General features: G+C 40.3%; 1 long non-coding RNA gene across 2 annotated transcripts; it reads left to right on the forward strand.

Moving 5' to 3' along the window:
• The first annotated feature begins 72,770 nt into the window (after nucleotides 1–72,770).
• Nucleotides 72,771–118,698, forward strand: LOC121938397 (uncharacterized). Of its 2 annotated transcripts, none has more exons than XR_015777160.1 (5): nucleotides 72,771–72,991; nucleotides 95,657–95,827; nucleotides 113,720–113,805; nucleotides 116,723–116,861; nucleotides 118,462–118,698. It is a non-coding gene; the product is annotated as an uncharacterized LOC121938397 (long non-coding RNA). The 2 variants fall into 2 exon arrangements; XR_015777161.1 differs by having other exon boundaries at nucleotides 118,605–118,698.
• The last annotated feature ends 25,481 nt before the right edge of the window (nucleotides 118,699–144,179 follow it).

A 144,179-nucleotide genomic window follows, 5' to 3' on the forward strand; every position in this document is an offset into this window, starting at 1 on the left:
ATTTGATGACTACAATGACACAGGAAACACAGCAGTGTCTTTTAAAAAAACACTTTAGTAGTTAGTTGTTGAACAGTGGTCTGCAGCTTGGTGTCACTCCATCCACTATCCCCTCCACCTCCACTTTTTAAAATTTATTTGACTTGTTTTCAACAACTTATCAGCTGCAGAACAATCAGTGTGGAATACCAAAATATAAAAGCTTGCATTTTATACCCTTTTTTAACCCCCACAACCCCTGCCAAAGAAACTGAAATACAAATTATATAAAAAATTAAAGTTTACAAACATTCATACATGTACTCATTTTAGACATACATAACTCACACACTCATATTCATACAAACAGATGTGTATATCAGTCTCATTTGTCTGTAATCATTGTAATTTGCTGTGAATAATGATCAGTTATGGAAGAGGACACAGTTTTAGTGGTTTTATAATTGTCAAAAATGTTTTTCCATGTCCTATAAAATGTACCTGTAGAGCCACCCGACGTACAAAAGTGTAAAAAAAAAAAAGTTCTACAGCCAACTGGACATGTGGGGGAGATGCTGCTGCTTCAACTTTACACATGAAATGCTTCCAGAAATTAAGGCGGCAAAAGTGGCAGCATTTGAATATTGTTCTCTGGTACTACACCGAATATTGCAATTAGTGGTGAAGGGGTCAATTTGACTCTAAAAACAACATAAAATCAATCAAAAATTGATGTCCAATAATGACTGAGATTTGTCCAAAACTTATGGATGTGAGATCCTGTACTATGTCACTTAAGAAAGACTGATATGATACATGTGAAACATGCAACATATTCAAGGTTTTGCTGAAATGTAAAATGCCAAGATGTCCTTGTGGTGACTGGACTGTTACCAAATTGTGCAGCTGTTGTTGTTTCCATGATATGAAGCATTATAGAGCATGCAAAATGAAAATGCAGTCCATATATTTCTAATCTCTTCAGCTACAGCTCAGCAGGAAATGCTTATCTCATGAAATGTGTATTTATGATCTTACAGAGGAGGCTTTCACAGGTCTGCACATGGACAGGGAGCTGTCCCACAACGCCAAATAAGAGGATCTGCTGGAGAGTCATTCTGGTAGACTTTGCAGAGGTGCTGTGGATTTAACCAGTGATGAGATGATTCCTGTTTTGAAGCGTGTATCTCTGTGTTTGCAGTCGGTCCGGCTGGTTTCTGTGTGACTGACTGCAGCCGTCCTCCTTCAGCATCACTCATCAGCGATGTGTTTCAGCCCAGAGGACTCTCACCGGTCAGATGCTTTTTGTTTGTCACATTATTTTCTCTCGGTAAGCCTCGGGCGCCGCTGTGCCGTGAAAAGCCCGGTGGGCGGCAGCTGTTGTGCAGATACCAGCCAACAGCAACAGTCCTTCATCTGAGTGGAGAGTTTTTCTCCAAAAATAAACACAGCACAGAATGTATTCAGTGTACTGAGCAGAATCAAGAAGTCAGAGGTCGCTGTGTGTTTGTGAGGAGCATCTCCATTAGTCCGAATCTAATGTTTGATGTGTGATTCATGAGCAGTGAACTCTGTTTTGTGTTTTATAGACGAGTCAAATATGTCCAACTAAAATGTTTTCCCTCATTGGGAGAAAGAATGTTTAAAAAGGCAGCTCTTTGTGTCAGAGTGTGTGTGCTGCTGCTGCTGCGCTGTGAGTGTGTAGGACGCTGTTTTTATATAAAGTTTGTGCATTAGTTCATTCTCACGACCGTGAACTCGTATTAAATGAATAAAGGAGCGGTAAACGACAGAGTGTGGGAGTTTTAATTGTATTCATTGAGTGCTGATCTTCAGCACATTGCAGCACATTTAGGTGTAAAGAGCATCAATGTTTTAAAGTGTTTTCTCTGAAAAGCTCCTTTCGTGCACAGTGTACAGATTATACACATCGTTTATGGGATTGTTGGACATCTGGAACACGTCATGATGAAATCATGTATTTCTCATTGTGCGTCTTTTTTTTGTTTGTTTTTTGTTAGTATGTTTTTTGGGGGGTACCCCGGTGCTGCAGAGCTGCTGTTCAGCTTTGGATATGAAGTCTCGCCTTTTTTTTTTTTTTTTCCGTGTGACGCATACTTTTTCAGCAAATTAAGAACAGAAAAATGGTGTGTTAATAATCACACTGACATTGTAACACCTTTATTTAAATTTCCACGCGATTTTTATGGAGACAAAATACAAACAACAAATACACAGTGGTATGAAGTTGTAAAAGGTGTCATTGGCCTATCGCCCAATGTCAGCTGGGATCAGCTGCAGCCCCATCGCGACACTTAAGAGGATGAGCGATTACAGAAAGCGGATGGATGGATTAAAGAAAAGATGACTCCTTTTACCTGGATGTCAGTGTGTGTGTGTGTGTGTGTGTGTGTGTGTGTGTGTGTGTTTTCAAGGACAGTCTTGTCAAAGTTTTGGCCTTGGATGAACCCGTCATACCTTCAGCGGTGTGTGTGCACAGATATTTTTCAGTCTCCATGTTGTGATAACTGTGTGTGTGTTGATGCATGTGTCCTAAATGTAGTCCAGATTGTGTATCTGAGTGTAATCAGTGAATTTCCAGCTCAGCTCCTACAATAAGTCTAAAATACACTGTGGAAACTAAATAGTTACATTCAGACTGTTCAGGTCCAAAAATGCTCCATTGAAACCCATTCAAAGTGACATTTTTGATCCCACAGCCATCAGAGCAGAAAAACAGGACTTGTATTATTTCTGGGTGTCATTCTGTGCTTTTGACTCTGAATTTGTCATTTTGACTATTTTCCACCTGATGAGGTCATTTTGACCATATTTGGCATATGGAGGAAATACATGCTATTTCCACCAGGTGACCTGTCACAGTCAATGTAGCTGCTGATCACTGACATATCCCAGACTGTCAGCATGTTAGCATGTAGAATATGGAAAATTATTCATTTTTTGGTGTTTTTTTCCCAATCTAAAAACAAATAGTGGCATCATGGCAAAAACCTGGCATTTGATGGGTTAAAATTCTAAAAATTAATGAATGTTTAACATTTATGATTAGGATTAAAGTTGGTTAAAAATAAACTCAATGAAAGCAAAAATCATATAAATGTACAATAATTAAACGCGCATTCAGTGTGCTGAGCGATACGAGTGTGTGTGATATGAAAGCGGGCCCTAAAGGGTTAACTAAAGGTTGAGTTAGGTGATTGTTTGCATGTATTTGGTGTGTTGCATGCCTCTGTGGGCAGAGCACACTGAGAGCGTGACATGAAAATAAATCATCAGTCCTTGAGCTGCCTACGTGTTTCACACCGAGGATAAGATGGCGTCGTGTTCGGAGGAGCGGCGCCGCAGGTGAGCGGGAGGCTCCTGAATGAACCGCGTGCTCTGAGAGAAACGGGCGCTCTGGATGTTCATGCAGCTCTTACTGCGACAGGCATCACGGAGGAAAGAGTGAGGTAATGTGGCGTGCCGGATCCTCCTCGTCTCAAACAGGGCCAGGCGAGGCCTCCCGGGACGGGGGTTCGGTCCCTGGTAATAAAAGGGTAATTAGCTCCCTCCCTCCCTCCCCCCTCTCATCACGGAGCCTCACCCCGAGAGTCTGCCTCCCGTCTAATACCATCATTTCCCCCGATGGATGTCGGAGCGCGATGAGAGTCTGTCAGGGGACGCTGCAGTATTCATGATGGAAATTACTGATGTTCTCTGTAATGATGTGAAAAAGATATACCACGGACCTCTCGATAGACTGTTCATTCATTTGGATGTGTCAATCAGCCGACGCATCGCCTCGCCACCGCGGCTCTCCACAACAGAGGTTTGAAAAAGATTGCTCGCGAAAAGTACAATTTCCTTCCTCTCATGTAAAACAGGAGTTGTTTAGTTTAATGAAAGGTTTGATCAAGATGAACTGGGACGCTCCCGACGGCTGATTACCCCGCCAGCGAGACGAGACGCCAAACCAACCTGCTACATCCACGTCAACTCCTGTTTCTGAGGAAAGTTGAACACAACAGGTGACGTCCGGCCGGCTGATTATGTCCTCTCAGATCTGCGTCTGTGTGAGAGGAAAGTTTATTATCTGGAGCCATTTAAAGACGACCTGAAATCCCAGAAAGAGAAATGAGACGAGCCTCCCGTTTTCGTGCAAAGTTTTTATCCAGATTCTTCTGGTTTCCTCCCAATATTCCTGTTGACAAAAAGTTTTAATGGGGATATTTTACTTCGCCCTGCAGTTGTTAAGCCTTTCCTGAAAAAGAAGAGAGTTAGTCGAAACAATGAAGCACACTGAACATGTGTAGCTTCTTATTTTGGAGGCAGAACGGGCAGACAGCTCTCAGTCACACTGATGTCTCTTTTATTGGTCCAAAAAACACCAGAGTCCATCGGCAGGAAGTCATCTTCCTGAGTCACAAACAGGACGACAGGCAGTGACGCAGCTGTACAGGCTGTGAGTCAACCTGCAGAAATAAAATATTTCTTTAACCCTCTGAAACCTGAGCAAAAACATGGGAAGAAGGCAATGACCAATGACAAAATGAGCCAAGAATTACCAGCAAGAAATGGGCTTAAAATTATAATTATGCAACACAACTTTAAATATGGAAATTTAAAAAAAAATATATAGTTTTTTAAAGATAATTTTCTAAATTTCTGGAACATTTCTTATCAAGGTACTTTTTTCCCTATGTTTTTGAAAGAAATCGAAGGCTTAAATGATGACAAAAGTTAATAGTTACCACATCTTCTGATTATTACATGAACAGGACTGCTCAAATAAGTCCGTTCTCACTATGAAGCCCTCAAATATCGTTGCTCGCTCAGTGATTTTTGTATCAGAAACAGACTCAGATAGCTTCTTTTTACCCTGCAGGTCGGCGTCGCATTGAAATGCTGCCTGTAATGATTGTGATGACATGAGAGGAAGTGTAACTGAGGGGGGATAAATTCCCTCACAGTGTTTGCAGCAAGGACTACAAACCATCATGACATCCAGTAAAAGACTACAAGACCCATAGTCAGGACAGTGATTGGAGCCCAGCTGAAACAGGTCAGCTGATTGCCCTGATGAGGAAGTTTAAAGGGCAGAGAGCCAAAGACTTATGTGGACAGAGAGGAAGAGTTCTTAAGTTATGTTACCCAGAAGACAGTGAAATAGACATTTGATTTACATACCTGCCTTTGTTTTGTTGACCTTCTGTCTGCAAGAAATGAGTGAAGCTGTTAAAGAAGACAGAATACACTGAGTTTACGTTGGAAACCAACACTTGAGTGTCTTCATTACACAAACACCTCCAAAGCTCAAAGAGAAACGCTCTCAGCCATTAAGACATCACATGTTGTGATATAAGAAGCTGTAAAGTCCCTAAAGGACGGAATGGGTCCAACAAACCACGGACTTTGACCCAGGAGGCAGCTGTTTGCTTCCCATCAGGTTTTTTTCCCAACCTAACCATGTGCTTCCGTTGCACAAGGAAATAAAATTAAAAATGAGGTGTCTTCCAAACGCTGTGAGTTCATTTTACACTGAGAAACAACATGAAAGCAAAAAGCAATGCGGTCTGATCATCAGGCCAATTAATACTAAACATACTGTAAACACAGATGGAGAGCCGCTTTTTCAATCTGCCAGTCTCTGTCCAAACACACGGCCGAGGATTCCCAACGTGATTCGGCAGTTAATAAAAATCATTAATGAAAAATCACATCAAAAGGAAGCAGAATCAGATGAGAAGGAGAAACATGTTTTAAAATGAACAAATGTGGCAAGAGAGCCCAGTCAGAGACGAATTCTCTTTAACATGCATGTAAACATTCATTGGATGTGTTCTGGTTGAGCTTTGAACTGGTCCTTTTTAATGAAGTTGTGTTAATTTTTCTGGTTTTGTCTCGTTGCTGATGGCTCATGTTGTAATTTTGTCTCATACAAACATCATTTCCAGGAGACAACGTTGTGCTGATATTAAACTGCTTTCTGACTGACATTGTGGCAGCATAATTGCTGCCTGTGTTATGTTCAGTGTAAACAGTTTTACGATTTCTCAGGTACCAACAATTTGCAACATTTCCTCATAATGTTGATAGAAGTTTGCCCTGTATGATCAAATGTATTTGCTGTTTCAAATTAGTTTCATACAGACGACTTCTAGGAGACAGAGCTGCTCAGCAATGAAGCAGCTGAAGAGTGATGTTGAACAAATGCACAAAAATGATTCCATAAGAAAGTAAAAAAACAAAAAATAAAGTATGTGTCTGCTAGTTTAAGAAACTATAAACCCAGACTGAACTATCAACATTCAAATCAATCACAGAGCAAAAAACAACTATGAATTGCATGATTATTTTTCAGTATCTTTTCTCAACCCTGTCACCAGACAAAATGTTCGTAAGCTACATTTCTGCACACCATCATACATCACATTTGTATGTTATTATGTAACAGATCTGTTGAGCTGTAACGCCTGCAGCGTAACACTGCAGCGTGTTGCACGCTCTGCAGCGTTCACACTGGCAGTGTTGTTGCGGCAACCCTTCTGTCGAACTGCCTGCTGCTATGAAAACTGTAATTTCACATTTTTAAGAACATACTCGACTCATTTATGAAGCCGTGCAGCTCCTGCCTTTGTCAACAACTGATTGGATTCTGCCAACAGAAACAGGACATTAAGAAGCAGGAAAGTTTGAGTAAAACAGATATATTTGTATTTCCTCAACTCTCTGACATAGAAACTTTAATAAAAGTGGCACAGAGTCAGTATAATTATCAAAACACCATTTTCACTGTCTTTATCTGCTGACAACTGCACGTGTCACACAGAAATTATCGGCCGCAGCTGAGACACGCCGCAGCTAAGACGCGCCTGAGCAGCACTGACAGCCGAAGAAAATCCCAACAGGCTCTACGATGCATCTTTGACAATGGTGATGGTCACTATTTCAGTGGTATGATTAATGTGTGGTTTTGTTTAGGCACAAACAAACACCTGAATGTGGTTAGGAAAAGATCCTTTTAGGTTTAAAATAAAACGGTTTTGGGGGCAGAAAAAATTCTGACGGGTCACTAAAAAACACCCACATTTAGTGAATAAAATGCGGCTGTAAACACAGCAGTGTCACCCCGATAAACAACCAGTGCTGTTGCTTGTTGTTCTCAAACGGTGGTCGTCTCATCTCGTCACATCTGATCCATGGAGGATCCATCCCCTCCACAGATTAACTCCAATACTGCCTTACTTTAGAAAAGATGATATGTATGAAACGTATGAATGTAATGTATCTTTGTTCTGCAGAAACATACAACATTTTCTTCAGGAGACTGTTTTTCTTTATGCTGAGCATTGATTTGTTATCATTAAATATTTTTCATAAACTAGAGAGCTCTGACTTTAATGAAGTCTGGGAGCAAAAATTCAACTATTGCTCGACTTTTAATTGGACAGAAACCAAAAAGTTACACACTGGGTCAGTGTTCTCGGTACAGTCGTAGTGCAAGTTTGAAAAGTTTTTCCCGAAGTGGTGACTTCTCAGAGTAACTCCTCTGACTCTGCTGCTGTCTGCAGTCGTGTTGTTGGCAGAGCACGAGGCTCCGAAGCCCTCTGTGATATTTGTATCATCTCCGGACGCCTCGGAACAGACACGAAATAATTACATCAAAAGAGTTGTCGGCTGTATAAATGGTGTTATAACTCAAATCTAAGAGATACCAGATGCATTATTATTTTTTGTTGCACTACAGTGTAGCCTGAAACAGAGGCTACAGAGGGGTGGGTGATGCAATTTGGGGGATTTTATCTGGGCATGAGCAGACAAGACGGAGGAAAACAAGATAAATCAGAGGAAGGAAAATGAATTAGAGAGAGAGAGAGAGAGTGTTTTTATCTGGAGGCAGAGCGCTCACATCTCACACTCCATCTCAGACTCAATCTTCACCCAACACGCCGCCTCCTCCACACGCGCACACACACACACACACACACACACACACACACACACACACACACTGCAAACATTCTTGACTCTAACGAGGGTTGAAGGTTTTCTTGTACTTTAAATGTTATTTCTCTGGAAAATAATCTTTTCCCCTGAACGCTGGGATTTCTCGTCATAAATGAGTATTGAGTTTATTAGCTGTGACAGTTCTGTGACAGCATCTTTGGTTCACTACACAGTATTCACAACATCGTTGAGTACATACATGTAACAAAAAAGCCTTGACTCCAGCAGGTATTTTTCAGATATTCTCCTGAAAAAATAATCTCAGTACCCAGTATTTTACTGCGATACCAACTGATCATGTAGGCAGTTTCTAACTTAAAAACTTACAGCTTTATCTCCACAAGAAAATGTTGCATTATACATTTCTGCAAACCTCGGATACATAACATTTGCATGTTTCATACAACGCCTGCCAAACTGCAAACCTTTGTTCAAGAACAACAAACAACAAAACTGCTTGTATTTTGTCAACCTTTGACAGTGTTTCCAGCTGTGTTTGAACTGCTGAACCTGAGTGTTTTCCCATCCCCTCCCTACTCTCCCAGCAGCTTTTGTGCCCCCCAATGTGAGCGTCTAAAGCCAAAACAGGAGCTTTACCAAACCATAAACAAAAAGTTTTAATTTTATTTCATTTATAAGGACAACACATATTAATCAACATTTTTGCAAATGTGTTAGTGTTAGGCCATCAGGCTTATTTTCATCTGTTGTCCTTTGGTCAAATGTTTTGAAACCTGAAGAATTATCAAATTTACAAAACAGTAGCAGGACACCATAAAGACAGCAACAGCTACAACAAACAGGAACTCCCAAGACTGAACACAACCCATGCAAAGCAACAAGAAACAGCAGAACAACAGTAAAAAAAACAATAACACAGCGACAAGGTGTAGCATTTCAGCACAAACAGCCATGCACGCAGCATGAGGAAGCCACATTTACCTCAAACAATGCATGATAACCCCAGTGTTGGTGAGAAAGGTATTTTCAATGTATCTGCTAAAAAATAATCTATAAATGTACTACATCTGTGGTTTGAAACTTACTATACAAACATTTTTTTTTTCTGCAGATTGGGTTAAAACTAAATGCTAAAGCTCATCTTCTGCAGTTTCAGAGAATATGAAAAGAATACGGAAAAAAATCCAGAACTAGGTTTACATAAAAATGCATGAATCCAGTACTAACTGAAAACATTCAGCTTTCAGTATTAATAAGATTTATACCAATACTTGACACTGAGAGCAACTGATGTAGAATAAAGAGCAGAAAAGTCTGCAGAGGGGGGAGGCAGGGTCAAACAAAACAAGACTTTCACCCATGAGACCGCAGTATTTTTAAAACTCAAAGCCTTATCTTATTCTTTTACTGTTATATGTCTCTGGTTTTTGAATTATATTGCTTTAACTTTGAATGTGATTATTTTAACTTTGATTTGCGTTATGTTGTTCATCTCTCTGTACAGCACTCTGAGGCTTCCTCTGTGTATGAAATGAGCTTTATAAATAAAAGTGCCTTGAGTAATTTACACATTGTCATCACACACTGACATCACTTATGACATATTTATGTTGGGTAATGTTCCGTTATATATTTCATTTATTTCAACCCAAAAAATGATCTTTTTATGAACCTAACAAAGTGTTGTTGACTAAACCTAACCGCAACCATTGCACAACATTAACCACATGTTCTAATGTATTTCTGCCCTGTGGGTCACTACCACACACCGTCACCGGGCTTCTGCTGTAAACAAGTTTCATCAGCGCTCTTTTAGTTCTTGTGTATTTTGTTCCTGACACAACAAGACGAGTCTCTCTGTTGTTGCTTCGGTCTCAAACATCCACATCAACATGTTTTTGCTGCAGTGTTTCTGCTGAACTAAAGAAGAGACAGGATGATTTTCGGGCTCAGTAACAGACTAACGGGTAAAAAATGAGATTTTTCTGCAGTGTGTCTGCCGTGTGTTTGTGTACAAGTGGAGAGTTAGCCCTCATACATATGCATGCATACTTTGGTAGTATGAAACACAATGCACACAAGTTGTGAACACATACACACACACCCACACACACACTGAGGACATACAAACATATGCATGATGGCGCATTAGCATGCAGTTTGCAGCGGCGCGCCCACAGAGCCACTCAGACGTGTCAATCTCCCCTCCGAGCTTTTCAAGCCGCTTCAATTTCGTCTGATCTCAAAGATTTATGAATTTGGAAGTCAGCAGATAACACATCCCCTCATATCACCGTTAAGCCTGTCACAGTGCTGCATTGGAGGGGAGAGGAGGAGATGTTTTCCTCCCTTCATGAGCATGGATAAACACGGCGGCTGGAGGATGGGGCTGTCAGCCAATCAGGCGCTGTTGTTGCCGCTGACTCTCTGGCTCAAGGCCGCCGATTCTTTCAGCTTCTCAACGGCCTTTTCCCCAAAGTGTCCACCTGACACTGAAGGAAAAAAACATGCCTGCTGAAGTGATGTGCATTCGCAGATTGAAGTGAAAGTGAAAAACATAAATTTTATGGTTTAAATAAAAGCAATCCAATCTGGCCGGCTGACATTTCGCCGGGCGGCTCGGGAAAGGACAAACAGAGATCGGAGGCTGCTATCAGATCCACAGAGAGAACTTTACACACACAGTTCAACATTTGAATTTCACTGAACACACACACATTTATTTATTTCACTTGACGGATTTATGCAGAGTTGGCCAAAGGCATAAGCAAAGCACACACGCAGTCAGGGCCCCACAGACACCAGAGTGGCCCCGAAAGCAGCTTGAAAACTAAACCTTGAAAACCTTTTCTGACCATCTTTAAAGACTGTGGCTCTGTAGGTTTGTTCCAGTCTGGGGTGTGAGACAGCAACACAACAATAAGAAGCAGGACAGAAAAAGTGAATGCAACAGTGAGCGATTTATTGCGGTGAATATTTTCTGTCAGTGAATGAAGCTTTGACTCCAGGGTGAACCAAACCAAACTAACTTCAGCCAGACTAAATACTGACAAACTAAAGACACAAACACAGACAGTTTCTCAGCTTGAATCCCTAAAACACAAAAAAACAGGACAAAACAGTGTTTTGACAAAAATGGCGGTTCACCTCTGCCGCTTCGTGCTTTAGTGTAAACATTTCTGCAAACCAGACTTTACATTTTCAGGTTATTACGTGTAAAGTCTGGACAGCCAAACACCACATGACTGCTGTGAATCAGTTTCAAACCACATTTGGAGATCTGAAATATGATCCCAGTCCGATTTCACTCTAGAGTTCTGCACCGTGACTCGGCATGGTGAAAAAATGGATGTCCATTTCTTTTGTTTCCATGATGGAAAGCCGCCTCACCAGCATAGCTACGTAGTTACTGGCTCACGTCATCACCACGGCAACCGTATCCACATGGACACGCAAATATGATCTGATCAATAACAGTCTGTCTTAAAGATCTGCTGAGAAACAAATCTGATTTGCCGGCAGTGAAAACAGAACCTAATTCTCTGGAATCAGTCCGTTTCCATGATGATGGAAAAAACTGGAACTATTTAGTTAGTGCAACTAAAACACATTTAAACATGAGATTAAAACGTAGACTTTTAAAGCTGGGCTCCAGAGTGTAATCTTTTGAAAGATGCCTTCTGCGTTGATATGATAACATAAGAAGAAGGGGCAGATTGTTTTTAAAACACAAAGGAAAGACATCTGTTTTTATTAGGGCCATTCACGTGTAAACGTGGCCTCAGTCGAACCTGACTTATCTAAAGGAGGTTCTGAGCATGCTCCATAATCCCCACACCGAGCTTTGACCCGGAGGTCTGACGGCAATCTATGAAAGAAAGCCACAAAAAACAAAAGAAGACGAAGAAAACAAAGCAAGATGAAGGTATCAACATGGCGAGTGATAGAGCAAGAACCGAACATGCAACTGTTCCCACAATGCAACTCAGTCACTTGTCTGATCATCAACCTGTTACCCCTCTTTTGGAGCTCGTAAAAATCTGTACAGTAGTCTGAAAGCTGAAGGCAAGAAGTCATTTTCTCAAACTTAAGCTTTTTTAATAACAACTGATTGGTGTCCGCTGTGCTTCTGGTAGAGTTTTGACTTTAAAATGTGTTAACTTGTTTAAAACCCACTGACAGTCTTCTCCTGAACTGTTGTGATGAAAACAAAGTTTCCCCTCACTGAGCAGTTTGTCTGAACTGTAAACTGGCTCAGTTAGAAAGCTTCATCTTGTGTTTGTGGTCTTTATATAATCCAAGATTGTTACATTTATGTACTGTTATTATTTTAATCTTCTGTTCTTTATGTTCTCTTTCAAATCTTAATTATTCTGTGTGTACTGTTGTGAGCAGTGCTTGTGTAATAAAAACATCTGATGTAAAATTAACCCTTTGCAATGGAGACAATAAAATAAAAAAAAATGTTTCTCTTTCTGAGCCAAAGCTTTGTGTGAACAGTCGGTGGAAATAAATGTGAGTCGAGCCGTCAGTCGGACAGACGGACGGACAGCGGCTCAGTCCTGACAGGTGTTTGAATCCTTCACCTGCTGCAGCTCTCAGACCGTCCACAGCAGCGTTTCTCTCCAGAGGTGACAGCTCAGCTCTTTCTGGAGCACCTCAGGCTCAGAGAGGAGGCTCGTGCTGAATATCCAGCTGTTGGCGTCCCGCTGACGGACTCTGCGTCTGATCTGAGGCCTCGCTGCTGTCTGAGGACTGACACTGCAGCGGGAGGAAACACTTCAACAGGATCAGGAGTTTTCTGGCTCTCCATCTGCTCTGCAGCCCAGCGCACTCACAGAAACTTTTCTCTCAAAGATGAAATATGGTTCAACAACAAAAAGTTGTTAGCTGCAGGAGTTTGTTTTTTTTCCCTCCCTGGTTAGATTTCAGTTTGAGGACTCTCAGTTCCTTCACCACATTTCTTGTAATATTTTCATTTTTCTTCAGCTGACAACATGGAAAATGTAGTTTCTATAAAGCACAAATGACTAGCAGCTGTGTATAACAGAGCATACCTGAGAGGCAAGTGAGAAAAAAAAATCTGCTGATCCATTTTCTGTCCAAGTCAGATTTAAATAGTTTTCTCCTGTGCCAGGATATCCTTCTAAATCGAAAAAAAGAGTTTTAGCAAGTGAAAAGTCGTTGTCAGGATCATTTTTTAAAAGTGTTTGTTGTTGTGATGCTCATTTCAGCCACAAGAGGCTGGTGTGCATCCTTACTCCATGCTCTAAAAAGTACTAAAACCATGCGATCACTCACTCACTGAGGCGACTAAGTAGAAAAAGTAAAGGCTGGGTTTCTTTGCAGCAACACTGTCAGACCACCATGGTCACGATGGTGTCACAGCTGTAATCACTGTGTGAGCGGCACCGCTCAGTAGCCTGACCCGGGTGGTGCACGGTGCAGGGTGGGTAGTTTGAGAGTGCAGACCAGAGGGTGGATGGTGAGCTAAATGTTTGCGCATGCTGATGCAGCTAACCGCCTGTCTGTAAAATTTAAAGAAAAGGAAGGCAAGACATTTAAAGCACAAAACACTGAAAAGTCACCACCTCTAAACAGATAGCATTCTGACATGCAGCACCGAGCTCACTGAGTCAATGGAGCGCTGGAACAAAAAGCCTCTTATGATTCACTTCATTTAGCCTTTTTTCTCAAAAATTATCCGATTTGTTACCAGTTAATGAATGTACCAAATTAACTAAAACTGACATTCCTTGTTAAAATCCTTTATTATTTGTTCAAAAACTATTCAAAACAGCACTGGCTAGTTTGAACTTCTTCATAACATTATATTTTACAGGTTGTTGATGTGGTTTGTTTGGCCCTTGCAGTTTGCATCGTAATATTTTATATTAATATTTATAGTAATAGTTTAAGTTCTATAATTTATGTGTTTGCGTGATATGACGAGGTCGATAGCAAAGAGTGGCTGAAGTACAAATCCAGCCGACACAGAGCTTCATGTTGGTCCCGCTGGCGTCTTTATGGTTGTGTCACCCGATGAATGTCCATCCAATATTGTCTGTCTTTTGGCTCTGTTTTTGGTCTCCACCAAATCCTGAGAGAAAAATCAGTTTCTTTAGCTGTGAAATGCTACACGTTGTTCACCTGCGAGTCTCTCTGTCTGTCTGATGTCGAGTCAAATTGTTGTGTGAAAAAACAGATAAATGAAAGTGTGCAAAGACGCCATCTTTCCTCTGATTGCTCATATCCCATCCATTTCTGTTTGTACTTTTCTAACTCTAAAATTAATGGGATTCAAAGTATCTGATTTAGAGCCGATGATGTGAACATGTTCAGACACACCACCCAAACTGCAGAGAGCTCCGCTGTGCTTCAGTACTTTATCACGGAGGCCCATCATGCACTGCTGTGAAACTAAAACACACAAAAAAAACCAGAAACTCAAGGTTTCTCTCTTCAGTGTTGACACACTCGATATAAACAGCCGTCTGATAGTGAAGGAGAAGTGTGAGGAGCAGATTGAAGTGAAGAAAACAGAGACTGTCAGAGCCTCTGAGCTGCTCGCAGGTAACGCCGAGGCTGAGCGTGCATCACGGCGGAGTTTACCCTCGCCGCTCTGACTGATGTTTCGACAGAGAGACGCTCCGCTCTACAATGGCTGTTGACAAAGCAGCTGTTTGACCGGCCTCTGTTTTGACAGCGCTCAGTGCTTTCAAAGAACAGCACTTTTTCTTTTTTTCCCGTTTGGTGGTGAGCTGGATGTGTTTCTGCAGTGTCCTTCACCTTGTCTCGCCTTCCCCTCAGGTTTCCTTTGATTCCTGCGGCAGCGAGTGTTCAGATTACAGCTCCTCGACACGTCCATCGCCCTGAGCGAGCGTCCTGTTTGTCTACTGTACCTCTGAAACTCGCAGAAACAGGCAGGTCCGACCGGACCGCAGCATCAAATATATATAACCTGTGAGGTTCGAGGGGAGTTCAGGCCGAGACGAGCCTGTTCAAACATTTCCACATTGAAAAATATATGATTGTTTACCTCAACAAGAGTTATTGCTGCTCATTTTATGCCCCCGAGTTAAAAAGGTCGCAGAGTTATCAAAACATGCTTTTCACCTCCATTCCTGCAGGGAGACTCTGTCAGAGCGGTTTCACTCTGTTAGCAAACCACAAACCAGAGGCTGAGTCCTGCAGCCTTCACATGCTCTGAATAATCTCACCTAAAATCAAATATACTCTTCATGTCCATAAATCCCCAAAAAACACAAACACCAACGATAATAAAACGTCTTATTCTCTGAGGCTTACAGGCTTCCACTGAAGGCTGAAGAGTTCGTAGACAAGCCGTGCCAAAGATTAACTTATTTTATCTCATTCATGTGTGCAGAGAGCCGACTGGAAGTCAGCCGTTTCGGGCAGTTGGAGATGTGCGTGCTCTTCAGTGCAGCATACTCGCTGTGATTTTATATCAAACGAAAGATGACCATGATGACAGAAACGTGGCGTTAAATTTGGTCGTGGTTTTAAAACAGTGGTCCAACGTCGCACAGTGAGAGAAGTTCAGCTGTTGCTTTGGTCGTGCAATCAAAGACAGTCTGGATTGACAGCGTCAGAAATTCAGGATGACTGTCTCACTGTGTGACTGCTGTTACGACCTACGATTACTAACCGACCAACAGAAATGAAGTGATGCACTGATCAGCGTCACACTGCTAAATGTTAGCAGACGATAATAAATACTTCGAGCAAAGTTGGCCTCTTTTCCCACCACGACCACATCCACGTTCTGCTCCTCTTCTCTGACTTTTTTTGACACACGTAAATTTATTGAGATAAGGTAATCCTTTATTTTTCCCACAAAGGGGAAATTTACGTTGTTACAGCAGCCAGGTGTGTACAAGATAAGCAGCAAAAAAACAAAAAAAATAGTAAAAATACTAACAAAAAAAGGTGTATAGCTTAAAAGTTTAAAAATATTTGCAAATGGAAGATAATTGCACTTGTGGCATAAAGTGTAAATGGTTTAAATCCAGTTGGTGAAAGTATAAGTTGGTGTGAGTATTTAACGAAATTTAAGCCAAATCTCTTGAGATTTAATTTTTTTTTCACAAGTGTTCTGGCTGAGACAAGCAGCGACAAAAGGTACAGACAGACAACAAAAATACAAAATCAGAATAAACAATTCCAAAACAAGACTATTAAACACAAAAAGAACACAAAATTAAGTTACCAGAAGGGAGGACTAAAAAGTATGTTAATATACGTTAAAGTACCATAAAAACAGGACAAATAAAAGATCATATATGGAGCAGCGTACATAACGGCTCTTTTTTCAAACTCTGTACTAACCTGAGGTTTAGACCACAGGAAGAAAGTCTATGAATGGAGAGCAAATGCCACTAAAGCGAGGGCTCGATTTGTTTCTTTACATTTTGCTCTGACCACTAGATGGATGACGCACGCAGATGACATTTTGTTCTTGATGTTGATGGTTGTAGGTCGTGGCCTGCGTGTCATTGTACAGTCTGCATACATCATGATCCATGTCGCAGAGTGGAGCAGCGCTAAACTTATTGATTGATAAAATCTCCCTGTCTGCAGGAGGATTTAATCAGCTTGTTTAGATACAACGTGTTCTCATCCCGACTCGTCACATGCTGCCGTTTTGTCAGTGGACTTCCATGTCAACTTATCACGCTCTAGGTATCCTTCTGTTTACGTTCCAGGATGCTGCTATAGTGACGTCAACACAAGCACATGGTGGGATGATGCTGTTCGTGGTTATGTTGAGGCAACAACAGCACATGGTGACCAACGCCGGGACGTCATTAAACGCAGGTGCTGGATGGATGGTTTGGATTAGAGGAAGGAGGCACATCGTAAAATCGAGACAAAGAAGATCACATTCAGACGGGAAGTGAACAGCAGACTCCTGCACGAAAGTCCAGAGTTTGTTGGATCCATCCACCGCGCTCTCCGCGCCCTCGTGCTCATTATTTTACCTCGTCACTGACAGCGTTTCAACCTGATGCTCTCCTGCTGCAAATCATGTGGAGGCAGCGGGTGCTAATGCCTTCAAGCAGCGCTTCATGTGGACGCAAAAAATGACTTTCGGTGTTGCTATCATGGGCCAAAACACTTTCAAAGTGGCAATATTTGACAACGTTGGAACGAGAATGAGCTGGAGATAATCAACACAGCTACGCCAACAAAGCTAACGTCTGTTTGACACAAACAGACCGGAGCAGTTTAATACTGACGAAGCATTCAGTGTTCTCTCAATGTCTAGTGATTAAAACTCAAAATATCTCACAGTGCATCACGTGAATTACACTCACAGCAAAGTGGTTACAATAAACACACACAATGTGTCGCTCTGCAGAGTCTGTGTGGTGACTGAGGAACGACTCGGGACACAAACAGATACAGGAAGTACAATATGAAGGGCGGTTTGTTGCTCCAGCTAATGGCTTCACTGCTGAATAATTACAGTCCAAGCCTGCACTGCTAATGGACGCTCATATGACACACACACACACACACAATAACAACACAAGACTTAAATGAGATGTCTACCAAACACACACACACACACACACACAGGAATAAATAAACAAACACACAATTACAATAAGACAGGATGTAAATGAGCTTTCACACACACACACACACACACACACACACGTGTAGAGATGCAGGCACACACATCTCAATAAAGGGAGGTTTAAATGAGATTCGTCTCTCTCTCCATCTCCTCCGCCTTCCTACTCACACACACATACGCACACACACACACACACACACACACACACACACACTCCCTTCCTGTCGGTGAGTGAAGTGTCAGGTTAAGCAGAATGAATGGACTCGCTCTGAAAACACAAATTGCAAAGTAAACAGATTAGAGTGAAAACAGACTCCTCCACTCGTCCACCCCCTCAAACCACTCCATCTCTCCATCATCCATCCTGCCGTCTCTCTCTCATCTCCCTCCTCTCTCCGCTTCCCTCTCTCTTTGTCTTTTTTCTCTCCTCTCCTCTGTGTACAGATTCAGCAGCCTTTAGAAACAGGAACATTTTACATTTACACTTCATTTCAGCGGAAGCGCTGCAATCAGTGGATTGGTTTCCAGAGCAGCAGTGTGTTTGTGCCGAGCTTTTACAGAGAGTTCAACTGTGGTGAACTTTGTAAATTTGTGCTGTTGACCAGAAACAAACTGACAGTGCGGGAGAAGAGAGTTCTGCTCTGCAGTCAGTCTGTGTGTCTGTTGAATAAAAAGTTAACTTATTGGCGGCTCATAGCAAACACGGTGCTACTCTCTGGGATCAGTCGATAATAAAACTCTTTACTGACAGACTGTGTGACAGTCTGTAATGTTTGATATCCTTCATTTTTAGTACTTTAAAGACCAAAAACACATTCTCAATCCGCCTCATCACGTCGCCTCTTTGTCTACATGTTACGCTCTTCTGCGTCTGCTGTTGACGTTCCAGGATGCTGCTATCGTGATGTCAACATAAGCACACGGTGGGATGCAGCTGCACGTGGACATAAAGCACACGGCAGCCAACGCCAGGACATCAACAAACACACATGCTGGCACGGATGGTAAGGATTAAAGGAAGGAGGCACATGGTAAGGTGGAGAAAAAAACATCACAGTTGGATGGGAAGCGAACACAGGAGTCCTGAATAAAGTTTGGGGTTTGCTGGATTCATCCACCGCCTCTCCCACCTGCTCTGTCTAGCGCCCTCCTGACGCCGTCCAGCAGTGTTTCATGCTGATGCAGCAGGTTCCGTTCGCCCGCCTGCGTACCATACTGCTGCCCTCCAGCCATCTGCCGTTATATAATAATACAGCAAACGATTCTGTCTGGCTGCATTCTCGATGGCGTGTCATGCACACGCAAAAGGTGGCTTGTGGCGTTGGGATCTTACATCAAAATCAATCCAAAAGTGGCACGATTTCATAACTTCAGACTGAGAGCAGGCTGGAATTACCATTACCTACTTTTACCTCAATATGTGAAACTTTGGCCACATTTAATATGAACACCCGGCACTATAACATTATATATATAAAGTCAAGTCAATTTTATTTATTAAGCCCATTATCACAAAACATGATTTGCCTCAGAGGGCTTTACAGTGTACGACAGTCACAGACACAGTCGATCATGTTTGTAAACGTGGAAAGCCAAAATCGTGATCAATTTATGTGCAGCCCTGGGTTTTAACATTTTACTTAACCCTTTAAAACCTGACTTGGTTTATTTCAAAAACATTGGAAAAAGGCAATGAGCAACTTGCTTAGAAATGACCCATAAATTAGGCAGAAACTTTTTTTGAAAAAATACAACAAATTTTGTAAAATGATTTTAAATATACAGTTATGATAATTAGAAATACAGTTTCTTGGACATTTTTCACTAGCTTTTTAAAAAAAATATATCAACAATTTTTCAATCTACTTATATTCTGCAATTTGTGGAATATGTTTTGCCAAATTGCAATGCTCACAAAAAGGATCTGAGTCCTTCCACTTCTGGTTTGAAATCCATTTTCGGGTGAAAGTCGGTTCTTTACACTCACCAATGACTTCCACACTTTAGATCTGTGAGCAGCTTCAGGAAAAATAGACCTGCAGATAAAGACTGTAAATGCATGAAGATAGCAGAGAGAAGAAGCTGCCGGAGAGCGCTGACATATTGACTGCAGTGGACTGGACACTGGGGATTACTCTCTGTGTCTCTCAGCTCCAATTTCCTCCCTTTCTTTCTGTCTTTTTGTCCATCTTTCTGTCCGTCCTTCTGCCTGCCAGTCTCTCTCCCGTCCTCCTCCTCTCTATCTCTTTCTCTCTCGTTCTGGCTTGTCATCAAAAACTGGCAACATGCTCTGACAGTGGAAACACACACTCACAAACACGCACAGATTGCAATCAATATGCAATTTCCCCTCGGTGTATAAAAGATGGACCTACTTGGAGGCTGTCCCGCCGCTTTTGAGTAACGACGCGTCCACATGAAGTGCTGCTATAATTCTCATAACTGCCCTGCTCGGCCTCTAAATTGTGATAAAAAGGATTTCATCTTGTGGGCAGATGCAGACACATACGGCTCGGGGAGCAGCCGTTGATTTATCCCTGACTTCCTGTCTCATCTCGTCTCCTTCCGCAGCGAACAACATGAAAGTGGAGATTATTTGACGAAGCACTTGAACAAAAAGATAGTCGTTGCCCTCGACGCTTGAGCGTCACCGGAGCTGCTTTCTGGAGCTTTAACGCTCTTGTCTCATCTGAGGGTTTTGAAGTGAAGACTTTGGGGTTCGATGATACCGAGGAGACTCTCTCCGTCTCTCATTAGTCTCAAAGTTTGAATTCAGGAGGGACGGCGGCGCCGCTGCGCTCTGAATGCTAATTCATTTTATAGTTTTAAGAAAGATTTTTCTTCATTTAGTAATGACTGAACAACAAACTCAGAAGTCACATTCGGGACACAAACGGAGGAGAGAGTTACTTCTAACGGCCTGCTCAGGATTTTTATTGTTTTAAAAGAAATGTTAATGTACAGTAAAGATACGTAGATTAAAGAATCCAGCAGTGAGGTCGCACAACTGAAACTTTTTGTGTGTGACATGAGAAGCACTGCAGAGGCTCATTTTTATTTATTTGATTATTTATGGTTTTATTTTACAGTGCACATCCATTACCTTTGCTGTATATGTGACAGTAGGTGGGTTTCCTTTAACCATCAAATTGCGCAAATTGAAATTGCGAATTTAAAATACGTCGAATGGAAACATGTCAGTTTTGAAAATTTGCCCAGTCATCGCAAACATTTTTACCCTCATATGAGGCGGTATTTCAGGCGATTGTAAAAAGCCATATTTGTCCAAACTGCAGTGGAAACCCTTTTTCGTCTTTTCTAGGTCACATGATGCTGTGAGGTCACATGACGCTGTGAGGTCATATGACGCTGTGAGGTCACATGATGCTGTGAGGTCACATGATGCTGTGTCTATGAGCTTGTCAGTAGGAACCGGCTCCCTCATGAAGCAGCAGGAGCTACAAGAGCTGTTATTGCATCACATAACTCTGAGAAAGTTTTGAATCCAGAATTCCTCTGTGAAATCGTGAACTACATCTCCCAGAAATCCCTCATACGTGGCCGTTCCCACGTGTAAGGGGCTCGCCTTTCCATCACGGCTCCATAACACGCCTACGTGGCCTTGGATTGGAAATAATGACGGCTAGTTTGGTGGCTGCAATAGAAATAAAGCTGCTGATGTTTTGAACATCCATCACCATGGTTACTGGGATGTTATCACCAGAGGAGAAGTCACATGACATCACTCAGTGGAAACACAGTCAGCTCCATGTTGGGTTTTATGTCCAAAATAATATAATATAGAAATATGAGTTTTGTGAAAATCTGTGGGATCATGTAAAATTTCTTCCCCTTTATTTTCTCTTTAAATTATTGGAATTATTTTCAGTTTTTATTTATTATTATTATTATTATTTATTTATTTATTTATGTAATTCATTTTAGTTTTTGTCTGCTTTTTTAAAATCTGAGATGTCTGAGGATGTGGAGAGCACTGTGGTCTTGAGTCTAAAAATCTGTTTTGAAAAATGGGCGTAAAGCTGTCCGTGTCTGTAAGGATCAATATCACTAACTCACTTCATTTGGCATATTCTGCTTCTTTGCCTCCATCAAGAGCTTCTCTTCAAATTTGGATTTGTCTTTTGCACAAACTTACACATTTCTGATGAATAATTAACCAACAACAAATGATTAGACCGTCAGCTACCATAAAATTCGGATACCGATCCTTCCAAGATCTGGACATCAACCCAGAATGTTTCGTGATTCCTTGTCGGCAGAAAAACATCATTTTTAGTGCTTTACAAAACACACATCACCAGAAATGATTCATATGAACACTTTCTTATCTTTGGTTGAAGTCTGGTTAGTCTGAGGCATAAAAATGTTTCGTTATGTTTGCAGGAGAAGATTGTGGTCAGAAGAAACCGACACTGATCAGTGATTTGAGACAGGATGTGTGAACAGATAACTACAGTGCTGGGAGGAAATTTGCAATGATTTTAATTATGAATCTTGATTTGACAAGGGAAGGCTCACAGCAAATTAAACAAAATAAAAACTTTTCCAGGAGCATCCTGTCAGCAATAACAATGACTTGGAAACAAAACACAAATACAAAGTCTGCCAGAAAAACAGAATCAAAAAAGTGATCAGAAATTTCCAGTCAGGCAAAAGATTATCATCTCAAAGCGACTTGAATGGAGAATAAATGATGAAGTGATGAGTTTGCCAATCGTAGAGCCTGACAGGTTAAACATGTAAACTTTGTCCTGAAGGGTTCAAGCACATTTAAATTCAAAGGGTACATCCTCTGGGGAGCAGATATGTGAAGTGGAACTTTTGTCTTTTTACTTCCTAATTTTTCTGCAGAAATATTATTTTACCAGAGAATTTAAATAGCTGCCGAGCGTCGAGGTGTGACAGTCAAGACAAAAGTACAACATTTCCAAGTTTATCACCTCATTAAATCCTCATTATCCTCCAACCTGTGAGGAGCGTGCTGCAGAAGGTGCAGAGAGGTTTTTGGATGTGAAAAGAAGTCATGAAGTCGAGTCTCTGGGCAGCAGAATCCTGCAGAAGCTTTTAAAACCAGACAATTGAGAGAAGAGTGAAGCTCGGTCATTTGTGAGCCGCCCACAGGCAACAATTCAATTAAAGCAAACAGCCCAACTCAGCGGCCCCGCGCTTCCTGGCAACGCTCGTCTCCGCCATTTAGAGACGTCCTGCCTGACTGGACGGGCCTCCGGGGCCGAGCTTTAGGAGCCCAAAGTCCAGTACATTACATAATGGACCCGGCCGCGGGGACCGCTCCATTCTCATCTCTACGGCAACAGGTGAATTTCAACAATGCACATTTGAGAGGCTCACAGATTTTCTGGAATACAATGCCCCCTCCTGCTGCCAAGCGTTTATGGTAATGCTCCATTCAGTGGAAGAATGGCGGATTAGTGCAGCTATGGAGCTGGATGAGCTCCACGTCCGTCCTGCTGCTGCTGCTGCAGGAGCCGCCGGGCCCCAGGAGCCGCCGCCAAGTGATGGCCTGAGGCCGAACTTGGAGGGCGGGGTCACGGGGTCATGTGGTAGTTTTAAGTTTTTTGATGCCGTTTCAGTGTTTCAATTAACATACATTTTTAGCATCGACACATTTTCCCAGAAGGCCTTTGGTGAGCGCACAAAGTTTCTCGTGCGGAGTTTGGATTAAACGCTTCTCTGTGTTTTTTTGGTTTTCTGTCATATGTTGTGGTGATTTATTGTCAGCACAGTGCCAGTAAACAGAGAGAGGATTAAATCCACCTTACATCCGTAAACTCAACTTTTATTATATATATATATATGTATATATTTATTAGTTTCTGTCCTTTTAACCCTTTAAACTCTGCAGTAGAAATGATCCACCAGTAGCTAAAGTGGTATTTTTACTTTTTGTGATGCCGCATCTTCAAGAGCTCCATGTCCCTAAAGCCTGTACAACCTGAGCTAAAAGCTTATGTAAATTAATAAACTGAATTAATTGATATTCGTGTCATAAATAAAAATATATTCAGAAAATCTCATATTTTCTCTTCACATTTCTGTCCAGAATCGTGGGCTTTTTCTTTTGTCATGCATCTCTACCACAGTCTTTCAAACTGTGAACAGGCAAGAGTCTTAGTGTCACAAACTGCAGTAAAACCCAAAATAATGCTCCTAAAACCTGGATAATATCAACACACGTCTTAATCAGAAAGTATTACATTCAAAATAAAGTCTAATTTAGAATATCCAAACTGAATTTGCTGTTTATATTCAAGGATTAAAGGAGGATTTATTGTCACTTGCAGCAAACAGAGACTGAGTCGCCCCGACCCACCAGCTGTGCTGATCAAAACAGCTTAAATTTTAATAAATGCAAAATTTAAGAAAACCATGAAAAGCACCAATACACATTTGGAACATCTTTATTAGTATAATCTGCATAATTTAAATGAAACATGTGTGCAAATGTCCAGTACAGCGTGATTGTGTATTATTATTGTACTTTATTTTACATATATTTTGTGTATTATCTATCCTTTTTTTTTGTTAATTTATTTGGTCTGTTTTGCACACTGGTTTGCTGAAACAGTTGCTACCAGAATAACTGCAGAACAAACAGATTACTGAAGAGATGTATCTGCATTTCTGATGACGGCCTGCAGAGAATGACAGACGTGGTTTTAATTTTGAGCACAGCAGATTTAATGCATGCAGATTTGTGAAGTCATGAAAGGTAGTTTGGTTGAGGGGAGATATATTCCCTTCCTGGTGGTTGCAGCAAAGACTACAAACCATCATGGCATCCAGTAAAAGACTACAAAACCCATAGGCAGTCTGGACACTGATCTGTGGCCAGCTGAAACAGATTAGCTGATTTCCCCGATGAGGAAGCTGAAAGGAAAACAGTGCATGCAGGGAGAGAAGTGGATAGAGGACAACAGAGCTTTGTTTTCATTACCAAGAAGTTATTGAATCAGAATTTTGATTTAAACACCTGATTTTGTTTTGTTTGCTTCTGTCTGCAAGAATTCATTAAGTTTATTAAAGATGACTGAACAGAGTTTAGTTGGAAAGCAACACCTGACTGTCTTTACAGCCACACCTCCAACGCCTCAGACCTCAACCCATCAAAAGACATAAAACCCCAGGAATGAGTCCTTTTTCTGTCTTTATTGAAAGTGTTCATACCACTTCATGGCATCATTCACATATAATAAGTACAAATTGAAGGACATAAAGAGTATTATAAGATTTATTTTTTAATGGAGTAAACACCTTGCAATGCTGATTAAACACTGACTATAAGCACAATGCTTACAGAATGAATTGTGATTTTTTTTTTTTAAGATGAATAGATAAATTTTAATAATAATAATTATTTCATTTAAAGTGAGCATGGACAGAGCAAGAACAACCATGTGAATGAAATGAAATCATATTAGAATTACAATTCATGCATCACTGATAAACTGTAGGTTCCTGTGTACGACCACCAAAAAACAACACCAAAAAACAACACCAAAAAACAACACCAAAAAACAACACCCTTCCAAAAAACCACCTGACACGAAGTTCCACTGTAACTGCATTGCCTATTTCGGCAGCATTTATTCATTGTTACAGCTCGACCAGATGGAGAGAGCACGTCTTAAGTGCTGTTTCCCTCAGCCGGCTCGTACACTGACACTGATTACAGAGCGATGCTGCTCAAAGCAACCACGAAAGATGCTTTTCAGCTGATTTCAAGCTGAAACTCAGAACGTAACCTGCTCCTGACCAGGTTAAGTTTGCATTGCAGCATCAGTTACCATGGTGATGTTCGGACTGAAAAACTGTCTTTAGATCGAACATACCTCGCTTAGGCACTTAACTCACTTGGTGTTGCAGCCCTCTGGTTGTAAAAGTGTATATTTTTGTGAATATTAACGTGTCCAGTTTGTTGGTAACGCTCAGATTATGTGCATATCATCATCACAGTAAAAACCAAGAAGTCTAATCTACAGAGCCACAGACAGTTGAGATGTTGAGTGGTTTTCACAAACACAGATAGAGCTGTGTTGCAGAAGCAGCTGAATATGTGGAGCTTTTTATTTAGATGGACTCAAAGAAAGTTTAAACTAGCGCCCTCCCTTCAGCAGTTCTCTCTTCCATTTCTGTCATGTTGCAGTGCCCTTGGTATTTACTGTAGATGGATTTTGTCTATCAGAGCGGCTGAGTGATGGCCGAGACTTTTAACAAGTTAGTTTTCTGCCGTTATTGCTGCCAGGCGGGCGGCACAGTCCTGGGAGAGCCGACGCTCGCTGCATCAGACTGAAAATCTGAGACGGGAAAAAAAAAAGATATCTGATTCATTCTTTCAGCTCTTCATCCTGACTGAGGAGGAGACGAGCAGGCAGGAAGTCAACCGACACCATCAGCTTCAGCCCTGAGTGATGGACTCTGTCTGAAACATAGATGAGGACACACACACACACACACACACACACACCTGTCACTGTCAGTACACCTGAGATGACTCATCCCCTGAAGCCTGGTCCCAATCCCCGACGGTCGGGAATTGGCCTCATACTAATTCAGAATCTGCAGTGACAAAATGAGTTCAGTCAGAGACGTCGGCATGAATACTAACTCCTCCTGATTTTTGACTGAGCTGCTAAATGACACTGATGTCCCATAATGCATTGCACAGAGAAAAGGGAGCCACTGGTCACAGCTGGAGAGCATTAAAACAATTTAGATTGTGAAGTCAAAGACGATCAGATGGGAATAAAGCAGCAAAGCCACATATGTTTTATCTGCCGTGCAGCGCGTTGTGTCACCTGACCTCCCAAATGGTCACCACAGTTTTTTAACAGTTTTTTTGGGGGGAGGGGCATCAAATCTTTGGAAAAAACTTTTTTTTTCCCACGTTTAACCCTTTGAAAACCAAGCAAATTGGCTGGATTTCTTTCAAAAGTAAGAAAAGTAGGAAATAAGGCAACTTAACAAGAAATGCTACCTTTACTTTAAAAAATCACAAGAAAATTACCTGAAAAAGAGAAGGGAAAAAAAGGAAAATTCAAATACAGAAGAAAAGGACCTTAAGAAAAGAGTGGTTTTTTTTGTTGTTGTTGTTGTTTTTTTTGTTGTTGTTTTTTTGTCCTATAACATAATTTTAATAATTATAAGAATTATTGTTTCCTGGGCATTTTCCCCTATTTTTTGGTAATATCTAATAATCTTACTAAGTTATTTTTTTCCACACTTTTTGCCAAGATTTTCATTGCCTTAAACCAGTTTTCTCAAGTTTTAGTGGTTTAAATGTGTTCATGTGTAAACATTAGGACCGTGCAGCGTCATCCCACCATGTGCATTTGTTTACTTCATGGTAACGGTGTCCCAGAGCGTAAACGGCTGATGCAGGAGCGGCGCCATGTGACGAGTTGGGATGAGAACGTGTTGGATAATCAGTGCACTAATGTAGTGTATAGTATATATATTGTATGTATGTGATACTGAAGTGCGACACGATAAAACCTCCTGAACCAAACTCCTCTTCTGAGAGGACTGAGCCTCCTGCTATCACAGCAGAATCCAAAATGGCAGTGAGGCTGTCGAGGCCGCTGCTCCTCTTCCTCCTCCTCCTCCTCCTCCTGCTGCTGTGAGCCGAGCGTCTCGTCGCCTGGCAGCAGAATATCTTCGTTTCGTTCTCTTTCCTCAGAGAAGCTGGCGGCTGTCAGCACCGCAGACCGGTCGGCTCTGCTGGCTGTCACCTCCGTTCTGTACAGGAAACTATCACTGACAGCTGTCAAACCCCTCCCCCCACCTCTCCTCCTTCTCCTCCTCCTCCTCTTGGCGCCGCTCCCATTGGCTGACACCGGCCTGACACCGGCCATCATGGCAGCCGGTTCCGTCTCATCCATAGGCATCACACCGCTGCTCTTGCACCTAACTTGCATGCAGAAAGTATGAGCGCATTTCATTTTTCTTCCCCTTGGTCGCCCACAGAGTGTAGAGGAACTCGGTCAGCGCATAAATGGTGGAAAAAGTGCAGATTCAGGTGAGCGAGAGGCGTCAGCGCTTTCTCCATGTCAGCAGTGATAAGGAGGCGTCAGTGCTGCAGGGCTGAGGTGTCACCTGCGGGGGGAAAACTCTGCTGTCACCTGCTGCCAACCATCTCCCATCAACCCTCGCCGAGCCGCGTCTCCACCGGCAGTGATGGCGGCGGGGGGTGAGGCAAAAGCCGCCGGCTGATGGCTTTATCACAGCAGGAAGTGGCCGACGGGAGCCCCAACTGCTGGAGTCACATGGACTCTAAACTGATTGGTCGGCTTATTGGATGATACTGTACTTGAAGCCAAGAAGCAGCACTGCTCTCAGAGTGCTGGAGGCCCTTGGCGAGGTTTTCTGAGGTGCCCCATGTGGAGTTAAATTTACTCAGCACGGCATTTAAGAGCAAACTCAACTGAAAACTGAATTTACAGAATAACCTCTGTGTGCTTTTGCTCCTCCGTTTCAATATTAATGCTGTGTGACTGTTGTTTTTATTGCCCTACTGCTGTTTTATCTGCTGCCTTTTGGCTTCTAGAAAAATATTTTTTATCTAAATGACTTTTTTTACCTGAAAGTTTTGATGAAAAAGCAACATCTCAGTGAAATTAATGACATTACAGCTACTGGATGCATTTTTTTTGTTATTTAGTTCAGACATTCATGCAACAGAATGACTCCAAATAACTTTAGTGATCCTCTGGCATCAGAGCAGCTCAGTCGCCAGAGGAAAATGTTGGCATTGTACCTTTCTGCAAACCACTGATACATTACACTCCTCCTTGGCATTATAAGGTTCTGTCTGCGATCTGAGCAGTTTTAAGATATTGAGCTTCAAGGTTTTGCATTCCAAACAGCAAAATTATATGAACCTTTTTTGTGTCCTAAATAAGAATCCAAAAATTAGGAAACCTTGACAAACACCTCACATAATGTCATTGTTGTCACAGAATAAGAATATATGAGTAACCATCCCGTTCTCACTCCAAACTTCGTCAAATACGTCCACTTTGGTAGTGCTCTCAGCGTACGAGCGTGACGCCAAAAGCCACTTTCACATCCAACCACAACACGGCTGGACAATATCAAACGAGAACACGCTCAGACAGAAGCGCGGGCGTTATTATTCACTGGCAGATGGCTGGATGGCACTGGGGGCGTATAAATGCAACGTGCACGGGCAGCGTCACCTGAGAACACGGCCAGACCATGTGCCTTTTTAGCCTAAACCTAACCATCATGACAGTCGGTGCAGAAGTGTAAACTTGACATCCCGGTAACTGCATCACGGAACGTAAACAGCTGACGCAGAAGGATTCCTAAAACCGCAGACACCGAAGGTCACTGACAGAGCGGCACCGTATGATGAGTTGGGATGAGAATGTGTTGGTGCTACCCATCTTTGTCACCACCACTTAGTAGCATTGTTCACATCCTGAGCCTTATATACATAAATATGCAAAACACTTCCTAAAAGCTTTTAACATGTTGGACTAAAACTGGTTGTGAAGACGCTGCAGCAGCATCACGTGCCACGTTAAGTTCAATGACAGCCCAGATGATGATGTTGTGGACGACAGCTAACATGTTCAGCTGTAAGTGGAGCTGTACAATAAGGAGGCACCAGAGACTTTACGTAAAGATGGACACGTAATGTTAGTGAATGTGCCAAACTAAAAACTCAAAGTACAACCCAAATCTGTCACTGAAGGTAGTTCTCATCACCCTGATGTTTGTTTTAATAATTAGTTCGGTTTTAATGAGTTATGAAATATAAAAACGGGGCGTTTCTGCCATGATTGACAGCTTTAACAGCCAATCACTGCGCTCGCATTCAGTGGAGCTGTTCACAACTGGTCGGACGGGTGTTTTGGAAAGAACTCCCGCTCGCAACTGAGATTCTGGCTCTCGCTGACATCACCCTCGCAAGATGGCAACGCTCCTATCTCAGATATTTTAAGCTCACTTCAGCATAGAAGGGGTTGGGGGGGCGCGTTGTCCATCTTTATATACAGTTTATGGGAGGCACTGTTGATATCCATAACGTGCAAATAAGTATCTTTTAGTATCTTTTTCCTTCTTGACTCTTCGTGACGTCCTGCCTGTTTTGGGGTGACTTAAAGGTGTGATGCAGAGTTCGGAGGCCTCCTGGAGGAGCTGCTCGCTGAACAGGTCACATATGAAACCTACCTGTTCGCCGTCTGCAGGTTTATCGCCGTCACTAAATCACAAGACGTCATAAATAAACAGCGTGGGCTCTTTTGTTCCAAACAAAGTGGAGCAAACGGTTACTGCGTGAGACGTGTCATGTTTATGACAGCATTACACAGACTTTATGGTGTCAGGAGTGGGGGGGTCGGGGGGTTGGTTCTCAGCGCCTCGGTTTATTTACCCGGGATAACAGACACATCTCTGACGCCGCTCCTCAGGGATAACACATTCATGGATGAGACACTCGGCTCATTTCACGGGAGAGGCGGATAGATTGCTGCTCTCCCTCCTAACTATCCAATCGCTCTTTGTTAAACAAGGCACAAACCCAATTACAAAGTGCCACACGCTGACAGTTTATTAACATCATCGCCGTGAGAGAGGCCTGGGCGGCTCGGCGGCGGCGGCAGGGGCGTGCTCCTCTCTCTCTGTTTGAAGTGCAGGGATGAAAGATTGTCCTTTTATTCAGAAAAGAAGGTTTGTGTTTGGAGAGGCCGGACAGGTAATCAGTTACACTTCATATTCATCTTCGGCATGTTTTTAGAGAGTGTGAGGGAAAACAAGCCTAATGCCTCGGGTCAGTGTTTCCTGTTTTGCAGAACGCTCGGAAAGGCTAATGGAGTAATATTTCTGGGCTGCGTCTGATCTCAGCCTCTGATCACTTCATTAAACTGATGTTGATGAATGCACAAAGCGACCGGGCCGCGAGCAGACGCTGCAGATGCATCTTAATCAAGGAGAACAGGAGAGGAAGGTGGGATGCATGTAATCGCTCACTCACTTCCTCCCCTCCGTCCCGCCGCCGTCCTCGCTGTGATGAACTCAGTCATGACGGAGCAGATCTGCTGAGGAGCAGCGGCGTGAGGAGCTGAGCTCAGACCACCACCCCAAACACTGTGACAACTATTTGAGTATAAACACCAAGAAAATAGTAACTGTATGAATGTGTGATTCATCCACGGTGTGTTGAAAGGCCTCCGAGTCCTTCGCCGTCTGTGAGGAGGCTCCACAGCGTCTGAAGGTTGAGATACTTTAAGATAAAGACTGCGGGGACGTTTAGACTCCAGTGTTGGACAGGTTGGACGGTTGGAAGGGTTAAACATGCTTCTGCATGACGTGTGAAATACTGTATAATGCTGAGTCATTGTTCTGTTACTTAGAGGTTTATGTGTGCCGCTGTCTGTGCATACACATTTGGGTTGTATTAAATGTATTAAACACATAAGATCGACTGTGACTTATCATGTTTATTTATTTATGAATCCAAATGAAGATCGACCAAGAGTTCAATGATTTCTACATCAAAAACCAACATCAGATTAATTTCTATAACATAAATCTAAATATGCACACATCATCTGTAGGCAGCGGGATGTCTGTGTGAAGAGACAGAAAAACATCTGCGATTGTCTGACAACAATTTAGAGATTTATTAGATTTTAAAAAAGGAATAATAATCTGCATTTATATGCAAATATGTTCACAGATATCTATAAACAATGAGTGGCTTACAGAAGAGGAAGTCTACCTGCTACACCAGATCTTCCAAAATATTTTGCCATTTCCCCGAGAAGCAACAAGCCAGCAACTGGAAATAAACTTGATTCCATTAAGAGTGTTTGTCTGAAAAGCTTGAAATGGTTTACAGGTTTCAGGGGTCGCTGAATGGGGTCAACGGCAGCTACAGGTGAAGCTAAAGTCGGCCTGTTTCATATCTGCTGGTTCGAGGTTACACGAAGAGTACAAAGAGAAAACGGTCCATCATAACCCACAACATCTGCTTTCAAGCCCAATTTCAAACTATATCTTGTTTAACCTTTTGACACCTGAGCAAAATAGCTCAATTTATTTCAAAAACACAGGAAGAAGAAAAAAAAAACCTAAAGTAAGAAAAAAAAATTACAAAAAATACAAAATGACCTCAAGAAAGTGCTTAAAAAAACAAATACTTTCTTTTTTCTCATAATTTTAATTATAAATACAGTTTTCTGGACTTCTTTTTTGTCATTATTTAGTGAAGAGGAAGCTTATATTCAGGTCATTTCCTCATCACCTTTTGCTTTTTCTCACTTTGCAGGACATTTTTTGCCAATTTGCTCATTATGGGTTTTTTGTTGTCTAAACTTTCACAGGTTTAAATGCACATAAAAGTTGTCAGAAGAAAGCTGATGTTGATCCAGGTGTTGAAGAGTCACTCAGTATTCCAGAGACCCCTCCTCCTCTCAGACAGTGTATATATGTTTGCATGCGGCCGTCCTCCGGGCTTCGCCCCGCGGTGGGCAGCTTGTTTGGGAGGCTTCCCGTATCGCGGCCGGAGCTCCCGTTGCTATCTGCTGCGGCGGGCAGAAACAAATGTAAACCATAAATCTGGTGTACGGCTCGCCTGGGGCCTCCGGCAGGTTTACAGCCACTCTGGGGGGCCGCGGGGGGGAGGTGTGGGCTTTGTGGGCCGGCCCAGCCATTAAAATGGGCCACATGCCATTAGAGTGGACACACTACGGCATAATGCTGTACAGTTTCCCTCCACTCAAGAGCCATTGATTATCCACTCTCTCTCCTGCAGGAGACGAGGAGGCAGAGTCTACGTTCACCAGAGAGAGCAGGCAGGAAGAGCCCTAATAGGCTCTGTGTGTGTGTGTGTGTGTGTGTGTGTGTGTGTGTGTGTGTGTGTGTGTGTGTGTGTGTGTGCACTTTACTACTTTACCTATACATACAGTGTAACTCCAAAACCACTTCTATGTGAAACCGATTAATCAAAACACTGTTCTTTTAGAGTTCAGGAGACTCGTGACAAGAGCAGCGTGCTGCTGCTTATTCCAACTTTCTAAATGTTTTTACAGCCGACAGCAGAGGTCATTTCACACTTTAATTGATTTCAAGCTCACAGGTCTTTCCTGTACGGAACCATTTAAAGCTGAAACTCAACAAATCTGTCTTTAATTAGCGTGTGTGTGTGTGTGTGTGTGTGTGGACACAAATCAGAAACACGCTGACATCGTTTCCAAACAGAACGATTCACAAACAGACGCTGGCACCAAACAGCAGGCTGGTTTCCATCACAGATTTGCACAAAACATAAGCAATATTTTCAAAATGTGGATAAAACACAACATTTAGATGACTGTACTTCCTCTGAGTGATGTTGTGCGACTTCTCCTCTGATAAAATCCCAGTAACCATGGCGACGGATGTTCAAAACATCAGCAGCTTTATTCCTATTGCAGCCACCGCACTAGCCGTCAATATTTCCAATCCAAGGCCGAGTAGGCACCAGCTGCATCACACAGCATCATGTGACCTAGAAAAGACTAAAAGCGTTTCCACTGCAGTTTGGACAAATACGAAAAATCCTGAAATACCACCTCACGCAAGCGAAAAAAGCCTTTTTTAATGATAAATGGGAGTTAGTTTATTCTTAATTGGACGTGTTTCTATTACATTTATATTTGGCGGGTTTCCATCAAATTGTGAATTTGAGGTTTAATGGAAACCCGCCTAATAATGAATTTGAACTTTGATCTCTTTCTCGTTAAAGTGATATCTTAAGAACACCTTGAGGGTATTTCCTCAAATTTGGCACAAACGTCCTCTTTGACTCTGATGAACTGATTTTGGTGGTCAAAGGTCACTGTGACCTCACAAAACATGATTTTGGCCATAACATGAGAATTAATTTGTTAATAATGACAACATTTCACACAAATGTCGAATAGGATACATTTGGATTCCTGAATTGGGGACACTGATCTGTAAACTGAGCTGACTGGAGAGGTCTTGTGTGTGTGAAGCGTCTTCGTTCTCACTGGAAGAGAAACTGCAGCGGCTCAGCAGGCATCAAACCGCCGGGCCATATTTGTAGTTCACATGTGTTCTGAGAGGAAGAAAAAGCTTCAGAGGACATATATGAGAGATGCTGCTCGGAGCGACGGGTCAGCGTTTGCGTCTGACTGACAGTGACGCCGGCGGCGACCATGTAAACAAACTTGTGCTGTTAACTTGTAAGAAACGATTAGCTCACGAGCTAACAGCTGCAGAGCAGCTTCCATGGCTGTGAGGGTCTGCAGGGACGGATCACTGCGGAGAGAGAGGGATGTTTTTTGGTAAATGCGTTGTTTGGCAGATGAGCTCGGTAAAATGTTTGGTGTCATGACATCCAGTTGATCCCTCGGGGAGGTCAGAGGTCACAGCTCAAGGACACTGGAGCAGGTCGGAGGGCGGCCAGCTGCCGTCAGCTCCGAGCCGTTTATGTCTCAACATTTATATTCTTTTACAATTATGATATTTGGCAGCTGAGCTGATTTTTTTTTTTTTTTTTTTTTGGCAGTGTGCCGTCATTAGTCAACTGTTAGAGAGACAGGAAATAAAATGAGACAGAGGAAGACAGAGGACATGCAAGTCAGGACTCAAATCCATCACAACATAACAGGAAGAAGACCTCAGCAGTGCATTCAGTGTTATTCTAATGCAGATGACAAAGTTGACCTCAGCTTATTTTGGACATATTATACCCACAATGCCCACCGATCATTAAACTTTTTAGGAAAATGCATCACATTTTTAGGCTTAAAAAATTGATCTGTATCTAACATTATGCTTGTTTTATTATTTAGTACCAAATTTCTGCACAAAAGCTTTTTTTGTAAAATACAGAGAATGAGACATTAATGTACATTTTCACAGTTTGTTCTGCACCAGAATTTTAAATAATTTAATATGACTTGGGACACTGTTTGTACATTAGGCTGGTTTCCATTAGCCCTAATACTGCGCAGATTCAAATTCCAATCTAAAATACACCTGATGGAAACACATCAGTCTAAAAAAACTCAAAAAACTCAAAAAATGTATTGCAAAAAAATGTTTACTCCTGCATGAGGTGGTATTTTCCATATATTCCATCATGGCTCCATGACACGCCGACGTGGCCTTGGATTGGAAATAATGGCAGCTAGTGCGGTGGCTGCAATAGAAATAAAACTGCTAAACATCATTCAGTGGAAACGTAGTCAGCTCCACGACGTGTTTTAACTACATTTCTAAATATTGCTCAAGTTTTGTGCAGATCTGCGATGGAAAGCAGCCTGGAGTGACTGTGAGATGACGGATGGAGCCGCCTGAAGGTCCAGCAGGAGTTAAGAGATTAGAAATTGGTGTAACGTCAGAAAATTACAATTTTAAAGCTGAAATCAGAGAAGTTTGAATGTTATTATGCTGGATGGCGGTCTGCAGCTCTCTTTAAAAAGGCCTCTCGTCTCAGGTGGAGGGTAAGAGGAGGAAAATAAGTCGTGAGAGAAGCGATTGTCTGCAGACTCGCCATCCAATCTTTCCAACCGCGGCGAGCGATCTGCCACCACTTTAAAGCTGTAAGAGCGTTCCTCCTTTAATCCTCCTGAGAAGACGGCCTGAGAGGGGAGGAATGTGCCGGATCAAACGACCCCTCTCCTCCTCCCCCCTGAACACCACAACAAGGACGCTCTGTCTTCAGGGGGCATTCACAGGAAACAGGAGCTGCCGCCCCCTCTGCTGCCGCCCCGACACTTTCCCCCCGCCGGATCACTTTCCCACCTGAAGCCGGGCCTCGTCCCGCGCTAAACGACCACGATGTAATTAGTCTGCGGGACACAAAAGACTTGAACAGCCCCTGCTCAGGCGGCGCAGGGGGGACAGACGTCTCAGTGACTCATTAGGAGACAACAGATTAGATAACAGAGGTCTAAGATGTCCTCCGCCTCGCCGTCCACCTGCCAACAGGTGAGCTCCGCCCCACACAGTCCTCCACAAGTTTCATTACCTGTCCGGAGCAGAGGTCGTGATCCCTCCCACGGGACACGCTAATGGATGTAAGTAGCGGGGCGGGCGGGCGGGCTCCTCAGCGGCGGGGTCGAGTTTCTGAAGGTGAAGAGGGCGAGCAGGCCGCCGACCGCAAATCCTGAGAGAGAGAGAAGGAAACAAGCTGAGGATGAAAGAGGAGATGAGAGATGTAATTGGATGGTGACAGATACCGACCACACACACACACACACACACACACACACACACACTGACCACTTCTCTCTGAAAATAGACCCTGAAGTATAAATGACAGTTGATCCAGGATTTCACATTCTGGATACACTTCCAGCTCTCTATCTGTGGAGGTAATCCTGCACTCTCACTTTATTATAAAAGAAAAACAACCTGTGAGCCGCCGACACAACGACCGCCAAAAACTCTGAACACCACACGGATATTTTCTGAGATAAAATAAGATAATCCTTTATTCGTCCAATGATGGAGAAGTTTGCATCATTACAGCAGCAAAGGGAGATCAAAATAAAGCACGTACAAGATAAATAAAGCAAAACGAACAGTACGAACGATAGAAAAAAGACAGAAAACTCAACAGTTAAAAAAATGTATAATGAAAATGCACATGTTGGAATGAAATTGCACGAGTGACAAAAATACCAGAAATGTGTATTATTTTACAGGGTGACACGCAACAGCATAACTTGTGGTTTTATGGCACCTGGAAGCCTAAAAACTTGCTGCTTTGACTTTAGAAAAATATAAATCAATTGCTAGTTTGTGTATTTCAATATTGACTGTGGAGTATTTAGATACATATATTTTATTTTCCTTGTTTCTTTCATTTTTGTAATTTTTCATAATCTACAAAAAATGGTGGAAATCTAATATATGAAGGTCGGTGAAGTAAGCCGAAGTTTCAGCCTGCACCTTTTCATAAAGCATGACTTGCTTTGGTTTGCTAATGCTTCAAAAAAAAAAGCAACTTATAATAATAATAACAATAATAATAATAATAATAATAATGTTATTACTATTATGTTTTGCTGTTTTTTTCCTTGTGTATATTTGTCGTATTAGTTGGAAAATTAAACTAAAATAAAATGAAATAAAATAAACCATGTTGAAAAGAAAAAAAGAATAAATAAATAAAATACTTAAAGCTAACCAGCAAAGTTTTAATTTTGATATAGGTTGTGGGAATGTAAAAAAGGCAAATCTTGTGTAAAAATGATTAAAGCTCATTGTTTTACATTAGAAATAAATTTTGCATGAACAGCCAATGTGACATCCTGTGTATGTAACACTTCAGATCTCTGACACGATGGGCATTATGTCAAAAAAAGGTTTCAGAAATGTTAAAGGTGAATATGTGGCAGATGTGCTTTTTAGCACATATGTAATGTAATGTACGTAAATGCATTTAAAACTGTAATCACATTAAACTTAGATAAAGCTGTATGTATATAAAGCTAATCATGTCTTTAAATTAAATTATTAATAAAAAAGTTAATTTCATAAGCACACTATAAACAGTTTCCACTGGTTATGTGATTTTTTTAGAATTAAATTTTAAAAAAAAAAATAATAAAATTTAAATTTAAAGGTCTTTATTTTATATCGTACTTCCACGCTGGAGCGCGGTTTGTATGTTTGATGACAAGCCGTCTTTGTGTCTCTGCTCTACAGACATGCTGCGTTCAAAAGAAAGTTTTTTCAAAACAAAAGTTTTTATATTAAAATTAAGTGAACAATGCGAGACATTTAAATATTGAGAATAGTGGGGTAACAAGCCTTTATTCACACATGACTGACACCAACGAAGAAGAAAAAGTGACACATGACAGAAACCAGCAACATGTTGAAACACCAGAGAAGAGAAGAAATTAAACTCGGAGGATTTCATTGTTTTTTACAATTTTTCCGTTGTAAAGTGAAACTGAAGCTAACTTTGTTTCCTTAAATGACCCTCTCCTCACTAACACTGGCACTTTAGGCCCACATAATGTATGTTAATGTATGTAAACCGAATCAATTCATTGAATCAGCATAAAAAAGAAGAAAAAAAAACATTTTTTGGGGTGGCTTTTATCCTCCACTGCGTTTGCGGTACGAGGGCCCGCTGATGGCTCTGCAGTTAAAATATGGAGTCTAATCCGTTTCCAAAGCGCCGTCCAGGTCAACGAGCTCATTTAAAACTTCCTGACTGACAGGACTGACAGCTGATCCTTCGAATAAATGGAGCGGCACCTCAAAAAAAAAAGAGACACTGTCAGGGAGGGTGAAGACTGCGGCGGCCACGACTCTGAGAGCCGGCGTGCGTCTGTGGCCGCAGGCTGTGAAGCTCACAGTGAAGGAAGTGATGAAAAAATGAGTTTTTGAATATGGAGTGAGTCCTTTTGAAACCTAATTCCTCCTGGTCTCGCCCCAGAAATACAGATCTGACACGTTGTAGGGAGGAGAAAAACTCAAGGGCGATCACATCAGCTCCTGTCAGGGAGGAGGAGGGCGGCGCCGCCACAACGAGGAGACGATCTGTCGTGTATTTTCCCCCTTTATCTCAGCTTTCTCTCTTTCTTTTGGTAATTAGCATCGGCTAATGTGTTGCACTGTTTGCATGACGCCATTTGAGCGTTAACCCTTTGAAACTTCAGCAAATGACCCAAAAAATAGCAAAAAAAAGTTAAAATCACCTGAGAATTAGAGAAAAAAGACTCAAAACAAGTAAATGACCTACAAAAAGTGCTGATAATGATAAATATATATATATATATATATATATATATATATATATATATATATATATATATATATGATTTGATATATATATGAAGATCCTCCCCTCTTTTTTAAAAGTCACTTTTTTTGCATCTTGTGGGACATTTCTTGCCATGTTGGTTATTGTCTTTTGCCCCATGTTTTGGAAACTAATCAGTTCATGTTTCAAATAGCTTGTGAAAGGCGTCTGAATGCAGCAAAAGAAAACTGATGCCGAACCAGGTTTCAAAGGGTTAAAGGGCAGTTCTGGTGTTTTTCTGTGCAACTGCATGTTTCATATCTGCAGTAAAGTCAAAGATAATTTCTGTTTTTACAGTTGCAGGCTGATAAATGAACAAACATTTTGACAAATCATATATCTTCTTGAATTTCCTAAAAAACACACTTGACTGTAAGCTGCTCCGTCCTTAGAGACGATGGCTCCGACCCAAAACAAGCATCAATTTAAACTCAGAGGACAAAGACGGAGTCACCGACCACAATAATGTTCAATCTGGCAAACGACCAAACCGAACATCAGCTCCAGCGACCTCAACTCTAATATCTACGGGAAGAAATCCTGGAGAGCTGAGCACAAACCGTTTGATCTGACCTGTTAGTGAAGAGACGTCAGAGGCTCAGTTAACCCTTTGAAACCTGCACGGACATCATCTACTCTTGTGCTGCATTCAGACGCTTTTAAACGTCCAACCCTACGGTTAATTCTCCTCAAAACCACAGGAAAAGGGAATGAGCAAACTGAAAGAAAATGGTAAAAGGTGACAAGAAAACAAGCTGAAATATGAATGTTAAAAGGAGAGAGAGAGAAAAAAAACAAAAATTAATGTGGAAATAAAGGAGAGAGAAAAAAAACACACAAATTATTTTAAAAAATATATATATATATGTTATAGACTACACACACACAAACACACACACACACACACACACACACACACACACACACACACACACACACACATTAAAGCCAATTTGTTCAGGTTTTTAAAGTGTTAACACTTTTGTCAGGTGTTTTTGTTTTGTACTTTACGGTTTTTTTTGCTAATTTTCAAGTATTTCTTATGTACTTTGTGTTACTTGCTCCTTATTTGTTGCCCTGTTTTTTTGGGTCATTTCGTGTGTAGCTGCTCATTGTCTTCCTCCCGTGTTTCTGGAAAAAAAGTTAAATAAAATCAAGCCGATTTGCTCGTTTTCAAAGGGTTAAACTGTGTTTGGTTTTGAGGATGATGTGCTGCAGGAGTATTCCCCTGTAATTTGACTCAGTTGACTCAGGTGTTTGTGGGGTTGGTTTGTTTTCCTGCAGGGCGCAGCAGAGGGGCGGAGTCGCTGCGTTTCTGCTCACGTCCCTCCGTCAGTTGGAAATGTGCTCATGAAATACTGTAGATTGGCTCTCGGTGAATATTGAGCGAACTCTGCTCTCGTCATCAACATGACTGACACTTTATGGCAGCATGAAATTAAAAGGATCTTGTTTTATAGCACAGGAACATCACTCTCGTCTCTGAGCCGCGCGGCGTGGAGCGGCGTGCACGGTGATGTCAGCGCGGAGCGAGCGGCGGCCGCCCGCAGCCATAATGAACAGGCCGGGATATTGCAGGAATCAGCGATCCGAGCGCTGAGAAATTAGCTTGTCTCTCTGCTTCACTGTTATTGATCACCTGACTTCCTTATACATTTCCACATAATAGGCAGCAGCGACTTAATTAGTCAAAAGAGAGGCCGGGTAATTACATGTCACTTTAACAATGTGTTTTATTGCCTACAAGCTCTGCTGGTAGCCAGCGGATCTAATGGTGGATTTAATGCAAAGTGGGATAGAGAGGGAGGATAGAGAGAGGAGGACAGGAGCAGAGGAGGAACGACAACATGAATTATTCTACACGACTTATTATTTCTGCACACTTTAAGAACACATTGCGGGGGCGGACATCAGCTCGCATATATTTATTTTAATGTTCCATTAACTCCATCAGTGCAACAACAGAGACGATAGGCTCGCGCTGAATGTTCGGCGCTCCTCGAGAATCTCAGGGTCAGTCTGCGATGGTCTGTTTTGTAGAAAACTATGACGAAAATTATTCATCAACGACCTTTTTTTCCATGACCGAAATGAGACTAAAGCTAAAAAGTCTAGCTGAAATAGGTCTTGATCAAGAAAACTATGAATGAATCTAAGTTTTATTCTGGTCGGCTGACTGCGGACACAGTCGTGGCGGGAAAAGAGGCCAACTTGGCACGTCAGAGCTCAGAGTATTTATTGTCATCTCTTAGTATTTAGCAGAGTGGAGCTGATCAGTGCATCATTTATGCTGCATTTCTGTTGGTCGGTTAGTAGTCGTAGGTCGTACAGCAGCCACACAGTGAGACGATCATCCCAAATTTCTGACAGTTCAGTTTGACCCCAGACTCTCTCAACCTCTCTCACTGAGTGACGCAGGACCACCGTTTTAGAGCCACGGTCACAGATATCAACATGTTCGCGACGGTCATCTTTGTTCTGAGACAGCCCAAAATCACACAGAGCACACCATGCTCAGCACAGATGTCTGTCCAATCATGAAGGAAAATTGCTTTTTAAATGGACATAAAAACGATGGTCTCAGTTTTCCGTCTCTTCATGAAACTTTGAGCAGGATTCATCAGTGTTTCCTGTCTGTGTTATCGTGTCTCAGCTCCGTCTGAACACGGAGAGAAATCTGCGTCTGTTTGTTGAAGCTCTCTGAGCTGCTGATGTCAGTCAGAACGAACTGACGCCGAGCAGCCGAGCGCCGTTCAAACCCACAGAACTTTATTTTAAGGTCCAGTGGAGATCCCAAAGCCTCCAAACCCAATCAGATCTGTCAGGCTGATGTTTGTGGAAATGTGTCCAAAATGATGCACAGCACATCTGTAATATCTTTATTTGATGGAATAAAACAGCACAGTGTTGACTTTCAATATTTCGCTGTAAATAAAGCGTCAGAGGACAGCCTGGAAAGATGATACAGTTTATGGGACGCTGTCAGACTGTTTAGAATAAAGTGATTTTTCCAACTTTTAAGCTGTTTAAGGGGAAAAAAGAGGAGGAAACTGGATGATAAGGGCTGACAGTCAGTGGACACAAACATGTTATTTTAAGCATGTTAGCATGTGCAGATGATGCAGTTAGTATGTTAACATACTAATATTAGCACTAAACTACAGCTGAGGCTCAACAGGAGAGTTTGACCCGCTGCACAAAGACCACAGCATCATGAGGATTTATCAGTCCGTCCAAAAGTTGACAAAATGTCTCAATCAGGGGACAGTGGGACTAAAGACAGTCATTGTCATCTCATGAATCGTATCACTATTGTGCCCAAAATGTGTAAAGAGCCCTTAACACCTGCTGTAGCTGGAAAATGGTGAGAAGTGTTGAACACTAGAGATTAAAACCAGTTAACTGCGTAATAAAGTGACTGCGCCCAGAATCCACCGACTCAGAAAGGAAAGTGAATTATGTTCAATTACTGATTCAGGATTCGGTCTCCTCTCGACTCGAGTGCTCCACATCACACGGCTCAAACTGCAGCAAAAGTTTGGTTTTAGTGTGCATTAAAGCTAGGCAGTTTAATTTTGTCCAAAAATCCCATCATAACCTTTCAGCATTTTGTAATTCAACTGGACCGAAAGAAATCTCGATTTCTGTTCCTCCTCATGGTTGTTTTCAGGAGACTTTGTCCAATCACAGCTCATTTCAGAGACAGGGCGTTCCTATTGGCTGTCCTACTAATGTTGGTGAGCGTGCACGTCCCTTCAGATGAGCGTGCACGGCCCTGCTATGCCTCAGTATATTTATTGCTAATAATAATAGCAATAATAATCCTCATCATAACTACATATTCAATAATAAACTCATTATGTAGAAATGATAGGATTTCAAATGTTTGCTAAAATAAATTATTAGAAAAAAACAATAAAATTTTCACCTAATTAACCCTATGAACTTAACTTAACTTAACTTAACTTAACTTAACTTAACTTTAATTTACTTTACTTTACTTTACTTTACTTTTGCTTTAGTTATTTAAAAGTTGGAGCCAAAACGTTTGTTAAAGTTCAACCAGGAAGAGATGCCAAAAATGAACAGAAAATGTGGATACACGATTTAAAAAGAGACTTTGTCAATGAAGTCATTCGAGAGGGAAGAAAGGTTGACAGTGGAAAAACTCAAATGACAAAAGTGATTTTCCTCTTTTTGACATCACTGGGTCAGTTTATCTCTTCATGTGACGGAGAAACACGACTGTTTGTCATCTCAACCCAAAGAGTCGGAGAGAGTCGAGTGTTTCTTTTCAACATAATGTTTGAATGTAGCAGTAAAAACGGACATTATTAAATATTTGTTATTAAGTTAATAGAAAATAAAGTTTCTTGTGCGTCTGCTGTTTGTGTGGAAGTTAGAGCGAGGTCAGAGCGTCCTGTTCTCCAGGAACACTGTCTGCCCGATCACGATCTTCTCAGCTTCTTCTCTCCAACTCGCTCAAACTGCAGGTTTCTTTTTCCTTTTTGCTTTTTCTTTTTTATAAGCTCCGTCAGAAGGAAAATGGAGCTCCTGTCCGAGCTGGACTGAGAGGAGATAATTCACAGGAGGAGATAGAGGAGAGAACGGCCTGAAATGAAGTGAAGAAAAGAGAAAGGAAAATTGATGGGAGGAAGGCGGCATAAACACGACGGGTGCTCCTGGTCCATCTCAAATGAAAATCCAATTTCAAAAAGGGCTTGTGGAGTTTATGGGGGAAGAGAGCGAGGAGGAGGAGAAGAAGAGGAGGAGGAGAAAAAAAGCAAACAAAAAGAGGGCCAAAAAATAGTCTGCTGAAGATGAGCCGCGGCGAGAGGCATTGCAAATCCTGAGGGCCTGAGGAGAGACAATGATCTTCAATTACCAGCTGTTCTGTTCTCAATTTTAGACAAGAGCAAAGGAAATGAAGAAAAGGAAGGAGCCGGGGTGGGAGGAGAAGAGGGAGGAGAAGAGGAAGATATTAGAGAGGAGGAGAGAAGAAAATGGAGGAAGAAGGGGGTCGAATCACAGCCGGGAAGGAGAGAAGAGGACGAGATAAAGAGAGAAACAGAAGCGGAGGACAGACGTTATAATTTTATTCATCTTATCCCATCGGAGCAGACACTTCTTCTTCCTGGACTCCATCTCGTCCTGAGAGCCTCGCCGCCGACGCTCCATTTGCAGATCGTATCGTTTGTAAACAGGCTCTCCTCTCGCCGCGTTACACCCGCCTGGCAGGAGCAGAGTTTTGTCATCAACACCCCCGTTCCTCCCCGATCGCTCCCTCGGCGTCGTTTGCAATTCAAAACGCCTTTTCAGCGGCAGATTTGTGTACACAAGAGCGAGCAGAGACAGTGGCGGAGTGGAGTGGAGTCGCAGAAACAGACACGAGGCCTGATTCAACATCCTGTTTCTCGGCGGCGAGCACTGACACGGCCGTCAGGAGAGCAAACACGAAACGGCTGGCTGAGCTCGCCACCTTCACTCCCACGCCATCAGATAAACACAGTGTGGGTTTCTCTTCGCTAATGTTGGAGTCACTTTGTCCTCCTGCTGGAAAGTCACCGTCAGAGCGAGTCGGGGAGCACTGAAGGGACATTTTAAGTTTTATTTTGGTGTTCTGGATGTTTCTGCTGCTGTCAGTTTAACGGATGATTGATCTCTGTCTGTTTGGGCCTCGTATTCCAGCCTGTTCTCCCTCCAACTCGTCAATTATCTCCGCTCTGACAGTGAACGAGCGCGACGCCAAAAGCCGCCTTCTGCGTCTAACCAGCACGCGGCTGGACAACATCAGATGAGAACAGAAGCAGATGCGTAATTATACGCCGATGGACTGACTGACAGCATCGGGCGCGGTCACATGCGAAGTGTTTAGGCGGCGTCACTTGAGAGCCGGACAGAGCTAGTCGCATGAAACACTAAAGAGCAGCGTCGCGTAATAATGCTGCTGGTAACCACGTAATATAAGGAGCACGAGCACGCTTTTAGGGCACTGGGGAGACAGATTGATCCAACAGATAACCGACTTTCGTGCGGGAGTTTGGCGTTCCCCTCCCATGTGGATGCCAGTTTGGGTTTTTTTGTGCCTCTTTTGCCTAAATGTAACCATGGTTACGGTCCATGTTGGTTGCCATGTGCTGTTTTGATCGGTGTGGTCGTTTCTTCGTGCTCAGGCCCCACAGTGAGGCCGCGATGACGCCTCGAATCATCGTCTTTGTCTTCTAACGTGACGTCCCTTCAGAGACGCCTGCTAATCTCCGACGCCGCGCAGATCTGCATCCATGCTGATTAGTTTCTCTCCTCATCTCAACATCTTGTTTCTGTGTGAGCTCTCCTCTCTGTTGTCAGCTCTGTAGTTTAGTTTCTGACGCGCTTTGCATCGTCCCTGTCGTCTTTATGTTGCTAATGTATTTGCTGATTGAGTCACGCAGACTGCAGCCCAGAGCGCGAGCATTTGTCATGCTAATTGCTGGCAGATAAGTTAGCAGCAGTGCCCTTCCACCAAAACAAGGCGCCGTTTTTTTTTGGTTGGTGCTGGAAATTACTCCTGAGGTTCTGGCAGCAGCTTCGTTACCTGAGAGCAGGAGGAGGAGGAGGAGGAGGCGGAGGAGGTGGCTCTGCATCTAAACAACAACAACAAAAGGCAGGAGGCATGAAAGCGGCTGTTTACCCCCTGAAAGCTCATCGGGTCATCATCGGCCTAATTAAACCGCCGAGTATTTTTAGATTCCTGAGATCCTGTCAGATTCGAAGCCTCCGTTTGTTTATCTGCTCAGGAACAAATAAAAGTGTTCTAAGATTTATTGCCAACTGTCATGTTAGCTCTCCTCCTGTCCGCGGTGTGAAAGCGAGTCCTGCTGGGAAGCTTTACATCAAACGGCCCCTTTAGAAACACCTTTAATTACTCTCTGTCTCTCGCTCTCTCAAGTCCTCGCTGCGTTTGGCTGTCGGCTCGTCTCACTTTCTGTGGCGCCATCTGGATCCGATTCAAGCTCCTTCCTCCTGCCTGCACATCCTTCAGCACCTCATCCCGCCGCCTCTCAAATTCAAATGAGCTTTAACTGGCACGTTAAAACGCAGCCAGTAAAGTTTATTTATACATCACCCAATTCTGCACAAGTCAACCGCTGCAGCGCCAAAAAAGGCCGCAAACAAAACATCAAGAGCGACGTGTCTGCGCGGAGAAACTTCACTTTTCTTATGCTGCTTTTAGATGCCTTTCACAAATATTTAACCCTTTAAACCTGATTTCTTTCAAAAACATAGAGAGAAGGCAATGAGACAAAATATGACCACAAAATGACCAAGAAATTAGTAAAAGTACAAGAAAATGACCCAAAAAAAGTTTTAAAAAAAAGAATTAATAATTTATTTTTTTAATGAAAAAGTAAATGACCTGAGAAAAGGGTGCTTAAAAATTCAAATAATTCTGTCACATCATTTAAAATATGTAAGCTAAATTTCTTTCTTTCTTTCAACTGGTGAACACAGTTTTTCATGCACGGGTCAGTTTTCACTTTTTTTTTGCCCTTCAATAACAACAAATAGCAACAAAAACGAGAGAAGAAAACAAGGAAATGACCTCAAGAAAAATAATAACAAGTTTTGTTTTTCATGATACTTATGAAATAAATCTTCAAATTCCATAAAATCTGCAGGACATTACCTTTTTCCCCATGATTTTGAAAAAGAAAGAAAAAAGTTCAGGGTCCAAAGGTTTAAATATTTGTGAAAGGCTTCTGAATACAGCAAAAGAACGTCGATCCGAGTCTCAAAGAGTTAATTTCATGTCTCGAGTGACATGGTCTCTCCCAGATCTTTGTGTGTTTTCAGAGATTTTTCTGATTATTATTATTGATTTTTATTTTAGGAAACAGAGCAAAATGTGTCAGAAAAGCATAACTGCTCACAGTCTCATTAGTTTAAGATTTTTCGACGGGAGATTTTTCTGTAAATGTTTTGCCCATCATTTTATTTTTATTATTTTTATTGGCTCATGTTTTTACCTCCCTTCTGCTCATTTTGTTTTTCCTTTTTAGCATTATTTTTTTTGTTCACACATATTTTTTAACATTTTTTCCCCCTGCAGCTCTGTGGCGACTCCAACCAGATGTTGTTTTTCAAACCAAGGAAAGGGTTATCGAGCCATTTTCTTTTGAGTGGTATTATCGTCGTAATAATAGAATAATCTTCTTACCAATGGGGAATATTTTAACACTTTTTCTCCTCTTAGTTAAATAGTTTTTTTCTGCTCATTAAAGTGTTTCCACATTAAGGTTTTCGAGTTTTTCCCATTCGGAGATAAACGTTACAGATCACTTGAACAAAACACAGCTAATTAAGTATACTTTAATTTCTCTTCTTTCCTCGTAACATGGCAGGTTTTTCCATAATTATTTCTCTCCACTCTTTTTATCTCTCCATCCCCCGCCTCTCTCTCTCTGTCATTTCCTCTGCTCGCTCGCCCAGGTGACCCGGGAGACCCAGCTACTTTAAATTGATTCTTCCTCTTTTACGTTGCTGCGTTAAATTGAAACCAATCCCCAAATGCTTAAAAGCTCAAAGTGCAACCTGACTTCCTGCCCGTCTGCGCTCACACACAGAGGAACAGCGGGAGGATGGAGGATGGAAGGGGGACCGGGGGGAGGACAAGGGGGGAGGAGGGGGTTGTTTGACGGCAGCTCTCACACAATGAAGCGACAGGGTTCGTTTCGTCTTCGGAGGATTTGGTAAATCCGGAACTGTGTCGAGCAGCTTTAGACAGAAAGGGAAGGCCCGCCGGAGCAGAACCGCCGAGCATGACAACCAGCTTTATTTTATGTCATTGTATTCAAATTTACTACATCCCCAACACTTATCACCCCCCTCCTCAGCACACACAGGCCCACTTTGAAGACGGATCACCGTGGAGAAAGAACACATTTTCCCCTTTTTCCAAAGTCAGATTGGCACAAATTGAAGCAGAGAAACTTTTTATGTGTGTCAGCGCGGCACAAAGGAGAGCACACTGTAAAAAATGGACACCTTCAGCTGGTGCAGGCGCTCACATCTGTTTCTAATGTTCAATAACACCACATATGTTCAAAAAAGCCAAAATTTAAGAGATTAAAGGGGAAATCCCACTAATGTCACACATTAAAACGAGTTCATTCGTCATGTTTGTTACTGAAAACTCCAAAAGTAAAACAGTGCTCTGCAGGCTGGAGGTGTGGAGTTTGAAACATGTGGCTCTGAGAAAATAATGAAATGCATTTAAGAAATGCCATCAGGTTGCATTATGGGAAATGAAGTGTTTGTGAAGCTCTACCAGGGACTACAAGTCACAATATGTCAGTGTCTGCCACATCGATCAGTTTTTTTAATTTAATCTTTCACTCTCTTTCCCTATATTAATGGAAATACGAAAAAAAGGCAAAACAAGAAAACATAATTGACTATCTTAATGCTGAAGCACGAAATTTAAATTTGGCATCAATGAGCAAACATCCCATAACCACTCTGAGAATACTGTCATTCAAAAAGACTGAGAGAAAATTAGACCTATGCTCCTCCTGGTCTTTGTTTTCAGGAGACTTTATCCAATCACAGGTCATTTCAGAGAGAGGGCGTTCCCATAGATAATAGCGCACGTGCCTTCAGATGAGCGTCTGCATGATACGCTGCTAAATTGAGAAACCAGCCGGACAGAACCGGTCACATTATGAATGTATGCATGTATGTATGTATGCATCTGTCCACATGATGCGAGGACGGATGGCATCACTCGAGAGCGCAGCTGGACGTAGCCTGTGGTGTCTGCATGATACGCCGCTGGACAGCGTAAGGTTGAAATGCTCACGGTAACAACATAATATAAGGAGCGTTAGGGCGCCTATACAGCAGATGGGAGGGGCAGTGGATGGATCCAACAAACCCCAGACTTTCATGCAGGATTCTGGCGTTCTCTTCTCTCTCTTACCATGCGCCTCCTTCCTCTAATCCTAACCATCCAAACCAGTATGTGCATTAGTTGACATCCCAGCATTGGTTGCCATGTGCTGTTGTTGCCTAAATATAACCATGGGCAGCGGCGTCACCATGTGCTTGTGTTGATGTGACGGTAGCAGCATCCTGGAACGTCAACAGAGAGAAACCCAGAGTGTAACATGTAGACGCAGAAGTCCACTGACAAAGAGGCAACATGTGACGAGTTGGGATGAAAAGGTGTTGATATGACCCCGTCTTAGGAACATCAATTTAAATTTTTTGAAATCTGTCTTTCTCATACCCTCAAATTCATGAAAATACTACAAATGACAAAACAAGACAACACAGTTGTCCATGTTAAAGCTGGTGTTTTCTCAATATTTCTGTACTGACGGGATCGAATGATGTGTAATGTGAAAGGAGTCACTCGTCGTTGCTAAACCAGGAAGAATTATCTGAAAACGCAACAAAAACAAAACTGCAGATCCTCTTGACAGTGAAGTTATTTTCATAGCAGAATATCAGCACTGTGGCAGTTTTTACAGTGTTGTCCTGTTGAACAGCTCGGTGGGTTCACATAGACGCCTTGGCGTGATTCATACATGTTGAGCACATATTCACCACGTTTTTCCCCCCGACTGCGGACAGGAAGGACACACAGACTGTCTCACCTCCCCCAAACCCTCTGGGACTGGCTCCAACACTTTTAATTAAAGCATCCAGCATCATGTCCACCACGCCGGGCCCAAAAACAATAAAGGTGTCCAATAAACTCTGGCGGTAGCAGGCATGAGCGACACGGCGGCGTCGGGATCTGCTGACACTCGCTGATAGTTTCTCTGCAAACAAACGAGCGAGGAATGAGAGGGCGAGCGAGGCGGCGAGGACGAGGCTGCAGGATGCTTTTAGCTGCCAGACGTCTCTCTTGTTACCTCCCTCTCTAACACCAGAGAGGACAATGGGGGAGACGGTCCTGCAGGACGCACTCAAAGGAGACATTTTTATCTCAACAACGCCTCTCGGTAAAAGCGCCCTTCAGGTTTTGTGTTGGTGTGAGGACAGGAAACCCTGTCATCGAAAAGCTGCTCTCTGATTACAGTGTCTGAGTTGTGCTGTGTGGAAGTTACCTGCTGAGCGCCGCCTCCCTCCTATTTAAGTCCAGGTGGGAGGAAGCTGACCCGTCACCTCCGCCCGCAGCACTAAAACAAGCAAGCGCCCTCGTCTTTGTCCTCATCTGAGGACGAGCTGTGAGAAGTGGTGATGGCGCGAATAATACCTCTGTAACACAGTCAGTAAAAGCAAATGTTTTTATATAATGCAGTTTCATGGCCCTTTTTTCTCTCTTTCTCTCTCTAATCTTTTTGTCATACTTTTTTGTTTTTTTATTTGTATTAATTTATTTGATTTATTCTTTTTTCTTGTTATTTTATTTTTTATGATACTACAATAGAGTACACATGGTGTCAAACTGCACAAAAAGCAACCAAATGAAGTTTGTTCATTAAAGTAAAAAATAAAAAAATTTCTAGTGGATGATGACTCGCCTCACAGAGGTCCAGGCTTAAGCCCCCAGTGAATCCCGAAAATCAGTGGGTACTACCAAAACAAGAACAAATTGAAGATATGAGTAGAAATAAGAGAAGATTTTTTTTAATGTTGTTTTTTTTTTTTGCATGAGGCCCTTAAATATGTTTAAATATTAATATTAAATATTAAATATGTTATACAAAAATATTACTGTAAAGAAATGAGCAAAACAAACGAGCAAACTGCCGCAGATGTCAGGTTTTGTGCCGTGTGATTTGGCCCTGCGGCTGACAGGTGAGTCAGTGACAGGAAGTGCTTCCACTTTTGATAATTGGTAAATCTGATTGTTTCCACTTCCTCGTTCTGAGAGGACATTTTGAATGCAGGACTGTCACTTTTAATGGAGCACCATCACAAAGTGGTATTGATACTTCACCCGAAGGAGTTAAATTCTTGTTCCGGCCTGCTCCTTATTACCGGCGTCACCCAGTCAGCAGCTCCATCAGGCCTTGCGGAGACGTGTACACGAAGGAGAAGTCTCCACGGGTCTGATTTCACTGTTAGCTGCAGCTTTAATGATCCCCGCCGGGAATTAAAGAGGAGAGGGGAACCTGCTCTCCCAGATTTAACCTGCAGCTTCTCTGTGGAAGAGGCGGCGGGGCGGCCGGTACGCAGCCAGAGAGGACGACTTACAGCGGAGAGGCGATCGGTTCAGCCGCAGACTGTCGGCAGAGGCGGCGCAGTGAGACTGTGAGGTCAGATCTGTGGGTACGATGACGAGGTCAAAGTTCACCTGTGCAGGACGCTGCGTACAGTGTCTCTGTGTGTCTGTATGTGTTACCTGCTTGCAAAACGAACCGCCATTCCAAATCTTTTATTCCTGCGGCAGTTCGACTTTTAAATTCCCTGTAGGTGTTACACACCTGGTTACAGTATGATTATATTGTATTGTGCATTATGTCACCTTCTGGCTTTACTCTTGCTTCCTCGCCTGGTGTAATTACCTGCTTGTATATTGTGAATGCTGCTATGTGTGTTATTGTCTGTGTATTTGTAATTTTAACATGCTGCTGAAACTAATGGCACCTAGGGGAATTAATAAAGCTGATTGAATTGAATTGAATTGAACTGAATTGAATTGAATTGAATTGAATTGAACTGAATTGATATTCAATACTGACTTTTGGTTTTGTTTCTCAGAAAACATTTATTAATACACTGGAGTTCATGCTTGTCTCTTAACATAGTTTTTTTACAATGTACATGAAAGCATGGGAGTAATGTTTTAAGACAGACTTTCAACTGAAAACAGATATATCGTATCGTATCCTATCCTATCCTATCCTATCCTATCCTATCCTATCGTATCATGAGTAACCTGCAAGTATTAGTATACAAGTTTTTGTCAATATGTTTTCACTTAAAAACAAACACTTGACCTCCTTGGGAAAAACCTGCAGCAGCCAAAGGGCGGAGCCGACTGGCCAACCAACAGAGCAGTCCATTCTCTCTCCGAAGTCGTCAACTGAATGCGATCTATCACTGTTTTCGGTGTACCAGTGCGACGCCAAAAGCCGCTTTCTGTGTCCAACCAGAACGCAGCTGGGTGGCGTCAGATAAGAACGCGCTCGGACAGAACCGGTGGCTTTGTTATTATATGCTGGCACATGGCCGAACAGCACTGTGCGCGTCCACATGCAACACGCACGCGTCACTTGAGAACGCAGCAGAACGAAGGTTCTTAGTTGATGACGCCCAGCGGTGTGTTATACAGCCGTGAAATATGACTTTTGATGTTTGGATCTTACGTGGAACGCACTGCAAAAACGGCGTTATTGTACGACCTCCAAATGAGAACGTGCTGAATCATCCTGCGACACTGATTTGACTGAACGTTCGTTCTACTCTCATTTTATTTCTATGATTTCTGCAGTGTGTGTGTGTGTGTGTGTGTGTGTGCGTGTGTGTGCGTGTGTGTAATTAACACAGGAAGTCCTTGTGGGTTCTGTGTTTCCTTGTTTGAGTCGACCAAATAAAGCCTTAATCTTCACTGTGTGAGTGTTTCTGACTGTTGACTGATGTCTGAATCATGATGAAGCTTTCTAAGCTGTCCTGTCAGCACGGCAAGAAGAGAGTGTGTGTGTGTGTGCGCGTGTGTGAGTGTAACACCTCAACATAAAGCCTCCTCTCCACAATGGTGTGAAGACACACTGTTAATCTCCAGCAGCCTGTTTTCAAGAGTTCAGCAAACAGCACCCAAACACAGGGTGAGACACACACACACACACACACACGCAATTAGGCAAATGTGTTCACGAGTGTAAAAGAAAAGCACAGCACACATGTGCTGACACATGAACACATGACAGAGCACAAACACTCTTCATCCATCTTCACTTCCTCTTCCTCTGCAGCCGGCGGTGCGTTCAGGCGATGCCTCTAAACTTGTAAATAACAACACCGTCGGTGTATTTTATGCTTCTCACGTTCACAACTCATAATTAACCTTTTTTTTTAGCAGATTATTGAGAGCTGACAAAGCTGACAGTTTAACCCTTTGCTGGCAGCCTCCAGAGGCCACAGGTTTGATTCCACCCCAAAATGTGAAGACAACAACAAAACAACACACCGACTGTTTGACTCCAAATGAGCTTTACATACTTTTTTTACTTTTATCGTCACTCTGAATCAGGAAACTCCATCTGCTGAAGCAGCTACACAATACTGTTGGATTTTGAGTTCAGATTAGTTTTTTAGGGTCAAGGTCCAAACTGTGCACTGCATCATAACCCATAAGAGTGTTTCCTAAAGTGGTGCTGCTGGCAGCTTTTAGTAGCAGAAGATCAACACAAAATCAACAAATATGACGGTTAATGTTAACTCTTTTGGGCTCCATCCACACGAATACATTTTGATTTTAAAATACATCATTATTGCTTTGCTTACACCCAGCATTCACACTTCCCCAACATTTTAGAAACCCAAAAACAGAGACCTTTGGAGACAGAGTCAGCATTGTTGTCAAACTCCAGGTGGAAACAGAGACTCCCGAAAACAATGACGCACATACAGTATTTGCTTCCCGTTTTTTGGTCTTTTCAGTCATGACGAAGGCAAACGTTAAATCTCAAACCAAAACATCAAAGGTTCATCTACAAACCTTTTGTGATTTCATGCTTTTTCTGTGTGTCCTCCTCTCCTGTCGCCATGGCTTCCTCTTGGACTCTTAGGAAAAGATCATGTTTGTGTCAAAGATGTAAGTTACAAACATTATGTAGGTTCATGTACATCAGTTAAAATAAGTAAGTGAGTTTGTTGGACCCATTCATTCACCCTGATCTCTTTCCTAAAGGGACTTTAGGAAAGAGGCTTTAGTTTCTCTTTAAATTATGTCACCTGACTTCCTCTTTTGTTCGGACTTACTGGAGGTCACCACCCAAAGAATAAATAAATAAGCAGATACATAAATAAATAAATATTGGTTGTAAAAAGCTGCTTACACAAAGAAAACAGCTTTTCACCCGTCATGTTAAAACAGATTTTCTGAATGCATAAATAAGTTGACAGCCATTTTCAGTTTTTGTCAGACCTCTCTTCAGGGCTCGAGTGTTGCTTCGATATTTGAGTTCAGTATTAATGAAACTGTGTCCATGGCCTGAACTGCAGCAGCTGAATGTCACAGATTCACACAGGCTCCATATTCCTGTCCCAGCGTTGGTGAATGATGGTAAATGTCCACATGATTACAGATATTTAATGTGAAAGTGTCGGTATCAGCCTGTAGAAAGCTGCAGAGCCGTGACAGCATGAAGGAGAGCTCCCAGAGTCTGCGGTGATACCGGTAATAGAGTCTGCTGGTCGGACGGACAGGACCGGATAATGGTTCGATAAAGATTACAAAGAGGAGGGGAGTCAGAGGACACCCCTGTCTCGCTCCGCAGCTGAGCACAAAAGGATATTTGGCTGAGAGTGATTACAGAAGCTCATGGAAAGTCACGCAGCACCTGAATTCAGCAGGTGAAGCTCAGTCCGAACCCCGCCGTCCACTGAATCTTTATTATCTCCGAAGGCCAATTTGTTTTACAGCCGCTGGTCAATTAGGATCAAAAACCACAAACACAAGAAACAGGTCGGTGAGAGCAGCGTGTTTACAGAGGAGGCAGCAGCTGGGAGAAAAAACCACCATCTGAAGCAGGTGGACATTTACTCTCACAAAAACTACGTCATAGTCTGTCATAAAGAGGGTTTCTGTTACAGATTTGCACAAAACTTAAGTGATATTTTAGTGGTATTTGATATTCACAATTTCAAAATCCACAATTTGAGGGTTAATGGAAACTCGCCATAGTCAAAGCAAAAGTGTCAGATCATATGGACCCAACAAAAGGCACAATATCAAAGCTGAAGAGATCGCCTCACTGTCATTATGGAAATATTACCTTTCATAAAAGTCAGTCAAACATTTTCAACTCCAACTTAAGCTAAGATAGTTATGATAAATAGAAATAAGAAGTGTATGTTAAATTATAAATAAGTATGTGCATTGTGTTACAATATTTCAACACAACATATAAATAGAAAACTAATAAATGTGTGCAAATATGTGTGCAAGGCAATAATAAGAGTAATGCAGCATTCAGTTATATTTTGCTGGTACTGAACTGATGTAAGGTAAATATGATACTATTACTACTACTACTACTACAATACTAATAATAATAATTTACTGTAACATTTAGAACAATACTCAAAACAAATAAAACATGGCACACAGAATAAGTCACAGTGCTGTTTCTTTTCAAAATATAGATTTTTATTCAGGATCAGTATTTCTCTACCATTATCGCTTTTTAAAATGTAACTATAAAATGTTACTTTTAATTTATTAAATCTAACTCATAAGATGTCTGTGTGTGTGGTGTGGAGGAGCTTCTCATTGTGCGATCGTGTCTTGTCAAATAAAGCTGAGATTCTACAAAACTCAAAAAAATGAAAAGATTTGCTCGCTTTTTTGCAGGCTGTAGTTTTGGGGGTCACTCTGGTGTCGAGCTGCGTGTAGTTTGTGTTCAGACATCAACAGGAAGTTGGAGGAAACACGTCGGTTTGTGGGCGAGCTTATTGGTGCTAAAACAAAATGATAAAGTGAATTTTCAGATGTGGAGCTGAAAGCGGGCACGGCGCCAGGATTTCAATTTGGGATTGGCCGAGGTAATTTTAATCAGCCCACAGAAATGAATCCTGCTCGCTTCCTTTGACAGTTTCCAACTGTTAGTGTCTCTAAAACAAAAACGACTGATATCACACCGTGGGAGGAGACTCACACGTCTGGTTGATTATTACACTTTGTGAATCTGTTTCTAAAATATCTTTGATGCTGAGATCGCTTAGTATTTACCTGAGACAGTTTGTTACAAGCAGCACACGCGGGCAGCAAATTTTATTTCATTCTGATTTACCTGCACGATAAACAAGAGAGAGAAAAAGTGTTGACTCCGCTCTGAAACTGTCATAGAGTCTGAATTTGTGTCCAATCCTCAATCATTTATATTCCTTTAATTCATAAGAATCCAATCAAAACAATCAAAACTGTTTTTTTTTAATAAGACTAATCCAATTTATAAATATTGTGGTTCGTCAAATGAAGACCACAAATCTGCTGACAATATTAACAATAATATAACAATATTTTCCCGTCTTCCTGCATCGTGTCGTTTTGCTTTTCAAAAACTAAAACGTGAATCCAAAAGCTGCAGTTCCTCTAGCGTCCACCTGAGGCTGGATCCAAAAGCAAGTCCACCTTCACAGACCCCCGCGTTGAAACTTTACAGCAGAAATAAACTTATTTCAACAGTCACAACAACTGGTGAATTTTATATCACTCAGCTGTTTACATTATAATAATCCTTTGAAAACTTATCGTGCAAATTAGCTTGATTTCTTTCAAAAACACACAAAGAAATCAATGAGCAACTGAAGAAGATAAGACGCAAAAATGATTAAGAAATTAGTAAAAACTTACAAAAAAATCCAAAAATTAGCAAAAAGGTTTTTTTTAAAAAAAGAAATAAAAATAAAATAAAAACAGGAGAATGAACTGAACTGCTTACAATTATAATAATTCTGAAATATAATTAAAATATGCAACTATAATAAATATACAAATGTTTTTCTTGATTTATTTTGTCTCTAATTTTGTGCTAAAAATAGTTTTTAAATCTACAAAATCTTGCAGGACATTACCAAGTTGCTTTTTAGCTTTTTTCTCCATGTTTTGTAAGAAGATATTAAAGACGTCTCTGCTCTGGGTTAAAGGTTTAAATACTTTTGAAAGGTCTCTGAATGCAGCACATCATTTTAACTATGGACTCAAATTCATTATTCAAATAAAAATGAGCGATGAGCGTCTATAAGCCTCAAACTTGATGCCTGACTGAGTGATTCTGTATCGTGCGGAAAAAGTTTTTTTGGTGAACGTTACTCAGTGGGGTGACGTTTAAAATGTCAGCACACTGAGCGACGGGCTGAAGTGAAAAGCACAGACTGGATGTGACATTCAGTAATGTTCCTGTGTGATCAGCTCATTTAACTTCACTGCAGTAATGAGTGAGAAACATCATCCAGGTGCTTTCATACACACACTGATGGAGACAAAAAAAACAAAAATCCCACTGATCTGTTTGAAATTGCTGGAGTTGATTTGTACAGTGATAACAAAAAAAAGGACCCACAGTGATAAAATGTGATGACAAACTGAGAGAAGAAAATTACAAATTTGTGCAGGAGAGATATGAAAACAACATCATGCCTCGCGCTAAAAATGAAAGCGAGGAAACTTCAAAACGCGGATGACAAGCGACGGAGCCTGATAAGGAAGCCAAATGACAAGAGGAGCGCAGCATGGTGGAAAAATGGAGAGGACTACAGCACGCAGAAAATGACAAAGCAAAAGAATAAATGAGAATAGCCTTGATGCAGAAAAACCAAATCAGCGTGCTGAAAGACGCCATTGATCAGTAGAACAATAGACGAGGACGAAGGAAATGAGTCTCTGCGTCCGGCCGAGGCCTCGCTCCTCAGTTTATCCAGAGAGGAACTGCTGCACGCATAATAAAGTATTCGTAATCAGTTATTGTGTCTCTGAGAGGTGACACTGATGCTGGACCAAAGCTTGTTGACAGGCGAGATTTTCAGAGGGTGACAGACCTGAGAGAACAAATAATATCTCAACTTTCATTTTCAGCTACTGAAGTTGCTCTATGATCAGCAGTTTGAGGTTGAGCCGCAGATCAGTCTTCGAATACATACAAAGATCCAGAAAATGTCATGTCGACACATGTCAAACATAATTTCAGCATCTCACATGATGTGTTCAATTACTGTTGGAAATTTGAAAATTCAACAAAAATTCCTGTTTTTTAGGTTTCTGTCTATTATAATTTTTAAAAAAAATTAAATAAAAACATACCTTAAAAAAACGGCCCAAAATATTTTAAAGACAGAAAAATCAAATAAAAAACAAGATAAATTTGCCAAAATTTGTTTTTCAAACCTGTTTTCCAAAAAAAACAATAATCCTATTTTTTCTTCAAAAAATTTAAAAAGAAGAAAAAAATCATTAAATATTTAAAAATAAAATGTGTTTGGACGACATGTTTTAAAAAAAATACAGCCATTTAAAGTTGACGTTATGCTCTTCCTCTGAAGTTTAACATTACATTAATATAATTTAATCTATTACACAAATCTCATTTCCAGAATTTTTGAAAAATTTTAATGGTTTTTACTGGTTTGAAGGCTTTTCCAGGTTTTCCATGACTGTGGGAACCCTGTAAAAAAAAATTTTCTTTTGTTGGTTTTGTGACACAAAGTAAAGGGCAGAGATATATGGTTTACTAAAATAACAAGAGATGGTGAGACACAGGTGAGGGGGCGTGGCCTTGTGAGCACATAGAAGTGAAATGTTTGGGGAGGGGTTTTTGGATTTTTGTTGAGGAGGAAGCAGAGCAGAGTGTGTGTGTGTGTGTGTGTGTGTGTGTGTGTGTGTGTGTGTGTGTGTGTGTGTGTGTGTGTGTGTGTGTGTGTAGGACCATAAACTCTGAGCTGGAACTGTACGCTGGACTGTTTCTGTAACTGGTTTCCTGGTGAGTTTGATTCCTTTGTAAAAAATATTTCTCCTTTGTTGCCTTGTGTTTTCTGGTTTCGTGTTTTGCATTTTGGAAGGGTGGACTTTGGACTTTGTTCTTTTTGTCTTTGAATTGCTTTAGTCGAGGAAAAGTGATTTCAGTTGAACATTAAGGAGGATTATTTAGGTGGGAACGGACTTATTTTTGTAAAAAGCAAATCCTTTTGAATTTGGTGCCACATGAGCAGAGGAAACAGAAAAGGATGCTTTTGCTCAAGAGGTAGACAACCTACAACTACCAGAATGCATTGCACCTGACGTAATGTGGGATGGTCCGTTTGTAACAATCGATCTCGTATTGCAGTCAAATATGTTTCTGAAAACACCTGAGAGAGAAATACTGGACTCAGAAACAGAATCTGTTTATATGTGATCAGCGCTGCTCAGGTTTACTGTTCGATCATATTTCGGTCCGAGTTTGGGAGACAGAGAAAGGGGTGAGGGTGTGTCTCGATCTGCTGCGTTGAGTGCGTGTTGGCGGCAGCATGGCGGGAAATACTGATGCGTTTATTTGGGGTTGTGTTTACTATGTTTATGACACGTGTCCATTTGAATGCCCCCCTCATGTGGTCTTTATGACCTCGTGGTCGGACATTTTCTGGAAGCTCTGAGTTCATGAGTTTGACGGACATGAAATCTCATTTCTTCTGTGGATGGCGAGTTGATTCTTGGGAAAATATTGATATTTCCAAGCTTTTCCATTTCCTTCATTATGTCACTCGCTCGTCAGTTTGCTAGATTGTGAGCCTCAATGGCGTCTGAACGCCAACAGCAGCGTCCATGTTGCTGTTACCAGGCAGCCGTGCTCTCATGATTTAACCGCTTCAACACCAAACATGTCGTGTACGGTTTCTCACGGCAGCCCCGTCGTTTCTCAGACTTCCTCTCCTTTAACCAAGTTAAGGTTTCTCAGTAGCTCTTGAATTCGAAGCATCACTAAACTTTAAAATGAGGCTGATTGTTCTGGTATTTCTTGTTGAAATGTGACTTTAAATGGAGATAAAGTGTCCGTATGGAGCCGTGAGACGCTGCAGAGCTGCAGATACACAAACGACTCACTCAGAGATCTTTCAAACAGATGCACCCAGAGTTCACTCTCACCACCATCTTTCATTTCTTCTGTCAGTGTTTGTCTCTTCTGCTGCTCATCAGGCCGGCGCTGTGTGTGTGTGTTTGCGTGTGTGTGTGTGTGTGTGTGTGTGTGTGTGTGTGTGTGTGTTTGGATGCAAACATGTGAAATTAAAGGGATTCAGGGAGCGCTGTGAGAAATGAAATGACACGAGGAATCTGGGAGAGAAAGAGAGAAACGAGCTGATGCACGAGAAAAGAATAAAAAGGTGGAGATGATTGTGGACGGATTCTGAGGAGACGTTTGAGACGCCAGGCTCTCATTTAGGACAAATTTACCAGAGTCATCCCGGGAGGTTGTCATGGTGAAGCCTTTGTAGTCCGTCTGTGTGTCTCGTTTTCTGAAATCGTCCTTTGTGTCAGCGAAAAACGTCTGCCGTCCTTCCAGGTCGGCGTTCTTTGTGTCTCATGCAGTTTAAGTTTTTTCTTTTAAGCACCAACTTTTTTTGTTAGTTTTTGGATTTTCTCAGCGTGGCGTCGGCTCTGCTCTCGTTTCTGCACAGCGGTCTGTGAACGCAGCACAGCAGGACGGCTCTGGGATATTTTTGGGGATGTGTTCGGGCGGCGGACGCCCCGAGAGGATGTGACGTGTTTGTTCCTGAGGCCTCAAAGACAACAGGTCATCATAAGAGGACATGTGCGTCCTCCACTGTCCCCTGTCAGAGCCTGCTGTCCTGCAACATGTGTGTCAGCACAAGAACGCCATTTCCCTTTTAAAGTCCTACTTTTTGTCCCGTCAACTTTTACGGTGAACGTTTAAATAAAAATCTCTCAGAAGTGACCCGTCGATGTCATCATCCACATTAACCCCTTAGGGCCCGCTTTAAGATCACACACACTCGCTCTGCACACAAAATGCACTTCTCAAAATCAGGCTTTAAAAAATATTATACCATAACATTAATTTCTACTTTCATTGAGTAAAATTTTCAACCAACATCAGTCCTAATCATGAAAATCAAATATTCATTCATTTTCACATTTTTAACACTTTAAATGCCAGGTTTTGTTGTAATGCCACTATGTTTTGAGATGAAAAAACCCACAAAAATCTAAATTATATTCAATATACTATATGCTGAATAGATTATTATTATTGTTGATTATCAAAGCCTGGGATATTTCTATGATGAGCAGCAACACAGATTTTTATGCATTAATATTTTTTGTGTAGTGTCAAATACTCACACTCTGCACACAAAACGTGCTTTCCAAAATCAGACTATAAAAATATTAAGCAATCATATTATTTTCTCCTTTTATTTAGTTTATCTTTTCACCAACATCAGTCCTAATCATAATATTTAATAATTTTCAGAATTTTACCCCATTAAATGCCAGTTTTTTTCATGATGCCACTATGTTTTTAGATGGAAAAAATATTTTCAATATACTACAAACAAATTAGATTTTTTTTTCCTGCTGACAGTCTGGGATCTGTCAATGATCAGCAGCTTGATTGATTGTAACAGGTCACCTTTCTCCTTTTTCTCAAAATGATGTCAACAGATTCAGGAAAAAAAACACTAATTCAAAGGAAGTTTTGAGTGTTTATGAACCAAAGTGACAGAGTAACACTGACATGTTTGATTGGATCGTGCTGTTGATGGACATTAATGTCCCACAGAGCACAAACGAGAGGAAGACTCACAGCAGCAGCGCTGTATTACTGCTGCGGACCAAACAAACAAACAAACAAACAAACAAACAAACAAACAAACAACTCTAAAGTCACACTTTGGCTGATGTTCTTTGGCGCATCATTTCCCCAAAGGTTTTTTTTGTAAACTCTTGACTAAAACAGAAATTATTCTGTACACAGTCTATAAACGCATCATGTGTTATTATCCAGATTATTGAAAACAAATTTCCATGACTTTTCCAAAAATGTCAGGGTATATTCAGATCAAAACTTTTCAGGGCCTTAAAATTGCTATTTGCAAATTTCAGGACTTTGCCAGGTTTACGGTCGTGCAAACCCTGGTTATTTATTCTCCTGCTGTGCGATGTTTGGGTCTTCCTCAGTCATCAGAAATGTGCTCTCACGTGAACGTTGGCGTTCCTCAGCTGATTGGTCGGTCAGCGGTTAATTGAGGTAACCACGCCTCCTCCAGCGGAGGAGAATCTCCCGCCCAGATGCTGCTGAGCTGATGTCTGTCTCTGCTGCTCTGAAATTTACCGCGCTCACCGTCCTGTACTGCAAAAACTCCTGCGAGCTGAGAGAATTGAGGTATCCATTCCACCGACAGTTTTACAGCAGCTAAGTTCACTTAGCACTAAATCCTCCTGACTGAAGACTAACCTTGTTTTCAGACCCAAAGCAGGGAGGAGAGAGGCAGCAGGCTCGCTCAAATTTAGTGTTTAATTTGGTTAATATCGTCGGCTCGCTCTGTAAATTTACTGCAGCCCTCAATTTGAATTAGACTGCAGCGAAAAGTCAGCGAGGCCGCGTCCACATGAATGAGGAGTGGACACTAATGCAAATGCACGAGTGCCGGTCGATACTGCTGTGTTTGCTGTTCTGCACGAGTCCCTGTTTACCCAGAGAGACTCTGCGTGTGTGTGTGTGTGTGTGCGTGTGCGTGTGCGTGTGCGTGTGCGTGTGCTAATGGCTCACCCCGAAATATAAAAGAAAATGTAGAAACATATTCGACACATTCCACTCGCAGCTCGTTTACAAAAGCAAATGACTCCCAGACACGCAGCTCATTTGAAGGGAACATGAATACCAGAGCGGCTGAGTGTTCGGTCAATAAAGAAACTTTCAGTCGATGTTTCAGAGCTCTGCGGCGCCGCACATTCCTCCTGTGGAAGGCGTGCGGTCGGGTCAGTGTGGGATGTAACAGGTGACTGCTGTAATTCTCCGTGCGGCTGAACCTTGAAGCTTTTATCCATCTGAATATGAATGTGAGTGAAGAAGCTTCAGGGCCGCAGCTGCAGCGTTTTAGAGACGAGTGAAGACGGAGCAGACTCCTCATGTTATGTCATCTCAATGGATCAGAGAGAGTGAACAAAGCCACACGATGACCATGAAATTTATCTCATCTGCAGCGGTCGATGATCAGTTTCAGGTCTTAAATTAAACTCTTCTATTTCTAAGTATTTCCATTAAAGCTTCAGTGTGTAGAGTTTAAGGTGTATTTGTATTCCTTTTAAGTACAAAAATAGACACGCCTGTTTCAAATGTTAAAAACATATGTCCTCATACTTCCATGTGTCCTTTATGTTGCCATGGATACAGCCGGTAGATGGCACTAGAGGGCGGAGTTTCAGATGATAACGAACAACAACAGTGGAGAGAATCGCAATGATGTAAACGGAGGCAACATCGGTGGAGATCAGTAAAAAATAATAATAATAATAATAATAATAATAATAATAATAATAATAATGTTGATGGGGAACTTTTAAATTTTTTTTTTACCTTTCATCACCATTTAGTGTGTATACATCCATCTATATATATATATAAACCAAATACAAAGTCAACACAGCAATGATTTGAATATTGGATAAAAATAAAGCAACAACAATAATGAACGTAAACATACTATTAAGTTTTTTATTTAAGTTATTTTACAGGTTACATATACAGTCTGTAACCTGTTCTGGTTATTTTTTTCTGCCTCACATTGATGCAAAAGTATATTTTCAGTGATTATGTAAACATCACATTAGTCCAATGATGATTAGCTTTAAAGACTAATGATTTGGGGTTTTTTTCAAAGCCAACAAGCAGAATTTCAGTTTTTACTTTACTTTCTCTACTTTAAGAATTAGTGCTTATTCATTGATGTACTGCCAAAAGACAAAAGAGTTTATTGCTGCGTCACCGTGTTGTCAGCAGAGATGTACAGCTGAGTGTCGTCTGTGTAACGATGCAAACGTACGTTATGTTCTGTAATAATGGACAGAGAGAAGAATAACGGACCAAAGAAGTTCCCTTGTTTTGGAGAGGAAGAGACCTCTGTGGATCATTCAGCTCCCAGTTAAAACCTCCTGAACAATCAGCACTGAGGGATTCTAACCAGGAGAGGATTAGCTGGTTGTAATCTCCAATTCTCACCACTATACGCCTCTAATTCTCCCGAAATCAGTCACACTGGAGCTTTAAAATGATGTTTTTAGCATCTTTATGCGACATTATGTGCGTTTATATGGACCCTAATATTCAAAATAAAAGCTCATTAAAAAATTAAATATGCCTCATGTGACCGCCTAAGTGGTTAGAGACTGATCTCTTCCAAATTGGAAAGAATTTGACATTAACTGCGGAGATTAATGAACATTTTTGAGAGTTTTAAAGAGAGAGAGAGCTGTTTAGTCCCGCTGATGCTGACAGACTCTGGCAGAGATTAGCTTGTGTTTTTTACTCTCAGAAACTAATCAAAGATGTGATCAGGATCCCAGAAAGAGAAAGAAACAACACTAATCTCCCTCTGATTAGAAATGAATGGGGACTGCGTGTCACAAACACCTGAAATCCTGAAAAATAAAACCCTGATGAATCACCTCTCTGATTAAAGGAAGACATCATCAATCACCCGCACTCCCTCTAATACTCAGTCTGAAACCAATAAGCAGTCGACTGGGCGGATTTCTCTTCGATACAGAATCACTTTATTACAAACGTCCGTCCTCCGTCCACAGAGACTCCCTCTGCACTTCAGAGATTAAAAGACGAGTTTCTCAGCGAGCGAACGCGCCGCTCAGGCCGCTTCCTCCGCTCTCACATCAGGATTTATCCTCGAACACTGAGCCGCCTGATTTCTTCTTCTTCATCACGGTGTCTCATTATTTCTGTCCCATATCAGAGACATCTGATCCCAACTGTAAACCTGTCTGTCTGTCTCTGTCTGTCTCTGTCTGTCTCTGTCTCTGTCTGTCTCTGTCTGTCTGTCTCTGTCTGTCTCTGTCTGTCTGTCTGTCTTTGTCTCTGTCTGTCTGTCTGTGTCTCTGTTTGTCTGTGTCTCTGTTTGTCTGTCTGTGTCTCTGTCTGTCTGTCTGTGTCTCTGTCTGTCTCTGTCTCTGTCTGTCTGTCTGTCTGTCTTTGTCTCTGTCTGTGTCTCTGTCTGTCTGTGTCTCTGTTTGTCTGTCTGTGTCTCTGTCTGTCTGTCTGTGTCTCTGTCTGTCTGTGTCTCTGTGTGTCTGTCTGTCTTTGTCTTTGTCTTTGTCTCTGTCTCTGTCTGTCTGTCTTTGTCTTTGTCTTTGTCTTTGTCTTTGTCTCTGTCTTGTCTCTCTGTCTCTGTCTGTCTGTCTTTGCACATGTGTGAAATGCGGCCGTGACGCTGCTGTTCTCACGGGATCCGTACATTACCAGTCTTCGTGGTGACTGAAGGTGCAGAGTTTTCAGTAGATTATATTCTGGAACCCAGTTTCTAAATTTTCGCATTTTCAGGCCCCAAAACGCTGTTGTCATGTGAACAAAAGGCCAAACTGCGACAAAAGTTTAACGACTAATGCAAAACCGTTGCCATGTAAACGGCGCCTTGACTGGAGAATCTGCAGATTAATTTTATTCAGGATATCTTATGATACACTAAAGTTCAGTTTAATACCTGATTTTTAGAAAAATCTCTGTTTTTGTTATCTTTACACTAATTATACTAATACTAATACTACTGCTACTACTAATATTATTAATAATAATAAGAAGAAGGAGAAGAAATATTATCTGTAGGCACCTTTTAAAACACTCAAGGTCAACTTACATTGCAGAGTTATAAAAAAACAACAATATAACAACAGATTAGTTAAATTAAGAAGACATATTTACAGTGTGTAAAATCATACGTACAAAAGTTTAGTGTGACTGGAAAAATGGCAAATAGTGATCAAACTGAATATGCAAGTTAAAAAAAATCTTGACCATGTTAAAGGAAGGGAAAATTCAAGTGGGTGCATCCGGAGGTGATCAGTGCTGGCGGCGATGTTGCAGGTCACCTGACTCTCGCATTTTCAAACTTCCTGTTCATTAATGTGCAGCTCTGCAGATCGTCTCTGAGCGGAGCTGCTCTGTGCACGAGGGCGGCGTCATGTTGAACAGGAAATGTCAACACAAATGTGGTGGGTGCAACATTTATCATTTCATTGTTCATTTGTTCATTGCTCATAAAAGTCGCTGACATTTACATTAACCGTGTTTCGTGTTACGTTTCCAAACATTTCACAACAAAAGGAAAAAGCAATAAATGAGAAAAACTGTAAAATGCACAGTGATGCTGCAGCTCAGGATGAGACAGCTGCTGGTTGTCATGGTAATGTTAAAGAACATAAGAGAAAGAGATTTCACATATTTGTGTATTTAATATATTCTTTGTTTATTTTAGTTAACGCCTTGAACTCTGCAGCAGAACAGAAATAATCCTTCAGCGTTACATTAACAGTATTTGCTTATTGTGATGTCATTTCTTTGAGTATCTTTAAATGCGTCATATCCCTAAAATCTCTATAACCTGAGCTCAAAGATTGGAGAAGTCAATTAACCATAACAATTGATAAAAGTACTAAAATTGTCATTTTAAACACACACACACACACACACACATACATATATTCCTTTAAAGACATGCACCCAAATATACTTGTGCAATGTAAATCCTGTACTTATCACCTGTATGTACTTGAATGTGTATGTGAGCCAACTATTAGTTTGTGTGTTGTTTCTTTTTTTATTATACCTGTTAAAAACTCAATAAATAAATAAATAAATAAATTTATCACTTAATTATACGTAATATGTAAATTTGAATAACACTGAGATTGCCATCCATATAAAGTACCTTCATCAGTAACTGGGGGCCACTTCCTGACATCATCAGTCTAACTCTCCATGTTGCTGTCGCCATAGCATCGTAATGTTATTTAATACTGTATCTATGGCTCTCTAACACGTCTAAAATTATTAGAAAACAATATTCAGACTACATGTCACTCTGGTTCTCTACCAGAGCTGCGTTCAGGTGTATTTCTTAAGTGTAACAAAAGTTAAAAGAAGGATTATTTATAAAGTACTTCTTCCTCTTCTTCTTCTTCTTGTGTGTTTGGGGTTGAAGGTTCAGGGCGACTCGCTCCATCAGCAGAGAATAAAAACATACCATGTGATGTTGTAACAGGCGATGAAATGCAGTGAGAGGATTGTGGATCTTAGATAAATATCGATGCAGGTGTCGAGCTCTTGTTCTGAGCCTGTCAAGGACAAACTGTTCTCTGCTCCTCTGTTGACTTTAACTCTGGATTCGCTGGTAGATCCATCTCCTCTCAGCCGATACGTTACAATCAGGATCTCTCCAGCTGCCGTGTTGTTAACCTGCAGCGGCAGCAGAGTCGGGAACGTCTCCACCTCGCTGCTGACAGCTGACGCAGTTTCACTTGCTGCAGTTTTGCATAAGCAAACATCACCTACGACTCCCACACAGCAACGTTTGCCACCTCACTTTAACTCATTACATCCAGGGGAACAAAACAACAGATGTTCACAACTGGAAAAAAATATGTATATTTATTCTAATATACAGTCTGAATCACATACGTAGAATATGATCTTTGGCTGGAAAACATCAAGAGGCAGCAGTGCAAGATGATTATTATACATTAATGTTGCACCAAACAGTGTCGGATTCTTCCAACAGTCCTCTTGTAAATGTTTTCAGGGGATTTTCTTATACTTTTTACTAATTTCTTACTTATTTTGGGGTCAATTTTTCTTATATTGCTTGTTGCCTTCTTCCAATGTTGAAGAAACAAATCAAGCCAATTTTGCCACTTTTCAAAGGGTTGCGTGGCAGTTTACTGCTCAAGATGTAATTATTCGGGAAAAAAGAAAAATCCAGAATGTTAAGGCTAGGTAAGTCACATGACCATCCACAATTCCTCTGTGAAATTGTGGACTACATCTCCCAGAAATCCCTCATACACGGCCGCTCCCATGTATAAGGGGCTCGCCTTTCCATCACGGCTCCATAACACGCCTACGTGGTCTTGGATTGGAAATAATGACGGCTAGTGCGGTGGCTGCAATAGAAATAACGCTGCTGATGTTTTGAACATCCGTCGCCATGGTTAGGCCTTTTTCACACAGCACGCATCAGCAGTGCGTGAGCAGCGTTGAACGTGTTGTTTTTTATTTCAGTGCCCATGTTATCAGGTTAAAGCATGCACACTGTCCGCCTGAGCAGCGCTTGTCAGCTGCGTCCCAGCTGCAGCACATCTAGAGAAACGGTGGCTCGATGATTTTTTACGCGTGCTGCATGTGAAAATGTTGTTTTGTTGATGATATTGACTCTATACCACTTTTTAACGTAGTTTCAAAGTTTAAGCGCAGCGGCGACGATGCAGTTAGAACACTACAAGCATGAAACGCTGCAGTTTGGCGAGGCTGCAGTCACGCACGGCTGTGTGAAACACGCCCTACTGGGATGTTATCACCAGAGGAGAAGTCGCACAACACAGTCAGTGGAAACACAGTCAGCTCCACATTGAGTTTTATACACATTTCCAAAATATCACTTGAGTTTTGTGCAAATCTGTGATGGAAATCTGCCTTGTGACATCAGCACCTCAACTCATCTGGAAGTTTCCAAACTCACAAAGAGACTCCACCTCAGAAAGTTTTACTTATATATTTTTGACTTTGTGTATTTTTGGCTTCGGGGTCATCAATATTTTCATCAGAGGGGCCCGCCCCCCCTCCGGGCTCCTGCCACAGTAATATCCAGTATAATGAGTCTTTGCCAAGCAAACACAGCCGCTACAATATTGAGAGCTTCTCCTTTTCTGTCCACACACATTATTTCCCCGAGGAAAATGGAAATTAAAAAAAGAAAAGAAATTCATCCATCAACATTGACCCACATCAGAAACAAAAACAGCCGCCGCAGCTGCTCCCCACCCCGCCGAACCCCCCGACCCCGAGTCTCATAACCCTCCATTAAGTTCTCGCAATCAGCCTTAGAGCCATGACACACTTCGTACGCAGGCGGAGGAAGTTGGAGGAATAATTCTCCATGAGGATTGGTGGTGACATCACATCTCTCCGCGGGGATGAATCACGGGAACCCCGGGCAACACGTCGTGTGGGATCTTGTCGTTGTCGTCTTGTGTCGACGTTGCCGGGAGCCTTTTCAAACATCTCGCTAATTAAGCGGCAATGTGACCTCGGGCCCCCAGGCAGCGACCTAAAACAGAGAAGAAGCAGAAGAAGAAGAGGGAGGGGGAGGAAATAGAGAGCTCACGTTCCTTCCACTTTCTTCTTTTGACAGAGAGAAAAATATTTCTCGCAATTTTAAACATTCATTCCAAAATTCTTCCTGCTGCCAAAGTGAAGAGGATTTTTTTTTATTAGTAAAAAATGTCATAATGATGTCAGAGCTTTAGAGGAGGAATGTGAGAGATGGTTGCCTCGTCTTCTCCTCATTCACTCTGTTTGATATTCTCTTTACCTCCAGAAACATGTACACTTAAAGTGAAGCTTCGCAGTTAAAAATTAGTACTTTTACTCAGCTGGAGGACTGACAGTCAGCCACAGTTCAGCATTTATATTCTTTTAGACTATTTGGATCTACAGCATGTTCTCATTCTAACTCGTTACGTGTTGCCTCTCTGTCAGTGGACTTCTGCGTCTGCATATTACGCTCTAGGTATCCTTCTGCGTCTGCTGTTGACGCTCCCCCTACTGTGATGTCAACACAAGCACATGTTGTGATGACGCTGTACGTGGTTATGTTTAGGCAACAACAGCACATGGCAACAAACGCCGGGACGTCAACAAACACACGTTTGGTGGTGATTAGAGGAAGGAGGCACGTGGTGAGGTGGAGAAAAAAAACACCAGACTCCTGCATGAAAGCCTGGGTTTGTTGGACCGTCACCCCTCCCGTCGGCTCCATAGGGACCCTCGTGCTGCTTATATTTCATCGTTACAGCATTTCAACCTGATGCCATCCTGCTATAGATCATGCAGCTACGAAAGGTGCCGTCCAGCAGCGTATCAGAACACCGTGAACGGTTCTGTCTGCGTCCAGTGTATATAGTATACAGCTGCAAAACGTGGCTTTTGGAGTCGGGATCTAACATTGAAATCACTGAAAAGGCGGCTGTATTTGACGACTTTGGAATGAGAACGGGCTGGAACTACTATGAAAACATGTCTATGGGGAACTGTAGTTTTCAGTCTTTTCACGTGTTATACAAGTATTTTCTAACATGTATAACGTGTTTTGAAAGAAATCATAGAATTAACTTTAACAAGCCCATTTCAGCCACACCGTAATTCCTGCTTCGCACAATAAACAAAACCCAAATTATGTTCGTTTTAATACATTTCAAAATGAAAAAAGAGGAAATTTTATTTTGAATTTCAGAGACAGAATTGTTTCTTTTGTTTTTGCATTTGTTTAAAACTACAATATTTCTTTTAATATTATAAAAGGAGCAGTTTGTGTGATATGCTGCTGAGAAAATGGGTCACTTGGGTATAGGTCCATCATTGTGCAAAGTGAAATAGACAATAGACTTTATGATGTTAGTTTAAATAAATACATTTAAAAAAATAAATAAAAATCAAGGAAATTTCAACTTTTTTGCTGCATCGAAAATGAACTGAACCATAACACCACTGTACCAAATCAAAACGGCCCACGCTTTTGTGCGCAGTTTAATTTGACTGTAGAATTTATATTTTGTAAACACTTATTTTGTCCTTCCACTGTATTTTAGAGGGAAAGACTTATTTTTTACTGATTTCACTTTCATCACTATACAGAGTTAAATAAAAAGAGAATAAAAAGCAAGTATTTCTGACATTAAAATGTAATCAACCATGTCATCTTAATATAGAAACCTGTGATTTGACAGTAAAAGGTTTTGAGTGTGAGACAGAGAGACTAACGGCGGCTGAGCTGCATGTCAGCTGCAGTGAAAGTGAAACACCATCGTCCAACAACACTGTAATTTGACTCAGTGTGCTCGTGACTCACATGCATGTTTCCACACTTTGCACATACAGCTGTCACACAGGATGAATACACAGGATGAACACACAGCGGGACCTCGTGCCACGAGAAACGCTCGCTCACACTCCGCCGAAATAAGAGCATTATGATGTTTGAGTTGGAGCTAAACACGCGTGCAACATGCAAGGAGGCCGGCGAGCTGCGAGCAACAAAACACATCAACACGCACTCGGCGTGATGTCTGAAACGCTGCAGCGGAAACAGGCTGGAGGCTCGATTAGAGATGAAATATCTGAGGGAGTCAGCAGAGATCTGTCAGGAGAACACTATGATTCAACTCGTCCTGTTAGGAGACATAAACGACCACTTTTTGTGCACTGGTTACTGTCTGGAGCTCTGAAATGCATTTTGATTTACAGTCATGCAACCTGACCACAACAATAAATGTCGGAATTTCTGCAAAAGTCAAAAAACCCTGTTTTGGTGTCACAATCAGATCTGTAAACACAGTTCCCAAAATTCTTTGCGTAACAAGAAAGTAGCGAAGTACGAAAGCCCAGGAAGTGCAACAATTTTCTTATGTTTTTATCGTATTTTGCTTTTAAAGATATCTAAAGCAGAGAAACCAAAAGCTGATTATATTAAGAAAAAATGCCTGTGATGCTTCATCTCATTCAGATTTGACTGATTTATGACTCGGCAGAGCAGCAGTGTTTTTTTAGGCTAATTGTCTCCATATGAACTTAATTGGCTCCACGAGCGGAGCGTCACAGCCTGAGCTGCAGCTGCAACGTCCCACTGTTTTTACAAAAAAAGATCCAGTCAGCAGGAGGAACTATAATCTATCTGCTCTTCAAAGACCTGCAGGCACCTGTTGGTCTCAAAATAACAAATGTGTTTTTATTTTATTTTACTTTATGTTGCTGATCAGTTTTATGTTCAGTTTAAATTAATCATATATTATTTCATATGACATATTTTCTACAACTTTAATAATGAAAATAAAATAGTAATAATAAGAATAATACAATTAAATTTAAAAAGTAAGGAAAAATAAGGATATATTATTTTTATATTATGACATATATTTTAGTCCATTTGCAAATCTCAAGAATAAACGGCATAACAATAATAATAATAACTATAAAATTAAATCAAAATAAGGATAAATCATTCATCATAACAGCAATAATAGTGATATAATTTTTTTTAAAGGATATATTATTTTTATATCGTTACATAAATTTTGTACAACTTTCCTACGTCACGTGAACCAATCAGCTGAAGGAATGCGTGTGGCGTCGGTTAGTTTGGGGTTGTTTTGGTGTTTGCTGTCTGTTTGTTGGATGCTGCGGTGTTTTTACTTTAAGTTCTGCGTGTACATACAAATATTTGACTACTTTTACTTTCGTGAGGTTGTGAATGGAGGACTTTTACTTGTAGTGGAGTATTCTAACAGTAAAGTTTTAGAACTTTTAGCAAAGTAAAGGATTTTCTTCTATCAATAGACGGTGATACTGGATATTAAAAGGATTACAGAGTGCAGAATAGACTGGTGTTATATTACCAACAACCCATGTTTTTATTGTGAAGGGGAAACAGCTGAATGTGTGTTTGCAGATACTTTTTTAATGCTGCTTCTTTTTTCTGCCCTCTTCATTTTTAAAAAGAAATCCCAATTTCTCAGATGATAAAATGGAAAAAAGTTAAGTTAATTATTTTAGCAAAATATTATCAAATTCTTTGGCTTAAAAAGCCTACCCTACTTTTATTTTTTAAAGATGCCGATTATAAAACGACTGTTTAGAATTTAAAAAAATTATAAATTTGCAAAAACTATTTAAATATTACGACATTTCAGCTTTACTCCATCTGTTCAGCAGAGCCTGGAGGTTTTTTATTAATCATGTTTTTTTTCTTTCCCCATTTTATTCATTTCTTGTGCAATTGAATTTATTTTTAAAAATATGACATCTTTTTTGTGAAGCTGCAATATCTCAAGACATAAAATAAAATAAAATAAAAACATACTGCTACTACTGCTACTACTACTACTACTACTAATAATAATAATAATAAACAGATATAATAAAATGAAATGTCAAAAATGATATTTTTTGTATTATGACATAGTTTGACATAAAACATAGAAAAAAATAAAAAACCCAACCAAAACAATAATAATATTAACATTAATAATGATAAAAATTAAGAAATAATGATATATAATTGTTACATTATGACATATATTTTAGTCCATGTGCAGTATCTCAAGTCATAAAATAAAATAAAAGACACAACAACAATAACAACACTAATTATAATAATAAAATTAAATAAAAACAAGGATAAATCATTTTAATTTTATTACATATATTTTCTACAGCTTTAATGATTAAAAAAAATAAAGTTAAAAAAAAAATAATATTCACAACAATAATAGTATTATTAAGTTAAAAAAGGATATATTATTATCATATTGTGATATATATAAATATTTTTATTTATTTATTTATTTATTTTACAATTTTAACAATGAAAATCCGGATACCCTATGTGTTCTTTCAATAAAGTAAAAAAAAAGGCACGTTCCTCCGTCACGTGGACCAATCAGCTGAAAGAATGCGTGTGACGTCTACACAAATCAAAATGGCGCGTATCTGCTTACCTGCCGTTTACCTGTGTGTCAGTCGGTTTGGCAAAAAGCCAGTGAAAGTCCGTTAATCCGAGTTTTTCGTGTTTTTTTCTGGATTATCCTGCAGATTTATCCTCCACCTCTAACACCGGCTCCTCGGTCCTCCTCTCCCCGGAGCAGGCTGCAGCTCGCCGGCTGGACTCTGCAGGTAAGCCCGCTGCTTCCGGAGGATCGCTTGTTTGTTTGTTTGCTTGTTTGCTTGTTTGCTTGTTTGTTTGTTGACGCACGAGGCGTCTGTCGGTTAGTTGGGGTTTGTTTTGGTGTTTGCTGTCTGTTGGATGCTGAGGATCAGTTCAGTGCTGCTGCTTAAAAGTTTGGATCTGATCATTTATTGATTGTGGATCTGTGTTTTTCTCATTGAGCGCTGGCTGCAGATTCTGTGCGTGCTGTGAGCTTTGGATCATTTTGGCTCGTTTTAGATTATTTTAGATCATTTTGGGTCATTCTCTGCTGTCTGCTGGTTTCTTTGACGTCTGATTTTTAGTGACGGTGCAGAGTTTCATATCTGTTTTTGCACAAACTGGACATGCAGGAGGAGTGCTGAGGAGCTGCAGCACCTCCTAAAATGTTTTTATATTCTACACACTCAGCACATTTTATATATTTATAATTTTAAATATTTTACATGCTCGTATTAAAATTGTTCTTATTATTGCTTGATTTAAATTTCATATTTTATACATACTTTGTGCATTTTTATTTATTTTATCTTATTTACTTGTGAAATTGGATCCCCAAAACTTACCAAGGAAGTTAGTATTCTTCCTGGGGTCAACACATAAAAATACAAACATAATTTTTATAAACATATTAACATTACCTGAGACCAAAACCCACATACCCACCCAGCATACCCTAAATGAGCCCTGAGCCTCCCCAAACCCATCATTATCAGATCTGATGTATTTTAGTACAGGTGTGATATTACATAAAAGTCATAAAATAATAAAATAATAATAATAATAATGATAATGATATATTTACTTCAACAACAATAATATACTTAATAAATAGAATAACCATGATGAAATGTAATAAAAGACTGTTTCCTTCGCGAAAGAAATTGTAGAGAATTGCACAATAACATAACTACAATCAAAATTAAAGAAGATTTAATTTAAAGGATTTGCTTCAAACGGATGTTTATTGTGACGTTAGCAGGTTGTGTGTGTGGGAAGAGTTTCTCTGTGAACCTTGTGTGTTATAACGGAGCACATTAGTAAACTCTTCTATGAAACTGTGGCTGTTTGCCACATTTCATGTGTGTTTAAATAAAAAATTAGACTTTACTGCACTTTTTTAACTGCAGAGCGACAGATACAGACAGCATCGCACAGCAAAGGCTGTGCGTAGAGCGGACGCACAGCTGCTAATTCGCCCGTAAATTTCTGTATTTTTTAGGAATGATAACAATTAATCGACAATCGATTAATCGGTCATCAAGAATTTAATGGAACATGTGAAATGTAATCCATCAGTATGATGCTGTGAACTTCGACTGAGGAAAAAACACATTTGGTATTGTCTGAAAGGTTTTATGTTTTTTTCAGATAACATTTAATTGATTAATCAATCATTAATTTATACAAATAATCAATTCAGGAAAGTTTAAAATTTGCAACCCTGGCTTCTTTCCCTTTCTGCTTTGCCTCCCTCTCCACTTTGAGTGCAAATAATTCACAAAAACAGACAAAATGCCCAGAAAACAAAGTTAAAGATGACTTTGATTGATAGCATTATTATCATTTTATTTTTAAATTTTGATATTGCGATAATATGATGGCTGTTAAAACCAGGCTGGATTTTTTCTCCCGGCCGAATAGATTTTGCTCTAAACTTTTGGGCCGCGACAGAAGTATTAATGTAATAATGTTTAACATGCTGTGTGTGAACTGAAGACGATGGGACACAAAAATCTTGTCCTGGTCCTTCACAGTGTTGACTGGTGCCTAACTGACCAAAAACATGATCTTTGTCAAACTTGAACTCTTTTAATCAAACCACAATATAAATAGTGAAGTCTGAGTGATTATTAACCCGAAGGAGTCCCAAAACGAGCCGCTGTATCTCCGCGTGCTTCTGAAGACGGACTGAGGATTTCTGCAGCCTCAGACAAATAAAATGAAACGGCTGTAATAAAATGAAATGGCCGACTAATTACCAAATTGTCCTGTAAGATGTTTAATTCACTCCATGTGCTCTCCTCATTACTCCCAGCATGCTTTTTTATATCTAACTTGGTGAATTATAGATTTTTTTGGATCAAACCGGAGCTGCTGATTGTTGAAACAGTCGACTCAATAACTAGATTACTAACGAGGAACCGAGACAGTTTGGTTAAATTTTATTCTGTTTCTGTTCAGTTTATGACATTAGTTCTCTGAGCGACAGAAAGCTGAATTCAAAAGGTGTGCAGTTGTATTTCTCTGTTTAACCCTTTAAAAACTGAGCACATTTCTTTAAAAAAAACATTGAAGGAGGCCAATGAGAACTTACCAAGAAATGGCCAAAAAATCTGCAATAAAAGAGTAAAAAGAAAAAAAACAAGAGCAAAAATGAAAAATAAAAAACAAAAGGAGACGAGAAAATGACCTTAATTAAGTGCCAGAAAAATCCAAAACAAAACTCAAAAATAGATTCATTTTTTTCGATAACATTATCGTAAATATATAATAGGAAGAATTATAAACATACTTTTGTGGACATTTTCCTTTTTTTGGGATAATATCTAAAAATCCCCCACACTAATTTTCAAGTCTTTTCCTTGCCACCTTCAACTATTTTTGTTGCATTTTTCTGGACTTTTCTTTCTAAGTTGCTCATTGTAATATATTCAAAAGAAATCAAACCAGTTTTCTCAGGTTTCACAGGATTAAATTCTTGTGAAACGCGTCTGAACATAACAAAACTGATGATGATTCAGGTTCCAAAAAGGAAAATAGGAGTGAGAATATGACTTTTCTCCACGTTTTGTGGATTTCTGCCGTGTATCAGTCTGAAAAGATGAGAGTATGCATCGAACTCGCCGCCGGGGTTTATTCCGTGATTTTCTGTATAACCTGAAAAAAACCTGCAAAATTCATGAATATATGAAGGTATGAAATATTACACACTGTCCAGGCCTGTAACTCCCTCTCTACATGGGGCCGCATATATACCAAAGTGTTTTACTTATAATAATTATAATATTTCTAATTATATATTTATATTTAAAATCTGTCTCGTGCTGCGTTCATGTGATGTCTGAAGGTCGTTGTTCTGAGTTGTGTTTAAAGAAAAGGCTGATGGCTTTTTTCACTTTATTTATATACAATCAAGTGGAAAAAGCCATATTTTATGTATTCTTATTCTTATATTGAATCTAGGTGAGTCTACGTGGACAGCAGTTTACATAAATACCGTATTACACTTTACATTTGATCACAAATTATATTGAATATGTGAATTAATAGAAAAGTTTCTTTCCATTGACCAACACTGACTTTTGCCGCCATGTTTCTGCATTCATGATGTCAAGTCGGCGATTCATGTTGTAGTTGTTTTTCCAATACGAGAGGCCGTTTGTGTGAATTTTCCCAGTGAAAGTCATCATTACGATTATTGCGACGTGACGTGAATTAAATGTGGTTGAAAATGATCTTAAAAATCGTTAAATCTAAGTGTGTGATATTTGTGGCCGTCCTGCTCGCAGAGGTTTGAGTCTGAATCACGTTAGCTGCTGTTTCTTTTGATCATTTTTGAAATTATTTTCAGGTTTTACAGCATACATTTTTTTAAAATAATACCTCTTCCTCTTTGCCTGTCAAGTCCATTTTCCTGCTGTCTACACCTACTGAGGTCTTCATCTCCTCCTCTCTCTCTCTTTCACCAGCTGTCGGCTCTCCTCCTCCTCCTCCTCTCCATCTATCCTCCTTTACTCCTCCTTTACTCCTCCTGTCCATCGTTTATTCACAGCAGATTGTTTCCACCGTGACAGACTGATAAAATATCTTGGTGCTGGTCTGACTGTGCTGAGGGTTTTCTGGCAGAGCGAGTCAAACATCCTCAGGTTTCCTCCTGATGAGCGGGAAAATGTCTCGGGAGCCAAACCGCCGAGCGGAGCGTCAAACTCTGCCGGATTTGGCCAACTTTCAAACGGCCGTCTGAGATCGATCGAGGCGCTCTGTCGCTCTAATTGAACGCTCCCACAGGTCGAATCCGAAACCGTGGAAACCCAAACAGTTGAACTGATACGACCCGGCCGCGGCGGGTTCGGTGGGCCTGGCCTGCGTCCAGTCGGAGCGTCGGTTCACACGGCACAGGAAGCTGGCAGCGCTCCGTCCTGCAGCAGCGTCTTCCTCCTCTCATCCTCACTTTAACTATTCAGCTTCTGTCTGCTCACATGTTCCAGAGGAGATCCCCGACTCCTCTTCTGCGTCTGAAAATCTCTTCAGAGGAGCTTGTACAGCCTCCAGGAAAGCAGGCTGTGTGATAAACACTTTGTTCGCTCTGCAGCAGCTCGTCTTCGCCTCTCGTCTTCGCCTCTCTTCATGCCGCCGCTGAGCCTCTGAATTCATTTTCAAATCCTGCTGCTCGCCCCCAGGTGCTACATGGTGCAGGCCTTGAATATTTTCCTGAATTACTGTCCCCTTATCGTAATGTGAGACCTGTGAGGTCCTCTTATCGAGGGCAGGTGCTTGTCCCTGAGTCAGGCATGTTTTTAGGGACTATTTTCATATTTTGTAACTAAAAATGGTGTGACTGCCGTAAGTCAACAGAGCACAGGCAGAGGTTTTTTTTAAACCTTCGGCAGCTGAAAACCTACAGCAGAGATACACGACGTGACATCTGGAATAACACGTCTTTATACAACCGTTAGCTCTGACCAACTAATCTGATTGGTCGAGATGAGTGATGATATACAGTACAACATCATTGGGACTGTTGACTTTTAACTGCGTGTATCACTCCGCTTCACAGCTGTTCTAAAGCCGTTAATTCGGCACATCGTAACGGTCGGTGGTTATCTAACGTTACCGTAGATTTTATCAGTGTTTGAAGAGCGAGGAAATCCCGTCTGACCGTCATCATCGCTCAAAAAATACCTGAGCAAAATCCCGTCTGATGCAAAAGCCCTCGACCTGCAGCCCAGGAGAGGAGCAGCTGTGACGGGCGAACCGGTGAACCGCCGTTCACTGGGAGTAAACCAGCTGTCACAGATGTTACCAGGATGTGCAGTGAGACAGGGACACGCATGTCTTGCTGTGCAACACCAAACGCGAAAAAAAATCATATTGCGTTACTCGCTCGTATTTGGTCGCTCATTTATTTTTGGAGTATCTTGAACTCGCGATAATTCGCTCTCAGCAGCTGTGGTCGTGCTTACGTTAGCGAGGAGAGGCGGCTCGCGGAACAGAAATCGGGACGTAAACAGGCTCTGTGCGCTGCAAAAATCAAAATCACAACCAAAATCACAACCATTTTTTTTATGAAAATCACAATTTTTTAAAGAAAGAAACAATTGGCTTAATTTTTTTTTGTTTGTTTTTTTAAAAATAATGGCCCAATTCTTTTAAAGAAATCATGCCTTCCAAACCTGCGGGCTTTCCAGTTTTGTTTTTTACATAAGCAAATGTACAGGGTGTGATTATGATGACCATCAATTTTGATACTGTGGTTTACCTTGAAACTGGCATACTGCTGCAACCCTGTGTAACAAGCTTAATTATACAGCAGTATATTCCTTTATTTTTGCTGTAGACTGAAAACATTTGGGTTCGACATCAAAAGATGAATATGAGACAAGAGATCAACAGTTCAGCTTTTATTTCCAGCTATTTACATCTGAAACTGATACACAAGTTAGAGGATAGAATTATTAGTAATGGAACACCACATTTTAGGTGAGCAAAGGTACTGGAACAGATAGACTTAAAATAGATTAAAGTGAATAAAACGTAATATTTAGTTTTATTAAGTCCTTTGCTTACAATAACTGCATCAAGCCTGTGACCCACTGACATCACCAAACATTTGCATTCTTCTTTTGTGCTGCTTTTCCAGGCCTTCACCGCAGCCTCGGTCAGATGTTGTTTGTTTTGGGGGGTTACCCCCTTCAGTCTCCTCTTTAGCAGGTAAAATGCAGGCTCTATTGGGTCTAAGTCTGGAGATTAACTTGGCCAGTTTAAAACCTCCCACTTCTTGCCCCTGATGAACTCCGGTGTTGTTTTGGCAGTGTGTTTTGGGTCATTATCTTGCTGCATGATGAAGGATCTCAGTTTGGTTGCATCTTTCTTTAAATTGGCAGACAAAATGTTTCTGTAGACTTCTGAGTTCATGTTGCTCCGACCATCACGTGTTACATCATCAGTGAAGATTAATGAGCTCGTCCCAGAAGAAGCCATGACATTACCTCCACTGTGTTTCACAGATGAGCTGGTATGTTTGGGGTCATGAGCAGATCCTTTTTTCATCTTTGTCTCATCAGTCCATAGACCTTTGTCCCAGAATTTTTGAGGCTCGTCTCTAGGGCTGAAACGATTCCTCGAATAATTCGAGTAACTCGATTACAAAAAATGATGGAGGAATTTTCTCTGCCTCGAGGAATCGTTTAATTTTGCCAGCTCAAAGCATGATATTTCGCCCGGACTACTTTTAATGCGGCACAACGCGCGGCCGTCACGTACATAAAGGAATAAAAAAGAGGCGGCGGATATGTTTGGTTTTAACCATGGATGAAGAGGTAACGACGAAGAAGGCGATGAAAGCGAAGAGAAAGGCACAAAGAAAAGGCAGAAAATGTCAAAAGTGTGGGAGCCTTTCAAGCTGGACACCGAGGCGAACACTGCTGCGTGTATTCACTGTAAGACAGCGCTTGCATACCACAACAGTACGTCTTCAATGCTGCAGCATCTCCACCGAAGGCCCCCTGTTTACTCCGAGAGCGGAGGACCGTCACCCGAGACGAGGCAAAATGAAGTTAACGTAGCGCTAATTAATGAGATTACCGTTACTGTACCTTGCTAACATAACGTTAGCCCTGCGGAGGGCTAGGTTTCTATTAATTCTGACTACTGTGGATGCGTGGCTGACGTGCCTTTCATACAGGCTTTATTTAATCTGTACAAACACAGCGCTGCAGAGTGATGAGGGTGGAAAATAAAAACATAATAAAGCTAACTGGGTAGTTAAAAAAGGAAACCAATGGTTCATTGTTAGGTGAAATGTCTTATTGTCTCATGTATATTTATAATTGGTCTTTAACTAAACAGAAATATGTTGTATCCGATTACTCGATTAATCGATGGAATTTTCAGTAGAATACTCGATTACTAAAATATTCGATAGCTGCAGCACTACTCGTCTCTGTACTTTCTGGCAAATGCCAGCCTGGCCCTCCTATTCTTCTTGCTGATGAGAGGTTTGCATCTTCTGGTGTCGCCTCTGTATTTGTGTTCATGAAGTCTTCTGCGGACAGTGGACTGTGATACCTTCACTCCTGCCCTCCGGAGGTCGTTGCTGGTGTCAGTAACAGTCTTTCTTTACAGCTGTTTCTGTCGCTGTTTTCTTTGGTCTGCCCGTTCCACGTCTGTTACTTAGTACACAAGTGGTTTCTTTCTTCTTCAGGACATTTCAAATGGTTGTAGTGGCTATGGCCAGTGTTTTGTGCAATGGCTCTGATTGATTTGCCATCTTCTCTCAACTTCACAATTGCTTCTTTTCCACCCATAGACGCTCTCTGGCTTTCATGTTGGCTACACCTCTAACTATAAATGCAGTCTGGCAAATCAGGCAAACCCCAAATCTGAAACTGATTCAGTGTTATTTATTGTTTAAATAATCAATGTCGTAGGACACACCTGGGCAACAAAACACACCTGTCAGTCACATGTTCCAGTACTTTTGCTCACATGAAAAATGGGTGGGTTCAAACAAAAGGTGCTATCTTCAAGTTGTGTATCAGATCCAGATGTAAATAGCTGGAAATAAAAGCTGAAATGTTGATCTCTTGTCTCATATTCATCTTTTGATGTCAAACCCAAATGTTTTCAGTCTACAGCAAAAATAAAGGACTTGGCCTCACTGTTCCAATACTTTTGGAGGGGAGTGTATGTAAATAGTTACACGGTACCTGACACGATAAGCCTCCTAGACTTTGTGATATCGGCAAATACCGTATCGTAAGTATCAATATAATATCGTATCGTGATGAAACCAGTGAGCAAAACTGATCGGTCGAGGCTCAACGTCTGTCGAGGAATAAAATGTTGGATCGGTGTTTTGGACAAAGTGACCATTTCCACAGACAGAACCAGCATGTTTGGTTTTTGTCTGGTGGCTTGTCCCCTGTTGTCTCCCAGTTTTAGCTGCTAACATTAAGTCATTGACTCATCCTTGAAAACAAATCTTCAGCTCTGTCTTGTCAACATGTCCCCACGTCAGGACACCTTGTAGTATATTTTTGTCCTCTCGGGGACAGAAGACAAGCTGTTTTTCAGGCTGTATGATGGTGCAGGGCCTCCAGGCGCTTTAGTGATGAACACAAAAACAGAGTAATGTAAAATGTATTCTCTTTATAATCACGGAGATCCTGTATTTAATCTCTTGTTGATTAAAGATATTACAGCCTTATGGCTGATAAAGAAGCGTATGACTTTTTAATCCTGCACTAAAGACTTTCTATTTAATGAAAAAAAACCCAGCCTCCATTATCAGGAGCAACTTTAACAAGCTTGTTGATCGCAGCAGTTTTGTTATGAACTGGAAGAGTGCTACTTCCAGGAAAATACAGAGAAAGTATTGAGTCAGCCTCCTACAAACTACATTTATTTAAAAATGCATGAATTATGATTATAAAAGCAGGGTAATTTTCACATTGCTCTCTGTGGTGAGCAGATACGCTCTCATTCTGCCGGAGCCTCGCCGCTGATAACGCCTCGCAGTCGAGTGATAAGAGTTAGCAGAGATACGGCGGCTAAACGCAGCTCATCCCCTCTGCTGTACGCCGCTCCACTCGCCGGAATAATGTGTGTTTTTAATGTAAATATGCATTATGGGAACTCGCAGGGTTACCGTTTGGATTCATTAATCTTTCCATTAGCGTGACAGTTATTAATTTTCATTTAAAGGTGCACAAAGGGGGACTTTTGTGTGAAATCGCAGCCTATTTATCAGGCTGAAGCAGGAGGTGAGATAAGTGTTCAGAGGCAGAGAAGGTGTGTAGAACCAGATTAAAGGACCAGACCGGGATTTAAAAAAGAAAAAACAAGCAGTTTCAGATTTATTTCATCTTTGGTCTTTAGACAATAAAACATAAATCTGACGGGTCACTGACCTCACAGCGATCAGCTCTCTGGTCATTGTTCGCACCGCTCAGCCTGTGAAAACACTACAAAGCAGTGATACTCATCAAACGGCCTGTGGGTCAAATCTGGCCCCTGATAGGGTGCTGAGTGGCCCCCTAACCATTTTCTAATTGACAATAAAAATAAAGTGATTCACTCTGTGAATTGTTTTTGTACTTTTTTAGTCTCCATAAGGTGTCAAAGTGCATAAAACAACATCAAAATAGAGCTTGTTGATCAAAAAAAGAGCCAGTGGAGGATCCCCCACACCCCCGACAGAGGTCCTAGATAAGACCCTAATGTCCCAAACATCCTAGAAACATCCTTAAGTACTAGAAATGTTCTAAAATCCTAAAAATGTCCTAAAATCCTAGAAACTTCGTAAAATCCTAGAAACTTCGTAAAGTCCTTGAAACATCCTAAAAAGAAAGAAATGCCCAAAAACCGTGGAAATGTCATAAAATTCAAGAAATGTCATAAAATCGGGGAAATGTTCTAAAATCCTAAAAATGTCCTAAAATCCTTGAAACATCCTAAATCCTAGAAAAGTCCTAAAATCGTGGAAATGTCACAAAATCCAAGAAATGTCCTAATATCCTCGACACATCCTAAAGTCCTAGAAATGCCCTAAATTCTGCATAATGTTCTAAAATCTGAAAAATGTCCTAAAATCCTAGAGACTTCCTAAAATATGAGAAACATTCTAAAATCCTACTAATGTGTTAAAATCCTAGACACATCCTAAAGTCCTAGAAATGTCCTAAAATCTGAGAAACATCCTAAAATTCCACTAATGTCCTAAAATCCTAGAAACACATTTGGAGTCGAGTCTCAGAGAGCAGCCCTGCAGTGAATCTTTCATTTAAAAAGTGCTAAACAATAAAATGACTATAAAACTATAATATCTTTTGTCAGTTGGATGCTTGGAAGCTTACTCATTCGTTTTCCTAAAAGAACACAACAGAAATCTCCACGCTGGTGCTCCAAAAACGCCTTGCTAAAATGGTAGCTGTCACTTTAAATTTCATAATTTTCAGGCCTTTTAAACGTCTCTTTAAAAAGTGACAGAGTGCTGAAATAAGACGGCAGAATCAGAGTATGAACAAACAGAGAGGACGAGTTTAAAGGAGTTGATAATGTTGGATTTCATGTTTGATTCTTGAGCGGCTCCTCACTGACGCTCTGACTATTCAAACTTCTTAAGGTCAGAGAGTTTTTTCTTTCTCTAATTTCCGAAACTAAAGATCAAACGTATCCGTGTTATTATCAGAGGTCAATGCACATCAGACAGGTTGTGAACTTCAAAGGCTTCCCTCTCTCCGCTTGGCACGGACGCCGCTCTCCCTCTGCCAAGACTTTGTCCGGGGACGGGAGGGAGTGATGTCAGCGGTCGCTGTCCGCGGCCTCGAGCTCGGCCCGCCGCCCAAAATCTGCTCACATCGGCGCCAACAGCGGCCTGCTTTCCATACCACCCCCTCACATATCAGCACGGTTCAGTCTGAGCGGCGGGCAGCTCGCTCGCTGTGAGGACACGGGGAGGAAAATATTTGTGCTCACCTTTCAGCTCCAGCGTGTTTTTAGCCGCTCTGTAATCTGATGGGAGATAAGAACGGCGGCAGAGAACGCCGTGGTTAGATTTGAGTAACATCTCCTCCACGTGCATCACTTTCACCTCTCTGTTTCTCAACTGTTTATCACTTTAGACTCATTTAAAGCAGAATTTAATTAAAAAGTACTGTGCTAAAAACGACAAACTCCCTACGTTAAATGTACTCAATTATCTCAGTACTCAGATTACATTCTGAAATGTCGAGGATGCCATGGATGGACTCGCAGCTGGATGTTAATGAAGTTTACTTGTCATTAAATTTTAAGGTTAAAATTTAAAACATTTTTTTGTTTCCAAATGAATGAAATCTGTTAACTTGTTTCCCTGACGTGAGGCATCACAGCAGGGGGCTTTCATCGCTGTCATCTGTTTGGTGTGTGCGGCCTTAAAGGCGCGTTATGACCTTATTTGTTTTCTCGAAACTTTTGACTTCGCCCTTTCGTGCCATTTACTGATCATCATATGAGGTCAGTGACGATTACGTTTGTAATGAACAAATCTATTTTTGTACATAAAGGGAGAATAAATCGTCCTTAACTCTCTATGAACCAGTTCAACATTTGCAGCATTAGGCCTTAAAATGTTCTCATGTCCGAACGGTGAATTTGTTGCTTCTACCAACAGCCGGATAGCTTAGCATTTAGACCGAAACAAGAGAAAACACCCAGCAGATTTTTGTCGTCCACCTACCTGAACATCTCACGCCCAGAACGCAGTGTGGAAACCAAAACTCGCAGATATTTTAACTTTAAGCGGCCGAATGCAGCTTGGTCAACACGACACACGATCGTGAGACGTGTTGACCAATGTTACAGGTAATCTCCTCCTTTCACTCGTTTGTTTAACCCCTCATCAAACTTAAATACGGCTATTTTGGCAATGTCAATCCACACTTCCTTCTTGTACACTAACTGCCAAACCAGTAGACCTTCGAGGACTAAGATGGTCTTTTGTGAGTATTTCACATCACATCCTCCACAGGCTTCTGCAAACTCTCCAAAAGCTCTTTTAGAAAAGTGAATGTTTTGGAGATTAAAGATTGTTTCACAGCAACAGCAGCATTTCTTCATCATATTAAAGCTGCAGGTCGAGGGGTAAAAAGTAACTGCAGTTTTCAGTGAGCACAGTGCAGTAAAAGTACAAAGTATGAAAAGTGGAAATATCACTGCGTACTGATGTTCAACACTCAAACTTAGTAACCGTCTTCCTCTGCATCCAATTTATTTCCTCATATCCCGTCGTCCTCTCTGTCCGTCCCTCCTGACTGTCTCTCGGTTATTTCGGACTCGGAGTCTGTGTGATTTGGTCAGGCCGGCCGGTAGGCAGCGCAGCGTCGGGCCTCACCTCTCTTTCCGTTTGATTAAATCATAGCTGTGGTGGCGAGACGGGTCCCGCAGAGTCAGGTGCAGAATTATTAACCTTTGCTGTCGGAAGGACGTCTCTCTCTCCGCAGGCCTGCGGTGAGACGACCGGCCAAGATGGACGCCCCGGTTCACAGCTCAGACCTGTGTGTGTGTGTGAGTGTGTGTGTGTGCGCGCGCGTGCGCGTGTGTGCGCGAGTGAGTGTGTTTGCGCGCGTGTGTGTGTGTGTGTGTGTGTGTGATGGAGCGGAGGCGGGGCGGTCGGCTCGCTGCTCAGAATAAAGTCATCCATCCCTGAAGGTGTCTGAGGCGCTCGCTCCGTGATGCTTCTCGCTCGCCGTCCTCACAGATCACAGATGAGATACCAAGCGCTTAATAATTCAACAAAGAAACGATCAGCAGCTCAGGACGGCATGAAAACTCCCAGCTCATCACAATCACATTTATACTCGAATTATCGGACAGTTTTAACCTCCTCAGTGAAACCGCTGAGGCCCTCGAACAGACTCATAACATATTCCTGCAGAGACTCACTTTCCCATCAGCCTCAGCTCCACTTTCTGATCAGTGCCAAATCAAAATGGTGAGAATTTGCTGCGTTCATGTGACGTCTGAAGGTCGTAGTTTCGAGATGGGATGTCCGTTTTTCCGTCCTGTTTGTGCTGTTGAGCTTTGAGGTGGAAAAGAGGAACATTAAGCTCCAGAGAAGACGAGCTGACTGTTAATGCTGAGAGCGTTTAAACAAGAGACCGACAGCTGTTTACAGCTGATTTATATTCTTATATATTTATTTTTTATACATTTTTTAAATATATTTTTATATTTAATCTATGTGACTCCACGTGGACAGCAGTTAACATTAATACCATATTACACATACATGTGATCAAAAATTGATACATGATACATTTAATACATGAATTAATATAAAGTTTCTTCCCGTTGATCAAACATTGATTTCCCTCCGTGTTTGTGCGTTTGTGACGTGGCGTCGGCGCCTCGTGCTGTAAAGTCAGCGTGTTGTCAGTGTCAGTTTTCTGGCTGCTGCAGAGTTCACAGTTTGCTGCAGCTAACAGACGCAGAAACTCAAATGTGACTCTACTAAAAGTCAATGAGAGCTACGAGGAACAAAATAACCAAATATATCATTTTTACCGTCAGTCGATGATGCTGTTTCCGTGATTTCTGACATTTCTGCTGCTCTAAAACATCACAGAAGCACCACAACTCACCAACTCGGGTATCAACGACATTTACAAATTTACCACCCGTAATAAAGACTTAGGAGGGTCGTTCATGTGCTTCGTAACCCGTAACGAAAGACCGTAAACCTGATATTTCCAAGTAGACCATGGAGGCAACATTTGTTCCTGCCCTGCATCAGTACTTTAGCATTTAGCGCAAAGCCTCACAGAGCTGCAGTCACACCTGCAGACTAACCCCCAATTTCCACCAGATCCGTTTGCACTTTAATGAATTTTTATCAGCGATCATTAAAATAAGACACTGATATAGATAATCAGCAAAAAAACAAATATCGGCTCCTATAATCAGCTAGGCCAAATATCTGTTGACCTCCTTTAATGACGTAATCCGGTCCATTACCATAAAAGTGAGTTCGGTGTCCAGATCTTGTTCTCAGCGATGTAAACTTTATGTATTTCCTGGAGATCTTCAGATTTTGAAAAGTGCCTGAACAACAACTCGTGTGTCTGTTATCCGTCATGTGGGTGCTGTTTTATTTTTCTTTTATGTTTGAAATATATTTAAAGTTAGGAGACTGAAAATCACATATGCAGTTTTATTTTTATCAGTTAAAAACTGTGATATTGCAGATGCAACATTTTTTTCCATCTGCAGCAGAACTTTTATTCATGACTCATCAGGCGTTTGTAGCTCGTGTCCAGCCGTCGTGTTTGTTGTCATGCCCTCGCTGTTACGAGGCCGCCTCCTGATTGGGCCGAGCGGCGGCTTTGAAAGGAGCCATTAAACCACAGTCAGCTGTATTTACCATCATAATAAACTGCGGCACAATGTTTTCCGACACATTTTACTGTCTGAGAGTGAAACTAGCAGCTCTGCCTCTAATATGGCTCGGACCTGACTCGCCGCACAGTTGTAATTAGCCTATTAACAGTTAACAGGCAGGTTTTTTCAGCCGGGGCCACACAGTGAAAGCATTTAGACTACGACCGCCGCAACAGGCAGGAATAATCAGCCCTGGTTTACACTGATAATTGCCTGTTACACAATAAGAAGGACAGAGTGGAGGCATTGTTTGTGACACTTTGACACGCAGAGCCGCGGACCAACCGACAGCCCACGCCGGAGGACGAGGCAGCAGAGATCAGGTCCCCGCAGGGATCCAGGTTCCCGGCAACCAATTAGATAATGAATGAAGCTCCGGGCGCCGGGCTTAACGAGACCCAGAGCATGTTCCGACAGCTGGCTGACGGGTTGACGGGTAATGTGGAGGGCCTGGCGATAACGAGGTCGCTCCCTGATTGTGACAATTCGATCTGTGGTTTAACCTCCTGAACCTGCGTCTCTTCTCTCCCCTCAAATGTCCCCATTCTAATAAACATTTAAACTTTATAAAATGTCACATATTCAACTTCTGTCTGCTGGTTTAGGAAAAAAAGAAAAGAAAAACTTCATTCAAGCTTTTTGATTCATCTGAAACACATTTCAAACATCCTGTATTTACAACACTGGATGTTGTTTGCATCATTTTGTACACTTTTCCCCCAAAACTTCAGCCTGACAGATTTGATATCTTTGTGAACTTTTGAATCACCACAACAGTTTAAAATAAAGTTGTGAGTTTGGATGAGTTTGACCTTCCAGCAGGAGGTCACACAGATTGTTACACTGGTGGATCCAGCAGGACTGAGGAGGGGAAACCAGGATTTATCACCTTTTCTGTGTTAAAGAGGAAAAAATACTAAATTATAGATTTAGTTTAAAACTCGTAAACATAGGTTTTAGGATAAAGACAGTTAATCTTACTTACCTTGTCTTACCATAAGATAATTTAAGGAATTTAGATGCTTATCGACTAAGTGTGGCACCATTACATGATGAAAATTATAGGATATATTAAGTTAAGGATATAATTATAGGATTATTAAGTTTATCATGTGGTGGTTCCATTAGTCTTATGTTATATTTTAGACCTTTATACCTTCCCAAAATTTCAACATGGTATACCTGCAGTTTTCAGCGGGTGTGCATCTGACTTTCAGCTTTTCACAATAAAAAATACATAATAGAAACTCGCAATATGTGAAGAAAAGAAATATTTTCACACCTATTTTCCTTATCATGTGCCAGTTTCTGTACAAATTTGTGCATAAGTTAAGCAGTATTTTTGAAATCTCTAAAACACAATCTCTTGCTATGTTTTGCGACTTCTGGCGATAACATCCCAGTAACCATGGCGATGGATGTTTAAAACATTAGCAGGTATATTTCCACTGCAGCTGCCGCACTAGCCGTCATTAATCCCCACAGGTCCAGCACCTTCAGCCGGTCGAGCCTCTCTGTAACAGCCTCTGTACTCAGAAAGACTCTCCCATCTGATAGAAGCTGTGACATCTATCACAGCTCCGCACGAAGGCTTAAGGCCTGTTTTGTTTTGAAAATTGAGACATGAGCATGTGTAATCTGTGCATTGTTCTCTAAAACACTACTGTAGTTATACTGGCCAACCTGCTGCGAACTCTTCTCTTCTGGTCTTCTGCTCGGTGCCAGGCGGCCAGCTTCGTACGGGTCTGAGTGAAATCTGTTTTATCGACAACCTGCCTCACTCTGTGTTGCCTGTGTGTTAGTGCAAACGAACATAATGTTAACCCGCACCTGCATCTCTTAACATTTTATTAAGGTCTGCATTATGTCTCTTGTTTGATCTCTGCTTCTGTCTGTTGCAAACTTCTTGTTGTTGTGTAATGCTTAGTTGTGTGTCGTTGCTCCATGCTGCGTTCATGGCTGTTTGTGCTAAAAAATCTGTATGTTGTTTTGTTCTGGTGTTCTGCTGTTTGTTGTTGCTTTGCACGGCTTGCTTTCTGTCTTGGAAGTTCCTGTTTTTTGTAGCTGTTGCTGTCTTTATGGCGTCCTGCCAACATTGCAATGTGAATTTTTATCATTTAAAATTTCTCTCGGGTAAGATGGCCTGCTCTGGCGACCCCCAGGCTCTTAGATTGATACATTTTTATATATAAGGTAATTCTTGGTCTGCTCCTGCACTATCTTTGCTTTTTTATCACTCAGAAAAGTAGCAGACAGTACTTACTGCGTTTTCAGGACCTCTGTATGCTCTCGGTCCCAAATGCTCAGACAGCAATTGGGAAAAGGGCTTTTGGGTGTTCTGCACCCTCAGCCTGGAATTTGTTGCAAAATGACTTGAAATGTAAGGAGCTGGTGTCACTAAATGTCTTTAAATCTAAGATGACAGATAGATCGTTCTCTTTTAATGCTTATTTTAGTGCTTGTGACTTTGTGTGTCTGTCTGACACTTTGTGTTTTCACTGCTGACTGTCTCGGCCATGTGACCAGCCTGGTCAAATAAAGGTTCAATGAAAAATGAATAAATCATGTTATAGGTTACAAAACATCTTGCCAAAGGACTACAGTTGAAAATTAGTCTGATGGCTGACACCGGCACATTTACAGAAACTTCAGTTAATGTGTGTCCTTAGAAATAAAAGCAATGAAAATTAAAATGAAAATTATTTCCAATCCAAGGCCACGTAGGCGTGTTATGGAGCCATGATGGAAAGGTGAGCCCCTGATACGTGGGAGCGGACACGTATGAGGGAATTCTGGGAGATGTAGTCCACGATTTCACAGAGGAATTGTGTGTTAAAAACTTTCTCAGAGTTATGTGATGCAATAACAGCTCTTGCAGCTCCTGTTGCATCATGAGGGAGCCAGTTCCTACTGACAAGCACATAGACACAGCATCATGTGACCTCACAGCGTCATGTGACCTCGCAGCGTCATGTGACCTCGCAGCGTCATGTGACCTCACAGCGTCATGCGACCTCACAGCATCATGTGACCAAGGAAAGACTAAAAAGGGTTTCCACCGCAGTTTGGACAAATATGGCTTTAAATACCAGCTCATGTGAACTTAAAAACTTCAGTCAGTCATTTTCTGTAACTGCTTGTCCTTGTAAGTGTCGCGGGGGGGGCTGGAGCCAATCCCAGCTGACATCGGGCGGAAGGCGGGGTACACCCTGAACAGGTCGCCAGACAATCGCAGGGCCGACACATATAGACAGACAACCATACACGCTCACAGTCACTTTTTTGTGATAAATGGGAGTTTGTTTGAAGTCGTTGTTTCCATTAGGCGTATTTAAAATTTGCAGTTTAATTTTGTGCAGTGTGAGGGTTAATAGAGACCAGCCTAGTGTCTGTTTGAAACTGTATTAAAGCTGCATCCCTCTAACCTCCGGCAGGTTCTTTGAAAAGCGATCCGGTCAGCCGGTCTGAGCAGAGAGCAGCGAATAAATTCAATCCGTTATCATCGTCCCCGTCACTGTCGGAGCTGTGAATCGGGGTCGTGGAGGATGAGTGTGTGTTTGACTGTGGAGGGAAACGGGCGAGGAAGATGAATGATGATGCTGTAAGGTGAGTGTGAGTGCGAGAGGGGGACTCAGGTGGTGGGCTGATGCATGATGGGAGTGGCGGAAGCTCAGGTGGGAGTTAATTCAGTGTCAAATGAGATGGAGAGACGGGTGGAGGGGGGACGGGGTTATATGGAGTCCTGGATCAGTACTGCAGCTGAGCCCCTGTGATACCTCTGCACATAGATCACACTGACAGGTCACAGCGAGCGTGTGCGCCGACACAACAGCGGGCAAAACACACACAAACACTGCAGGAGCCAACGATGATACTGAACGAAAACTCTGCACAGACATGCAAAGAAAATCACACAAAAAGAGATGAAATGATGGCGGCCTTTGGTTTATTTTAGCACTATATTTAACTGAAGGTTAGAGTTACATCAGCAGTCTGACAGACACACACACACACACACAGCTGTTCACAGAGCCGAGGACCTGCAACACGGCGAGCAGGGAGCCAGCAGGGTCACCTCAGGTCAGCCTTCAACCGCTGCGGCGATTTATAAAAGCAGCAGATAAACAGGACGCTCACATTAAGCAGAAACAACATTTCACATAATCCCTAATCCACTATCTTTATTCCTGTGTGTGTGTGTGTGTGTGTGTGTGTGTGTGTGTGTGATTCTAGTCTTTCAGACTGAGTTATAAATGACTTGTTTAGGTCTAAATTTGGTCGAGGTTGGAATAAGGTGCTACAGACAGTTTATTAGACTCCAAACTGGAGGTGAAAATGTGCCTCAATTAGACAATATGCACAAATGACCAAATTCAATTTATTTTTTAAGTTATTTTTATGATTGAAGGATCAAGAAAACAATCATTTTATTTTATTATTTTTAGGCTTGTTTTTATCTCCCATGTCTGTTGGATTATCAAAATGTATCTAATATTCATATTTGGAATAAAAGATGCACAACACAGCGATGTTTTCAGATACAAAAAGGACATGATGCAATAATCCAAAATGCCATCTCATGATGTATTTCCGTGCTCTTTTTGGTGACGGAAGGTTTTAAGCTCTGACCTACACTCTGATACTGAGGAGGTGCAAAGTCTCGAAGGAGTTACATCTTACGAGTGACGTTAAATCTTTGACATAAAGTTATGGAACAAAAGTAAAGTTACGGAGGTTAGCTGTAGGAAAAGAAACGTGGTGACGACGTCCCTTAAAATGTCTCAATTAGGGCTGGGACGACGCGTCGACGTAATCGGCGTAATCGATTACGTGAATACGTCGATTCACTTAACATGCGTCCACACGTTGCACCGTTTCACACCCCGCGCGTAATAAGTGAGTGTGCACAATAGAAATTTAATAAAATTAAATTGATAAATTAAAATAAAATGAAATTTTGGTGATTTTTAAAGTAACAGTGCCTTCGAAACCCACACGCTTTAATCCTCATTATAACATTCACCAATGAGCTTCTGGTTAATCTCTAGTTTCCTCTTCAATGCAGCCTGATGTTCACGTGAGGAATTATCATCCCAATTAGACTAAAAAAGAAAATCATCAAGCAGGGCACGTTTAGAGTGTGGCCACCTTTTTAATCGACACGTCACTACAACAACGACCTGTCAGTCATGGAAGAGGGAAAACAACGCGTGTCCTTCTCACCTTCAGCGTCTCGTCCACGTTACAAACAAAAACAGAACGAAATGATGACGGCAAAAGTGCCAAACTAAAGGTTTCAAACAGCCATCCACAAACGAATGTGTGATGTCACGTCAGATTCACGCCTCGGTGTAAATTTCAGAATCATTTGCACTTCACGGCGAGAACACTTCAGGGTTTCCTTAAGGGTCATTGAGGGTATTCTTAAAGGAAAACTTTAAAACGGGAATTCACAGAGGGTAAAAAAACTACTTGTGGAACCAGCGTCGACTCTCGCAGCAGCTCCTCAGTCTTCACAGGTGCTCATAATATTCTGACTATTTTCTTTAATCTTATATTCACTTTTCCCCACTGCTCTTCCCCTGCACCCTCTCAGACAGATGCTTTTACATGTGAGGCCTGTAAAGCAAGTTGAAAGTGAACTATAGAGAGATGTACAGAGAGAGTGTGTGTGTGTGTGTGTGTGTGTGTGTGTGTGTGTGTGTGTGTGTGTGTGTGTGTGTGTGTGTGTGTGGTGGCCGACAGACTGATGGTGCAGTCATGCAGTAAATGATGTTGGTTTAAGGCATCATACCACGGTAGATTGCCACCTCCTTCAGCCTCCACACGCGCGCGCACACACACACACACACACACACACACACACAGTCGCCTCTTAATGATAATGCTCTTTAAATGGCTTTATTGATTTTAATGTAGCCTACCACACATATATTTTATGAAAGTCAATACGTTAAGAGGACCACCTCCCTAATGTAAATAGCCGGTTGGAAGTCTATTAGAGTGGTTATCGATGGAGGAGTGGTAATTACCTGCCGCTGCGCCGCGCTCGCTCGCTCTTCATCCAGCCGTGTCTCAGCCTGACACTTTAAAGCCACAATAGAGCCTGATATCAGGGGGAAGCTGGTGAATATGCAATGCAAATCAATGCCCACAGAGTCCATGTGCTTTTGATCAATACAGCCGAGAGAGCGAGAGTTTGGGCTGCATGTAGTTAGTCTGCAGCTTCTGTCTGTGAGACGAGTCTCTCTAACCTACCTGAAGACATTAAAAAGACTCTTTTATACACAGTTCAGCTCATTTCCTCCACTCACATTACGACTGCTGCTACTACGAAAACCATAACTACTGCAGCCACTTAAAGTACTGCTACTACTATGACTACTTGTACTGTAAGCACTGCCACTGTCTGTTACTACTGTTGATTTTTCCATTACTTGACTCAATAGGCGGGTTTACATTACCCCTAATTTGCACAAATTAAACTTGTGAATATAAAATTCGCCTAATGGAAACATGTCAATTTAGGGCTGCTCAATTATGGCAAAAATCATAATCACGATTATTTACCACGATTACTCAATGGCTTTTTTAATCATGTTGCATTTATTGAACATAAAAAAACTTGTATAAACAGTTGAACTTTAATTTACCTTCATACTTTTCCCACTGAGCTTCTTTTAATTTCCTTAATTTAATTCCTGTTGAGTTGTGTTGTATAATGTGTCCTTAAATGATGACTGTGTCGCAGTGGATGTTGATGAGGTTTTCCTTTTCTCCTTTTGTTTTTGTATTATTTGTTCACTTTGTCTTTACACTTGAGACAAAAATATTTGAAGCGTTGCCATGTGTTGCAAACATCAGCATGCAGCAAATCTTGCATTTATTCTTTTTTGCTCCACGTCGGACGCCTCGTATCCAAAGTCTTTCCACGCAGCGGAATCAGTTCGGCCTAATTTGCTCAACAAACGCTGTCGCTCTTCTTTCGTCATCTTTCCTCGCGCTGATACAGCTCGCCTCGCTGGTATCGGCTGCAAGTGTTGAGCTCAGGCTGAGGTAAGGAGGGGCGTTAATGCACATGCGCTTTTTTCTTGATTTTATTGATTTTGTAAGTGTTGGGAGCACAGCAACAGCAACTCCCAATTATGACAAAAAAGTTTTTTCTCTGGCATGAGGTGGTATTTCAGGCGATTGTAAAAAGCCATATTTGTCCAAACTGCAGTGGAAACACTTTTTAATCTTTAATAGGTCCCATGATGCTGTGAGGTCACATGACGCTGTGAGGTCACATGATGCTGTGAGGTCACATGATGCTGTGTCTATGTGCTTGTCAGTAGGAACTGGCTCCCTCATGATGCAGCAGGAGCTACAAGAGCTGTTATTGCATCACATAACTCTGAGAAAATTTTTAACCCACAATTCCTCTGTGAAATCCTGGACTACATCTCCCAGAAATCCCTCATACGTGGCCGCTCCCACGTATAAGGGGCTCGCCTTTCCATCACGGCGCCATAACACGCCTACGTGGCCTTGGATTGGAAATAATGACGGCTAGTTTGGTGGCTGCAATAGAAATAAAGCTGCTGATGTTTTGACCATCCATCGCCATGGTTACTGGGATGTTATCACCAGAGGAGAAGTCGCACATCATCACTCAGTGGAAACACAGTCAGCTCTACGTTGAGTTTTATCCACATTTACTAAATATCACTTAAGTTTGCGCAAAATTGCATTGAAATCCGACCTTGTGTTTCTGGTAATTAGAATAAATATAACGTGAATAAATAAAAGGGTGCGGTCAGCCAGGTCAGCCTTGGCTACTGCTATTATTGCTGCTACTGCTGCTTATGTTAGTTCCAGTTCTACTATTGTTACTATTACTGCTACTATAGCTACTGCTGTGCCAATGTTAATACTCCTGTTACAATTACTCATACTCTTCATACTGCTTATACCATCTACTTCTGTTACTATTGCCAGTATTACTGTATTTAGTACTAGTACTCGTGCTACTTGTACAAGTGCTTCAGCTGCTGTTCTTCTTTGCTAGTTCTGCTGTTCCTCCTGCTGATGTCATACTACTTCTGATACTACGGATACTGCTCATACTACTGCTGTTACAACTGCTGCTTATGTGACTACTAACAATTCAGCTGCTTATTTCTGGTACCACTACTACTGCAACCTCCCCAGCTACTACTGTTACTATTGTCGCTATTACTGTATTTAGTACTGGTGCTGGTGTTAGTTGTACGGCTGCTGCAGCTGCTGTTCTTCTTTGCTTGTTCTGCTGTTTCTCCCGCTGCTGTCAGGACTCTGAAGTGAGAGTTTAGACTGCATGTCTCCATGTGAGAAGCATCTCCATTTGCGTGGAAAATAAGAAAAAGACTCTCATGCATTGAATTCATTTCATTTCTCAGCTCCTCTCTCTCTTCTCTCTGTCATTTCCTCTAACTCTCTCTTTCATTCCTCCTCCTCTTCCTCGCTTCCAGCTCCACGACTGGGTGACGCCGCTTAATTGGCGACGACACTGAAACATGTCCTGTCCTGCTCTGCAGCCTCCTCTGCATAATTAAAACAAGAGCAACACTTCATCTCCACGGCAGCGGGAGGCAGATGAGAGGGAGGGCGACAGGAGAACAGAGAGGGAGGGAGGCTGCGAGGTGAGAGTTGCCTCTGTTATATCTCTTCTTAAAACCTATTTTTATAGACCGGCTTTTATGTGACGGCTTTTATCCTATTATTTTTACAAATATATTATTTTTACCCTCTGTGTCAATGCTTTTATCTCCCGCTGCCTTCTTCCTTTACTTTTTAATTTATTTCCACTTTGATGTTTGACTGCGTTTGATTGTTGAAGCACTTTGTCAACTGTGTGTTTGAAGTGTGCCAGAAATGAAGTTTATGATTTTATTATTATGAATAATCATAATATAAAGAGAGAGGGAAGAGAGGCTGATGTATAGATACACACAGAGAGGGGGGAGGATCAGGGGGCTCGGCGGGAAACGGAGGGGTTGTCGTGGCAACAACAGAGCTGAAGTGGACGACCTCTCCACCTGAAGACGCTGCGATCAAAACAACGAGAACCAAACGGAGCAAATCAGAACCAAATAAAACCAAACAATTAAACAACGCAGCTTCAGACTGAACTCAGCAGAGACTGAAGGTATTCTCTGCAGCACGGACACTCAACTTACGGCCTGCGGGCCAAATCTGGCCCCCGATAGTGTGTCAGGTGGCCCCCCAGCCATTTTCTAATTGACAACAAAAATAAAGTGATTCACACTGTGAATAGTTTTTGTCCTTTTAGTCTCCATAAGGTGTCAGAGTGCATAAAACCGACAGAGGTCCTAAATAAGACCCTAATGTCCTAAAATCCTTGAAACGTCTGAATCCTAAAAGTGTCCTAAAATCCTGGAAACATACTAAAACTTACTATAATAAGAAACTCCCTAAAATTCTCAAAACATCCAAAATCCCCAAAATGTCCTAAAGTCAGAGAAACATCTTAAAATCCTGGAGATGTCATAAAATCCTGTGAACATCCTTGAATCCTAAAAAATTGCGTAAGATCCTACAAATGTCCTAAACTCCAAGAAAGGTCTTAAAATCCTAGAAATGTCTGAAATTCCTGGAAACATCCTCAAATCCTAAACAGGTCTTAAATTCCTAGAGATGTCCTTAAAATCCTGGAAATGCCCCCAAATCTGACAAAATGAGGTAAAATCCTTTGAGTTTATGAATTCTTGAGTTATGGCCAAAAACATGTTTTATGACGTCACTGTGACCTTTGACCTCCAGAGTCTAATAGTTCGATGTTAAGTCCAAGTCAACGTTTGTGACAAATTTGAGGAAACTCCCTCAAGACCGTCTTCAGGTCTTGTGTTCACGATAATAAGACGGATGCAAGATCACCGAGACCTTTAAACACCAAATATCTCAATCTGACTTTGTAAAAGCGCCTTTAATAGACACTTTGCAGACCCCCATGTAAGCAGCAAAAATAAAAAATAAAAATAATAAATAAATAATAAATCAGTGTTCAACTGAGAAACAATCTATAAAATAATGTGCAAATTCTCACTACAAATGTGCAATTTTAATATCACAATGTGCAGTTATCCATGCCCAACTGCTGTAAATATTTTTTTTTACCATGACTTTTGCATCTTACTTATATTGTTTCTGTTCTTCTTTTTTGCTTTATGTATTTCATAGAAACCTGATTTGCTTCCCTTTGCTGCTGTAAAAACGATAATTTCCCAGTTTTGGGACTAATACAGGATTATTTTATCCTATCTTATTTTATAATATCTTATCTCATCTCAAAAACCGTCACCTTTCACATTCGATGGCAACATATTATATGAAACACAAACCACATTCTTCATGTTGGAATGAACCAAACTGCTGCCAGCTGATCCACTGACGCCAAACATTTGAGTTTTGAGTTGAATTTAGAATAATGGCTGTTAAAATCAGGAGCTCTCCTGCAGGTCGTGTTTCTCTGCTGTGAGTTTGAAGCTCGTCGTTAATCGATAACATTCAGAGGGGTTTAAAACAGTGTCAGTCAGGGGGAAGCGTCTCCTCTGCAGCTCTGACAGTTTGTGGTGAAGCCTTTTAGTCTTCAGTTTCTGGCCTTGGACGTCGTGCAGGTGTTTGCGGGATTGTTTGCGGTGCTGCTGGTGAGGTTGAATCTCCGTGTCAGCACCTTGAATATCAACATCTGTGCAGCGTGCAGGGTGAAGCCTGACGAGCTCCCGAGTGGAGTGAGCAATAATCAAAAACTCCAGAGAGGTGAGGATTTGTGTTTCCTTCTCGGTTCAGAAAGTCAATACAAGAAAAGAATGAATTGTAATTACAGCCTGCAGGTTGTTTATTAAAAAGGAAAGACGCATTAACAAAACAAAAAAAAAAAAAAAAAAGAGGACGCAGGTATAAAAGGCCATCCTCTGTCCTGATGACACACAAACAACAGCAGGAAATATATCATTAGAGGGAAATAATTAGAGCCGACAAACACTAACGCCATGGGAGGAAACTCTGCAGCGACCTCGCTGACCTGAAGTGTCGCTTCAACTTCTGTCACCTCAACTTTATTCTGTTTACCGGCTGATTTTTTTACACGGTGTGTTTTATTGAAGAGAGGAGAGACACAGACGTGATGTTTTGAGCTGCATCATGATTTAAAAGCTGCCGCAGAAAGAAGTGCAGGTCACTGTGAAGGGGTGTGTGTGTGTGTGTGTGTGTGTGTGTGTGTGTGTGTGTGTCTGTGTCTGTGTGTGTGTGTGTGTGTGTGTGTGTGTGTGTGTGTCTCTGTGTCTGTGTCTGTGTCTGTGTGCATGTGTGTGAGTGTTTTTACAGGCTGACTCTGATCTGATCTGAGATCTGTTGATAGAAACAATTCTTTAGTCAGCTATTCACTCGTCTGAGCCAACAGACGAGTTTGTCGTTTTCGTCTCCTGTTCTCAAATGAATTTAATACCTTTGTGCTTAATGACTCATACATGGGGCTGAGCGTTATGGCTTTAAAATAATATCATGATACTTTTAGGCCGTATCACGATACACAATATATATCTGGATGTTTTAAAATCTTCTCTAAAATGCTGTAAACTAAAAGACAAAATTATGAAATGAAACCAATTACAAATAAAGTAGCTACTGCCATAAAATAAAGTTACATAAACTAGACTGATAATAAGGCTGATTAAAATACTGTTAATGTTAAAAGTAGTGATGCTGAGATAATAAATGTGCATTTTTTATGACATTAAAAGGTGTTGTTATTTACTGTTGTCAATACCATATATTTAATGTTATAAGATAAGACAAGATAAACTTCACTTCATTATATATTTGGTAAAATAGATTATATCAGTGCGATTTTTTTCACCATTCCTGAGAAGTACTATCATGGTAAATATGCGTGAATTAATATTAGCACAGTTCATTTTACTAATTCCATGGTCACAAATGGTTTTCTATACCAACATATTACAAGCAATATTACAGCAAATTATTTGTAATTTTAATTTTTTTCTCTCTCTGTTTTACCTTTACCATGAATGGCCATCTCAGCCGTTTGGAAGGGACTTATATTTTAAAAAATTATGGAGTCTGTTAAAAATATGCAGACCTTTATTTTTTTTCACATTTTGGTTTATCTTGGATCCAGCACCGACTACGGGATGTGTGTGTCTTTTTTGAATCTCTCTGTTAAAAATATAAACATTGATTTGGGTTGTTATTGCCTCAGGGACATAAAAATGCAAAGAAAAGAAATAGCTTTTTTTTCTTAAAGTGAAGTCATTTTATACATCGCAGGCAGAACAAGCCGCAGTACATCAAGTTGATGTCAGTGTCGTGCGCTGAATCATCACGTTCAGTTTAGCTTTCCAGCTCCTCCATGTTTGTTTGTTTTGGTGTTGTGCGTCATGTTGACGCCCTCTCGCGGATGGATGCAAAGTCTTATCAGATGACGTAGATGAAATAAACATTAAAGCGTTATATGAGACAATATCCGTTTTTTAATTTATCTTTAATTTCTTATTGTCAGATGATGTATTTAGTCATATTGCACGAGACACTTGTGTGTGCGCTTGAGGCGTCCAGGTAGCACGTTAACTGGCGTGCAGATACAGCGAGCTCTCATTGGTCAGGATACGTGAACACGGCTCCCACAATAGTAGCTAAAGGCTTCAGCAAGGCTAAAGCATGACACCAGTGCAGTTTTTCAAAACAACTCAGCACACCTGGGCTTCAGGACACTTCAGACGAGCAGTATGGGGACATTTTGTGATTTTGTTATGTGTTTTTTTGGGAGATGAGTGCAGCGCCTTTTCTGTGCGAACGTCCTGCTGTGTTCTGTGGGCCATAAAACTTCACCGGAGTTTCTACTGGCGTGATGGCGTGTAGATAATGACTGAATTTAAATTTTTTGGGTGAATTATCCCTTTAACCCCGGCGACCTGCGAAGCCATGGCCTCATTTCAGTGTGGAGGAGGCGGAGGAGAGATCCCTGAATGCTTTTTTGGTTCTCTCCTCCTCGTGGCCTCAGCGCTGTGTTTAATACAGCGGGCTGACTTTGATAAAGTGCGCTGTGGAAACCGCCGCCTCTACAGCGCCGCTCGATTCATGATCTGCCTATTCAGCAAAAGCACAGGGTGGGCCTTCAGAGAGGGAGAGGGAGGGATGGAGGGAGAGAAAATTGAGTAAAGAGGAGAGGAAAATAACACAAAGAAAGAGAGAGACGGAGGGCGACCGGCAGCATTTTCAGTCTGAACAGCTGCCATACTCGACATCTCAAAGATGTGATGGAGGAGAGGAGGACGGAGGAGGAGAGGATGGAGGAGTGAGGAGGTGTGAGGAGGTGTGAGGGTCACATGCCTTCATGTTTCAATCCAGTGAAACCGTGTCAGAATCTACAGATGTTTTTCTGTCTCTGTCAGGTGTCAGATTTATCTTAAAACACCTCAGTGAGCCTGTGGGTGTCAGCGGGTCACGTGTTCCTCCGCAGCTCGCTCTGAGGTTTATTCTGACTCCTCTGTCATCTTTACCAAAGTGATTTATGGAAGTTGCTGCATTTCTCTTTTTCTCCTGCAATCTGTCCCCTTTTCACATTATTGCAAAAAAACATAAAAATCCAATATTGTCATAATGCTGAGCTGTTCGTTGATTTGCAACAACGCACTCGATGATCTAAAACATGCAGAGATCGTTCAGACCTGCAGCAGAAATCTGCGTTTAAACAGCAGAATCACTAAAGAGAGGAAACAGCTCAAAGCAGAGGAGCTCAAAGTTTACAGCAGGGATGGGAAACCTTTTTCCTCTCAAGGGCCATCTCTGTTTTTAAGAATTCCTCCGAGGGCCATACTAAATTTATGGACACATATGAGGCAACGATTATAGATTTTACAGCTATCACGGTTTCACGATTATTATAAGTAAATTACACTTTCACAGACTCCTTCTGCACGAGGTTTCAGCTTCTTATCCATTAATTCACTCACCATGAAACTTGCCCTCCTAACGTTGTCTGTCAGTGTGTGGTCTTGTGAAATGCATAGCCGTTAGTGTTATATAAAATAATTGCTGTCGACATTTTTTGTTTAGATTTATTTTTAGAATTTCGTGGCGGGCCGGATTGAAATTGTCTTGTGGGCTGTTTACGGCCCGGAGGCTGGAGGCTAAAGGTAGCATAAAAACATTTATTTATATTTATTTATACAGGTAATCACAGTGAGACACGGGGCCGAATTCGTAATCTGTAGCAGCCTTTAGACTTCTGCTCCGTTTCGTCCGTATCCGTACACTCACAGAAAATGTGCTCAAATTCGGACAAAATGAACGCAGAGAACAGACAGAAGGCTCCCTCCGTGTCCGTATCTAACGTTAAGCATTAATTAACCTTTAAATGCCCGCTCACATAAGTGCCCCATAATGCAACAGCTGTTCTGTATTTTAAAACGGTTTTATTAAATATAGATGTCTGTTTTATTGTGTTTTATTAATGAAATAAATAAACAAAAAGGATAAAAATCAGTTATGATAATCGTGCACGTATAGATCTCTGACTTTATCGCTGAAACTCAAATCAATCAATCCATCAATCAATCAATCCATCAATCAGACAGTACTCATTAAAACCAGGAACTGAGGAAACGTCACCATGAGTGAGGAAACACCAGAGGCAGAATAAAACCTATACATAGAAAGATAAATTTAAATGAGTAAATAAAAACAATAGATAAATAAAAAGTGATAATAGTAATAATAAATGATAAATAAGTAAAATACTCAAACTGTAAATAAGAGCTAAAGCTAAATGAAAGAATAACGGCACCAAGTAAAAAAAGTAAAAAGTAAAATCGTAAATATTAAAAGATAATAAAATTAAGAAGTAGTAAAACTGTGAAACAGACTAAAATGTCATTTAAAAAATAGTCAATAAAGTTCACTTCAAAGACAAACTAAAAAGGTAACCTCCTTCTGCCCAAACGAAGGCAAAAAGGAGAAAAAAATTACTTTGAAAGACAAAAAAAAAAAAAGATATTTTTGCAGGAATCTTTCAAACTAATATCTCATTTTTTCCACTGTAATTTTATTTTTTTCGTCTTCGTATCCTGGAATTTTTTGTTGTGACTCTTTGATCGTCTTAATCTCGGTATCTTTTGCGGAGGGTTTCTGAATGAAGGCGTGTTGGAGACGTGTTGTACAAACAAAGTTAGCGTGTCCTGCTGCTCAGACTTTCTTATTGCTTCTGAGCAGTTTGTGTTTTTGTTCCATTTTTTCTGTCATTCATCTCTTCTTCCTTTGTCCTGAACACAGTGAATTTTCATTTACCATATTTCTAATTATATTCAATTTTCGCCTTTTATTATTTTCCTGCTGCGGTGACACCGTCTCCCTGCGGGGATCAATAAAGTTTCATCTAATCTGAACCTGATGAAACTGTGTCAGACTCAGCGAGGAGCTCTCGTTGCTTTATTTAGTGCACGTTTTAAATTGAGTTTGGTGCTGCGCTCCTGCTGCTTTGATATTAAGACTGATGGACTTTTACTCTGCTCGTCTCAGATGTGACTCTCTCCGTGTTTTTGTTCCTGCGGCACCTCGACAGCACTTCCTGTCATGATATTCTTACTTTACATGCTGCAGTAAATCCTGGCAGGCAGACAGTTTGCTCCACTTCAGCTGAGCTGACCGGGTTAAATAATGGATATAAATAAATGAGCTTCCTGACGCCTGCAGAGAGGCGCATTAACATTTGGCACAAGAATTTTTAATGTGTGAGTACAAAGTCAAATACTAACGCGCACATTTATGTGCATTAATTATCTAAAACTGTACCTGCAGTACCTACAGTATACGGCTCCTCTCACCGCTGCACATTTTCTCCTCTCAGCTTGTTTGAGCTTCTATTGTTTGACACATTAACATCATCAGAAATAACATTATTTTTTAACTAAAGTGGGCCACCGAGTGACACCACTCAGCTGTCACAAATCTAACGTGCTGGAGCTCCATAAAGATGCATAAAGGCCCAAGATTAAGAAAAAACTTCAGAGGGCCAATAAATAAATAAAAATAAAAATAAACAAAACTGCTGTTACTCTTCAACAAGTGATGAGCTTCAACATTTACTATTAACCTTGAAAACTGTAGTTTGATGTTTTCTGCATGGCCCACTTAGGGAAAAGCTCCTTTTAAGCACAATATGGAGGCAAATATGAGGATTTCAGCAGCTACTGAATCATTATGTTAATATGTAAATACCCGTGAATTCACAGCATTGATATTTTTTCTTTGAAAACTGCAATCTCTCCATGCTAAGATTTAATATATCCTATTTTCAGTGTTCACAAATTCAGATCCCAAAAATTAAAATTTCAAAATTTCCAGATAAATAAAGAAATACATATGGATCCAGGTTTCTCAAATTTAATTGGTGAAATTTAGATTAAAAAAATTCAAGTTGAAAAAAATTCATATAGCAAAATGCGGGCTGAATGTATCAAATGTGAGAGTTGTTGTACTTTAATTTATTTTTTATATCCAAATTTGAGCAACTAAAACCTTTTTTTTTTTTTAGAAACTTGAATTTTTGGATCCTAATTTGTTATGCGTATAAACTTTTAAGTTTATTCTCTCATGTCAAAGTAGTTATGATATGCTTATTTGTTATTTGCACACAATTAAAAAAGCTGCATAAAATTCTTATTAAAAAAGTAGTTAAACAATATACACCCCCCCACATGAAAAAAAACAAAAAAAACCAAACACAAATAAACAAAAATAACAAAAAAAGGCCAAAATAATGTTTTACAGAAAATCCATCAAAATATAAATGACACACTAAGCCGAAAAACATAACCAGTCAATAAACATGAATCAAGTGAAAACCAAAAAATACATAATGCAATACGAAACAAAACATAGTGTAATACTAAATATAGAGGTCAGTCAGTAAACCATAATAATTAATACGAGTATTGAAATGTGTAATTTAAGAGAAAATCTATACACAATCATATATGTTTTTTTATTAGGTTGCATCAGAAATTGATAAAAATAAATTGATCCAACACTTAGAAAGTTTTTTACATTTTGTAGTTTGTTTGTTTTTTTGTCAAAAATATTTATGCTAATTTCTTATGAGCGGAGTTCAGATGCTGTTTTTTGCACAGCAGGTAACGCAGCACAGTCATGTGATTACATGTGTACAATGTGATGACAGAACCAAGAAGCCTTTGCTTTCTGCTGCAAAAAAAGAATAAATAGTTTCTTTATTCTGTATTTTTAATAATTTAGATCCTTATATATTCAGGATAATGCAACGACCCCCCTCGGCTGTCTGCTGTCTGTTTTTAAAGGGTTAAAGAGGTATTTTCAGAACGAGCATATTTAAAAACATGGATTTTAAAGTAAAATATATCAATATTATGAATTCAGTGGTGTTTGAATATCAATAGTTAGAATTCAGTGGCTGTTAAATTAAATTATTTATGTCTCTTATTTGCCTCCATAGACGAGGAAGTGAGTGAAGTTTTTTTTTTTTTCCAGTTAGCTGTTACATTTCGAGCGCGTGCAGTTTGTCCTGAGTGTCATTAATGTTTAACACGGTTCCTCCTCTGAAGAACAGGAATGCGATCAATAAATTACAATCAATACATCTGTTTTATTACCCTCAAGCTTCATGTTTTCTGGACCAAAGCGTTCATTAATCTAATTTCTAAATAGACCCTTCAGAATAAATGTGAGTGTGTATTTGCGTGGTAATATGCATGTGTATGTGTTCATACATAATAACAGCAATAATAATATTGCGACCGTAAAAAAGTGCATTAACGCAGCGTTAACGAGCTGCACAGCCCGAGCACACAGGAATAAAACCCATAATGAGGTGAAATACGATATAAAAAATACATTAAAAGCAGCATAAATTAACACACACAGGGAAAGGCATGTGTGTGTGAGCGGCTCTCCCCCAGCAGCCCCTCGCTGTGTGATGTCCCACAATTCCTAGCGGCAGCAGCGCTCGATGATGGTGATATTAAGGAGGAACTGTTACGGGGGGACTTCATTGCCGTCTTCCATATTTTTTGTAATAGAATGTAACTAGCATCATTATTTTTTCATCACAGCCCTCCCACAACTGTCTTCCACATCTAGGAACATCACTTTCCTCTCAGCTCCGTCCCGCGCTCCCCCTCGCCGCTCCCCCTCGCCGCTCCCCCTCGCCGCTCCTCCGTCACACTGCGAGTCAATTAAAGAGCAGCAGATAAAATGGAAGGAAAATGGAAAAAAGAGAGAGGCTGCGGCAGCTCGCTCGCTCGGGCCCGGCGGTGGCTTCTGACGCTCCGCTCCTCTCCGGGCTGACATCTTGGATCTACTGATGATAAGACGGAGACAGAAAAGAGGAAAAGAAGAAATGCATGCTGGGGTTGAAGTTGAGAGTCTTCTGGAAGCAGCCGGCCTCGGCGACACAGTTTGAAGATCAGGAGAGATTTTTTTGGGGGGGGGGCACCTGGGATGGACACCGCACGTCTCCCCACAGCTGGATTTTCATTCGCTGCTGGTCTTCAGACGCCACCCGTCCGTGTGAATCATGACTGCGATCAATAAAGACGAGTATTTGTGTTGTAACTGCACACACAGCGACCACGTGATGATGTCACACTCGAGTGTTACAGAAGAAGAAATCACTGTTGGTGCTGACGCGTCTCTGCGGGGAGCGAAGGACGCTTCAAGTAAACTTGAGTTTGTCTCAGAGCTGCAGTCTGATGTTATCGCCCGTCTCAGTCAACGTCAGACAAAGCCAGAGACAAAGTACCAAAATAAACCTAGACGCTATTTTCTCATGTTTTTGTGTCAAAGTGACTCGCAGAGATGACAGTTTTTGAAACTGGTCCAGTATTGGGCGAGAGAGCTGTGAAACCATGGATGTAAAAAGAGAACTGGATGCAGAGCCTCTTCATTCCTCTGACAGTTTCTCAGTGCTGCATGAAGCCAAAAACAAAACAAATTACCTGCATCTCCTGCATCATTGGGCTCAAAGAGCAGGTGCACGAGATTTCCACCAGCCGAGCGCGGCTAACTTGCTGTTTAGCGCTCCGTGAACTTGAGTGAGGATAAACAGCCCGCTCTCATTCTGAACTCATAAAATAACGCCCCTTTGGCAGTGATGACAGAGTAAGATCACGACTGCAAACACCAGCTTTCCCGCCCTCATGATACACCGCTTGATGTTGTCAGCTGAGAGCGCGGCCCCGAAGAACTGTTGCAGTGTTATGATACGCTGCTGGATGGCGTCAGGTTGAAACGCTGCCGGTAACGATGTAATATAAGAAGCGCCAAGATCCCTGCAGGGCAGGCGGGCGGATCCAACACACCCAGGACTTTCATGCAGGAGTCCCGTGTTCTCTTCCCGTCTGGATGTGATGTTTTTTTTCTCCTCCTCACCGTGGGCCTCCTTCCCCTGATCCGAACGCGTGTGTTTGTTAATGTCCCAGCTTTGGTTGCCATGTGCTGTTGTTGCCTAAACTAACCACATGCAGCGTCATCACACCATGTGCTCGTGTTGACAACATGTTAGCAGCATCCTGAACGTCAACAGCAGACACAGACGGAAACAGAGCGTAACATGTAGTCACAGACGTCCACTGAGAAAGAGGCAACATGTGACGAGTCGAGGTGAGAACGGGTTGGTCTCGCCATCACTGCAGATTGAAGGCGACCGGAGCTGATAAATATCTGTGGTTACTGCGGAGTCGTTTGTTGTAGGATTGAATGCCGACTTTAACCTTTCCTATTAAATAAAAAGTCAGAAGTCCGATGTGGTTCGTCGTGCGGAGAGAAAGAGGCTTTGATGCAATAACTTTGGAAAACAGGGAGCAGGTTGAAAAATAACAAAGTTTTTCTTTGAGGTACAAAAGCTCTGAATAATTGCAGTAGTGTGCCATATCACGTCGTTCATGATAATACCACTATAATCTTAAATATGCTGGGAAAAAATGATGTCATTAAAAATGTTAATATTCCAACTTGTTGACTCAGTGTCATCAAAGCATCACGCACAACACAAACAAGCATGGCTGAGAGCACGTTTGCTACCAGCTGCTGCTTCTGTTTTCAAACTAAAGAAACCAGAAATCATTTTTGTCAAGTTTCTGCTGAATATTTAAAGGCCAACTGTACGTTTATGCTAACACCAAAATAGTTACTATTCATTGCTCAATTTGTTGCAATTTCTCATATTTTTTAGAAAAAGAGTTTTATGTTGTTGTTTTTTTTAGTTTTTGTTATTTGCACACAATTTAAAAATGCATAAAGTCCAGATGAATTTAAAAAAAAACCCAAAGTGTCAGGAGAGGTCAAGATGCCAGAGGCTTATAGACATGGATCCCCGTCACCTTAAAAACAACAAACAATATATATATATATATATAACAATAAAAATAAGAGAAACTAACAAACAAAAAACAATAAAAAAAAAAACCCCTAAGTTAACATTTTACAGAAAAATAAAACAAAAGATAAATGACTACAAAGAGAACACTAAGCAAAAAAAGTAACATAAAGTAGTAAATATGCATTAATCCAATAAAAAACAAAAAAAGAATACATAGAACACAATGCAAAGTAAAAGAAAGAGAATATAAAACAAAAAATATTAAACAAAAAATAAATAATCAAACATCCATGTCTAGAAAATATCGAAGATGGCAGATGGCATCGCTCTGACTCTTTTATTGTGGAAATACTGATTTTAAGTGTTCACGGTTGGGGTCAGGATGTACGGCGTGAAGTCAGGCCCGATACGTTCTGATCCGGAGAGAATCGCTGCAAAATGCTGTTGGATCCTCGAGTCGTCGGCGGCGATGAAACCCCTCCTCCTCCCTCCGAGAGAGAACTCATTTCTGCAGGTGTTAGAGCTCCATTTGTTTGAGGAGTCTGTAATAATTCATGTGAGCGTTTTGTTTCTGTGTGGCGTCATTAATGGCCGCCTCGCTCTGACCCGTGATGTTGTGATTTTACCTCCAGAAGCAGGTCGAGCTCCCTGACAGGTGAAGGTCCGCCGGTGTCATGTAATCCTGCTCACAGATGAGACCGCGAGACGCCGCCGGCCTATTTTCTGCTCGTTGCTCGTCGTGATTGCCTCTGAAAGATCAATCAGTGCTTCGCCGGCGCCGCTCTGCTTTCTCCTCGCCGACACGCATCACATAAATAAACTCAAATTACTGGACGCGGCGTCCCTTCTCTGGCGTGTCTTCTGCCCCGCGGGAAGGCCGGAAAAAGATGGTCAGTTTTTCCATAATCGCTCCATTTGACAGAGCTCACACCACTTTCTGCGATACGAAGGGCCGAGATTGTCCTCCGCCGAACGCCGCCGTCCATTTCCAAGACAAATACTGGTGTTTTCTTCATATTTCTGCGGTAATGGAGAGGCAACACAAAGCATTAGCTGCAGCTCACAGTCTGTATACAAACAGATTAAAGCCGCTGCCTTTTCTTCGCACCTCTTTCACATATCCACTTTGTCCCAAAGCACTCAGATATTACAAATATCAGAAAGCCATTTCAAACATTTAGCTGCTGCAGACCGCCGCGCTCTGTGTCATTAGTCCAGTCAGCAGCCCTCAAAGTGGAAAATAAAGCTTTCAAAGCGGGAAAGTCAACACCTGTACACATACAGTACAAACACACGCTGTTTTCATTTCACACTTTAACCCCTAAAAAACACTTCAAACTACCCGTCCTCTTTGAATCAAACCTCATTTATTAAAAATGTTTTTAATGCTCACCGGGTCAGCCTTCACACACGTGGACGTCATTATCGGGAACACTTGGACATGTAGGCTGCAGAGACCCAACCACCGACCTCATGACTAGAAACCCGCTCTGCCTGCAGAGTCCAGGTCTCACTTTATGTCCCTTAAATGAACAGGCACATTTAAATATTTTGGAAAAGTAGTAATTGCTAGTTTCCACTGTATCTAGTATAAAATGACAGAATTTCATGATTTTATTTTCAAAATATGACCTTTAGTTCACAAATTACTGTTTGTATCTCACAAGATACATCGCCCATTTAAGGTATAAATTTAACACTTTTGCCTTTATTGAATAAATCCTGTGCCAACTTTTTAAACACTTGCTGAACAATAAATAACCAACTTTCATTTATGTTAGCTACCTGTTTTGTTTTTAAAGTGAAAAAAACAGAACAATGGTATTTACATACATTATGTTTGGAGCGCTCAAAACAAATCTAATCTTTGAATAAACAACCTATTGATATTTATATATATATATATATATATATATATATATATAGATATAGATATAGATATATATTATAATTCCTGCTTTTATACTATTTTCTTCACTGGACAGTCGCAGTTAGTGGAGAATTTATCTGGTGCAGTGTGTGTGTGTGTGTGTGTGTGTGTGTGTGTGTGTGTGTGTGTGTGTGTGTGTGTGTGTGTGTGTGTGTGTGTGAGAGAATGTGTGTGAATGTGGCTGAATGTGTGTGAAGGGGGGTGGATGTGGGTGAATGGGGGTGGATGGGTGAATGTGGCATGTAGTGTGAAAGCACTTCGAGTGGTCAAAAAGTCTAGAAAAGCGCTATACAATTACAGTCCATTCAGCGTAGGATTACATTTTGGAGTTCTATACAGATGACGAATATATTTTTGAATGTTTGCATGAATATTCTGCTTTCACAAGACTGAAAACATCATGAAATCATTATTTTTTCAGTTTGTGTGATCTTTTATTGACTGGTTCTTTACTGTAAACCTCCTGCATTACATCTTATTTATTAATGCATTTATTTATTTTTGACTCCGCACAATTCCCCAGCTTCTACAGTAGGAATAAGTATAGCCGTTATTATTTTATGGCAAATATCCGTGTGGTATGGAGCGAGCTGAATAATGAATCTGCACTGTTCTCAGGTACAATACCGATTTATAAATAATTTCTTTACTTTTTCCCCTTTCTTATTTTTCCCCTCTGTGTTGTGTTTTTATACTGTGTCTGTATGTTTGTCTTTTTTCAATTTTTTTTCATTTTCTTACTAAAAATTAATAAAGTAGAACTCAAATAATATTTATTATTGATTTCTTAAACAAATATGTGATCAGAATAGCAGTCTCATTTTAATTATTGTTATTTTTATTTTTTACCCTGCTGCGGTCATTATGCCACACTGGCATTTTTTATTTATTTATAGTTTATTTGATAGGGACAATGAATATAGTACAACTTCCATCTGCTACAAACAGGCTTTATTAACTGATGATTCACATATAGAGATGATAACTTTTGCTTGTTTCCAGCTCCAGAGAGAAATACCAAGATTACATACAATAACGTGTATACAATAACAGTTATGGCAACAAAAATGTAAATATTTAAAAACAACATCACATCCAATTGTAACATACAGTAAAGACAAAAAATAATTTAAATTATAATATCAATATTACAAACTGTTGCAACACTCAACTCAAAGACGTTCTGATTCATCTGATTTTGCTGAAGTTGACCTTTAATACTTTTGTTAATAATCTTAACATGTTTCATTTATTTTATTTTGGTTGGTAGCGTGTTCCACATGATATTATAAATCATTATTTAAAAGTAAACGTTGAAATTTAAAACAGCGTGACGAGCAGCGAGGCCTCCGTGCTTCTCGCTAATAGACTGCGTCGGCCTCTTCGTCTTCATCTGCCTCAGTTATTCCGTCTGACTTCTCACTCTCCTCTTTAACCTACATAAGAAAATTAAAATCCTATAATTATCTTCAATTAACAGAAAGAGGGACATGCAGTGATTAAGGAAATTAAGTTCAGGGACTATTTTCATTATCTGATCCCCCCGCCGCGCCTCCCCCTGATACCCCCTCCCTCCCCCTTCTTTAACGCTCACCTTTAAGCTCACTGAGACGATTTTAATTAACTTTTTTTTTGTTTCTGAGACGCTCACAGACTAAATGTCCGTCAGGCTGCAGGTCAACAAACGTTTGGACAAAATACTTTGAATCAGATTAATTCAGAAAGCAGAAGCTTTTATTTTTTATTTTATTTTAGTGCATTGAGACAAAATTATTCATGGTGTTTGCACTTTATTTCGTGTGCATGATTCAAAGTGTATGCAGCCTGTTGCAGTCGCTCCTGCTCGTCTTCTCACTGTTTTCTGCTTTTAGCTGTTTTATTTTGTTGTGCTTATCCTATGGAAGCTCTGTTTGACACAGGTTTCACATATTCTTACTGTTATTCTCACGTATGTATATCTCTGTTCTTTATTTGAGCATTGCACACATATTTATATCATCATATTTTTTACTTGCATACCAGCTTTAAATATTGCATTTTAGCATAAGGTGCAGTTTTGTGTTGTACACACTTTACAGACTGCATTTTATCCATATTATAATTTCAATATTCACATATTAGTGCTAATTGTCTATTAGTGTATTTCTTTACATTTATATTTTTGCACACTTACCAAGTCAGCATATTATACATTGTTTTTGCATGTTTAAATATTGTACTAATTCTTTTCTATTATTGTATTTATATTTTAGTATATTTTATATGCAGGTGCTGGTTCTCATTTCCAGTTGTGATCATTTTCTCTGCAGGCTTCAGAAGACTGTAACAAACCACCAGCTTTTCATTTTTATATAATGCTGGAAAGTTTAATAAATAATAATAAATTATATGTTTATTACACTCCAACACACCATGGTCACATGAAACTGTGTCAGTGAACTATGAGGGCGAAAAACAAATCACAAAAAGAGCAAAAAGCAAAATAATCGTTCTTTATTCGGAATCAGTGTAAATGTTCATTCATCAAATTCATGTTGATATTGATTTTAGGTATGAGGCTCGGACCTTTGCTGGGAGGAGATTTTAGTAACTGGACCTCTTTGAATTTTAGTAGAATAGGTCCTCCAGTTGGTGATGCTGTTCTACAGTATATTTGTCATGTTCAGTGTCTGACAGAAAATAAATATTTAAACCAAAAACCTTATGATATCTTCATACCTCACTTAGGAGAAAATGCAATCCTTTAAGCTCGACAGAAATAGTGATTTGATGTATATCGAGATATAAGATAAGATAAGATAAGATAATCCTTTATTAGTCCCACAGTGGGGGAATTTCCAACATTGCAGCAGCAAAGGGATAGCAAAATAGCAAGATAATACTGTGCAAAATAAACTATATTAATAAATAAATAAGTACAAAAATGTGCAGGATATATATCGATATCGACCGATATGAAAAAAATACTGTGATAAGACTTCACTCCATGTCGCCCAGCCCTACTCAAGGTTCATTCATGAGCTTTTGTGAAGCTCAGTTTTCTGCAGACTGAAAGCTCTGGAAACACGTTTGTGTCTGTGCAGGTTGATGTTTACAGCTAACTGAAAAGAAATAAAATGAAACTTGTGGGTTTTTTTAGCGTTTTTCTTGTTAAACTTTGTTCAGTTATTGTAAAAGATAATTTGCAGATGTTCCAGGCGTCTCTGCAGCTCGCTGTTCTTACCGTGTCAAAGGGACTGAATTCAGGATTTTAATTTCAGAGCAGAGAAAGCGAGCCGTTGTTGTTTTTCTGCATAAACTGACAACAGCGTCACCGTGGCGTTTTTTATTTGACTCGACGCTCAGCAGAAACTAAAGAGGAAGGAGCGGCTGTCAATAACCTGACTGATAGTACAGTGTGAGGAAGCTGTGAGCCGTTATTTGTCTGTCAGCCAAGAAATTCACAGTCAGAGTCCGTTTTCTGCCAAGTACGTGCACATACAAAGGATTAATCTGGAAGACATGCTCGCCGTGGAATAATACACGGGCGAAAAACAACAGCTGGCAAACAATTATGCGTCTGTCTGCATAAACCTTAACTTTTAAAATACAGGAGGGTTTTGAAAATGGACATTTTCACCTCAGCCTGCATTTTATTTTATTTTTATCATCCCCGGAGGACTTTTGGAATAATTACAGTTTTCTTAAAAACAATAGAAGTCCTTCAACATCGTAGAAACTGACTGCAACAACACAAATCTGTGTTTATGTACAAACATGAGTTTATATTGCAGAGATGCTCTGATTATAGACAGACTTTAGATTTTAATTACAATCACCAACTACCTCATCTGTGCTCCTCCACACAGGTGTCCGCAAACGGCTCCAAACAGTTTTTGGTATTTTGTAGCGTTCACTAGTTTTCACTTTATGTTGTTTTTACATGCTGCATTTTCCTTCTGCTGTTTTCATGGAGCTCAGTGAGACTTCTGCCTGCTTGTATGAGGGGGAATAAGGACCAGACAATGTGGCCAAAATGATAATCAAGATTATTTTTTTATCAGTACTCACACTCAATTTTTCATTGTTTTTAGGGACAAAACATTTTCATTGCACTTTCACATTTAAATAAACAGAGCAGTGTGTTCACGTCATGTTCTACAATCCTGCTAATGAACAAATCTCTGCATCAAAATGCAACTTCAAATAATTATTGTTATTTTTTTTTTGCAGTTGCTGTTCTGAATGTCCCACATGTTCTCATCCCGACTCGTCACATGTTGCCGCTTTACAGTGGACTTCTACAAGTTACGCTCCAGGTAACCTAACCTTCAGCTGTTAACGTTTGGGATGATGCTACTGTGATATCTGAATCAGAATCAGAATTACCTTTATTGTCACCGTACGTGCGTACAACAAAATACGCACAACATAATAACATAAAAACACTGGACACTCTAAAAACACGGGATATTAAATAAAACATAATACAATCAATTGAAGAAGAAAAAATAGGAATATTTGTATAAAGTCGAATAAGTTCAGCACAAGCAATGGTGGGATGATGCTGCACATGGATATGTTTAGGCAACAAACATGCATGCTGGCATGGATAGTTAGCGTAAGAGGAAGGAGGAACATGGTAAATTGGAATAAAAAACATCACATTCAGATGGGAAGAGAACACCAGAGTCCTGTATGAAAGTCCGGGGTTTGTTGGATCTATAGGAAACCTTTGTGCTCCTGCACAGCATGGCCGGAGTAACAGTATCACAGTAACAGTAACAGTTTTTTAAGGTTTAACAAGTCAGTTGTGTTGGTTTGTGATGCAGAGACAAGTGTCATGCACTCGTTGCACATGATCAGTTCTTTCCTTTATCCAGAAAACCTCTAAATAACAAACCACCACGTTTGATGATGGATGATTTTGGTTTTGCACATCTGCAGTCACAACATGCAGGAAGGTTTTTCCTGGGCAGCTGCTGGAGGGTGCATGTGTGGTGACACGACAGATCCTCTAAAGTGGAGGCTGCTGTTAAGTTTAGGAAGAGCAGCTGAGTTTTCTGTCAGTGGAGCATTTTAACCATCACTGACACAGTCCATCATATTCATTTAGTTGTGGGATTTTTTTAGGCAAAATCCATGATTGTGATTAATATTCAACTGATAGTGCAGCCCTGCTGCTCAGGGTCATGACCTGTCCGTGTTACCAGTCGCTGAGCGTCCCGTGCAGAGATATGTCCATGAAATGATTAGCCTAGCTTGGCATAAAGACTGGAAACAGAGGGAAACTGTTAGCTTCAAAACAAACAAACAAAAACACAAGGAAGCGAGCGACCTAGAGGACACTGAGCTGAACAGCAGCTCTGATCCACACTGCACTGTGTGTGTGTGTGTGTGTGTGTGTGTGTGTGTGTGCGCGCGTGCGTGCATGCACGTGCGTGTGTGTGTGCATGCACGTGCGTGCACACAGGGGTGGACCGCCCCCGGCAGCGCCTGCAGGGCTGAAGTGGAGGAACAGTCTCTACTGATCAGACACAAACACCATATACACACCACACACCCTCACTGTGTGTTTCATGCTCTACGTCAACACACACACACACACACTTCAGTCTGCAGCTTCACTTCGCTGCTCCGTGTTGTTTGTGTCCGAGATAATTCAGATAAATCTAAACATGTTTTTGCTGTTTGTGAAAAACTTGCGCCTGGTGAAATAGTCCCCCCCACTTCCTTACAGTCAAGAGCGCAGTGAAGATAACGAAAACAACTGACGTATGTTGTGAGTAACTCGTCAAATGGAATTAATCTGCAGTTTCAGAATGAGACAAAACTTTTCTATAGAATTTTTGAGCCATTTTTATCAGAGGAGAAGGCTGAATGTCCCCCACGCTACAAATATTTTTTCCTTAAACCTCCCTGAGTGATCTCCAGATTAATGAATTGTTCGTTCCACATAATTTGCTCAAGCAATTTTTTTTTAATTATTAAGAAATGTTAAAGGAAAAAAACAAAACACACAAATTAAAATAAATAAAGAAAGAAAGAAAGAAAAAGAAGATATAAAAAGATATTAAAAAAAAAAAAAAATACAATAAATTGAAAGAAAACATTGCAAAAAAAAGTAGCCATTTACCTTCCACATGGGTCCCACATACAATTGATGGCTGGGATGAAATGTGACAAAATTTGTGTGAAAACGTATTTTTGAGATAATATCACATAGAAACATAATTTAGCATAAATTCACACACTGACACGTCATTTGTCACGTGAAATAAAGATCATGTGATATTTTACATGCAATAAGACTTTCACATATATTTTGGTAAATGTTGTATCCTTCTTCAAAAGTTCTGTTTAATGTAATTTCATATTTCCCCTAATGTTTTTATTTTTTTACAGTTTAATTTGACTTATTTTGAATCTCGCCACAAGTCCATCTAGTCTGTGTGGTCGCTGGCAGAAAATCTTTGTATGCTGTGTTTTCTGGGGCTTTCTAGCACAAAATGTGGGTATTTTTAAGCAGCATTTTGCTTTATATTTTTACAGCAGGGTTATTGCCATTGAAAGTGATTGTTTTTTTTTTTGCGAGTCATCGCAGCGTTTATAGCCGAGATAGTGCCACAAAACTTAAACTTAAAAATCTCTGACATTTTTTTTTAAAGTCCAAACATGATCTTTTTCTTACCATGAATAAGTATTTTTTCTGTTTAAACAGAATCACTCATGAATAATATTACTCATCTGTGGTTTGCAGAAACATTCAAAACCAACATTTATTCCAGCTGTTGATTCAGAAGCTGCTCTGAGCTTTTAAACATTTCACATGATCTTCATCAGTAGATGGATCTAAAATTTTATAAAAACTGGACAAATTCAGTTTATTTCTGGGGATTTTGAGGACTTTCTGTCGCAATAAAGGCCAAAAGTTTGTGTCAGACCTTTCAAAACAGCAGTAAACCAATATTCATCTGGCCTTATTGCAGCTTATTTTGGTGCTGCAGCGTTGTTTGCTTTGTCCGTGTTGTTGTTGTGGTGTGTGTACAGTTGGACTGTGTGTGTGTGTGTGTGTGTGTACAGTTGGACTGTGTGTGTGTGTGTATGTGTGTGTACAGTTGGACTCTGTGTGTGTGTGTGTGTGTGTGTGTGTGCGCGCAGACGTCATGCAGCTGTGACAGTTTGACTTCAGTGTTTAATCTGTTTAATCCTCTGCTCTGCTCTCTGTCCTCGCAGCGTTCCCATCTTATCTTCCTGCTTCATGATGTTTGTTTGGAGACCTCCAGGTTTCTGTGTTTCTGACGACGGCGAACACATGTGAGCGCCGCGCGGACTCCACTCCAACTAAATCCTCTTTACTGCCGCTATCAGGAAGGTAAATCTGATCCAGTCATCTTCCGTTTGTCAGAGGGGGGCTGTTTGGTTTGATTCATGCAGGTTTGTTTTCCATCTAACTGACGGCAAAAAAATGAAAATCTCTGGCAAAATGGCCAAAGCTGATAAATCCAGATAATCTCTTCAGTCCACAGATCTTCAGCTGCAGTCTGCTGCACACTGTAAAAGATATCAGCACAATATTTCAACATTAAAGGGCTTTTCTTATTTTAGCCATGAGGTTTTATCCAAATCAAAAAATTAGCTTTGCGCATAAAATCACTAAAACGGCAAAACAAAAACTCAAATGTGAACAAAATGTGAACAACAAATGACCTCCTTCATATACATTTGTACATAATGTGATTATATGAAATTTTAAATTTAAATGAGGAGTGTAATCCCCTGTGGGATTTAAATCAGTGAAGTGCAAAAGCAATATGTAAAAATCGTATGATATAAAAGCCTGAGGGTTTATTTCCTGTTTAACTGGGACAGACGTTTATTAATATCATCACTGATTCATCTGTTGTTCATTCAGACTTCAACATATATTCATTTTATCTGTCCCTTATAATCCAGCTGTTTTTCGGTAAATAAACATTTTTTTATGCGTTTTTATTCTCAGAGTTCACACAAATTTACCAAAACATTTCCAGGAATTTTCCAGGACTCTGAGGCAAATTAAAAAGACCATAGATTCTCTGAAACCACCATCGATACTCCTTATCACTTCTGTTTCATTGCTGTATAATAGCTTTTAAAAATATACATTATTTCAAAAAAATAATTAATTCAGAGCAGAAAGGGATCTAAGTGCTTAGATATGGGCTTCACAAATTTGAGCTTTTTCTTCTGGAAAAAAGGTTTCTTGTTTTTTTTTGTTTTTTTTTTAAAAAGGCAACTTTTATAAAAAAAAAAAAAAAAAAAAGGACAGGATTTTTTTTCTTTAAAAGTAATCTGGTGTTTTCTTTTCTTTTTTATGTTGATTTTTGTCTTTTTCTTCAGAAAAATGTAATTTTTGGAGAAAAAAAAGTCAGTTCATGTTTTTCTTTTTTTTTCATTACAAATTTTTGATGAATTTCTTACATAAACCTTTTCAGCTGTTTTCTTAAAAAATCACCAAAAATGACACCAATGATCACAGAGACTTTAAAAATAGAAATTATTATTGGATGGTCATTAAACACATCATGTTACAAATGTTTTGTTATGTAACAAAATTCCAGGACTTCCAAAATATTTGGGGTATATTTAATCTTCAAAAACTTTTCCAGGCTTAAAAATTGCTTTTTGCAAATTCAGGGACTTTTCCAGGTTTTTCCATGACCATACAAACCCTGGATCCTGATACAGATCCTGTATTTATCAGCTTTGTTCTCCCACTTTAGATCTTTTCTACTAAATAATTTATGGCTTTTATATTGTATCTTGTTTCCTCTCCACCTCCTGGTATTTCAACACAGTTTCCCGCTGCACTTAATAAACTATTTATCCGTCGATCGATCTGTAATCAGCTCTAATTTCACTCTGAATTAGTGTTTGAATCGAAGGTTGCGATGATGTTTGACCTGCAGTTCTGTTTTTTTATTCTTTTGCAGCCCATCACAAGCATAAATGTTGGCACTTTGTGTTTCTGAAAACCACAGATGTGTTACATTTGTACATTATTTTGTAGCAGATACATTGAATCTTTTATCATGTAATATTGCTTTTTTGCTCTTATTGTTAATGTCTCCTGCAGTCATCCTGCTGTTCTCTGCTACAAACCCACAGAAGACTACATGTCATGTTACAGCCTTTTTATATTTATCTTTTAATAAAAATGTTAAATTCTGTGCCCTTCGTGTCAGTTTTTTGGGGGGTGTTAAACGATGATATTTCTTTTAGGTATTTTAGCGAAGTTAGAAACTCGTTTTGTGACATCGCTGTGAGGAATAGTAGCATGAAACACTTGGTTAAGGATAGGAAAAGACTGAGCTGTAGCCTGAAATACACACTTTTTGTGACACTATGTCAACTTAAAAAAGGACGTGTCAGTTCAGATGTTAGTTGTTGGTGAACAGCCGACTGCAGCGTCTCTCCTCAGTGTCACACCGTCCACTGTCCTCTCCACCTCCTGATGACAGCCAGCTCAGATACTACGTCACATTAGAGACGTTGATATAATATGTACGTAACATACCAATGTAACATATTTGTGGTTTGCAGAAACGCACAATGCCAACATTTTCTTTTGAAAGCCGGACTGTCTTTTCAGCATTTACCACCCTGCGTGCCAGAACAAGCGCAGTTACTTAACCCTCTGAAACCTGAGAAATATATCTCCATTTCTGTCAAAAAACATGACAAAAAGGCAATGAGCAATAAAAGAAGAAATTACCTCAGAATTAAAAAGAAATTGGTAAAAAATAATAATTAAATTGTTTTGTACAGCATCTATTGCACGTCTGTCCGTCCTGGAAGAGGGATCCCTCCTCAGTCGCTCTTCCTGAGGTTTCTACCATTCCCTCCCTTACAGGATTTTTTTGGGGAGTGTTTCCTTAGACGACGTGAGGGTCTAAGGGCGGAGGGATGTCGTATGCTGTAAAGCCCTCTGAGGCAAACTGCAATTTGTGATAACAGACTTGACTTTAAAGATTACCTTAAAATTACTGGGAAAAAATAAATAAATAAATAAATAAAAAGAAAAAAAAACAGCCTCTCCCTGAGCTACAACCTCATTGTGGTGGAGGGTTTGCGTGTCCCAGTGATCCTAGGAGCTCAGTTGTCGGGGGCTTTATGCCCCTGGTAGGGTCTCCCATGGCAAACAGGTCCTAGGGGAGGGACCAGACAAAGCGTAGCTCACCAGACCCCTTGTGATGAAACACATAAATGGTCCAAAGTTTCCCTCGCCCGGACGTGGGGTGGGGCTCAATGGCGAGCGCCTGGTGGACGGGCCTTTACCCATGGGGCCCGGCCAGGCACAGCCCAAAGAGGCAACAGGGGACCTCCTTCCCATGCGCGCACCACCCATAGGAGGGGCCAAAGGGGTCGGGTGCAATGTGAGTTGGGCGGCAGCCGAAGGTGGGGACCTTGGCAATCCGATCCTCGGCTGCAGAAGCTAACTCTGGGGACGTGGGACGTCACCTCTCTGGTGGGGAAGGAGCTTGAGCTGGTGCGCGAGGTTGAGAAGTTCCAACTGGATATAGTCGGCCTCACCTCGACGCACAGCGTGGGCTCCGGAACCAGTCTTCTCGAGAGGGGTTGGACTCTCTTTCACTGGTGAGAGGCGTCGGGCAGGGGTGGCAATACTTATTGCCCCCCAGCTCAGTGCCTGTATGTTGGAGTTTACCCCGATGGACGAGAGGGTAGCCTCCCTCCGCCTCCGAGTGGGGGGGGCGGATCCTGACTGTTGTTTGTGCCTATGGTCCAAACGGCAGCTCAGAGTATCCACCTTTTTTGGAGTCCTTAGAGGGGGTGCTGGAGAGTGCTCCTTCTTGGGACTCCCTCGTTCTGCTGGGGGACTTCAATGCTCTTGTTGGCAGCGACAGTGAGACCTGGAGGGGCGTGATCGGGAGGAATGGCCCCCCCAATCTGAACCCGAGTGGAGTGGATTGGACTTCTGTGCTCGCCACAGATTGTTCATAACGAACACCATGTTCAGACATAAGGGTGTCCATATGTGCACTTGGCATTAGGACACCCTAGGCCACAGTTCAATGATCGACTTTGTAGTCGTATCGTCGGACTTGCGGCCGTATGTCTTGGACACTCGGGTGAAGAGAGGAGTGGAGCTGTCAACCAATCACCACCTGGTGGTGAGTTGGTTCTGATGGTGGCGGAGGACGCTGGTCAGACTTGGCAGACCCAAACACACTCAATCCCACCGACATGCCTTCTGGTGAGGAAGCAGGGCCCAGGGACACGGGGGTGGGCTCTCCCATCTCTGGGGCTGAGGTGGCCGAGGTGGTCAAAAAGCTCCTTGGTGGCAGGGTCCAGGGGGTGGATGAGATCCGCCCAGAGTTCCTTAAGGCCCTGGATGTTGTGGGGCTGTCGTGGTTGACACGACTCTACAGCATTGCATGAACATCGGGAGCAGTGCCTCTGGACTGGCAGACCGGAGTGGTGGTCCCTCTTTTGAAGAAGGGGGACTGGAGGGTGTGTTCCAACTTTAGTGGGATCACACTCCTCGGCCTCGCTGGTAAGGTCTATTCAGGGGTACTGGAGAGGAGGGTCCGCCGGATAGTTGAAACTCAGATCCAGGAGGAGCTATGCGGTTTTCATCCTGGTTGTGGAACTATGGACCAGCACTGGACCCTTAGCAGGATCCTTGAGGGTGCATGGGAGTTTTCCCAACCAGTCCACATGTGCTTTGTGGACTTGGAGAACGCATTTGACCGTGTCCCTCAGGGAGTCCTGTGGGGGGTTCTCCGGGAGTATGGGGTATTGGATTCCCTGATATGGGCCGTCCGTTCCCTGTACGACCAGTGCCGGAGCTTGGTTTGCATTGCTAGCAGTAAGTCAGACTCGTTTCCAGTGAGGGTTGGACTCTGACAGGGCTGCCCTTTGTCATGATTCTGTTCATAACTTTTATGGACAGAATTTCTAGGCGCTCCAGGGTGTTGAGGGGGTCGGGTTTGGTGACCTCAGGATTGGGTCTCTGCTCTTTGCAGATGATGTGGTCCTGTTGGCTTCATCAGGCCGTGACCTCCAGCTCTCACTGGATCGGTTCGCAGCTGGTTGTGAAGCAGCCGGGATGAGAATCAGCACCTCCAAATCCGAGGCCATGGTTCTCAGCCAAAAAAGGGTGGAGTGCCCCCTCCAGATCGGGGAGGAGATCCTGCCCCAAGTGGAGGAGTTTAAGTACCTCGGGGTCTTGTTCACGAGTGAGGGAAGGATGGAGCGGGAGATCGACAGGCGGATCGGTGCAGCGTCTGCAGTAATCCGGACTCTGCACCGATCTGTCGTGGTGAAGAGGGAGCTGAGTCGAAAGGCAAAGCTCTACCGGTCGATCTTCGTTTCTACCCTCACCTACGGTCACGAGCTTTGGGTAGTGACCGAAAGAACGAGATTGCGGGTACAAGCTGTCCAAATGAGTTTCCTCCATAGGGTGGCTGGGCTCTCCCTTAGAGATAGGGTGAGAAGCTCGGTCATCATGACAAAGGGCAGCCCTGTCAGAGTCCAACCCTCACTGGAGCTCGGAGTAGAGCCGCTGCTCCTCTGTGTTGAGAAAAGCCAGATGAGGTGGCTTGGCATCTAATTAGGATGCCTCCAGGACGCCTCCCTGGTGAGGTGTCCAGGGCACATCACACCGGTAGGAGAACCTGGGGACGACCCAGGACACGCTGGAGAGACTGTCTGCCCGCGAGCCTGGAAACGCCTCGGGATCCCCCAGGAAGAAGGAAGTCTGGGCTTCCCTGCTTAGGCTGCTGCCCCCGCGACCCGAACCCAGATAGAAAATGGATGGATGGAAAAAAAAAAACATGACTTGGAAAAAGGCCTCATAAATTTAAATGAAAATAATCATAAATATAGTTTTCTTCTAACTTTTTACATTTTTTTCCTTCAAGATTTTTCCTTAGCTTTTTAAAAAGTATTTTCCTTTTCTTTTTTTCTTTATTTTTTTTGCTTTGATTGCTATGTAGTGTTATGAAAAGTAACATGAATGAAAGCATGTAACATAACACTGTAGTCTTTTTTTATTTCCTAAAGTTGTTTTTCCTACGGTTTTGCCCAAAATATCAGATTGAAAGTTAAACTGAGTTTCCATCCTGTCTGAACTTCATTACACTGAGCAGACGTGTAAACACGGCGTTATTCTGCAGATTTGGGGGATCAGCAGGGAAGTGAATGAGTTTTTCTTGCAGTGTGTTTACACTGACTCTCTTATAGAAATGGAAATATTGTGGAGCTGCTGGTATCTCACATAACATCAGAGCTCTTCCTCTGCACGTCTCTTTTGTAGTGCTGTTGTGTAAAGCTAACATGCGACGGGGCATAATTACAGATTCCAGTATGTTAATAAAGGAGCGAGTGCTGATTTAGCTAAGAGGCTCAGTGTGTACCGTTTAAAGCCCAGTTTCCCTCGCCTGAATATTCATCAGAGTGGCACTCAGCTCCAGATGAAACGGCCTCATTGTTCATCAGCGGCGGCGTGCCGGCTCGTTCATGTTATGCACATATTAATGATGAGGACAATTCACTTGGAGTGATTCCTAATCTGTTGACAAGAAGTCTCTGCAGGCCCTTCAGTCGGCCTGATGCTGATGATGACGATGTTTTATCTGTAAATCCCCCCGAGAGGAGAGTCGGATCAACGCTGCAAAAAATCTACAAGTCATTTAGTCAAATTATAGAAAATCAGTTTCTTTGAACAGGATGAAACGGCTGTGAGAGCTGTGCTCCATATGCACTGCCTTGTTTACATTATGTATTAATAATGTGCTGATTAAAACCAAAGCTAACTGAAGGCTGCAAAAACAAAGACGTTTAGATAAGTGAGGATAACATACGGAAGATTGTTTGGGGGTGGAATATTATTTTCAATTTTAATGCATATCATTTCCTTATCTTGCATTACGCTGAATTTATGAAGAAATCTTATTTTTTTTAATGTCTCCAGGAAGAACGGAGAGACCAATGTGGGGTATATTGAATATATATATACATATATATATATATATATATATATATATGCACCTTTTAAACTTTTCTTTTTCTTTCTAATTTTTGCCTTTTTCCCATGATTTTTTGAAAGGAATCAAACCAATTTTGCTCAGGTTTCCAAAGGGTTAAATTTTCAATACAACAAACTTGTAATGTGCACCTTACAGTTTTTGCATGTTATTGACAAAAAAAGTAAATTTTACCAGTTCATCCTGTGTGTTAGAGATAAATACTGCATGCAAATCCTAAAATCTTGTTTTGTACAAATGAGACACAAAAAAGCCAACAAGGCGATTATTTCTAGTCTTGAATCAGAAATAATATTTGTTCATTTCTGTGTGCAGAACTTGTTTGGTGTTCATTTTGTCAGCGAATTTCACCTGTCGTTTATTTTCAGGTGAATAGTATTTTCACCGTGATGTGACATTTCAGACAAAGTTTTCACCCAAGGCACAATTTTTTCTCGCTCTGACGGCAGGTGGACATTTCAGTTCTGAACTGTTATTTTTCCTCATTTGAAGTTTTCCCAGAAAACTTTCAAAAAAGAATTAAAGCTGATCACGCTGACTTATTGGAAGATCATTTAAATGGAGGTTTAAAGTGAGTCAGAGCAGCTTGTTAGTCGGGATTTGTTTTTCTCGTGCAGCCGCAGACACAAATGAAGCACGCCGGTGTGACTCGTTAACCTTATTTCTCACTTTCAGAGGCAATCCAACATCAAGAGAGTGAAACCAGTCTCCTTTCTGTCAACTAATTCTAAAATCTGGAAAGACGTCTTTTTGCATCTGCGATATCACTCATGACGGCCTTAGATAAACGTGTGTGTGTTGTATTAATTTGTTTTGACTCGTCTCTAAGTGAAGCGTGTGCAGGCGGCGGCTCCGTGGTGTCAGAACGGAGGCTGAAGCGCGAACTGATCCAGATCCGACTGTTTCATAACTATTTTTATCGCTCGCTAATTAGCAAGACTTTAATTTCTGCTTCGTCCTCCAGACGGACCACAGGGGGCTTAACACTCCACACCCTGACGCCTCCTCCCTCCACCTCCTCCTCCATCGTGTTGCTGATGACAACTAAAGAACGTGGAGGAAATGTAAAGTATGTTTAACTTGAATCTTTGAATGCCTGTTTGTCTCTTTGCTGCCAAATATCGGATTGAAATAAGTGTGTTTTATGATAAATGTCAGTGTTATAAATAAGTGACGCCTTCACTCCACATCACAAGTGGAGGTCTTAAAAAGTAATTAGTCTTTGGGACCCATTTTTAATGTTAACGAAAAGAAAAATGATGTAATTAATTGTTTCTTTTTAACCCCAGACTCACTGGCGTTTAGTCATTTTCTGTATTGAAGATATTGATAAACACATTTTCAGTGAATGCACACTCTGCCCCCCCCAAACACACACATTTATATTACATAGGTGCTGTTTGTGTGTATGTATGAGTGAATGTGAAGGTTTTGTCTTTCTGCTCATGTTATTCCCACATGAGGTTGCAAATTTTTTTGCCATACTATGGTATATCAATTTCAGCTTTTGGTCTTTTTTTTCGACATTGTATACTATGACGTGTCTCTAGGAGGTATAGTATGTCATATTCAACACTGTTTCCGTCGATACAAATTTGACATGGCCATGACTATAGCGTGTCTTGGCACACTATGTTAGACACTTGTTTTTGCAACATTCTTTGCCATGGCGTGTCTCAGCACACTATTTAATGCAGTTTTCAGCTGTTTTAAGCTTTTTTTGGGACATGTCATTTTTTGACATTTTTGCCATAATATACTATAGTAAACTATAGTTTTACCACACATACATACAAACTATTCGCCTTGCTTTTTGGGTGAGTTTTTCGACATGCCAAAATATGGTGTTTACAGCGGTTTTTCCAACATTACATGCTATGGCGTGTCTCTGCACGTTATTTAATGCAGTTTTCAGCTGTTTTTGGAAAATGTCATTTTTTGCCATTTTTGCCATACTATAGCCTTGCTTTTTGGGTCATTTTTTTGACATGCCAAAATATGGTGTTTTTGGCCATTTTTGCAACTTTCTTTGCTATGGCGTGTCTCGGCGTGGTATTTAATGCAGTTTTCAGGTGTTTTGAGCTGTTTTTGGAAATGTCATTTTTTGCCATTTTTGCCATACTATAGCCTTGCTTTTTGGGTCATTTTTTTGACATGCCAAAATATCATGTTTTTGGCCCTTTTTGCAACTTTCTTTGCTATGGCGTGTCTCGGCATGGTATTTAATGCAGTTTTCAGGTGTTTTGAGCTGTTTTTGGAAAATGTCATTTTTTGACATTTTTGCCATACTATAGCCTTGCTTTTTGGGTCATACTTTCGACATGCCAAAATATAATGTTTTGGGCCATTTTTGCAACTTTCTTTGCTATGGCGTGTCTCGGCGTGGTATTTAATGCAGTTTTCAGGTGTTTTCAGCTGTTTTTGGAAAATGTCATTTTTTGCCATTTTTGCCATACTATAGCCTTGCTTTTTGGGTCATTTTTTTGACATGCCAAAATATGGTGTTTTTGGCCATTTTTGCAACTTTCTTTGCTATGGCGTGTCTCGGCATGGTATTTAATGCAGTTTTCAGGTGTTTTGAGCTGTTTTTGGAAAATGTCATTTTTGCCATACTATAGCCTTGCTTTTTGGGTCATTTTTTTGACATGCCAAAATATAATGTTTTGGGCCGTTTTTGCAACTTTCTTTGCTATGGCGTGTCTCGGCGTGGTATTTAATGCAGTTTTCAGGTGTTTTCAGCTGTTTTTGGAAATGTCATTTTTTGCCATTTTTGCCATACTATAGCCTTGCTTTTTGGGTCATTTTTTTGACATGCCAAAATATCATGTTTTTGGCCCTTTTTGCAACATTCTTTGCCATGGCGTGTCTCAGCAAACTATTTAATGCAGTTTTCAGCTGTTTTAAGCTTTTTTTGGGACATGTCATTTTTTGACATTTTTGCCATAATATACTATAGTAAACTATAGTTTTACCACACATACATACAAACTATTCGCCTTGCTTTTTGGGTGAGTTTTTCGACATGCCAAAATATGGTGTTTACAGCGGTTTTTCCAACATTACATGCTATGGCGTGTCTCTGCACGTTATTTAATGCAGTTTTCAGCTGTTTTTGGAAAATGTCATTTTTTGCCATTTTTGCCATACTATAGCCTTGCTTTTTGGGTCATTTTTTTGACATGCCAAAATATAATGTTTATGGCCATTTTTGCAACTTTCTTTGCTATGGCATGAATCTGCACGGTATTTAATGCAGTTTTCAGGTGTTTTGAGCTGTTTTTGGAAAATGTCATTTTTTGCCATTTTTGCCATACTATAGCCTTGCTTTTTGGGTCATTTTTTTGACATGCCAAAATATGGTGTTTTTGGCCATTCTTGCAACTTTCTTTGCTATGGCGTGTCTCGGCATGGTATTTAATGCAGTTTTCAGGTGTTTTCAGGTGTTTTTGGAAAATGTCATTTTTTGCCATTTTTGCCATACTATAGCCTTGCTTTTTGGGTCATACTTTCGACATGAGAAAATATGGTGTTTTCGGCCATTTTTGCAACGTTCTTTGCTATGGCGTGTCTCGGCGTGGTATTTAATGCAGTTTTCAGGTGTTTTCAGCTGTTTTTGGAAAATGTCATTTTTTGACATTTTTGCCATACTATAGCCTTGCTTTTTGGGTCATTTTTTCGACATGCCAAAATATGGTGTTTTTGGCCATTTTTGCAACTTTCTTTGCTATGGCGTGTCTCGGCATGGTATTTAATGCAGTTTTCAGGTGTTTTGAGCTGTTTTTGGAAAATGTCATTTTTTGACATTTTTGCCATACTATAGCCTTGCTTTTTGGGTCATTTTTTTTGACATGCCAAAATATGGTGTTTTTGGCCATTTTTGCATCTTTCTTTGCTATGGCGTGTCTCGGCATGGTATTTAATGCAGTTTTCAGGTGTTTTGAGCTGTTTTTGGAAAATGTCATTTTTTGACATTTTTGCCATACTATAGCCTTGCTTTTTGGGTCATTTTTTCAACATGCCAAAATATAATGTTTTGGGCCGTTTTTGCAACTTTCTTTGCTATGGCGTGTCTTGGCACGTTATTTAATGCAGTTTTCAGGTGTTTTGAGCTGTTTTTGGAAAATGTCATTTTTTGCCATTTTTGCCATACTATAGCCTTGCTTTTTGGGTCATTTTTTTGACATGCCAAAATATAATGTTTTGGGCCGTTTTTGCAACTTTCTTTGCTATGGCATGAATCTGCACGGTATTTAATGCAGTTTTCAGGTGTTTTGAGCTGTTTTTGGAAAATGTCATTTTTTGCCATTTTTGCCATACTATAGCCTTGCTTTTTGGGTCATTTTTTCGACATGCCAAAATATGGTGTTTTTGGCCATTCTTGCAACTTTCTTTGCTATGGCGTGTCTCGGCATGGTATTTAATGCAGTTTTCAGGTGTTTTGAGCTGTTTTTGGAAAATGTCATTTTTTGCCATTTTTGCCATACTATAGCCTTGCTTTTTGGGTCATACTTTCAACATGAGAAAATATGGTGTTTTCGGCCATTTTTCCAACGTTCTTTGCTATGGCGTGTCTCGGCGTGGTATTTAATGCAGTTTTCAGGTGTTTTGAGCTGTTTTTGGAAATGTCATTTTTTGCCATTTTTGCCATACTATAGCCTTGCTTTTTGGGTCATTTTTTTGACATGCCAAAATATCATGTTTTTGGCCCTTTTTGCAACTTTCTTTGCTATGGCGTGTCTCGGCATGGTATTTAATGCAGTTTTCAGGTGTTTTCAGCTGTTTTTGGAAAATATCATTTTTTGACATTTTTGCCATACTATAGCCTTGCTTTTTGGGTCATTTTTTCGACATGAGAAAATATGGTGTTTTCGGCCATTTTTGCAACGTTCATTGCTATGGCGTGTCTCGGCGTGGTATTTAATGCAGTTTTCAGGTGTTTTGAGCTGTTTTTGGAAAATGTAATTTTTTGACATTTTTGCCATACTATAGCCTTGCTTTTTGGGTCAGTTTTTCAACATGCCAAAATATAATGTTTATGGCCATTTTTGCAACTTTCTTTGCTATGGCATGAATCTGCACGGTATTTAATGCAGTTTTCAGGTGTTTTCAGCTGTTTTTGGAAAATGTCATTTTTTGCCATTTTTGCCATACTATAGCCTTGCTTTTTGGGTCATTTTTTTGACATGCCAAAATATAATGTTTTTGGCGTTTTTGTAACTTTCTTTGCTATGGCGTGTTTCGGCACGGTATTTAATGCAGTTTTCAGTTGTTTTCAGCTGTTTTTGGAAAATGTCATTTTTTGCCATTTTTGCCATACTATAGCCTTGCTTTTTGGGTCATACTTTCGACATGAGAAAATATGGTGTTTTCGGCCATTTTTGCAACGTTCTTTGCTATGGCGTGTCTCGGCGTGGTATTTAATGCAGTTTTCAGGTGTTTTGAGCTGTTTTTGGAAAATGTCATTTTTTGCCATTTTTGCCATACTATAGCCTTGCTTTTTGGGTCATTTTTTCGACATGCCAAAATATGGTGTTTTTGGCCATTCTTGCAACTTTCTTTGCTATGGCGTGTCTCGGCATGGTATTTAATGCAGTTTTCAGGTGTTTTGAGCTGTTTTTGGAAAATGTCATTTTTTGACATTTTTGCCATACTATAGCCTTGCTTTTTGGGTCAGTTTTTCAACATGCCAAAATATAATGTTTTGGGCCGTTTTTGCAACTTTCTTTGCTATGGCATGAATCTGCACGGTATTTAATGCAGTTTTCAGGTGTTTTGAGCTGTTTTTGGAAAATGTCATTTTTTGACATTTTTGCCATACTATAGCCTTGCTTTTTGGGTCATTTTTTTGACATGCCAAAATATGGTGTTTTGGGCCGTTTTTGCAACTTTCTTTGCTATGGCGTGTCTCGGCATGGTATTTAATGCAGTTTTCAGGTGTTTTGAGCTGTTTTTGGAAAATGTCATTTTTTGACATTTTTGCCATACTATAGCCTTGCTTTTTGGGTCATTTTTTTGACATGCCAAAATATGGTGTTTTGGGCATTCTTTGCAACTTTCTTTGCTATGGCGTGTCTCGGCATGGTATTTAATGCAGTTTTCAGGTGTTTTGAGCTGTTTTTGGAAAATGTCATTTTTTGCCATTTTTGCCATACTATAGCCTTGCTTTTTGGGTCATTTTTTTGACATGCCAAAATATAATGTTTTGGGCCGTTTTTGCAACTTTCTTTGCTATGGCATGAATCTGCACGGTATTTAATGCAGTTTTCAGGTGTTTTGAGCTGTTTTTGGAAAATGTCATTTTTTGACATTTTTGCCATACTATAGCCTTGCTTTTTGGGTCATACTTTCGACATGAGAAAATATGGTGTTTTCGGCCATTTTTGCAACTTTCTTTGCTATGGCGTGTCTCGGCGTGGTATTTAATGCAGTTTTCAGGTGTTTTGAGCTGTTTTTGGAAAATGTCATTTTTTGACATTTTTGCCATACTATAGCCTTGCTTTTTGGGTCATTTTTTTGACATGCCAAAATATGGTGTTTTTGGCCATTCTTGCAACTTTCTTTGCTATGGCGTGTCTCGGCATGGTATTTAATGCAGTTTTCAGGTGTTTTGAGCTGTTTTTGGAAAATGTCATTTTTTGACATTTTTGCCATACTATAGCCTTGCTTTTTGGGTCATTTTTTCGACATGCCAAAATATGGTGTTTTTGGCCATTTTTGCAACTTTCTTTGCTATGGCGTGTCTCGGCATGGTATTTAATGCAGTTTTCAGGTGTTTTGAGCTGTTTTTGGAAAATGTCATTTTTTGACATTTTTGCCATACTATAGCCTTGCTTTTTGGGTCATTTTTTCAACATGCCAAAATATAATGTTTTGGGCCATTTTTGCAACTTTCTTTGCTATGGCATGAATCTGCACGGTATTTAATGCAGTTTTCAGGTGTTTTGAGCTGTTTTTGGAAAATGTCATTTTTTGACATTTTTGCCATACTATAGCCTTGCTTTTTGGGTCATTTTTTTGACATGCCAAAATATGGTGTTTTTGGCCATTCTTGCAACTTTCTTTGCTATGGCGTGTCTCGGCATGGTATTTAATGCAGTTTTCAGGTGTTTTCAGGTGTTTTTGGAAAATGTCATTTTTTGACATTTTTGCCATACTATAGCCTTGCTTTTTGGGTCATTTTTTCGACATGCCAAAATATGGTGTTTTTGGCCATTTTTGCAACTTTCTTTGCTATGGCGTGTCTCGGCATGGTATTTAATGCAGTTTTCAGGTGTTTTGAGCTGTTTTTGGAGTATGTTATTTTTTGACTTTTTTGCCATATTGTAGCCTTGCTTTTTGGGTCATTTTTTGACATGCCAAAATATGGTGTTTTGGCCATTTTGCAACTTTCTTTGCTATGGCATGAATCTGCACGGTATTTAATGCAGTTTTCAGGTGTTTTGAGCTGTTTTTGGAAAATGTCATTTTTTGACATTTTTGCCATACTATAGCCTTGCTTTTTGGGTCAGTTTTTCAACATGCCAAAATATAATGTTTATGGCCATTTTTGCAACTTTCTTTGCTATGGCATGAATCTGCACGGTATTTAATGCAGTTTTCAGGTGTTTTGAGCTGTTTTTGGAAAATGTCATTTTTTGCCATTTTTGCCATACTATAGCCTTGCTTTTTGGGTCATTTTTTTGACATGCCAAAATATAATGTTTTGGGCCGTTTTTGCAACTTTCTTTGCTATGGCATGAATCTGCACGGTATTTAATGCAGTTTTCAGGTGTTTTGAGCTGTTTTTGGAAAATGTCATTTTTTGACATTTTTGCCATACTATAGCCTTGCTTTTTGGGTCATACTTTCGACATGAGAAAATATGGTGTTTTCGGCCATTTTTGCAACTTTCTTTGCTATGGCGTGTCTCGGCGTGGTATTTAATGCAGTTTTCAGGTGTTTTGAGCTGTTTTTGGAAAATGTCATTTTTTGACATTTTTGCCATACTATAGCCTTGCTTTTTGGGTCATTTTTTCGACATGCCAAAATATGGTGTTTTTGGCCATTCTTGCAACTTTCTTTGCTATGGCGTGTCTCGGCATGGTATTTAATGCAGTTTTCAGGTGTTTTGAGCTGTTTTTGGAAAATGTCATTTTTTTGACATTTTTGCTATACTTTACCCTTGCTTTTTGGGTCATTTTTCAACATGCCAAAATATGGTGTTTTTGGCCATTTTTGCAACTTTCTTTGCTATGGCATGAATCTGCACGGTATTTAATGCAGTTTTCAGGTGTTTTGAGCTGTTTTTGGAAAATGTCATTTTTTGACATTTTTGCCATACTATAGCCTTGCTTTTTGGGTCATTTTTTTGACATGCCAAAATATAATGTTTTGGGCCGTTTTTGCAACTTTCTTTGCTATGGCGTGTCTTGGCACGCTATTAAATGCAGTTTTCAGATGCTTTTGGGAAATGTCATTTTTTGACATTTTTGCCATACTATAGCCTTGCTTTTTGGGTCATTTTTTTGACATGCCAAAATATGGTGTTTTTGGCCATTCTTGCAACTTTCTTTGCTATGGCGTGTCTCGGCATGGTATTTAATGCAGTTTTCAGGTGTTTTGAGCTGTTTTTGGAAAATGTCATTTTTTGCCATTTTTGCCATACTATAGCCTTGCTTTTTGGGTCATTTTTGACATGCCAAAATATAATGTTTTGGCCATTTTGCAACTTTCTTTGCTATGGCATGAATCTGCACGGTATTTAATGCAGTTTTCAGGTGTTTTGAGCTGTTTTTGGAAAATGTCATTTTTTGACATTTTTGCCATACTATAGCCTTGCTTTTTGGGTCAGTTTTTGACATGCCAAAATATGGTGTTTTGGCCATTTTGCAACTTTCTTTGCTATGGCGTGTCTCGGCATGGTATTTAATGCAGTTTTCAGGTGTTTTGAGCTGTTTTGGAAAATGTCATTTTTTGGCATTTTTGCCATACTATCGCCTTGCTTTTTGGGTCATTTTTTTGACATGCCAAAATATAATGTTTTGGGCCGTTTTTGCAACTTTCTTTGCTATGGCATGAATCTGCACGGTATTTAATGCAGTTTTCAGGTGTTTTGAGCTGTTTTGGAAAATGTCATTTTTTGACATTTTTGCCATACTATAGCCTTGCTTTTTGGGTCATTTTTTTGACATGCCAAAATATGGTGTTTTTGGCCATTCTTGCAACTTTCTTTGCTATGGCGTGTCTCGGCATGGTATTTAATGCAGTTTTCAGGTGTTTTCAGGTGTTTTTGGAAAATGTCATTTTTGCCATTTTGCCATACTATAGCCTTGCTTTTTGGGTCATTTTTTGACATGCCAAAATATGGTGTTTTGGCCATTTTTGCAACTTTCTTTGCTATGGCGTGTCTCGGCATGGTATTTAATGCAGTTTTCAGGTGTTTTGAGCTGTTTTTGGAAAATGTCATTTTTTGACATTTTTGCCATACTATAGCCTTGCTTTTTGGGTCATTTTTTTGACATGCCAAAATATGGTGTTTTTGGCCATTCTTGCAACTTTCTTTGCTATGGCGTGTCTCGGCATGGTATTTAATGCAGTTTTCAGGTGTTTTGAGCTGTTTTGGAAAATGTCATTTTTGACATTTTGCCATACTATAGCCTTGCTTTTTGGGTCATTTATTTGACATGCCAAAATATGGTGTTTTTGGCCATTTTTGCAACTTTCTTTGCTATGGCGTGTCTCGGCATGGTATTTAATGCAGTTTTCAGGTGTTTTGAGCTGTTTTTGGAAAATGTCATTTTTTGACATTTTTGCCATACTATAGCCTTGCTTTTTGGGTCATTTTTTCGACATGCCAAAATATGGTGTTTTTGGCCATTTTTGCAACTTTCTTTGCTATGGCGTGTCTCGGCATGGTATTTAATGCAGTTTTCAGGTGTTTTGAGCTGTTTTGGAAAATGTCATTTTTGACATTTTGCCATACTATAGCCTTGCTTTTGGGTCATTTTTTCGACATGCCAAAATATGGTGTTTTTGGCCATTTTTGCAACTTTCTTTGCTATGGCGTGTCTCGGCATGGTATTTAATGCAGTTTTCAGGTGTTTTGAGCTGTTTTTGGAAAATGTCATTTTTTGACATTTTTGCCATACTATAGCCTTGCTTTTTGGGTCATTTTTTTGACATGCCAAAATATGGTGTTTTGGCCATTTTGCAACTTTCTTTGCTATGGCGTGTCTCGGCATGGTATTTAATGCAGTTTTCAGGTGTTTTGAGCTGTTTTTGGAAAATGTCATTTTTTGACATTTTTGCCATACTATAGCCTTGCTTTTTGGGTCATTTTTTTGACATGCCAAAATATGGTGTTTTTGGCCATTCTTGCAACTTTCTTTGCTATGGCGTGTCTCGGCATGGTATTTAATGCAGTTTTCAGGTGTTTTGAGCTGTTTTTGGAAAATGTCATTTTTTGACATTTTTGCCATACTATAGCCTTGCTTTTTGGGTCATTTTTTTGACATGCCAAAATATGGTGTTTTTGGCCATTCTTGCAACTTTCTTTGCTATGGCGTGTCTCGGCATGGTATTTAATGCAGTTTTCAGGTGTTTTGAGCTGTTTTGGAAAATGTCATTTTTGACATTTTGCCATACTATAGCCTTGCTTTTGGGTCATTTTTGACATGCCAAAATATGGTGTTTTGGCCATTTTTCCATCTTTCTTTGCTATGGCGTGTCTCGGCATGGTATTTAATGCAGTTTTCAGGTGTTTTGAGCTGTTTTTGGAAAATGTCATTTTTTGCCATTTTTGCCATACTATAGCCTTGCTTTTTGGGTCATTTTTTTGACATGCCAAAATATGGTGTTTTTGGCCATTTTTGCAACTTTCTTTGCTATGGCGTGTCTCGGCATGGTATTTAATGCAGTTTTCAGGTGTTTTGAGCTGTTTTTGGAAAATGTCATTTTTTGACATTTTTGCCATACTATAGCCTTGCTTTTTGGGTCATTTTTTCGACATGCCAAAATATGGTGTTTTTGGCCATTTTTGCAACTTTCTTTGCTATGGCGTGTCTCGGCATGGTATTTAATGCAGTTTTCAGGTGTTTTGAGCTGTTTTTGGAAAATGTGATTTTTTGCCATTTTTGCCATACTATAGCCTTGCTTTTCGGGTCACTTTTTTGACATGCCAAAATATGGTGTTTTCGGCCGTTTTTGCAACTTTGTGTGCTATTGCTTGTCTCGGCATAGTATTTAATGCAGTTTTCAGGTGTTTTGAGCTGTTTTTGGAAAATGTCATTTTTTGACATTTTGCCATACTATAGCCTTGCTTTTTGGGTCATTTTTGACATGCCAAAATATGGTGTTTTGGCCATTTTTGCAACTTTCTTTGCTATGGCGTGTCTCGGCATGGTATTTAATGCAGTTTTCAGGTGTTTTGAGCTGTTTTTGGAAAATGTCATTTTTTGACATTTTTGCCATACTATAGCCTTGCTTTTTGGGTCATTTTTTCAACATGCCAAAATATAATGTTTTGGGCCGTTTTTGCAACTTTCTTTGCTATGGCGTGTCTTGGCACGTTATTTAATGCAGTTTTCAGGTGTTTTGAGCTGTTTTTGGAAAATGTCATTTTTTGCCATTTTTGCCATACTATAGCCTTGCTTTTTGGGTCATTTCTGCGACATGCCAAAATAAAGTGTATTTGGCCATTTTTGAAACTTTGTATTCTATGGCGTGTCTCGGCATGGTATTTAATGCAGTTTTCATATGTTTTTGGGAAATGTCATTTTTTGACATTTTTGCCATACTATAGCCTTGCCTTTTGGGTCATTTTTTTGACATGCCAAAATATGGTGTTTTCGGCCGTTTTTGCAACTTTCTTTGCTATGGCGTGTCTCGGCATGGTATTTAATGCAGTTTTCAGGTGTTTTGAGCTGTTTTTGGAAAATGTCATTTTTGACATTTTTGCCATACTATAGCCTTGCTTTTTGGGTCATTTATTTGACATGCCAAAATATGGTGTTTTTGGCCATTTTTGCAACTTTCTTTGCTATGGCGTGTCTCGGCATGGTATTTAATGCAGTTTTCAGGTGTTTTGAGCTGTTTTTGGAAAATGTCATTTTTTGACATTTTTGCCATACTATAGCCTTGCTTTTTGGGTCATTTTTTCAACATGCCAAAATATAATGTTTTGGGCCGTTTTTGCAACTTTCTTTGCTATGGCGTGTTTCGGCGTGGTATTTAATGCAGTTTTCAGGTGTTTTGAGCTGTTTTTGGAAAATGTCATTTTTTGACATTTTGCCATACTATAGCCTTGCTTTTTAATATTTTTGATATGCCAAATATGGTGTTTTTGGTCATTTTATGCATGGTCCTCGCATGGTATTTAATGGTGTTTTCAGGTGCATTTTTGACAATACTATGCCCCTTGCTTGGTCATTTTTCGACATGCCAAAATATGGTGTGCAAAACTTTGCTATGATGGTCTCGCATGTAGTATTTAATGCAGTTTTCAGGTACTTGTTTTTTGAAAATGTCCCATTTTTGCTATACTATAGCCTTGCTTTTTGGCTTTATTTTTTGATATGCCAAAATATAATGTTTTCTAATGCTTTTGCAACTTTCTTGTTACATGGTTGTCTCGCATGGTATTTAATGCAGTTTTGTAGGTGTTTTGAGTTGTTTTTGAAAATGTCATTTTTGACATTTTTGCTATTAGCCTTGCTTTTTGGTCATTTTTCGTAGTCTTTGGCCATTTTTAACTTTCTTGCTACAGTGTCATGGGCAGTTTCATTTGTCGCCTTTGACATTTTTAAGCTGCTTTTTAGTCATTTTTTCGGATTTAAAATATGGTGATTTTTGCAAGCTACGTTGTCTCGGCATGGTATTGATCATTTTTGAGGAAAATGTCATTTTGCCATTTTGCCATACTATAGCCTTTAAGCTATTTAATCATTTTTTGGCATGCCAAAATATATGTTTTCGGCCATTTTGCAACTTTTGCTATTATGGCTACAGCGTGTCTCGGCATAGTATTTAATGCAGTTTCAGGGTGTTTTGAATTTGTTTTTTTTGGAAAAATGTCATTTTTTGACATTTTTAAGCCATACTATAGCCTTGCCTTGTGTACTTTGGGTCATTTTTCGACATGCCAAAATATGGTGTTTTTTGGCACGCTTTTTGCAACTTTTCTGGTTACTGTAAGATGGTCTGGCATGGTATTTAATGTAAAGCAATGTTTTCAGGTGTTTTGAGCTACTGTTTTTGAAAATGTCATTTTTTGACATTTTTGCCATATTATAGCCTTATAGCTTTTTGGGTCATTTTTTCACATGCCAAAATATAATGCTTTTGGCCATTTTTGCAACTTTCTTTGCTATGGCGTATCAGTCTCAGTAATGGTATTTAATGCAGTTTTCAGGTGTTTTGAGCTGTTTTTTGAAAATGTCATTTTGCAACATTTTTTGCTTATATTATAACCTTGCTTTTGGGTCATTTTTTCAGCATGCCAAAATATAATGTTTTAAATAAGCTTTTGCAAATTTCTTTTGTTATGGCACAAGTGTCTTAACGTAGTATTTAATGTAGTTTTCAGGTATTTTTGAGCTGTTTTTGAAAATGTCATTTTGTTGACATTTTTGCCAAGCAATATAGCCTGTACTGCTTTTGGGTCCATTTTGACATGCCAAAATATGGTGTTTTTTGGATTCTTGCAACTTTCTCTTGTTATGGGCGTGTCTTCGGCATGGTATTTAATGCAAGCTTTTCAGGTGTTTTGAGTTGTTTTGGAAAATGTCATTTTTTGACATTTTGCCATTATATGAGAAAATTGCCTTTTTGGAATATTTTTTGCATTAGTCTCGGCATGTAACATGTAGGCTTCAGCCAAAATTTCAATGTTTGGGCGTTTTGCAACATGTTCTTTGCCATAGGTACGGTACTTTGCAATGCTTTGGCATTAATTTTTACTATGCAAAATATGTTTTCGGACAGTTGTTTAGCTGTTTTGGCTTATATGTCTTGTTTTAGCTTTTGCAAACATAACCTTCACATGTCATTTTTCAACACAAAATATCAACATTTTTAACGACATCTTTAACTATGGCTTAGTCTTGGCACGGCATCACACAACATTTAATTTTTCTTCATGTCTGCTTTTAAACTAAGTTTAATGCCAAACATGGTGTTTTTGTCATTCTGTAACTTTCTTGATGTATGGTCTCGGCAATGTCATTTTTTGACATTTTGTATTTCACTATAGCCTTGCTTTTGGGTCATTTTTTCAACATGCCAAAATATGTTTTTGGGCGTTTTTACAACTTTCTTGCTAAGTAGGCATTGTCTGCAACGTTATTTAATGCACGTAGTTTTCAGGTGTTTTGACAAAACTGTTTTTTTGAAAATGTCATTTTTTGGTCATTTTTGCCATACTATAGCCTTGCTTTTGGCCATGTTTTTGACATGCCAAAATATAAATGTTTTAATGCTTCTTGCAACTTTCTTTTGCTATGGCGTGGTCTTGGCACACGGTATTTAATGCACAGGTGTTTTGAGTTGTTTTCAGTTTTGTGTGTTGTTTTTGGAAAAATACGCCATTTTATTACTTTTGCCATACTATGCCCTGCATTTCAAATGCATACTTTACGACATGAGAGAAAATATGAATTGTTTACCTTTTGCAACTTTCTTTGCTATATTTGGCGTGTCCCTTCGGCATTTTTAATATATTCTAATATGTTTTCAGGTTAAAGAACTCTTGCTGTTTTGGAAATATCATTTTGCAACTGCAGTTTGCCATGTTCTGAGCTGCTTTTGACAATGAGTCTCTCTGATTGATTTTGACATGCAAATATGGTGTTGTTTCGGTCCATTCTTGCCAAAACATTTGGCCATTTGCTATGGCAGTGTCCTGCATGGTATTGAAAAGTTCATGGTGTTTTGCAACGTTGTTGTTTGGAAAATGTATCATTTTGATATTTCACAGTCTCATTTTCCAAAATATTTTGACACATACTATGGCCTTTTGGTCAATCTCTCTCTTTGCTATATGGCTCAAAATGTAGTTGAAACATGTTTGACATGGCAAAATGTTATTTCGATATTTGTCGCTTTATGGCTTGAATCTGCGGATCCTCACTTTGCAGTTTCAGGTGTTGATACAAACATATAATGTTTTTTAAAATGCTTTTTGCACTTTCCATATGGCGCATATGTTTCAAGTGCAGTATTTAATGCAGCTTTATAGTTTTGAGTTTTTTGAATGTCATTTCTTTACTATTTTTATGGCGTGTCTTGAATATTTTATTTATATGCCAAACAGTTTTAAATATATCTTTTGGCGGTCAAGATTTACTGGCTTTTGCTATGATGCTTATCGAATATTTTTGAAATATTTTATATTTATAGTTTTGCTTTTTGGGTCATTTTGACATGCAAAATATAATTGTTTGTACCGCTTTTTGCAACTCTCTTCTTTGCTATAGGCATTGAATCACAAAATCGTATTTAATGCAGTTTCAGGTGTTTTGAGCTGTTTTTTGGAAATGTCATTTTTGCCATTTTGCCATACTTATAGCCTCGCCTTTTTTATCGTCAAGCTTTTGGTTTCAATTTTATTTATAGAGCATTATCACAAAAACATGGTTTTCCCTATGGGGAGGGCTTTTATAGTACAACATCCCTCTCCTTAGACCCTGTATATCACCCCAGGAAAATGGTCATTTAAAAGAACCCTGTAACGGGGTGAAAAATAAGGAAGAAACCCTTGGAAGAGTTGTAGAGGATGATGGGATACCTTTTCCAGGACAGACAGACGAGCACCGTCGTCGTAAATAACAAATGAAATAATCATGGCAAAAGGAAAGAGAGTAAAAGAGAGGGGGGAGGAGAGCGAAGCAACTTTCTTTGCTAATGGGAAACAGATGGTATATCATATTAATACAATAACGACAGGTGAAATCAGTAAATGCACAGTTCTATGGATGATGTTGAGGCGTTGATAACAGTCTCATTCATTGGTTGGATAAGGAGGTGTCCAAAGGCCTTTTGGGATCACAACATCGGGCGCAACTAGTGACCAGATAACAATCAGGCGCAATGCGGGGCACAGTATCAGCACAAAGCCACGAGCACGAGCAGCAAACCACAGGCAGTGATCGTTATCAGCATCAGCACAGTTATCACCACGGTCAGGCACAGTCAAGGTTACGGCCAGGATCCAGGAAAAAATTTTAGGAAACAGTGAGCAGGAAATTGCCCTGGAGTGGCAGCAGGATTAATAAGCCAGTAATTCTGAAGAGACCCGGGCTCTATGTAATCATGCGTAGAGCCCCAGGTAGTGAGAGTACCACATGGCTATCACAGACGAAGGGGTTAAGCGCTTAAACTAGTGAGGCGTGTCTAAGCTTGCAATTATGGTACGTAATGCAGTTGATAGACATGCAAGTGATTTTCCGATGGCGTGCATTTCTGGGAGCAAGGAAGAAGAAGCTCAGGGGGTCATTTTTGCAACATGAGAAAATATGGTAAAGTTTTTGGCCATTCTGCGTTTCGTTTTGCTATGAGCGGTATTCGGCATTTTATTTAATGCACTTTTCACAGTTTGTTTTGAATAAATGTCAGCTTGATATTTTTGATATTATAGTCTCTCTTTTACTTTTGGGTCATGTTTTCGACATGAGAAAAATATGGTGTTGTGTTTTGTTCTGCAGCGGCATCTATTTAATGCAGTTTTCAGGTGTTTTGATGTTTTTGGAAAATGTCATTTTTGACATTTTTTGACAAAAAACGCATTTACTTAATACAATATTTTGTCATGTTGAAAAAATGACCCAAAAAGCAAGGCTATAGTATGGCAAAAATGTCAAAAAATTGACCCTTCCCAAAAACAGCTGAAAACACCTGATAACTGCATTATAAAGCGTGCCGAGAGACGCCATAGTAAAGAACGTTGCAAAAACGGGTAAAAACACCGCCTTTATATTTTTGGTAATACGTTTAAAAAATGACCCAAAAGGCAAGGCTATAGTATGGCAAAAATGTCAAAAAATGACATTTCCCAAAAGCATCTGAAAACTGCATTTAATAGCGTGCCGAGACGCGCCACAGAATACAAAGTTTCAAAAACGGCTAAATACACTTTATTTTGACATGTCGTGCCATGACCCAAAAATGCAAGGCTATAGTATGGCAAAAATGTCAAAAAATCACATTTTCCAAAAATGGCTGAAAAACACCCGGAAAACTGTATTGAATACGCACCCAGACACGCCCATAGCAAAGATTGTTGCAAAACTGGTTAGAAACACAATTCTTTTTGTCATGTCAAAAAAATGACCTGCAAAAGCAAGGCTATAGTACAGCAAACCACTGTCAAAATCACATTTCTTAAAACATCTGAAACCACCTGAAAACTGCATTAAATAGTAAAATATAGACAACGCCAGCATCGCAAAAAGAATGTTGCAAAACGGTAGATAACACTCATATTTGCAACGTCGATAAATGAATTCCTAAAAGTGTCATATAGTATGGCAAAAATGTCAAAAAATTTTGACATTTTCCAAAAAACGGGTCATGAAAACACTGAAAACTGCATTAAATAGTGTACCGAGACACGCCATAGTAAAGAATGTTGCAAAATGGTGACAACACTATATTTCTTAGCACGCCATAAATGACCCAAAAAGGTAAGAAGAGGAAGTATGAGCAAAATGTTAAAAATGACATTTTTCAAAACATCTGTTCAGATGAATAGCGCAATGTCAAGACGCATAGAGAATACAAAGTTTCAAAAACGGCTAACATTTTTGTACTTTTATTTACTAGCAGCATGTCGTAGAAAATGACACGGTCCAAAATGGCATGGCTATAGTATGGCAAAATGTCGTAAAAATAACATTTCACCAAAACAGCTGGAAATTTTGAAACTGTCATTAAATACTATGCCGAGACAAGCACCAATATAGCCTTACAAAGTTGCAAAATCGTCAAAAACACCCATATATTTTGCGTCGAAAAATGACCCAAAAGTTTTTAGCTATAGCTATGGGCAAAAAATGTCAAAAAAATGACATTTCACCAAATATCTGAAAACACCTGAAAACTGTGATCAAGGTGTTTTAAGACACGCCTTTCCAAAAGAATGCTGCAAAAATGGTAGACAAAACACTATATTTTGGCACGTCGATAAATGCATCCAAAAAAGCAAGGCTTATAGTATGGCAAAAAATGTCAAAAATTGACTCTTCCCAAAAAACAGCTGAAAATATCTGATAACTGTATTATAAAGCGTGGCCGCTAGAGACGCATAAACGCAGAATGGTAAAATAATAAAGACACTATATTTTCAGGTGTTTATTAGAAGACCTGCAAAAAGTAAGGCTATAGGTATAAGTAAAAACGCCAAAATCACTGGATTTTCCAAAAACTATTGAAAACACTCAAAAACTGGGTCATTTAAGAAAAATATAACGCCCATAGCAAAGACTGTTATTTGTCGAAAATACAATATTTTGGTCATAGTTTAAAAATGACCCAAAAGGTAAGTACACAGTATGGTAAAATGTCAAAAATGACATTTTTTCAAAAACATCTGAAATCTTACTTTAGATAGCTGCATGAGACATATCGCCCATAGATATCAAGGTAAAGTTTCCTAAAACGGCTAAATACAACTTTTCTTATTTTGCATGTCATTGTACCCAAAAATGTACCAAAAGGTGCCAGGTAGTATGGTAAAATGTCAAAAATCACATTTTCCAAAACTATACTGCTGGAAATACATTTGAAAACTGTATCAATATCATGCCGAGATAAGCAATAGCATACAAAGTTGCAAAACGGCCGAAAACACCCATATATTTCAAGGCATCGAAAAATGACCCAAAAGGGTCATTATAGTATGGCAAAATGCAAAAAAATGACATTTCACCAAAATATCTGAAAACACCTGTTTTTTAAAAATGCAGTCAAGTAGTATGCCCAAGACATATGCGCTTATGCAAAGAATGTTGGTCAAAATGGCAGACAACATTTTATTTTCGTTAACGCCATTATAAATGAACGCAAAAAAGCATGGTCCTGGTATAGAGCAAAAATGTCAAAAGCGATATCTTTTCAAAAACAGCTCAAAACACCTGAAAACTGTATCAAATATCATGCCGAAGACAAGCAATACCATGCCAAAGTTGCAAAAACGGTCAAAACACCTCACATTTTGGCATGTCAAAATGATGAATTCCAAAAGGCAGCAATAGTTATAGATGGCAAAATGCAAGTCAAAATGACATTTCAAAACATTTGAACCAATTTGAAAAACTGTATTAAGGGAGGAGTGGTGCCGAGACACGCCCATCGCAAAGAATGCATATCATGTAAAAAACGGCAGGACAACACTATATTTTGTCATGTTGAAAAATGAATTCCCAAAAAGTAAGGCGTTATAGATATGGCAAAAATGTCACAAAAATGACATTTCACTCAAAATATCTGAAAAAACACCTGAAAAACTGCATCAAGTAGCGCAAGACACAATCTGCAGCAAAGAATGTTGCAAAATGGCAGATAACACTATATTTTTGCACCGCCGACAAGAAATGACCTAAAAAGGCATATAAAGTTTCAGGCAAAATGTCAAACAAAAATCACATATTTGCCAAAAACGGCTTGAAAAACACCTGAAAACTGCATTAAAACTAGTAATTGAGCACACGCCTATAGCAAAGAATGTTGCAAAAATGGCATAACACTCATATTTTACAATGCCGACAAATGACCCAAAAAGTGTAACAAGGAGTAGCGTGATGGCAAAATGTCAAAAATGAGATTTTTCAAAACATCTGAAATCAGCATTGCATAGCGTACAGTTTGTAGTGTATAGTAATACAGTTTCAAAACGCCAATACACTTTATTTGCATGCCTAGAAATGACCCAAAATGTAAGCTAAGCTTATAGTATGTGATAAAATGTCAAAAATAACATGATTTTCCAAAAAACGCTGAGAAAAACACTCTGAAAATGCACTGAATACTGCACCGACACGCCGTATAGCAAAGACTCGGTCATTTTGCAAAACTGCCAGAAACACAATATTTTTGGCCACGTCGGAAAAAATGACCCAAAAAAGCAAGGCATATGTATGGCAAAAATGCTTCTAAAAATCCGCGATTTTCCAAAAACGTTGAAAACATCTGAAAACTGCATTAAATACTGCGCTTGAGACCAAGTACAGCATGCTAAAGTTGCAAAAACGGGCCGAAAAATACCATATTGTTTTTTGGCATGTACGAAAAATGACCCAAAAGTCAGCTGTTTTATAGGTAAAAATGTCAAAAATGACATTTTTTTCACCAAAAATATCTGAAAACACCCTGAAACTGCATCAAGTAGCATGCCAAGACACGCTTTTGCAAAGAATAAAAGCGTAAAAATGGCAGACAAATACTATTTTCGCACGCCGATAAAATGACCCAAAAAGGCGGCTTATATAGTATGGCAAAATGTCAAAAAATGACATTTTTCAAAAACAGCTTCAAAAATATGCATTATGGCCTGAAACTGCATTAAATACTATGCTATGACAAGCAATACCATACAAAGTTGCAAAACGAAAACACCCATATTTTTGGTGCATGTCAAAAAATGACCCAAAAAGGCAAGTATTATAGTGCGCCAT

Source organism: Plectropomus leopardus, chromosome 8 (assembly GCF_026936395.1).
Source record: "Plectropomus leopardus strain MGB_pleo_1.0 chromosome 8, ASM2693639v1, whole genome shotgun sequence".
NCBI lineage: Eukaryota > Metazoa > Chordata > Actinopteri > Perciformes > Serranidae > Plectropomus > Plectropomus leopardus.